At 42.2% G+C, this 144179-nt stretch overlaps 1 protein-coding gene and 1 pseudogene across 3 annotated transcripts; one reads left to right on the top strand and one right to left on the bottom strand.

Annotated features, from left to right (window-relative positions):
* Positions 1-394: 394 nt before the first annotated feature.
* Positions 395-1351, top strand: LOC122903935 (annotated as a pseudogene).
* A 46204-nt stretch (positions 1352-47555) lies between these two features.
* Positions 47556-130581, bottom strand: JPH1 (junctophilin 1). Of its 3 annotated transcripts, none has more exons than XM_044245438.1 (6): positions 130140-130581; positions 123885-124644; positions 72715-72833; positions 56775-57424; positions 50045-50140; positions 47556-49871 (listed from the first exon to the last, which is right to left on the bottom strand). In XM_044245438.1, the coding sequence occupies exons 1-5, from the start codon at positions 130516-130518 to the stop codon at positions 50060-50062; spliced, it is 1989 nt and encodes a 662-aa protein (XP_044101373.1). In that variant the 5' UTR covers positions 130519-130581; the 3' UTR covers positions 47556-49871; positions 50045-50059. The 3 variants fall into 3 exon arrangements, with proteins under 3 accessions (XP_044101373.1, XP_044101375.1, XP_044101374.1); XM_044245440.1 differs by having other exon boundaries at positions 47556-49586; XM_044245439.1 differs by having other exon boundaries at positions 47556-48233.
* Between the last annotated feature and the right edge of the window lie 13598 nt (positions 130582-144179).

Raw genomic sequence — 144179 nt, 5'->3', positions numbered from 1 at the left:
GAGCATCTACTCCATGTTTTCCTCACCTTGGTCCTTTCTGTTCCTTGCTGGTAGATTTCATCTCTGCATGAGGAACAGTTCATGGCCCTCCTCTGCTCAGAAACCTAGAGTGGTTTATTCTACCCAAACTCTTTGATCAAGAATGTAAGTTTCTAGGGTGCCTAAGTGGAAGTGTCTGCCTTGGGTTCAGGTCATGATCTAGGGGTCCTGGCATTGAGCCCTGTGTTGGGCTCCCTGCTCTGCTGGGAGCCTGCTTCTCCCTTTCCTGCTCTCCCTGCTTGTGTGCTCTTCTCTCTCTCTCTCCCTCTCTCTGTGTCAAATAAATAAATACAATCTCAAAAAAAAAAAAAAGTTTAAATTTCCCCCTTTTCACACTACACAGGAAGAGGTCCATAGGGTGATGTTTTGTATTCCTGTCATAACTTTAAAAAAATTTTCATAATGTCCAGAGCCTTTGGTGTCCTGCAAATGAAGGGGGAGGATGTCCTCAAATTCCTTGCAGCAGGGGCTCACTTAGGTGGCACCAACCTTGACTTTGAAACAGAACAATGCATCTACAAAAGGAAATGTGATAGCATCAATATCATAAACCTAAAGAGAACCTGGGAGAAGCTTCTGCTGGCAGGTTGTGCCACCGCTGCTGTTGAAAACCTGGCTCCTGTCAGTGTCATATCATCCAGCGATACTGGCCAGTGAGCTGAGCTGAAGTACGCTGCTGCTTCTAGAGCCACTGCTATTGCTGGCCACTTTGTTCCTGTAGACGCCACTACCCAAGTCCAGGCAGCCTCTGGGAGCTGAGAATTCTAGTGGTTACTGATCCCAAGGCTGCCCACCAGCCTCTCAAAAAGGCATTTTACGTTAACCTGCCTACTGCCGCTCTGTGTAAAGCAGACTCTGCACTGTGTGGACATGGCCGTCCCTTGCAACAACAAAGGGGCTCACTCAGCCTGATGTGGGAGATGCTGGTCCAAGAAATTCTGCACATGCATGGCACCATCTCCCATGAACACCCATGGGATGTCATGCCTGATCTCTACTTCTACAGAGATTCTGAAGAAACTGAAAGAAAAAGAACAGGCTGCTGCTAAAAAACTGTAACCAAGGAGGAATTTCAGGGTGAATGGACTGCTTCGGCTCCTGAGTTCACCATCACTCAACCTGAAGTAGCTGACTGGTCTAAAGGCATGCAGATGCCCTTGGTGCCAATTTAGCAGTTCCCTACTGAAGACTGAAACACCCTGCCAGCCACTGAAGACTGGTCTGCAGCTCCCAGAGCTCAGGCCACTGAATGGGTAGAAACAACCACTGAGTGGTCTTAAGCTGCTCTTTTGCGAAGGCAAACACAATGGGAATGATGTTGATAAAAAGTAAGCAGTTTCTAAAAGTTAAAAAAAAAAAAAAAGTGAGGTCCTTTATAGCTCCTTTAAGAATTTAAAGGCCCATAAGATTCCTTTTCAGCCTCATATCCTACTGTATCCGACTGTCTTTCTTCATACAGGTTTAGCTCTGGCCCAAACCCACCCATTTCCATGATATGGTCGCTTGAAAGTTTCTCTGATTGTCACCAGTTAGAACAAAATTCTACTTCTTAATTCTCACAGAACTTTCTTCATGCCCCTCTTCTGTGGGCTTAGCCACATTTTATGTTGTCTTATAACTACACACAAGGAGTGTGTTTGATCTCCACTGGACAACACCTGAATGTATCTATATACCTGTGTCTGTTATCTTTGTATCCAGTTCATTCATGTTTTGGACAGGGAGGTTCTTGAACAAATGTTTTAGATCAATTAATTCTGCTGGGTACAGCTGGGAATATGAGACCAAAACTAAGTTCACGGGTCTAACTCTGTGATTGAATTAAATCTTGGGCTAGGTTTTGTTTTGTTTTTAAGATTTTATTTATTTATTTGACAGAGAGAAAGATAGGGAGCAGAAGCAGGAGGAGTGGGAGAGGGAGAAGCAGGTTTCCTGTGGAGCAGGGAGCCCAGCATGGGGCTCAATCCCAGGACTCTGGGAGCATGACCCGAGCTGAAGGTAGACACTTAATGACTGACCCAGGTGCCCCAAATCTTGGGCTAGTTTTGAACCTAATTTCTTGTTCAGATCTTTTATAATCAGGCTGAGTATGGGATAGAACATCAATGTCTTGACTGTCTTGACCACACTAAAGCTGAGACCTGATCAGTCTGGGCTTTAGTGTGGGTGACCCTTTGGGTTCCACATGCCCTTTCTGAAAGTAATGCCTACTGCATATGTGATGACAATGTTTGTATACTTCCTTTTCGTTACTGTGCAACTCTGTTGGCCCAGGAATGGAAGTGAAGAGGCAGGAGGAAGGGATGGGTAGGACACTATCACAGTGTGCGACCAAGTCTCTCAAATGAAATCAGAAGGGATGGGTCCTTCCTTGGTGTGACTGATGATTTGTAGCCAGTATGCTGGCAGCTTCCGAGTGCTAGGCTCATGGCTCTGGTCATCTCTCTCTTTACTTGTTCACCTCCACGTTTCCAGTTTCTGTTGGTTTAGTTAGTGATCATAGCACCTAGTTGATGCAAGGTACTAGAGCAGATACCGTAGAGCAATAAAGAGAAGTTTGTTATGGGCTCTGCCCTTTAGAAGTCTGTAATGTAACTGGGAAAGGAGGCATGTTCCAGATTGAAATAGGCATGAGGAAAGTCAATAATATAAAATGACACTGAACATATGACATAATCATAAGGGGAATCCAGCTACAAAATATTGGTGGTTCTGAGGAATAAATTGGCACACACAAAGAAATGCTATAAACATTGATTTAAACTCTTCTTTAAGACATGACCCAGTTCTCAGAAGTTCTTAAGCTTCTGTGAAGAACGCAATAAATTGCAAACCTTTGATTATAATTCAAACTCTGGTTATCTCTAGCCATCCAGCTTTAGGGCCTCTTTTCTAGGACTCAGTAAAATTGTTTATAAGGCATCCTGAAGGATAAGAAATAGTAGATCACTGAAGATATTAAAAATTGTCTTATTTGGGTAAAAGTCTCAAATTTTCAAAATACTAAAAATATTTTAGGGTCCAAATGAACAGGTACCCATTCTTGCATATTGCAAATTAAATTAAACCTGGAACATTTACTTGTTTCTGGCCAGAAAAAGATCCATGCATGTCTATTAATAGATGTAACCGTCTGGCATGAAGGCCATCCACCAAGAGGTACTAATTCTCCAGCAAGAATGTCCAAAGTGTTCAGTTGACTACCGAAATTAGAAAGGATTTTTTGAATTTAAAATGACTGGTACTTATGAAGGAGTCATAAAATCTATAAAAAGCTATCATTCATGCATCTTAATCAACAAACCAGGAAGCAGCAGCCGCAGCCTGAGTTCTAAACTTGGAAGCCCTAAGGGTTTGTGGTATGACGCTGGCTAGGATGGCTTCTCAGTATCCCAAATCACTCTCTCTGAAATAATGCTACTAATATTACCTATCTCAGGAACATGGAGAACTGAGGAGAGTTGAGACAAAGGGAGTGTTGTGTAATTATTAGCCTAATTTTGACGTATTTAAAAGGAACCACAGATGTGTAACTGTTTGAAGGGAATATGCAGACATCTGTCCTTTGGAAGTTAGGCATCCCAGTTTTGGATTGTCTAGCCCTACAGTTTCACCATGCTGAGCATTTTTTTGTCTGTTTCCCTTAGTGCAATTTAGAACATGGCCTTCAGCTGAGTACACACTTCTTTCTCCTGGAGATGTCTATCCTGACATCTGTCTCTCCAGTTTGCCTCCAAATATCATTCCCCCTGCTACTGATTTCACTTTTTTTTTTGCTTCCCTCCCTGGCTCTTCTTCCTCCTCCCACACCCGGGTGAGTGATCCCAAGGGAAAAAGAATTCTCTAGTTTCTTGTTTTGGGCTTCTCCATCAAGTCTCATTGACCTCTTGGTCATCTTAGCTCTGCTGGTTCTCCATGGGACAACTCAGCTTTGTCTTTTCTCTCCTGATAGTTATACTAGCTGAGACCCTTTTCCTGTATTCGAGAATATTCAATAATTCAGAGGGAACTTTTATTTAAAAAATAAAAAGAGGATAAGATTTTTTAAAAAAGATAATTTATAGAATCTTTAGACTCTTTATTTGAAAGAGAGAGAGAGCAAGAGAGAGTACATGTGAGTGGGGGAAGGTGTATAAATGGAGGAGAGAATCTCCAGCAGATTCCACACAGTATAGAGACGAACATAGAGCTCAGTCTCACCACCCTGATATCATGACCTGAGTCAAAATCAAGATTCAGATGCTTAACTGATTGAGCCATGCAGGCATCCCTGAATTTATAGATTCTACGATTCAATCCTAAGTTAACCACAGATTTGCTTAGTTGCTACAATTTCTGTATTTTCTTCCTGGATCCTTTTCCTGTGTGCAGGCCAGCGCGGGGTGGATGCTAGTCTTAATCTGCCTGACTTTTTTGGTCTCTTATGGATTCTGGTGACCCTGTTGCTGAGTCCAGGAAGATTGAACTATCCTTGATCTTTTCTTTGTAAGGTCCCTCAGCTTTATTCTTTGATTTGTGGTTCTTGAGAGCTCAAGAAGTTCTCTTATTTTAAACAAAATAAACAAAACAGCAATAACAACCCAACACTTTTCTTGATTACTTACTTTAATCCAGGGCTGTGGTACCTGGTTTGAGGCATAAAAAGAAAAGCAAGGCAATTGCTGAAGTAGCTCACAGTTTAGTGAGAAAGAGGGGTCGTACCCATAGATTTACAGTAGGATTGGGCAAAAACTTTGGCTGATAATTTTTTTTTGATTACTCAACACCTGGACCTCCTTCTGTTCTTGAGGATCTGTAATAGATAGCATCTTCATGCCAGTCAAGGCCTTCCTCAGCCTCTAGAGAAACTGTAGAAATTCTTTCATTTCATCCACTTCTAGAAACTGTAGAAATTCTTTCATGTCCCCAGCAGGACAGATGCTCAGGCAATCTTAATCTCCTGCTTAGGATTTTGAATAGTGGAAAGAGATAAAGATACAGGAACTAGGGAGAAATGTTTTTTAAGGTGGTAGCCTCAGAGTGGGCATTTGGTTCTAGCCTATTGATTAGCGTCTCTGGACTTCTGGGTGTTGACACAAAATGAAAAAACCTTTTAGAATCTCTAAAAGTTGGAGAGTTTTATTTGAGCCCAAGTTGGGACAGTTGCCCGGAAAAAAGTGCTCTGGAGAATGAAGTTTTTAAATGGTTATATACTCTTTTACGTCTTGTAAAAGCTCAAAAGATAATAAATTAGCTTATAGGCAGGAATCATAAATTTTAACATCAAAGAATACAGGAAGTAAGAGCATTGATCAGTATCTTAAGGACAAGATGGTTTTCCTTTAGGCTACTCATGTATAAAGCAGGTGCATAATGTATGTTTGGTGGGCCATAAATCAGGCTTGTTGTTTAAACAAAGTTTATGGGCAGTCATGCTGACTTAGAAAGGAATCTAGGACGCCTGGGTGGCTCAGTGGGTTAAGCCGCTACCTTCGGCTCAGGTCATGATCTCAGGGTCCTGGGATTGAGTCCTGCATCAGGCTCTCTGCTCAGCGGGGAGCCTGCTTCCCTCTCTCTCTCTCTGCCCGCCTCTCCATCTACTTGTGATTTCTCTCTGTCAAATAAATAAATAAAATCTTAAAAAAAAAAAAAAAAAGAAAGGAATCTAAATTGCTTCTCCTGTATCTCAGGCCTTAAAAGAGTTGTTTTTGTTTTGTTTTGTTTTGTTTTTGTTTTTGCTTGTCTCATGATAGGTCCTCAATATCTTCTAATGTATGTTTATTTTTGCCTTAAGTTATTCAGACTTTTTTTAATGTTTAAAATAGCTTTGATACAGACGTTAATAATGATGCAGACAACAGATCCTCGGAAAGAGAGAGAAGAAAAATTAAAATTGGGAGGAGGACAGTAAAAACTCCACTAGTATTAGGTTAATCATGGGATTCTGGCAACTCTTAATATGATAGAGGTCTGAAGGCAGATGGCCCCCAAATGGACCACTTTAGCATGCTGGGCTGAAAACAACCAAAGCCCAAAAGGAGCAGTAAGGAATTTAACCTCTCCCCACCCCAACTACCTGAAAGAATTTAGAAGAGGATCTGTCTGCTCCAGGAGGAGAGCTGTCACCACAGATAACTACATTATGATATGAACTCGGTATGGGAGACAGGGAGGGACCCAGTAAGACCTGTTTGATTAAAGTTGTCTTTATATCCCATTGTTTCTGAATGGTCGAGCAAACATTTGTTTACCAAAATTGCATTCCTTCCCTTTGAAGTTCCAGGCCCCTATCCCTTTGGCCCAGAGCATTACCCCATCCTTAGTTCAGGATGACATATACCTCATTTTGTCTGTCTTTAGAATTTTGTGTCTGTATGGATTCCCTATATGTTTGAAGTTAAATTTTTCTCCTGTTAACCTGTCTCATATCAATTTAATTCTTAGTCTAGCTAGAAGAATCTTAAAAGAGGAAATTTTTTTCTCCCCAACAATATGAAGTGGCAAATACGAATTAAATTATTGTCCATCATTATCTGTAATGAAGCATTCATTGAAGGCAAGATTTGGGGGACCACATTACTGTGGACATAGAATATGAAGGTATGAGGACCCAAGTGTAGTGGGTGGAATGGGTTCTTCTAGAAAACCCAAAGAAGGAGAATGATAAGCACAAATATTTATAAATCCTCAGCTGAAGGCAGAGACTGCACTCCTTGACTTTTTATGACCCCACGTAAAAAAACAAAAAACAAAAAACTCTTACCACCTAAAGCTGCATGGTTGATATAGCCGAAAACCAAATTCAAAGTTTATGTAAGTTGCTGAATTACATTAGTCAGAGCTACACATTTGTCAACCTTTGACCAAAAAAACACAAGTAGCTTTAAATGTTCTTGACCACAGCCCTTGTAAGACATTTATCTTACATCATGACCCAGCCTGCTTGCACACACACGCTGCTTGATACAACTGAAACAAAGTTGTCATGAAATAATATTTACCTTTATTATAAGCAAAGTGTTCTTCTACTTTTATGCTATTTTAAAAATTCTGCTTATAACCAACTAAATTGAAAACATTGTGTTATAGGGAGAATTAGAATGAAGAAGTATGGGTGAAAAGTGAAGGACTCAGAGAGGTAGCTGGACCCCCAGACTCCAGTGAGCCTTATCAGTCAAAGCAGCCCAGTTTCCCATGTTGTGGGGCAGGGTACATACCCTCACCTGAAGACTGCAACTCCCTCCCAGTGTGAAACCAGTTCTTCTCAGAACTTACCCACTCACCTCCATCTACTGGAAGGAGGTCTAGGTGCTGGGTAATAAAAAAAAAAAAAAAAAAGATTGTCAGCCAAAAGCTTTTGCCCCATCCTACTATATATTTCTAAACCCGTAACTGGTATCGGACCTCAGCTTGTCCCAGGAGCCTGATGAAATGGTGAAGTTGGGAAGGGGAGGTCTCCCTAACGAAGAAGAATAGGACTATTAATTTCTGTCACCAGAATACTAGAGAATGTATGTGGAAATAAATTCTGATGGGATGCTTCCCAACCAAGGAAGAAGAAATCTAATTTTAAATCAGACTGAGTTTACTGATAAGGCTGGACTTACCAGAGATTCTGGGATCAGTTTAGTAGCTGAAAATCATTCCAATATTTAGCTTGATTAGTTGACCAAAAAAAAAAAAAAAAGTGGCCTCAGTTGGCAGCTCCCATCAAATGAAACTGATGTGTATAAGCAGGGGGAGGAAGGAATTCAAAGAGCTAGGAGTCCTGGAGTGATGTTGTCACGTGCAGTCTTCCAACCATCAGCTAGTTATACGCCCTCAGGAAGACACAGAGGACGCTCCCTTTGCAGTTCCTTGAGAAATACATTGATGAGGGGACTCCTGGATCTATGAAAAGTTCACAGTTACTGTTACCTGAAGGCCAGAATTGCTTGAAGAAATGTTGTCACTGAAATGTGACCTATGATTTCATCAGCAAGATGAGGAAGCTGAAGAGGCCCCATCCAAGTGCAAACAGCAGAGTTTACCATGGTAAACAGCAGATGGAGCATGGCAGTATATTCTTTCAAAATTAAAAGACAAATTGCTGGGGCACCTGGGTGGCTCAATGGGTTAAAGCCTCTTCCTTTGGCTTGGGTCATGATCCCAGGGTTCTGGGATTGAGCCCCGCATCTGGCTCTCTGCTCAGCGGGGAGCCTGCTTCCCTTCCTCTCTCTGCCTGCCTCTCTGCCTACTTGTGATCTCTTTCTGTCTAATAAATAAATAAATTCTTTAAAAAAAAAGACAAATTTCTGCCTATTGCACCTCTACTATTAAGAAAAAGAGACAACAACTGGTATTTATTGAGTATTTACACAATATGTCAACCACTGAACCCTCATAACACCATGAGGTAGGTACTCCTATGATCTCCATTTTACAGGTGAGCAAAGCAAATCACAGAGGTTAAAAACCTTGCCCGACATCTTGTGGCCACTAAATTGCGGAGCTAGGATTCTATTCCTGGACTTCTTATTATATTCTATCCATATTACAGTCTATCCAATGTTTGATTTTAAAGGCAACCTATGCCCAAAGATGGATTTGCCATGAAGCTATTCAGACTTAAGTCTCTGGGATGCTATTCTGCACGGGCTTCTTTCTTTCACTTTGACTCCTTGATCTCACTTTCCCTTATGTCAGGTGGTTTTGGAAGCCCTGTTAGCAATTTTAGGACCTGGCTAAGGGGAAACTGGGGATTCATTTTGTTTAGTGGTGTGTATTTCTGTGGTTTATAGCCACTCTGTTGGATCCTGCCGAGGGCACCACAATACATTTAGTTGTCATGTCTTTTAGGCTTCTTCTGGCTGTAGTAATTTCTTAGACTTTTCTTGTTTTTGATGAACTGATAGTTTTGAGAAGTGTTGGTCAGGTATTTTGTAGAATGCCTCTCTGTTGGAATTTTCTTTTCTTTCTCTCTCTCTATATAAAAATTTATATATATACAAATCTATATATTTATATTATATGCTTATATATAAATAAATATTTATTTTATTTATTATAATTATATAATATATATTTATATTATATATAAATATATATTTGTGTATATAAATTTATCTATAATATTTATATTATATATTATATATTTATATATTATTATATATTTATATATTCTTTTTATTTATTTAAGAGACAGAGACAGACAGAGATAGTGAGAAGGAGCATGAGTGGGGAGGAGAGGGTGAAGCAGGCTTCCTGCTGAGCAAGGAGCCTGATGTGGGGCTTAATCCCAGGACGCTAGGCTCATGACCTGGGCTGAAGGCGAATGCTTAACTGGCTGAGGCACCACTCTTCTGTTGGACTTCTCTTATGGTTAGATGGTTTTATGTATTTTTGGGAGAAAGACTGCAGAGGTAAGATGCCATTGTCATTATATCAACATACTATCAACATGATTTATCACTGTTGATGTTGACCTTGATCATTTAGCTGAGGTAGTGTGTGCCATGTGTCTCCACTGTAAAGTTAGTCTTTTTTCCTTCCTTCAATATTATAGTCCTTGGGTAAAGTCACTATGCATAGCCTACACTTAAGGAGTAGAAAGTTGTGGTCCTCCTCCTTGAGGGTAGATAGTTGATAAAAATTATTTTGAATTCTTCTGCACAAGAGGCTTGTCTCTTCTCTTCCATTCATTTATTCAATTATGTATTTATATAAGTATAGACTCATATATTTATTTTACACTTGGGATTATAATCCAGAACTTTTAAATTTATTTTGTGACTCAAATTGTTCCAGCTTTGGCCATCGGGACTGTTTCAGTTGGCTCCTGTGTCCCTCTGGCATAAGTAAGCACTTCCTTACTTTTTGGCAGAACAAGATCCTCCAAGCTCATTTTCTTCCCAGTCCTAGAATCAGCCATTTCTCCAAGGAGCTGTAGTTCCTTTTACATGAGAAACCCCGATTTGGAGGTTTAGGTGCTCCTTGCTGTTGAGGGGTATTGCTTCTACGTGGCACGTTTTTTAAGGGTATGGAAGTGACTTCAAAGTATGGTCCACAGACTAGAAGCACCATTTTCACTTGAGGGCTTATTAAAAATATAGTCAGAGGTCCCAGACCCACTGAATTAATATCTGTGAGTTTATGAGATTGCAATGTGATTTGTTTGTTTTTTTTTACTTTTTTTTTCCAATTTATTTATTTTCAGAAAAACATTATTCATTATTTTTTCACCACACCCAGTGCTCCATGCAAGCCGTGCCCTCTATAATACCCACCACCTGGTACCCCAACCTCCCACCCCCCCCGCCACTTCAAACCCCTCAGACTGTTTTTCAGAGTCCATAGTCTCTCATGGTTCACCTCCCCTTCCAATTTACCCAAATTCCCTACTCCTCTCTAACGCCCCTTGTCCTCCATGCTGTTTGTTATGCTCCACAAATAAGTGAAACCATATGATAATTGACTCTCTCTGCGTGCAATGTGATTTGTACCAAACATTCAAGTTCGAGAAGCACTGGCCAGAACTCAGTCCCACTGCCCCACCTGCAATGGAAGCTGGAATTGTGTGCCCCGAAGTAGGGGGGAAAAAGTGGCAAACACATTGTGCTATCGCTACAATTACCTACTCAAATATTTGCTCGGTATCGGTGTTCTATTTAGAAAATTAATGCTTAAAACCCCCATTTTATTTTTGTACTTGCTCTTCCATTATATTAGTTCTTTTAACATAAAACATTCCTTCATGTATTCAAATACTTAGTCATCAAGTACCTGCTCTGTTTCTGGCAGTATTCTGAGTACCTGGGTTGCACAGTGAACAAAAGGATCAACATTCCTGCCTTTAAACAGCTTGCAGTTCATGTGGTAGAGGGTACAGGAAAACTGTTAATAAAGAAAAGTAAGGCAAGTCAAGAGGTAGAGAGCAGTGGAGAGAATGGGGGAAGGCTGCTGATGGAATAGAATGACCGTGTCATCTGAGCAGAGATCTGAACAAAGGGAACAAGTGGGGCCTGTGGCTCTTTGGGGACATTCCAGGTGAAAGGAGCACTAGGCGGGGTCTTCTTAAGAGCCAAAACCCATTTAGGTTAAAATTTTCCATCTCAGTTCTAAAGTCAGGTGTCAAAATACTCAGGGGTAGACAACTTTTGGATCTCGGACTGATTTTTGTTTTCTTGTTTGTTTCCATTGAGATTTTTGACACTATCTAGATCCCGCTACGTTATCATGGCCTGTTGTCATCAGTGCCTGTGATATGTTAACGCTCCTTTTACAGGCCATGAAAGACCCTACTATGGTCATTCTCAACCTTTTTCATTTTAGGACCCATTTATATTCTTGAAATATTAGTGAGGGTTCCAAAGAGGGTTTTTTTTTTTTTTTAAGATTTTTATTTATTTATCTGACAGAGAAAGAGAGAGAGAGAGAGCAGGAGTGGGGAGGAGGGGCAGAGGGAGAGGGATAAGCATGTCCCTGACATGACACAGGACTCTCTCCCAGAAGACTGAGATCGTGACCTGAGCCAAAGGCAGAATGAGCCACCCAGGCGCCCTGAGCATCCTAAAGAGTTTTTGCTTATATGGGTTTCCTGTGTAGATATTTGTTACATTAAGAATTAAATCTAAGAACTATTTATTAAATCATTTAAAAATAAGAACCCATTATATAGTAACATAAATGTATTTTTTATGAAAATGTTTTTCAAAACAAAAACAAAATTGAGTGCCTTTTTGCAAAATGCGTTGCATTTTTGCTTATCTCTTGGATGCCAGCTGAATTCCTCTGTCTGCCTCTTCTGCTTCTGAAGTGTTACAGTGTCATAAGTCATGTAACATCTGGAAAACCTCAGTTTATATCTGTGATAGAATATGAGTAAAAGGCAAATAACAGGTTAGCATTATTACAAAACAGTTTTGACGTCAAGGATACCCCCCAAGGACCCCCATAAGAGTCTTAGGTCCCCAAGGGTTCCTAAAGAGAGTTTGACAACCTTTTCCTTAACCTATTCCAGCTTCATTATTCTACCTTGGGTGAATCATTGAACTTTTCTGTGCCTGAATTCCCTCATTTTGAAAATGCTTACCTTGATCGCTTCTTGACCTTTTGGCTAAGATAAAGTGTAAAATGCTTGCCTTGAGGAGTTGATGTGATACACTTAAAACCATGTACTCCAAAGTCATCAGCATTATTTTAAAATTAGGACTATTTTTTATCTGTGATGCTGCTTACATACAGGATTTATTTTTGTGCCACTTCCTGGTCAGAAATTCACCCCCTCCTTAAAATCTTGTTATGGAAAAATTAGTCCTGGGGCAAAAAGTATTAAAAACTCACACATTGTTCTTTTCCTTTTTTGAACAACATTTTTTTTTTCCTTTCACTATATTTAAACCTCCATTGAGATTTTTTTCATATTGATAATCTCCTTGTGATCAGGGCTGGGAAAAACATGTCCTTCCTCTCCCCAAGAGAAACATGTCTGTACGTGACAATTCTCCAAACATAGATCTCATTTGCTATTTTTTCTCGCTAGTGATCTGAATTCCTGAGAAGTCCAGGAACAAAACTGCCTTCAGCCACTGTAATAATTCCTTAGGGATCATGGACTTTCAGCATTTCTTTCTTGTATAACCATTTTGCATATTCGATATAATTGTCATGAAAGCATTGTGAATGACAAGTGTCAATCAAGAGCACTAAATAGAATGTTGACCCCCCCACCCCCCCACATGCTGATTGGAATGATTTCTCTCCTAATTCAGGCCGTTTGGCATTTGCATTCCGTTGTTTGATTTCACCATGTGGGTTAAAATGAAAACGCTTCACGTCACTTAAGCAACAGATGTTCCACGCATGCAAAGTTTTGCAGTCTTGTAATAACCATCTTAAATGTAAAAGAACTTCAAACAGTAATAATACTAGGATAATCCAAGAAGCATTAGCAGTCTTCTCTTCACCCACCCTGAAAAGGGGAAGCATTTATGTAAGTAATTAGTTTACCATAGTAAATAATCCACTGACATTTATAAGAAGCATTCCTATTGGAGCTTGGAGTAAAATATTATGTTACATGTTAAACTATAAATAGGATGAATCCGGGTGCCAGGCCCAGTTTTAAAACACTACGGAAAATAAGTGCGCTCCATCTGGGGAAAATGGGTGTTACACGTCCCCTGTACACAAGTGTCCGATTGCTCAGCTCAGGTTCCCTATAGCTGCTGTGGAAACCTGACAATGCATCTCACTTTGCAGCACAGCTCTACAAGGTAGCTAGAAAAGGGAGTGAGCGTTTCTCTTGGGGGGGGGGCGAAATGTGCAAGATGAAAGTAAACAAAATTTGTAACCAATTTTTAAAGAAGGAGATTCTGTCGACATTTAAGTGAATAAAGAAAACAGCATTTCCTACATAAGGGAATTTTTAGTTTCTACTTGCAGCTTCGATGATTTGAAATGTTTATACAAGGAAATCATATGATGCTCTAGATCATTTTATTGGAGTTTATGTTAGTCTCAGAAATCAGTGCATTTAGTGATTTTCTTCCAAACTGCACAAGTGTAGCAGGATTAAAGTCCAGACTAGAAAAGTGAATGATGGAACAGAATCTCTATGTAGAGAGAGCTTCTCAAGGCCATGGCTTTGGGTGAAGCCTAAACGAGGTGCTCATTTGAAGACCTAATTAAGAGGGAGTGAGGAGAGGAATAGAAACGAGAACCAGTATTTTTAGGGCTCATCCAGGGATTGCCAAGGAAGCAGCTGCCTTTCCAGGATATAAGAAGGGACCAGAGATTCTCCCTTGCCCCATTCCTGAAATTCCTACCAGGAGAGCCACACATTCAAATTAAATTTTCCTTTGTTGAATGATCCCATTCCTGTGTGTGAAAACATATCGATTCATTCAACTCATTGATTCAACATTTCCTGTGACTCATGAGTTATTCTGGAAATGTAAAGATGTCAGAAAAAGAAAAAGTTGTTTCCTATCTTAAGAAGTTCCTAGTCTAGTGAAGTAGAGAAAGATAAGAAAACAAATGATGCCTGTCTTAGTCAGTTTGGGCTGCCATATTGAAATACCACAGACTGGGTGGCTTAAACAACAGACTTTTATTTCTCACAGCCCTGGAGCTAGATCAAGGTGCTGGCAGATTCTGGTCCTGGTGAGACCTGTCTTCCTGGCTGAGTCTTCGTGCGGCAGAAAAAGAGAGGGCGAGAAGGGAAGAGAGAGAAAGTGACCTCTTACGGTGTCTCTGCCTCTTCCTATAAGGACACTGATCCCATCCCGAGGGTCACCCTCATGACCTCATCTGAACCTAATCACTCCCAAAGGCCCCACCTCCAGGTACCATCGCACTGGGAGTTAGAGCTTAAGCATATGAATTTTGGGAGGCACAAACATTCAGTTCATAACTCTGCATTTTAGTGTGACAAGTAGGGGTAAGTACAAGGAATGGGAAACTAACCCAGGGAGCAGTGTGGTTGCAGTAGATCTGGATAATCTTTCTTGGGGGTGTGGAGTAGGGAAGGGAGGGGCAGGTAGAGGTGCGAAGAGAAGAATAAGGTCCCGGGTGTGGCCCCGAGGCTTCTCACAAACAGGGTTAGAGGGGGTAATCATGCCAGTCCTCTAAATCCGTGAAAGGCAGACCTTACCCATCATTTCCACTGCTGAGTCTACCCAGGACAGAGTGTGGGATATTGTTGGTGTTCATCGTGGGTGTTACTCACATAACAATTATCCACAGGTCACCTGTGTGCCAGGTGCAGCTCTTGGAGCTCGAGATTCAGCAAGGAACAAGACGTGTAAAGATTCCTGCCCTCATGGAGCTCTTGTTTAGTGAATGGATGGAAATGGACATAAAAGAATGAGTTTCATTTTTTTTTAAAGTTCTTTTACTAAAGCCTCCTATCAAATATGAATTGGACATACCTAAAAGAAAACCATGGTTACTACTGGAAACCTCGAGTCTTGTATTTTAATTATGTTCCTGTATTTTAATTCTGCACACATGTGCTACCTTTGTAATTAGACAAAGATACACAAAGAAAAAAGTGAGTGTGTGTGTTTGCATGGTAAATGACTCTACAGTGATTTCTACAAAGATAGGATAAGGAATATTGTTTATGTCCCCTGCAAAAGTATTTATCTGTTCCCTGACTGTTCCGATGTTTGGATCAGAATCCATTCCCCCATGCTTTAGGTCCAAGAGTGTTATAGGATATTTTTGTTCCTTTTTACTTTGTTCCTGGAATGAATGGTAGACAACTGTTTTTGAAATATCTGCATTGTCTTTTAAAATTTCCCCCACCAAACACAGGACTTTTCTAGGTCCTAAGAGGATGAGGAAAACCACGTTTGCTAATATTTTGTCGTCTTCAATGTGAAGTGTCCATCTGTCCCTTCGTCCAGACATTCATCATCCACAAAGCACTTGTACACTAAAATGCATAGTTACGAGCTGAATGTTTGTGTCTCCCAAAATTCATATACTTAAGCTTTAACTCCCCGTGTGATGGTATCTGGAGATGGGGACTTGGAGAATGATTAGGTCCAGATGAGGTCACGAGGGTGAGATCCTCATGATGGGATTAGTGTCCTTATAGAAAGAGGAAGAGATACTAAAGCTCACTCTCTCCCTTTTCCAGCCCTCTCCCTCTTTCCCTTTCTCTGCCACAGAAGACGCAGCCAGGAAGAGTGCCTCCTCAGGAGCGGAATCTGCCAGCACCTTGATCTGGCTCCAGAGCTGTGAGAAATAAAAGTCTGTTGTTTAAGCCACCCAGTCTGTGGTATTTCAATATGGCAGCCCAAAGTGACTAAGACAGACATCATTTTCTTATCTTTTTCCCTACTTTATTAGACTACGAACTTCCTTAAAACAAGAAACATGCTTTACTATGTCTGAACAGATTAATAAGAGATACAAGTAAGCAGGCCAGTGTAATGTAGTAAGTGCTGTGTTAGAGGAATATATCATGTTATGAGAACATAGCACAAAAGCCATTTGGCCAAGATGGAATTAAATCAAACTGAGGAGAATGAAGAAAATGGAGTCTTAAGATATTTTAACATACAACTGTTATATTTTTAAATTTCTACTTTTGACTAAAATCATTTGAATATTTTTTCTTGACAGGAAAAAGGAATTAGCTGATTACCTAAATTATTAAATAAGTGTACTACAGGTAATCTCCACCTATGTGGTCCTGTGGTTTGGAGACATTATACAGAATTGCACACTAGAGAAGGTGAAAGCGTAGCCAAGGCGCAGAAGATTGAGTAGAGAAAAAATGTCTCTAAAATAGTTCCCTCTGATCTTGGTGAAGCCCTTGGATTTGGGTGGAAAAGGAAACCCATTCAGATGTTCAACTGAAGACATAATTAAGAAGGGAGAGTTACATGTCAATGTATGCCAGTACCTGGGGTACTGTGGTCTGAATGTGTCCCCTCCAAGTTCACGTGTGGATATCCAAATTCCTAAAGATAATGGTATTAGGAGGTGGGGCCTTTGGAAAGTTTTAGGTCATGAAGGTCAAACCTTCATGAGTGGAGTTCATGCCCTTATTAAAGATCCCTTGCCCCGGGGCGCCTGGGTGGCTCAGTGGGTTGGGCCGCTGCCTTCGGCTCAGGTCATGATCTCAGGGTCCTGGGATCGAGTCCTGCATCGGGCTCTCTGCTCAGCAGGGAGCCTGCTTCCCTTCCTCTCTCTCTCTCTGCCTGCCTCTCCGTCTACTTGTGATTTCTCTCTGTCAAATAAATAAATAAAATCTTTAAAAAAAAAAAAAAGATCCCTTGCCCCTTCCCATGTGAGGAAACAGCCTAGGAAGTCACTGGCTATGAACAGGGAAGAAAATTCTCGCCAGAAGTAACCATACTGGCACTTTGATCTCAGACTTCCCAGCCTCCAGAATTATGAGAAATTTCTGTGTCTAAACGCTACCCAGGGTGGCATTTTGTCATTGCAGCCAAGACAGCCTAGGACAGAGGGTCACACCACTTTTCAGGACCCTTACTGCCCCTCGTGTGTGGTGGCTCTTCAGTGTGTGGCAAAGCCCTATGAGCTGGTCCACCCGAATCCCCCAGAGTGAGAGACCTCCTTTGCAATCTGGCCTCTGTTCCTCCTAAAGACATGGAAGGGAGGCTACACATGATATGATTGACCTCAGCTGATGTTTCCTGCAACCAATAGGCTTAGAAGAAAGAACTCAAAGGGTGCCAATAAAGTCACAGAAAATGGTCAGCTGCTGGAAGACTAGCTCCACAACTCTTCTCTAGAGCTGATGTGCCCCTGGGCCAAGGCTGCCCCAAGCTGATGGCTTCCCTCACCTGAAATCTTACTGAGATGTGAAGAAGGCTGAGTGAGGACAGCCCAGGGCCTGCTGCAGGATGCCCGTGGTGAGCCCTGTGTTGGGATGTGTGTGCTTTCTGCGCGGCTGTTAACTCCCTGCATTGAGTGCGGCAGGGCCGGGAAGAGCTGGTACTCACACGCCGAGGGAACCTTGGTGTCTAATGAGGGGATGGATCAGCTTTTAGTTCTCTGAAGCCACACTGGGCCATAGCGTCTCTCTCAGGTTGTTCTGGGTGCTAGCTATTGAAGAATTTCATTCCTGTTTTGGTTCCTTTTGTCTAGTATGTCTATTTGGGGAGCGGCTTCTAGGTGGCAGAGGTGGGCTGAGATGCAGACTTCCAGTAGAAATACTCAGGATGCCAAGGGTTGCTCTACACGTGGCAGCTTTGATGAAGGCCCTACCTACTAGGTGCCTTGATGACTGAAGCAGTGGCTAGGGAGGGGACTTAGGGTCCTGCTCTGGGCTTGCCCCTATTCTACCAGCTTTCCTGCTCATTAGTGCTATGATACCACTCCAGGCCCCCTCTAGGCTCCTTCAGCCAGAAAGGAGGTGAGGACAGGAGCACCATTTTCCAGGGAAGCCTTGTCCAATAACCTCTGCCTTGAGAGGGATGATGATTGACAGCACCTCTGGCCTCCAGAGGCTTCTCATTTCACTCTAAAACCCCGATTTCTTGCCAGGGCTTCCCAGGCCTTGGGCGCTTTGGTCCCTGCAGATCTCCTTTTGCCACTGCCTTCATTAAGGAATTCATGTCAGCTTTGCTGGCTTCTTTGCTGATCCTGGAAAGGGATTGGAGCAGTCCTGTCTCTGAGCATTTGTGCTTGCTGTTCCTTCTGCTTGGGTTTTTTTTTTTTTTTTTGCAAACCTCTCTCTTTCATGTGCTTCATTCAAGTGGCTGTTCCAATGTCTCCTCAGAGACCACCCTACCTTAAATACTACCATTCCTTCTCTCCCCATCACCTCACACTCTTTACCTGCATTTACCTTCTTTCCTCGCGCTTCCTCGCATCTGACATGCGCCGTGTTTGATATAACATGGCAATAGCCTCCCTCTCCTCACCAAAGTACAAGCTTCTCAAGAGCAACTACTTGGTATCGCTAGGGCCTAGAACGGTGTGTGGTGCATAATAGGAACAGTCAAAAAAAATATATATATATTTTTAAAGATTTTATTTATTTATTTGACAGAGAGAGAGCACAAGCAGGCAGAGAGGCAGGCAGAGAGAGAGAGAAGGAAGCAGGCTCCCTGCTGAGCAGAGAGCCCGATGTGGGACTCGGTCCCAGGACCCTGCGATCATGACCTGAGCCCTAGCTCAACCCACTGAGCCACCCAGGCGCCCCACAGTCAAAAATATTTTGTAATACTTGTTGAATGGGTAAGGGTGGTTTTCTAAAAAAAAAAAAAAAAACTAACGGATAACGGTACCTTCAGTCTCCCTGTGCTCACCTCTGTTCACTCTCCAGCCCACAGCAGTGAAGCTTCCTCCTTGCTTGAACAATGACTTCTTACATTCACCCAGCGATTTCCAGCCTTATTTGACTTGACCTTTCTGAAGCAATTTATGCTATGAAAAGAGTATTACGAACTTTGGAGCCAGATAGGTTTGGCTTTAATCCCATTTCCCCGCTGGTAGCTATGTAATCCTGGGCAAGTTTTTTTCTCCTCTCTGGGATACAATTTCCATTTTAGTTAAATTGGGAAACTAATACTCACTCATGGGATTTTTCCAGGCACATTAAGTGAGAGAACATATGTAAAACTCCTGGTACAGGGTTTGGGTACAGAATCGGAGCTCAAGCAAGGTTCACTCCATTGCCTTCTTCCCTTTTACGTTTCTGTGCTCTTCTCTCTCCCTTCTTAGCACCAGTTACATCTGCTTCCTTTGCACTTTTCTTTGTTTCTCCAATCCCAGGAACTATTGTTCCCCAAAGCTGTGCTTAGCCTTGTTCTCCTTATCTGCTGTGGTGTGTTCCCTAGGTCGTCTCATTCACACCTGTGACCCCAGCTACTATCTGTGTATCAATGATTCCATAATCCATAAGCCCCTTCCCATTCTCTTTCCCCGGGCCCCAAACTCCTATCTCTCACCTCCTAGGACCTTTCCAACAGGTATCCCACTGGCGTCTCCAACTCAACACATTGTATCCCGTCTCATTCATTCCCTTCCTCCCCCAGCCTCTGCTCCTCCGTTGTAGAGAAAGGCACCTTCTTCCAAGTTGCCCATTGGAAGTTTCTGTCCATTTTTACTTTCCCTGGATCGTTAAATCCAATAATTTCTAGTTTCTAAATATCCTTCAAGGATTTTCACCCTCCTGGGTGAAAGGCTTCTCTCTGAATTCCAGCTCTAACCATTTCTCACCTACTTGGCTGTCATTGTTTTTAACCAGGCTTCCCATGCAGTGTCCCCTCTTTCCTAAACAATCCTCCCTGTAAACTTTCTAAAACGGAAGCTAGATACATCACTTCCATTGAAAAACAACGTCACTGAATATTACATATCACTTCAAGACCAAGTACAAACTCTTTAGCAGGACAGATGACTTGCCATGAATCGACCCCACCTCAGACATGTTGCCCCGACATGTGGTGCCATCACAGGCTCCCCCCTGCCTCTGCCTGTAGCTGCTCCCTTTGCCTGGAGCACACTCCTCTTCCCCTCATCCAGTTGGCAAATTCTGCTCCGCCTCACAGTGCTCACTTTGAATATCACCTTCTCTTTGAAGCTTTGTGGACCTGGCCAGGCTGGGTGGACCTGCCTGTGGAGTCCCTCCCCTCCTGCATACTCGTACTGTGAGACTCACCACGCGGCACGGTAACCGCGTTACAGTGATTCCCCTGTTCCTCCTGGGGTCCTGCGGGCTGGAATGCTGCTGAGGCATTTACCTCCACTCCCCCACAGGGAGTCCAGTGCCAGGCTCTGAGTTAGGAATGGCCGCTGAATGAATGGTGGGGTTAGTGCTTATTTTAGCAGAGCAGACTGGCAGTGGTCTAGCTCATCCTTTAAAACATGGAAGCTGTTGGTAAATTCAGCTTTGCCCTACCCTCAGCCATGGTTTCCCAGTCACCTATAGCATGTGTCCTGGTTTTGGACTTGCTTTATGCTTCAGCTTTTTTGTTTTTTAGAATTAGCTCAGGTTTTCTCTGGAATCAAATTGGAAGGAGTATGTTGGGCTAGTTCAACTGCAAATTCCTCTCAAACTCTGATCTGTCACAATTACTTTTAGTGGGAATAGAAACTAGGAGGCCCAAAGTCACGTTCCACATCATCTGCCACTACGTGGGTTGCCCAAGCCTCCGTGAGCATTACTTCTCTCCTCCGTAAAGTGGATGGCTATTCTAAACATTTGTGAGAATTAACTTAAAGTACATGAAAGCACCGAATGCAAGGCAATATCATCAGGGTGGTATGCCACATATTTCTACATCTTATGCCCTCTTGAAATAAAGAGGGACACATGCCACATGGCTGTCTGGTATAGCTATTTTGAATGAGGAGACACTGTATCAAAAATCACGGGTGAAGTCGTGAAGAAATAATGCAGTCCTTAAATAACCCAGAGCATTCAGAACATACCAGAAGACTCTCAGAGAAGTGGTCTAAGAATCTCTTTTTTTGAAACCTGGACAAGCTGAAATGGAATTTCCTGGGGTGGAGCTGTGAAGACTGGGATGTGTCTGTCTCGCTGGGCCTCTCTGAGCTCTGTGCTAGGCGAGTTCAGGGCGTGTCCCGGTACATTCTGTCGATGCCCTCTTCTGAAACCATTGGCAATCACCGATGAAGATGTTACTGTTGCAATTTAGAAATCCAGGAAGCCCCAGAGAATGTTCCCAACATAAACCCCTGGCTTAACGGTGACAGAAATGAACCGGGAGGCAGGAGGCCAGAGCAGGAATGGAGCCATCTATGGACAGACTAGTCAGTTTGAAGAGACTTACCAAGTAACTAGCACGTGTCAGGCCCACTGTCAAGCTCTGGAAATACAAAGATGAATCAGAAATTGCTTGTGCTTACAGTGGAAGAGGTTGGAGAAGGAGCTTGGCCATCACTAGGGTCTATAGGAAAGAACATCCACAAGGAGGTGTCGCACTTCCCTCAGTGGCTGAACACCATTAAGCACTGCGGAAAGGGAACGAGGCCGCTCCGGGGTATGTCTGAGGGTTTCTGGCTTGGGACTCTCTCTCTGCAGCCCCTTCCCAGTCACGGTGTGAGTGACAGGATACCTGTTCTTCCATCTCTATACCATGGTGGCCTGCCTGCCTCCCAGACGTTCTCCCAGCGGCAGAACTACCAGTAGGGTCGGAGCTTTGCGTGCCCTGAGAGGATTCTTCTTCACATCTATGGTTCTATTTGGTAGGCACCAAAGCCCCTCCCATTTAGAAGAGAGATTTGTACCATCTGAACTTCTACTATTACAAATTCATTCCTTCAGATTCTCAATGAGCAATCATTTGGAATATGAATAGTTCTGCAAATAATAGCTGACACCTACTGACATTTCCTCCATGAAACTCTGGTGTAAAGGTTTTATGAGTATTAACTCATTTAATTCTCATAGCAACCTAATGAGGTCAGTATTTTTTATTATCCCCATTTTCCACATGAGGAAATAGAAGCACAGAGCAATTAAGCAACTTGTCCAAAGCAGGTCACACAACTCGAAAGTGGTGGAGGCAAGATTCGAGTCCAGGCAGACTGGCTCCAAATTCATACTATTAATCACTATTCTATTCCAGAAATAGCAGCATCAGGCTTTATTAATTAGTTCCTTAATGTAAATTCTAGTAGTCAATCTTCTTTTTTTTTTAATAAAGATTTTATTTATTTATTTGACAGACAGAGATCACAAGTAGGCAAAGAGGCAGGCAGAGAGAGAGAGGCAAGCAGGCTCCCCACTGAGCAGAGAGCCTGATGCGAGGCTTGATCCCAGGACCCTGAGATCATGACCTGAGCTGAAGGCAGAGGCTTAACCCACTAAGCCACCCAGGAACCCCTAGTAGTCAATCTTTAATGAATATTTGTAGTGTTCATGCACCACACTAAGTGATTTTTGTTTATTATTCCATTTTTTTGTGAATAAAACCCAATAGGGCAGATATCATTAGCATTAGTATTTTACAGATGAAGAAAATAAAGATAAACTAAGGTCACATTAGCAGAAAATATAGAGACAGGACTTGAAATCAGGCAGTTTAATTTCCAAATCCATGTGTCCAGCAATACATTGGACTGTGGTGTATAATTGGGTGAGAACAGACACCTATGAACTGGAATGCCTTGTGGGAAAGTTTCTCAAGGAGAGAGCGGTTCCTGTGGGGAAGGCCAGTTCAAGAGCCTTGTGGCACTTTTGGGGATAAGGGGGTAAAAAACCTCTTTTACCCCTCAGTTGCACTTGGGGCTAACTCTGCTCTATGTACAACTCAGAATTGGGGGGAATACCTTTATTTGCTGAAGCCTTACTTAATAGGCCAAGCATTCTATCACTGAACTTTAAGATTTTGTTTATTTGACAGAGATCACAAGTAGGCAGAGAGTCAGGTAGAGAGAGAGGGGGAAGCAGGCTGTCTGCTGAGCAGTCTAACATGGGGCTCGATCCCAGGACCCTGAGACCATGACCTGAGCCAAAGGCAGTGGCTTAACCCACTGAGCCACCCCGGTGCCCCATCACTGAACTTTAAAATCGGAAATGTTAAGGATCTTCTCTTCAACATCCCATCCGAGGCCATATGAGTCCCCTGATAGGTACCAGCTATCTCTCTGCTTGTACATTCTCATTCACAGGAACTCACGGCTTCTCAAGACAACCATTGCTTTGTGAGAGCTCTCTGTCACTGCCAAATCATTAAGCTGAAATCTGCCTCCCCGTAACTCCCCACTTGGAACTAGACAAACTAGGCCCTCCTGTTTTGCATCTATCACTTTGTCTCATCTCACACCAGGCTCCCCCACTCTGAGGCTCCCAGTAGGAAATCAAAAAAGCTTTGCTTTCTGCTGCCACAGGACTTTTGCTCATGCTTTTCCTCTGCCTCTCTCTTCTGTCTTCCAATCAACTTTATGGATTTTGACTTTTTCTTTCACTTCAACTCAGTCATTTCCTGGGGATAGCTTTCCCTGTCCCCCTCTGACTTGATGAAATCTCCCAGTTATATACTTTTAGAATATCCTCGCTTAGATTAGGTTCTCTAAAAGCAGAGCCTGAGGTGGGAATGTGTGTGCTTTTAATTTATTGAGGGAGTGTCCTTAGGAAAACTCAAAGGTAGAGAAGGAAGCAAGATAGGGAAGGATGCTGCACAAGAATGTGATTTTGGGCAAAATCTTGATTCAGCCCAATCTGGAAAGGAGATCTGTAGGGTGCACTGAACTGTATAGTCTGTCCTGCTTTGAGGCAAACATGGAGGCATCTGTACTCACACTAAGTCAGTGATTTGCCATGAGCTCCTGGGGTGGGTTATCAGCTTTTGGACACTTTCATTTCCCTTCTACAGAACTTTTCTATTCTGACTTTCTTGAATTATATTCTCCATCCTGTCCAAGAATCCTGCAACTTGGTTGTTAATAAGCCACATGTACAGAGACATTCCTCAGGTGCCTGTTCTCAAGAATGGGGTCAACCTTCCTTATAACAATTTGTTATTGCCAAGAGCCTCAAGGAAAGAGAAAAACAGCAGATAAAATTTAGATCAAGGTTCCCATATATTCCCTCAATGTTTCTTTCTGGGTATCTAGGGAAACAGGAGTGAATCACAACTTTTTTGTTCTCTAGGAAAGTCCCATGGTAACTTCTCATTGATCTTTTGTTATATCTTGCTACCCTGCCTTCTATTATTTAGAATTTCTGAGGATTTTTATTAATTCCTGCCAATCTGTCCATTGGTTAATTTAATTAATCAAATCCCAACAATTGCCATATAGGTTTTTTGTGGGTCAGAGCCCAAAGGCAATGGAATGAGAAAAAGCTAATTTTTGATGGTAGAGAAGCTGTTTAGAGCCTAAAATTCTTTAGGGAGTTGAAGGTACTGGACACTGAGCAGAAGAAGTGCTAGGTAATGATAGAAGGTTCCGAGGCTCAACTCATCTGGCTTAAATTCTAGGACTGACTCTGTCTACAGACTAGGCACTAGAGCTCCCATGAATGCTCTGCCTTGCAGAAGTGTGTGTGCAGGTGTGTCAGTCAGCCAGCCAAAAATATTGCCTGGGATCTACTCTTTGCCAGGCTGTATTCTAGGCACTGAAGGTGTAGCAGTCCATGAGACACAAAGTCCCTGGCTCAAGGAAAGTTCTTAGTGTGTGTGTGCATGTATGTGTGCACATGTGTGTGCACGTGTGCCTGCGTGCATGCTTCCAGCTCTAAGATTTGCAACTCTCTAAATCTCCTCTTGAAGGATGCATACTCATCGACTTTTCCACAATTCTCCTAGTACAAGTCAGAGCAGCACGGTATAAGGCACAGAGCCCTTGGCCAGGAGTGAAAAGAGCTGGTATCCATTCTTAGCTCTGTACTGTCCGGCTGGGTCACCTTGGGAACGCCACTTCACCTTTCTGACCCTCAGCTTCTTCATTTATGAAACAGAAGTGTTGGAGCAAATGGTCTCCAGTGGTAGAGTTCTCTTTACTGGGGGTCTACTATGTGCTGGTCACCTTTGTGATAGCTCATTCAGTTTCCCTTTTTCACTTAATTCTTTGTGGACTGCTGTTATCCTTAGATTTATAGATGAAGAAACTGACCAGAGCCATTGGAGTTACTTGCCCAAGGCTGCTTAGCAGCTAGCATCAGAGGAGGGTCCGACCTATTAGACCTGAGTCAAGTCCGGTGCATTTGCAGTCACCACAGCCCCCCAGGCCATTCTTCAGTCTTTGTCCCATCATTACATCTCCTTCTGTCCTCACTCTCGTGCTTGCCATCAGCAGAAGGTGTGGCTTTGGTGGGCAGCCAGGAGATAGAAATGGGTGTAAAATACCATGTGGTTTGCTACTGCCATCCCGTTGAAAAGTCTCTGACACTACACCTTATTCCATGCTGGTATCTGTGGGTCAGCAGTATCAAGGAGAAAAGGACAACCCTTGATAGAAACACTGAGCATGCAGGAACACAATTTAGTGATGTCAGCAAATCTGACATACACCTAGTAACAAGCACCATAGTTATTATATTCTGTAGTATTGAAGAATAAGTAGTAAATAGTTCCGTAAGTATGATCAGTGTTAGATTTTAGAAGTTAGGCTAAACACTGATAGTTTCAGAAGGAAAGAAGACTTGGCCAATGTAGAAAAATCTTGACATTCAATATTCCCCTCAATCTATTTGAGCCCCAGCCCTGTCTTTCCTGATTGTGTATTGGGCAGTGTTTCACTTGTCTCCCTGACCTGCAGTTTCACTATCTATGAAATGGGTACAATAAGGGTAACTATTTGCTTTTGTTTTGGTAAATTTTGATAAAGACTTGCAAACAGCAAATTGCCAAGCAAATGTTAGTTGTTTTCAGTTATTTTCTGGTAGGCCCTATACTATCCTGGTTGCTGGGAATGTGAAAATGAAGAAGGCACTGGCCTTAAGTCCTGGACTTAAGAACGCTCCTTTCTAGAAGCCCTTGTGGCCAGGCTACACTTGAGTTGAATGTTTAAGTTGCTGCAGGCCACATAGTTTCCTATTTCCTTCACCTTCCACAGTTAATGTTATGTATAGAGTAGATTGAGTTGATTTAAGGGACTATCTCCTTTCCTCCCTTGCAAACCTTCAGTCTCCTAGTATAGATTTTCCTAACAGCAGCATTTTTTTGTCCATGGCTGATGGCACAGTACAGAAGCACAGTGCAGAGTGGATTGCTGGCATGAATTACTGGTGGGACAGAGAATCTCCCCAGAGAGGCCTGACCCAGCAGAAGGTCCTTGACTTTGTCCAGATAGAAGGGGTGAATGGACCAAGACTGTGCATTGTCTATTCATAACGACCTCCCTTCTTCTGTTAGCCGTAGAGTCCCATTATGACGCTAAGCTCCATTATAACTAGGTGTGCCTACACAACTGAGTTCTATAATGGGCGCAGAAATGATGTGTACAACTTCTGAGTAGTGGACATAAAGGAATGAAGTCTTGACTCGGTCTTCTCACCTTTCTGTAGGCTAGAATGTTAACATGATGGCTGGATCCATGGCAGCCATCATAGACTACACGATGGGAGCTGTATATTAAGAATGGCAGAATCAGGGAAATACAAATCAAAACCACAATGAGATATCACCTCACACCAGTCAGAATGACTAAAATTAACAAGTGAGGAAATGACCGATGCTGGTGAGGATGTGGAGAAAGGGGAACCCTCCTACACTGTTGGTGGGAATGCAAGCTGGTGCAACCACTCTGGAAAACAGCTTGGAGGTTCCTCAAAATGTTGAAAATAGAGCTACCCTACGACCCAGCAATAGCACTACTGGGTATTTACCCTAAAGATAAAAACATAGTGATCTGAAGGGGCACGTGCACCCGAATGTTTATAGCAGCAATGTCTACAATAGCCAAACTATGGAAAGAACCTAGATGTCCATCAACAGATGAATGGATAAAGAAGATGTGGTATATATACACAATGGAATACTATGCAGCCATCAAAAGAAATGAAATCTTGCCATTTGCGACGACGTGGATGGAAGTAGAGGGTATCATGCTTAGTGAAATAAGTCAATCGGAGAAAGACAACTATCATGTGATCTCCCTGATATGAGGAAGTGGAGATGTAACATGGAGGGGGATTAAGGGGGTAGGAGAAGAATAAATGAAACAAGATGGGATTGGGAGGGAGATAAACCATAAGTGATTCTTAATCTCACAAAACAAACTGAGGGCTGCTGGGGGGAGGGGGTTTGGGAGAGGGGGGTGAGGTTATGGACTTTGAGGAGGGTATGTGCTCTGGTGAGTGCTGTGAAGTGTGTAAACCTGGCGATTCACAGACCTGTACCCTTGGGGATAAAAAATACATTATATATTTATAAAAAATAAAAAAATAATAAAATAAAAAGAATGACAGAATAAGATCAAAAGTGCCCGTGTTCCCCACACCACAGAGTTATCATCATCATCATTATTACTTTAAAGATTTTATTTATTTATTTGTCAGAGAGTGAGAGCACAAGCAAGGAGAGCCACAGACAGGGAGAGAAGCAGGCTCCCTGCTGAGTAGAGAGCCTGATGTGGGACTCGATCCCAGGACCCCAGGGTCATGACCTGAGCTGAAGGCAAATGCTTAACCGACTGGGCCACTCACGCATCCCTGTTGTTATTCCTTTAAAATATTTTATTTTAAAGTAATCCCCAAGGGATGTCATTATTAGTAATGGACTGGTTCCACATTACCTGCTACATAAGGGAGAAATATATCCTTTTTTTGATTGGGTCTCAGTTGTTTTGACATTTGTTTATTCTAACTACTCGAGTCCGAAGGGTATTTTTGTGTCCTGGTAGTTGCTGACGCCGCCATACACTATGATAAGGTAGTTGTAATTTTGTGAAATAAGCTTGGACATTGATAATTGCTAGGCTATATTAGCACTGCCACATGTTCATAACTGTTGGGCAAGTTATTAACCTCTATGTCTCAGTTTCCTCATCTGTAAATAATAATAATAATAACAGACCTAACAGTATCAACTTCCAATATTTTTTTGAGCACCTAGGTTGGTTCAGGTGCCATGTAGTTTGGGTTAAACGAAATAAGAGATTAAATAAACATAGTATTAATTATTTTAAACTTTATTATACATATAGAAGTGTTATTTTTTCCCCCATGCTCATTTCTTGTTAATGCAACTGCTTCTGGACATTGGCCAATTATGAGGCTTGGCATCCCCCAGAAGACCTAGTTCAAAATTGAGTATGTAATAGCTACTTAACGAATGTGTGTTAAAGGCATAGATTATTTTTAATACTTCCATTTACAGAATGACATTTTTATCTTGATTTTTAAAAATTTAATTGTGTTATTCTGTAGCAGAAAACTGACCATTTTAACCAGTGTTAGTGTACAGTTCGGTGGCATTCCGTCCATTCATTCATCCCATCCATTCGCCTTGTTGTGTGGCCGTCACCATCATCTATTTCCAGAAGGTTTTCATCATCCCAAACAGAAACCCCAACCCGTAAAACAATAACTCCCCATCTCCCACCTCCTTCTAGCCCTTGGTGAACTCTGTTCTGCTTTCCGTCTCGATGAATTTGTCTCTTCTGGGTACATATAAGTGGAATTATATAGCGTTTGTCCTTCTGTGTCTGGTTTGTTTCATATGGCATATGGTTTCCAAGGTTCGTCCATGTTGTAGCACATGTCAGAATTTCCTTCCTTTTTAAAGCTGACTAATATTCTGCTCTATGTATAGAGTACATTTTGTTTATCCATTCATACGTTGACAGATGCCTGGGTTTCTCCTACCTTGTGACTGTTGTGAGCAAAGCTGCGGTCATCATGGGTAGACAAGTTCATGGTTTGTTCTTCAGGTAGCAGTTTTGACTTCTCCTCTGGAGGGGAAGACTCAGTCCTGGGACCTGCCTGCAGTGTTTCTGCTGGAGACGTGCTTGGAATATCGAAAATGCCTTTTTGGTGCCTAGACACAACAACTGGCCCCTGGCAGAGCCCTGAGAACACTTGCACTATGTTGCCAGCTCCTCACTTGGCACGGAGGGACTCTAAGGGACAGAGAGAACACAGGAAGGGTGATATTGGTATGTGTGGGCACAACATATAATTGTGCAAATGAATTTCTGTCTGTTCCTGGATTGTGATACATCCAACCGATACGGCCAACTGCACAGAGGAGCACCTCAATTTGCTGAAGGGAGGTGGAGGCTGGCGTCTTGGAGCCAGAGGTCAGGCTTCCATACCCTGGTACTGTAAGTGCTGTATGTGTCCGGCTGATAATCCTGTGGTCTCAGTGCTGGCTCCCTGTTGTAGAAACCGAAGCTCATGACTTTGAAGCTGTGTTACAGAAGAAGAATGCGGGAGGAATGTGGCCATTCCTCCAAGTTCTGAGAAACGCAATCATAAGGATTCTCACTTAGGTCATCTAGCTCCAAAGACATGGCACTTAGCAACCGGCTGCCAGTGAGTGTTGGAGTCCCTGTCAACATAGAAGCCACTGCAGGGCCCAGGAGTCCGTCACGTTGATCCTGCAGTCTGTGAGATCAGATTCCAGGATAATGGGATTTTGACGGTCTCTAAGTTTCAGACGAAGTCAGACGAGGACAGACAGCACTGGCAGGTGTTCTCATATGTCCTTGGTTTTGGGATCTGTCCCTTTGGGTTTCAATCATTCAGTAAAAATTCAGATCCTTTTATGTACTGTGGTTTTAAACGTTCTGTTTTTACTATTTGCCAGACTGTGTCAAAGGCCTAATAAGATGCACTAAGAAAAATAAGGAGATTGGGTTGTGTTGGGGGGGGGGAAGGCCTTACATTTAATTTTTTGGTTTAATGGCTGCAGTAAAAGAGTTTATGGAATAGAATAGCTCCAGATCCACTGGCCGGGGTCCAGTGCCCTCATTTGTTTTGCTTGCTGGGTTTCTAAAAAATGAGCTAGTTCTCTCTCTCTCTCTTTTTAATTGAAAAAGAAATATATGCATATTGCCTTAGCCTAGGAAACAGAGCTTGAAGAAATGCTTAAGGGCTATTGGTTAGTTGGGAGACACAATGACACGGTGCCCGGAGTGAGGAAAGAGGTTGGAGGTGGGGAAAAGCACACAGAAGGTGCTGTGTTACTTCACGTACACCCAGGCGGTGGCTGCTGCTTCACAAATGAGTGGAGACAACTTCTCAGTCTCATGCTGGGTGGGGGGTGGGGGTGGGCAATGGGACGAGATGCGAAGAAGCACCATACCCCGGAGCAGTCCGGCAGGGGAAGAAAGAGGAAGAAATTTATTTGCTGGCTCTCTTCTACCTCCTGTCCTTCCATAAGTTGAAGTTCACCCCAGGGATGTGATGGCCCCTCCCCTCTCCGTGGTTGCCTCACCTGATCCCTCAGCTTGGCAGAGGTCAGACCCTACCGTGCGGTGTTTCCTCTGAAGTGGTGGGAGGAGCCAGAGACACTGGCCACTTGGCCTGGGTGGCAGAACCAGTGTGTCACAGTGACAGCAGGCGAGCAGAGTAAGCAGCCGGTCTAGGAGAGAGCGGAAGCTACAGAATCAGGGAGTCCCCTAAGAAATGTCGATACAAACATAGGAGACATTCAAGCAGTACAAGAGTATCCAATAAATACATTTCGCTTCTACCACAGACCCTCAAGTCACTGTCTATAGTTTGTCACAACATCCCACATATACCAAATATTCATCTATGTTGGTAAGATCGTGTTGTGATAAGATTTTGCTGCTTGTAGTAGAAACCTCACATACGTGGCTTCGAAAAGACAGAGATGTATTATTCTCCATCATTAAGAGTCAGAGGAAGGCAGGAGGAAGGCAGACAAATGGTAGCTTCCTGATTGTCATTCTGCTCTGTCAGCCTAGTACAGCTTTTTCCTTAAAGTTGCTTTTTGTTCTAGAATAGTTACCAGAGTTCTAGCCATCACATCCATGGACCAGGCCAAAATTATAAAGAAAGAGGAAAAGGGTGTGCTCTCCTGGCTGAGTCAGCTTCATTTAAGCGGTTTTGTCAGTGGCCTTCCCCAACAGTTTCCACTTACGGCTCATGACCATCTTCAGAAGCAAGGGAGGCTGGGAAATAAGGGTATTTGTCAGGTGCTTTGCAGCCCAGAATACAGTCAGGGTTCATTTGGTAAGAATTAAGGAAAGCATGAATACTGGGTAGACAACAAGCAGTTTCATTTTATACAAATTCAATACCTTGCTTTTTAAAATTTAATGTGTATTGTGATGTATATAGACTTCAACAATTTGAATGCCTGCCTTGCATTCCAGTGTGTGGAAATATCAAAATCTCCTTAACATGTCCTTTGTGGTAGATATTTAAATCGTTTCCAATATCTTGGCTGTTATACACAGCATGGCAGTTAACATCCTTGTACGTATGTACTTACCCATTATTCAAATATATATCTCCAGATAAATTTACAAATGAGGAATGGTTGGGTCAAAAGGATAACTGTATTTTACCTTTTACCAAATATGGTCAAATGGCTTTCCAAAGTGTCGACATTAATTGACATTACTCGACAGTATATAAGAGTGCTTATCGTCTTCTAGTAAGCGCTGTGACGAGAACACAGATAGCACTGTGTATCATTAAACCTTGTGACTTCCTTCAACGTGGTAGGTAAAAATGGTGTCCTGTCAGTTGAATTTCATTAACTGCCTCATGAACTCTTTAAGTGATCATAGAAAGCCATCAATTCTATTTGTTTCCTGGCCCTACACAAGTTTAGATCAATAGATCAATAAGTATTTATAATACGCTCCAAGATTCAGAAAGAAAGATTTAAATTCTCAAATTGCAATCCCTTCTAGTAGATTAAGAATTGAAAAGTGGGACGCCTGGGTGGCTCAGTTGGTTGGGAAGCTGCCTTCGGCTCAGGTCATGATCCCAGCGTCCTGGGATAGAGTCCCACATCGGGCTCCTTGCTCGGCGGGGAGCCTGCTTCTCCCTCTGCCTCTGCCTGCCTCTCTGTCTGCCTGTGCTCGCTCTCTCCCCCCATCTTTCTCTGATAAATAAATAAAAATAAATAAAATCTTTAAAAAAAAAAGAATTGAAAAGTTTTTTTTTTAAAATAACAGTTTTATTGATATCTGAGTCATGAACCATAAAAATCCTCCTTTTAAAGTGTTCAGTTCAGTGGTTTTTAGTCTATTCAGTGTTGTGCAACCATCACTACTCTCTAATTTTAGAACATTTTCTTCAGCCTCCAAAGAAACCCTGTTAGCCATTAACAGCACTTTTTGTTCCCTCCCTTCCCACAGTCCTTGGCAATCACCTAGTCTACTTTCTGTTTCTGTGGATTTGCCCATTTGTCTATTTTGGACGTTTCATATAAATGGAATCATCCAATATGTGGCCTTTTGTGACTGGCTTCTTTCACTTGACACAATGTTTTCGAAGTTCATCCATGATGCAGTAGGTATCAGTACTTTGTTCTTCATTTTATTTTTAGTAAGGTAGACACAGCATGATATTTATCATTTTAATAATTTGTGAGCATACAATTCAGTAGCATTAAATATATTCATAGTGTTGTCTACCCATCTCCACTCTCTATATCCAAAACTTTTTCATCCTCCCCAATGCAGATTCTATGCCTGTTAAACAGTAGCTCTCCCTCCTACCTCCCCTAGCCCCTGGACACCTCTATTCTACTTTCTTACTGCCTATTCTAGGCACCCCATATAAATGGAATCATACAAAATTTGCTCTCTTGTGTCTAGCCGATTTAGCAAAGCATAATAGTTTTATTTTGTAGCCTATATGAAAATTTCTTTTCTATGGCTGCATAGTATTCCATTGCACATATAGGTCACATGTTGAATCAATTTCGTCTATGTGAGGTGGAGGTGAAACCTCTTTAAAACTGTTTTTATAAAACAAGAAGGTTTTCATTATATTCAAGCCTCATACATCTTCTTGAAGTTTTAGCTCATTTTCCTTCAGGAGAGATTTGCTTATTCGTTCACTCATTCAGGTGGTATTTATCGAGTGACTTCCTTGTGCCCAACTCAAGTGTAGAATGCAGAAGGGGATGAGGATAAGGAATAGTCTCTATTTCCAGTGAGCCAACAGTGGAAAAAGAGAAAAGGCAAAGCAACTAACAATGACTGGTGGCTACGGCAATTGGAAGGGTACTTCATTTTGAGGAGGTTAGGGGAGTGTTTCTCTGGAGAGATAACGATTGACTGGAGCATTGGACAAGTGTGGTGGGAGGGAGATAACATTCCAGGAGGGGTGAAAGCACAGGTGAAGAGAGTCAAATATATTCATAGTGAGGACGCACGGTGCCTTTACACTTGTGCCTTGAGGTTGTTATCATGTGAAGTATCATTTTGGGGATCTGTAGAGTTCTGGTAGCAAAAAAGAGAGGGGAGCCCACCCTGTCCCTGGAGGCCTTTGCTATAATATGGATGAGAAGTTTTGAGGGGCTCAACCAACACAGAGACAGTAGAAATGAAGTGGGAGGTAGATTGAAAGACTATTCAGTGACATGGAATAGACGTGAGTTGGTGATAAATTGGCCAGTTGAAAGGAGGAAGTACCTAGGATTATAGCTCGGGAACCTGGGGTGGGGGGCAGTATAGGAGTTCAGTCTGTAAACACCTATCACATCTTAAGTAAACTTGGGCCAGGTCCAGAGCTTTCAAAAGGCTCCAGGGAAGGTAGTTTAAGTGTTCTATTTTCCCTTCAAAGTTCAAATCGGTTTTTCCATTGGGCATCTTAAATATGGACTTCCTTGTGCTGCTCCTGACACATCCCTCTATCGGGCTCATATTCCTCTTCCCTTCCTTATCTTTCTCCTTGCTCCCTCCTCTCTCATTTCTTATTTGCCTCCAATATATATATATATATGTTTTTTAAGATATATTTTTGTTGAACCAGCCTATTGCAGGCCAGGACAAGAAAGAACCCAGGACTTCCTATCCAGCACTGCTTTTACCCCACTGCCTCCCCAGGCTGTGGTTCCTCTCTGTGTTGGAAAACTCACCAGAACCCAGTGGATACAAAGGAATTCACTTCCTGGCGGTTCCCTTGGTGAGAGCGCTGCATGGAACTAGCAGATGCCTCACGAGGAGGGAAGGCTGTTGTTAGGCTAGGAAATGTGGATAATTGGCATGCTCTCTTTCGTCTGCCAACGCTGCTCTGAAAACAAGCTACCATAGACAGCAGCTTTTCCTCAGTGCAGCTGTGGTTCCCAGCACACAGGATCTGTTCTTTAGGAATTAGAAACACATTGATCTGAGCTGTAAAGGCTGGTGGCTGAAGACCGTCCAGTTGCATATGTCATCGGAGAAGCTCTAACTAATGTATTGTTTGTTCGGTCAGCGGGGCTCTCTGGGTGGTGACTCAGCCAGCGCTTGGCTGCTGCTTTTCCTTTGCTGTGACCCAGCATCTCAGCAGCACAGTGCTGGGCCTGTGTACCTCATTTTCAGGCCCAGGAAACTCGGGGGAGTCCAAGAGTCAATGCGCTCCTTTGCTAGAATGCAGGCTTTTTGAGGACAGAGGATGGAATTTACTTCTGTGTTTCCCAAAGCAGCCTGATCTTTTTCCAGAAAAAAAGGTAGCTCAAGTTGACTTACCTAAAGTGGCCTTGTTCTGGGAAGACAGCAGCTTGGCTGCATCATTGCCTCTCCCTTTTCCCGCCCATCCTCAGGTGAGCTGATGGGGCTTGGAGCAGGTGTTCAGGCTGCCACTTTCCCAGGATCTCTCTTAAGAGAGCACACATAGGATTCCTTCTCTCTGGTGTCTGGAGATGGCTGAGAGCCCAGCTCAAGAGGAGAGAGTTTCCCTCCCCGTGGGGACAGTGCAATATTGGTTGCAGGAGTAGAATTCAGGGACTCATCACTTCCATACCACACCCAGTGCACACATGGACATTTCATGGCTGCCCATGAGGCTGAAGGTGGAGAACATGACTTTTACTTAAGGACCCTGATGACATTCTCCTTGATGCCTGGTGGGATAGGCAGAGAGAGCATGTGGCGGTGGGGTGGGTGGGGGCAGTGGGTGGCAGCAGGGGTCAGGAGCAGGGAGCAGTTTGAGTGGAGGTACTCATTTTCCAAATGCCTCTGCCAATACTCTGTGGGATGCGGAGAGGTACAGAACATGGGAAAGGAAAAGTGGAGGACCTGGCTGGGAATGGGGGAGCACATGGAGCCGGAAGGAGAATCAGGTTCCAGGAAGGGCACTTTAACGGCCTCAGTCTTTTGAGATCCTTTCATACTGAAAAGGATTGCTGATGTGCAGAATGGAGAATCCAACATCTGTAAACCTCTACAGGGAGAGTTCCACGGGATGTACTTTCTATAGTTAAGGTGATGAAAGAAGCAAGTTATTCTTTATTCCAGTTTATGCATATAAAATTGTAATTTTAAAAAACAGACGTGCTCTCCTTCTCCCCTCCCCCCACCACTGGCAGCGCTGTCTTAGTATTAAGCACAGCAGCCTGAAGCTGTGTCAGGGTGAACCTGGACAATCTGGCTGGCTAGGGATGCAGGGTCCCTTTAACTGCTGAGCAGCTCCTGGAACTCAGGGACCCCAGGAACCGTTCCTTGCACCTCAGTGACAGGAGGGTGCACACCTGGCTGGCCTGTGGTTGTATAAACTTAACACTCAAATTTCCAGTGAGTTTTCTGTGTGGCTCTCTGCCCCTCGGCTGGCTAAGTTCTCTGGCCAAGTGCTGGCCAGTTGGAAAGTCAAGACTTGGCTTGGATCTCACTAGGGGAGAGCCTCTGGCCATCCTTCAGACATGAGGGCTTTGTACTGGAAAGGGTCTGGCGTGGTCCTGTGACTGCCGGGGGAGGGGGCGGGCATTCCCCTCTTTCTTCTCTTTTTTAGGGCAGTGAAGAAGTGTGTGTATATTCTATAATAAGGAGGTCATGGGTTTGGAGCTATGTTCTAGAAATATTTGGCTTTGTCTCTCTGGCAAGTCCTAGCAGGAGCAATAGCAAGAGCAGACTGGGGGCAGGGAGACCGGTTTGGAGGTCTGTGATGCCCTGCCTGGTAGTTACCAGGAGCCCAATCAGAATGGTGGTGAGGGGACTGGAAAGGAGGGGATCATTTAAGAGACACTGGAGGCAGGATGTGTGGGAGGTAACAATGGCTTCCACAACGAGAAGTCAGCTCCGATGGAACAGTGGCAGATAATGCCATTATAACAAACTGGGAAGTGAGTTCTCACAAACCCTATGAGACAGACTTCAAAAATAGACTTGGTTTCAAATTCTAGCTCTGTTACTACTAGCTGTGAGAGTGCCATTGGATACGTATTACCTCATGGAGCCCGATTTGTTGTTTTTCACTTGTAAATCTGGGATCACGATGACTGCTTCCTACAGTTATTTATTATAAAGAATGAATTTAATGAGAAAATGTCATGATGCATTTGCAACAGGCCAGTACACCATCAGCACTCAAATGGCAGCGACTGGGTAGAGACTGATTAGTGCAATTTATGAGCTTGGGGGTGGGGGTGGGCCGGATGGACCTGCAGAGGAGAGCAAACCATTCTGGTTGAGTTGTCAGGGAAGCCCCACGAAGGAGTCAAGGGTTGGTGCTGATGTCTCTTCAGGTCTTCAATGTTTGATTGATTGATTGTTAGTGAACATACAGTGCAATATTGGTTGCAGGAGTAGAATTCAGGGACTGATCACTTCCATACCACACCCAGTGCTCATCACCACAGGTGCCCTCCTTATTGCCCATCACCCATCCGGTCCCTCCCCTGCCTCCTCCCTCTATCAACTCTCAGTTTATTCTCTGTCGTGAAGAGTCACTTGTGGCTGCCCGCCCTCACTTTTTTTCTTCTCCCCCTTCTCATATGGTTGTCTGTATTGTTTCTTAAATTCCACATATGAGTGAGATCATATGGTTTTTGTCTTTCTCTGACTGACTTATTTCACTTGGCGTAATATACTCTCTAGCTCCATCCATGTTGTTGCAAATGGCAAGATTTCATTCTTTTGATGGCTGAGTAATATTCCATTATATACATATATATATAATATAGGTATTATGTATTGCATATAATATATAATGTTATGTGTGTGTATATATATATATAAAACATATAATATTATACATACACATTTGTATGTATATATAAATATATATACCACATCCATTCATCAGTTGATGGACATTTGGGCCCTCTCCATAGTTTGGCTATTGTTGATAAAGCTGCTATTAACATCGGGGTGCATGTACTCATTGGAATCTGTACTTTTGTGTCCTTTGGGTAAATACCTAGTAGTGGAATTGCTGGATTGAAGGGTAGTTCTATTTTTAACTTTTTGAGGGATAGGTCTTGTGTGGTTTAGAAGTCCAATTCTCTCAAGCACAGAAATAAATTGATTTATAAAACTGTCTCTTCTTTTTAGGGGAGATGCGAACAATAAGCATAAATACTGTTGATAATCTCTTTTATATTCATACAATGTTGGAATCATTTCCCTCCTTTTATTACTTTTTTAGCAGCAGCTGAGAATATTTTTTAAAGGGGGATTAAACCATAATGACATTTCTAATTTAACAAGAAAATTTCAAGAATGTTATTAAGGAACCACTTTTTCTAGCTTTGTGCTTCCACATTCTTGCTAGGTTTTCGTTCTTATGCTTGTTACCTCATGGTTTCAAGATAGTTGCCATAGCAGAAGACATCACACCTACATTCAAATCAGAAAAAAGAGAGGAAGGTGGGGCAGCACTGAGTTCTCTGCTACCTTATCCCTTTTATCAGGAAAGTAAAAACCTTTCTGGAAGATTCAGCAAAGTTTCATTGGCTACAATTAGGTCACATGGTCACCACGAAGGATTAAAAGAGTCCGAGAAGGCAAAAATCTGGCAGAGGAATGGGATTGCCTGATAACGATTCCCTGACCTAGAGGTAGATTTTTAGGTAGCTGAGATCTCAGCATAAGATTTGGCAAACTTAAGAGTTCTGGTTTATCTAGTGACTTATCTTTTAACTTTATCAGTGCACATTTTCATGGATGAGTAGGTAATCTCTCTGTAGAAGAACTGAAAGACCATTTTAGTAGAAGAGATTTATTTGCCTTTTTGGTTCCCAAAAACTACTGAAGCTTTAATTCTCTTTTTTAAAAAACTTCTTCTCCACCCCCATTTTTATTTCAGCAAACAAATAGTGGATCTTTCCATCCAGATAATAACTAAAAAATACTGGTGACGTTCAAGATCAAACTTTGTTGTTTATTCTTAAATTTATCTGTGAGTTCAGTGGTAGGCTCAGGGGCACAGGAAACTGAAACAACAGGAAGGAGGACAAAGAAGCCAGTCCCACATGGTGCAGGAAGGGGCTTGTGCAGTAGTGATTAGCAGCTGCCCTCTTCTGCCCTCCGGCCTGATGGCCAGGCCCAGGCTCCTCTTCCTCCCCCTCACGAAGGAAAACTTTCTTGACCCTTCATGATTCATCTAAAGATTGGTTAAGTATTCACAGATAGACACAGTAGCTTAACTGTCAAATTTTTGTTAAACAATGAGTTAGAAAAATTGTACATTTGATGTGATACTCAGGGACCTCCAACTCAGGCATAAAAGAAGTTATTAGAACAACTTCAAATACCTCTCCACTAATTAAGCCTGAATTAGTGAAATTAATGACAGAATAGTTACTTCTGTAAAGGGAGGCAATTAAAAAGTATCAACTACAAGAATCTTGTCGTCTTGTGGGGAGACCTGCTCTGAAGAATGGATAGAAAATTTGTAGAGTAAAACAAATCCTTGCCGGGTGTTTTTCCTTCACTATGTTCCTGTACACCACCTGATCCCAGAGTTCTCTGGGACTTTGGGCCCAGATACCCAATGGCATGCTCTCCTCCGATCCCATCTCACAAACTCCCCAGGTCCGCTGTGTCTCAAACTTGAGTTTTCAGTTTTCTGTGGCTTTGGGCCCCTGTGCACACCTCCTCCCATCTCCCCTGTTAGGGACTCTAACAAGCTCTCAGTGGCTCAAGCCTGAACTTGACATCATTCTGGAATCTGACTTTCCCCTTATTCTCCATACTAAATCACCACTTTGGGTTAATTCTCTCTCCTCAGTGTTGCTCTAATCTGCCCATTTTCCTTCTCCTCCATAGTTGCCACTCGGAGGCAAATAAAGAATCAGGAACTCTCAACTCTGAATGAGCTCCTGGCATCTGTTCACCATCCATGTAATCCTAAATGCCTGAAAACATGTCAAGGTGTTAAGAAGTAATTTAAATTTTTATTGTGGTAAGAACACAACATGAGATTTACCCTCCTAAAAGATTTTTTTTTTTTAAGATTTTATTCATTTATTTGACAGAGATCACAAGTAGGCAGAGAGGCAGGCAGAGAGAGAGGGGGAAGCAGGCTCCCCGCCGAGCAGAGAGCTCGATGCGGGGTTCGCTCTCAGGACTCTGACATCATGACCCGAGCCGAAGGCAGAGGCTTAACCCACTGAGCCACCCAGGCGCCCCTAAAAGATGTTTTAAAAACATTTATTTATTTGAGAGAACAAGAGCCGGTGAGTGGGGGGAGGGGCAGAGGAAGAGTCTTCAAGCCGACTTCCTGCTGAGCCTGGAGGTGGATGTGGGACTTGATCTCAGACCTTAATGGAGCGATCCACCCAGGACCCCCTCCTGGAAGATTTTTAAGAGTACAATACAGTACTGTTATCTACAGGCACGATGTCGTACAGCAGACCTGTAGAACTTACTCATCTTGCTTAACTGAAACTTTTCTTATTAGTAATCATCTTCGTAATAAGAAAGATGATCTGTTGGCCTCTTTGGATATATTATCAAATTGCTTAGCAAACTACTTTTACAAAGGCTCTCAGTCATAATTTTTGCCAAATAGAAATGAGTGACACCTGAACAGGATTTCTACATATGCTTAAAACTTCTTACTCTTCCATAAATATTCACCCCACCCCCACATTTTGCATAGTAATATTAATATTACTATGACAATAGATGTAAGAATTGGGGGTCATGTCCTCAGAGCATGTTGCAAAAGATGGCTTTCTTTCAATAGTGAGTGAGCTGCTCTAAGTGGGTAAGGTTATTTCATTTTTTTAAAAAGATTTTATTTATTTATTTGTGAGAGAGCATATGAGCAGGATGAGAGGCAGAGGAAGAAGCAGACTCTCCGCTGAGCAGGGAACCCCACAGGAGACTCGATCCTGGGACTCCAGGATCATGACCTGAGTCAAAGGCAGATGCTCAACTGACTGAGCCACCCAGGCATCCCAAGATTATTTTGGTTTTATGAATTCACTCATCAGTCTTACTGGGCATATGCATGTGCCAGGCACTGTTGGGTAGAGACCAGGGACAAAATCCCCACCTCTGAAGAGAGCATAGCCTATTCGTAGAGATAGATTTGAAAAAACAAATGGTTCATGCAGTAAAATGCTAAAAATCAAATTAGGTGGTTTGTAGTAACTGAGGAGGGACATTCCTTGGAGCCTGGGAACATTTCCCAGGATGAGAAAGTAGATGCTATGGAGTCGAGATCTAGTGCTGATTCCAAATCAAGCTCTTCTTCCATCTCAGCTAAGAATGTGGTTAATGTGGAAAGCACTGAATTTTGAAAATCTAATTATTTTAATCTGCATTTCCCTGCCTAGCAGTCAGACTGAGCGTCTTTTCACGTTTATCGACCCTTGTGTATTTGTCTTCTGTGTCTTGTCTTTTCTTGCCATTTGTGGAAAATCTCAGTGTTGAACATAGACTCTCTGAAGCAGATAGGGAACTTGTCTGATGTTCTTTGACAGATTAATTTCCTCAATTCCACACTTGTCTCTTGACAAAAATAAGGACCAGGATGTTTTCCTAAAAGCCCCCTTGCTTCCTGGCAATCTCTGCCTTCTCTCTTCTTTGATAATCAGGCTTCCTCTTGGAGATGGGTGATTGCTGAGGAAGGTCCGCTGGACGTGATAGAATCTGTACGTGCAGATACTGTTGTCATCTTTAATGATACAGGTTTTTTTTTTTTTTCCTGTCAAAACTAGAGGAGAAAGTCTACACAGATGGAAGAGTTATGTGTAGGCTTGCAAACATGAACATGCCTGATAAAATAGAAGTATTTGAGTGTGCGAATCATAAAAGAATGAGGTCCAGTGTCCTATGTGGTTTGAGAGAAATGGCTACAGAGAAACCATTGCGTGGATTTGAGAATGAGTTTCCTTCAAGCGATGGGCAATGCACTACCTTCAATCTTAGACATCAGTGTTTTGTTCCAGTGAACCTAAGGACTCAGCCTTCATGCTTTGCCTGACAGTGGTCAGAACAACTTGGTCATGGTCTATGTTCTAACCTTTTGGTGGCCAGAGGACAGATGCTGAGCTGTTGAGACAAAGGAGAAAGACCTAGGACTTGCAGCCAGACACCTGGGTAGGAGTCTTGGTTCTGTTAATCAGCTGTGTTTTGTTAAACAGTTCTCTTCACCCCTCTCAGTCTTAGGTTTCTCCTGGCAAAATAGGAAAGTTACCTAAATTCTAAGTTCAAAAGTTATCTAAGTCCTCGATCTGTTAAAAGGATCAAATAATGTTGTGATAACAGATGCTAGTCAGTTGTGTACGCACTCTTTTCTACTCCGCTCTTTGGTCGGGGAGCCAGCAGCATCAACATCACTGAGGAGCACGTTAGAGATGCAAATTCCCAGACCGATTAAATCAGAAACTGACAGGGTGAGGCTCAGCAACATTTTTACGTTCAGGTGATTCTAATGCTCATTGAAGTTTGAAAACCACTGAAATCTTCTCCTTCCTGTTGTGGTTGATACAGAATGAGATTTGGTGAGGGGGCAGGGGTGGGAAAGTGTGTGTTTTAATGACATAAAAGCTATTTAAAGTCCCAGGAGGTGACTTTCTTCTAAAGTCAGGTTTTCCTTAAAATAGTCAATGAAATATGTTTCAAGCAGGAGAATTGTTTCCTGTTTCCTATTGAAGAAAAGCACTCAAGTTTAGCTTAATGCAGGATTTGAGATAAGCTGTCAGGATGTCTACGTTGAATGGAGCAGATAACTTCTTAGCCTCTTTTCTGTTCTTTATAAATATTAATGATGAATTTATAAACTAATGGATGTTACACTAACTACTCAGCTCTGGAAGCTCTGACATATTTTTGCCATGCTATCATTTCTGATTAGATGTATTTTAATTTTCTTTGAAGCCAGACCATTTGCCTATGTTCATAACCATAGTGATTAAATATAAGAGCTGGGAAATTAACACATTTCTGCGTATCAGTGAACATCCTCCTGCGTCCTACCTCAGGAAGTTTGTTCCTATAACTAAGAGTCTAATCATTATGGCAAGTCTTTGTCGGGCTTGTTTCTCCTGCACCTTAATTGTATCTTTTGATCATGCAGTTTTTGTTGAGTAATAGACATTAATGAATAGTTGTGCTAGTATGAGTGTTCTGTATTAAGTATTCCTAAGCTTCTAATGAGAAATGCATCCATGCCCACTAGTGTATCTTCCAGATGGTCAGTAAGAGCTTTGATTTTTATTGTCTTTCCTTCGGGTTTGAGAAGGAACTCATTTAACAATTCAAAGTACAGCTGGCAAAAGGCATCTCTTAGTTCAGGAGGACCTGCTGCTTCATGACTGAAGAATTTCATTTCAGTGAATTTAAAGAAAAACCAATTAAGTACTATTAAAAATAGTCAAGAAAACAATTATAAATGAACTACTTGACAATTCATCAAGTGAACAGTCTCCTTTTGGAGACCTGCAAAATGGGGTAGAAGGCAGGAAAAGAATAAAGATAAAAGGATAAAGAAAAAAATAGAAATATTTGATTGGTTGGGGCCACACCTGTTTGGGGCAAGCGACCCAGAGTTGGCTTGGGGTGTGGGGATTGACTGATGGAATGTATTGTGTTTCTGGTCAAGTGGAGCATCTACAGGGACCCAAAAGTTATCTAAGTCCTAGTTTGCTGTTGAGGCACGCCAGGAGAGGGCTACTCTGTCTTGGGCCGAGAAAGTTATTTCAATGGTACCTAACAAATATTTGAGGAGAGAATAAGTAAAGTTGAGACAATTAAGTGTAATAGTACCTACTATATGTTGAGAGTCTACCACATGTTGGGGAGCTGATTGAAGTTCTCTCTTTGATTCTTATAAAAACGCTATGGGGGCGCCTGGGTAGCTCAGTTGGTTAAGCATCTGATTCTTGGTTTTGGCTCAGGTCATGATCTCAGGGTTGTGAGACTGAGCCTTGAGTCGGGCTCTGCACTGGGCACGGAGCCTGCTTGAGCTCCTCTCTCTACCTCTGCCCCTCCCCCCACCGTGTGCAGACATGCTCTCATGCTCTCAAAATAAATCTTAAAAAAAAACCCAGACACTATAAGGCAGGTACTATTGTTCCCATTTTATAGACCCCAAAACAGTACTTAGAGTGTACCAAAATGGACTTATAATGTCCATTTGACATTGAACCTGCTCATGAACAGGAGGATAATTCCAAAGGGAAGTGTGTGGCTGGTTCTAGAAACTCATGCCTGAGGAAGTGGCATGCCTGCATTGAAGCCTTTTTATGCTTCTCTGTTTGCATTCATATTCTCAAGGAAGCTGACATGTAGGTCAAACTGCACTGGGAAATTGTTGGTCTCGAAGCATGCTGCTGCTGTGGGGACTGACAGGGAGCCATGGTTCTGCACAATGGAGAGCTCAGGTTTTGCAGAGCCCCAAGGCATCAGGCAGGGTACTAAACACACAGGCCACATTAAAATTCCCAAAAGTTCACCTTTAAAAAACAAGAGGGGAGTGGGAGGCAGTGCCTGGCTGGTTCAGTAGGCAGAGTGTATGACTCTTGGTCTTGGGGTTGTAAGTTGGAACCCCACATTAGGTGTAGAAATTACTTAAAAAAAATAAAATCTTGAAAAAAATTAAATAATCACCCCCTCTCTTTCCCTGAGAGCTCAGAACAGAGTCACAGATAGGTTTGCAGTCCTTCCTTTATAATTAAATCAAATAGTCTTTAGAATGTCAACACAAACTCAGGTAAATTATTGATCGTTGGAGTGAGCCAAGAGAAACCCCAGGATACAGTCCAGGGTCTTTGAGATTAGTAATACTCTTTTGTGAAGGAAAGAGTGGAAAAAATAGAAATTCCTTTGCACAAAAATCCTAATAGAAGAAATCTAAATTGTAAAGTATGTACATATTGGGAAATAAAGTGGACATTGAGAAGTGAAAAATCATGCTGATCCTCCACATTACATGCATGTATCATGCCAAACAAATGAGACGTAGATAGCATCAAACTTTATTTTGGGCACAGATGTAATGCATTCTTCGGCACTTGCTTTCTTGTGTTGCAATTACAACCCAAATTCTTGCTTGGTTTCTGTGGGATCATGAGTAACCACAGATTGAAATGATAGCTGTCTATCCTTTTAAATATTATGTGGATCTGGATGTGTCCAACCTCTGCTTTGAGTTGGCCCAATTATCTGATGTAAAATTGCTTTTAAAACGCAAGATCTGTGGGGCACCTGGGTGGCTCAGTGAGTTAAAGCCTCTGCCTTTGGCTCAGGTCATGATCCCAGGGTCCGGGGATCGAGCCCCACATCGGGCTCTCTGCTCTGCGGAGAGCCTGCTTCCTCCTCTCTCTGCCTGCCTCCCTGCCTGCTTGTGATCGCTCTCTCTCTCTCTGTCAAATAAATAAATAAAATCTTAAAAAAAAAATAAAATACAATGCAAGATCTAGTCCTTAATGGATTCCACCCCATTAGCTTTGCAACAAGGCTACGTCTGAGCATCCTCTTGGCCTCTATCAGAAGCAGCTATCGGACTCTAGGCATCTGCTTTGGTGGTCGGAAGCTGTTGTTAGAACATGGCCAGAACATGAGAAGATTACGGGACTTTTGGCTTTGTCACACCTTTGCTTCTGCTTTTATTGCATGGGGGACATGATATTCATCAGATTCTTTTCTTGCAAGTATGTGCCATAATGTGTGGCAGGAATGTGACCTGTGACATACATTCCTAAAACCAAAGACCTCCGTTGCTTTCCCTGAAGCAAGTATTACCATAATTCCATTGGACCCTTGATGTTCTTGATATTTCATGAATGAGCTTGTGTGGGGCAAGGATGGGAAGGAAAGATTGTCCAGGATTACCGTAATCTTCCGCTGAGTTTGTCTCTCCCTCCAAATCATCTCGCCAGAATTCTCTTCAAAGATTGCTATATTCTTTATGTTGGTATGTGAGCCGCTTTCCTAATCACCAGCCAAACAGACCTTAGGGCTTTGCTTTAGGGTTAATTCTAATAGTTTACCTAAATCAGATTTGGGATTCAAGAGCATATCAAGTACACTGTATGGAACATGGATGATGTCACAAAAGAACGTCCTGCTATTTGTCTAGATCTTCTAGGTCTTCTGGTTGCAATGGGCAATTTCTAGGTTAATCCTTGAAATCAAGTTCAAACACACACAGAGTTCACGTATAACATGCTTCTCACTCTAAAACATCATTTGGATGCTAAGCCTTTGTTAATATTTAGTATTTTATAAGGTTCAAAATTATCATAAATACTTTACTAGAAGTCATTAAACAGGACTATAAATATATTATTCTGAACTTTTAAAAAAAACTCTACTGTAGTTATTATATTAACCAAGTGACATCAAGGGACTTACAGAAATGGGTTCATTCAACCCGTACCATTACCTGCATTTTATCATGTTTTCCAGCCTTTTATGGTTGGTAAGTATGACAGTGTGGAGGAATATTAACTAAGAATATGAAATGAATAAGCACATTTAGAATCTGATCTGGGACTTGGATACAAATTTTTATGACTTTTTGGCTACACAGCCCTGGGCAAGTCATTTAACTGCAGGAATTCTTCCCAAGGGATCTTGTAGGAATCTAATGAGTCACTGATGTGAACATTCCTTGTAAAACAAACGTCTCACACCACACTATACAGAAAATTGCATTTTAGCATAGAGAAGGCACTCTGTGGTGAAGTGTGGCCTTTGATTTTTATGATCCTCACTACTGAAGAAAGAACACAATATGACCTGTGGCATAATTAACTTTTAAAAACAGGCTTTTATAGTGGAATCCCACTCTATTTGTTACTGTGTTTGAGACAGTTACAGAAATTAAACATTTTTTTCTTCATTCCTCCAACTGGCAAAGCCTAACACAACAGTCACTAAGCCCTTAACTTAAATGAGCTCATTTCACCTTCACAACCATGCTGTGAAGGTCTGGGCTCTAGTTACACCCATTTTATAGATGAGGAAACCAGGGCACAGACTAGAGAAAAATCCATAATCAGCCATGACCGTAGCCGAGAATTTTATCCATATTCACTGCCTTCAAGACTGTTCATTTTATTCTATGTATTTTGTTATTTCCCCTCCTATTCCCATACATGAGACTCCTATAGGGGCTAGTAGAGAACACGGAAGTCCTTGTCAGTACCTTCGGGGTAAGAAGTAAATGGTGGATGTAGACAGTTTACAAACCCAGGCTAATCAAACTCAGCCCGACAAGCCGCTGGTTATGCTGTGCTGATCGTGAACAGGCCACGTGGGCAGCCACATACTGAGTGGTTAAGACGAGGCTGCTCAAGTTTCCAGAGTGTGGGAGGAGGGCTGTGAGCTCCCTCGAGCGTATGCCCGGGGAGCCGGCTTCCCATTGTTCCTGAAATAGTTACTGCATTCAAAGGGCATGGAGAATATTTTCCAGATTTCCCAACCACAAAGTCTTCACCCCAGCTTTGGCTTCCACCATCAAAACGTGTGGTTTGGACCTGAACCGGGAATCGATAATCTTTCTAGCACCCTGTGCTTTTCCTGCCTGCTCCAGACAAGTCTGTGTTCCATTCTTTCAGGATTTACTGGGAGATGAATCACTTAAGTTGTTCAGTCTTTGACTACTTAGAGGTGGTAACTTTATGCATTCTTTATACAGGGGTCTGCAAGACCTTAGCCTTCAAGAGGAGTGGGCTCATTTGGGAAGGTGAAAACACCATCGCGGCTCCCTGGGAAGCTGTTTTGGAGGTGGGCCTTTCACTGTCTTTCATAGGGAGCTTGCTAGGGGTCGGGGTGCCCTGGGCCGGTACCCGAGGGCTTCAGAGGAAGCCCAGTGGCTGGAAACTCTAGTGGCGGCAAGTTTATTATGCACAGTGTGCCCAAACTTCCTGAAGTGTGTCTCAACAGGGACCATAGCAACATATTAACTTACTTGGGGCACAATGACCCCAAAACTTTAATTACTTGAAAAGTACCCTTGCAGGAGGTGGATTTACTCCAACTTTGAGTTTTCCTTAAAAACAGGAGCAGGCTTAAAGCCCTGGCTAAGGAACTAATCCCATTAATGAAGGCACGAAACAGAAAAAGGAATCTTACTTTACCAAATCAGTGGAAAAGCCCAGGATGAAAGCAATGTAGAAAGAAATAATGGTACAACTACCTCCTCCCATGTGGCTGCTTTGAGCATTTTGTACCCCATTTCTGCTGTCAGTTTCTCAGCAGATCTTTCTTTTAATACAACCCACCAACACCCAAATTCCATACAATCAAGACAGTAATTTACTCACAAAGGAAATACACCTGCAACTTTATTAATAACCAACTTTTTTTTTTATTAGAGCGGATACAGTTGTGAAAACTGTACATTAGACATTTTGGTTTCGAGGATTATAAATAAAGGAACTCACACGTAGGGAGTTCTTTTTCACAGCAAGGAACTTTAAATAAACAAGGTCATGTTTTATTAAGTACATTGGCAGACTTCATGTGCTGTCCAAAATGTAGAGCACAGTATAACAACCCGTTAGAAAGAGCCTTTCATGTAAAATACAGCTGTGCACATTTTAGAAAAATACCAACAATTTGAGCTTTGTTTTTAAAAAAGCTTATAAATCATACATATATTTATAAATGGAACCAACATGCTTACTTTATAAACATATCCTTTAATTATCTGTTACCCATTATTTCCAAAGCATTACACATTTTAAATAAACACTTAAGAAGATTAAATATTTTATTTTATTTTTTTAAAAAAATCCATTTTCCCAGCATCAAGAGCTACGGGGTTAGGAAGGCGCAGTGAGAGTACGGAGACTGACACAGGAGCTTAAACGTTTCTTGGCTAAAAACGTACTTCCTAAATTTAAAAGTCAAAGCAAAATGTAAAAAATAAATAAATATACAAGTTGTAATTTTCATTTGCTCTCTTTCTGCTTTCTTCTTTATTCCATATTGGTCACACCCAGGATTCTCAACATATTGCACTTCTGCAAAAAACATCACTGGGTTACTACCCTGCAGGTGACAAAGCATTCAGTCCACACCTGTGCTAACACGTGAGTGGTCTCTTCTGCATTGAAAAGGTAGCAAATAAAGTAAAAAGAATCCAATTAAACCATGCAGATTGTGAAAATATTTAGGAATAGCTAGCTCCTTCTCCACAATGTAATGTCTTAGAGAGATTTAAGGTACCTTTCCTCCCCTGATTTCTTTTTAAATAATTATAAAGACCACATAGTGTCTCCAAGTAATAAGCATGCTTCTGAGTAATAAAGGATGAATTATAAAACAGCAAAAAAAATCAGATTATGTCAGAATAACAAAGGACCGACTGCAAAAGACAAGTATTTAAATAAAAATGTCTAAGCCTTTAAAATGTGAAATAAAATTACGAAAGGACTTTGAAAAACACGAAAGGCATAAAATCGAGAAGCAGAGGTTTAACAAAGCTTTATGCTCTACCTGAATGTATTCAACAAAAATTTAAGTTGGAGGAAAAAAAAAAAAAAGATCAGAGCAGTTATTAATAGCATCTTGCTTAACTTTCATGGGAATTAACATAGTCACTGACAAGATTTTATTTGGTTGTAAAGTACGTCAGCAATGAAACTGAATCCTTCAGACGTTGATTACTGCAATCCATGCAACATTTTGACTACACTTCTCAGAATTCTGTTGTCTTTCAGCTTTTAAAATTTAGCACCTCCTAAGTGCATAAAAGATTCATCTCAGTAATGTTTAAAAATATTTAAAATTATTTCTTAGGAAGGTATAATGCCTTCAACACTGCTAAATTTTAAACAGCCTATTACAGGTTTAGGACGACTAAAGGGCATGAAAAAAAAAAATGTACTGCTATTGCAACAAACACGTCTTCTCTAGAATTAATTGTTGTTTCCTTGAGATGCAACAAGTGTGTTTCCTCTGGCCAGGACCACACGCTGTAGAGGACTATACATCCTACTTCAATGAACGGCAAAAATGAACACAGTCGTGCACAAGCCAACGAAACGTTCTCTCCCAGAACATTCCAGGAGATGTTAAAGCAGCAGGTCGTGCCATAAGACTGGTGAGTGATGCTGCTACCTATTTCTTCGAATGAGAGAGGAGTGAATGTTGGAACCATGGCCACAGCAACACAATCCTCCGACCGCATTCCTCAGGCAGTCGTTTGTTTCCCCAGCTCCCTACTAAAAACGTCAGATGGTAAAATAGTAAGGCAGCTGTTGACTTCCATCAGAAAAAAAAAAAAAAAAAATGCAGCTCCATACATTTCCAGTTTAGTCACACTCCGCTAGGACAGATGGAGTAGCCAATGCCAAGAACTTCGCCGGCTGGGGCTGGTTCAGCAGATTTTAAAAAAGAATGATTATTAAGTTTTGCTCTCCGACATGGCTGCTTGCTTCAGCTCCCAGAGGACCCCCAAAGCCACAAGCATTCCCAGGGGGACCGAAGAGGTCCTCTGGTTGAATTTTCCAAGTTTCATCTCTTTCGCGATCCCATCCTAATTCCAAGCCTCCTTCCCTGAGTCTGAGTCTGACTGGGGTGTGCCATTTAAAGGGCTGACGATGCCACGGCAGAGAACAGAGAACTGCGGGCTAACACCGCTAGTTGTCATGACTTCACTGAAGGGTCAAAACAGTTATATCATTAAGTAACTATGTTGAATCACATTCAGGCACAGCCAAAATTAAAGTGAAGGACAACATGCAGTTGTTAAAAAAAAAAATGTAAATTCAAATATGGGAAAAGAATATTATATACAGTGATTTTATATAGAAATTAAGGCTATTCTTACCTTTCCTAATTCCAATCAAGTCAGAAAGTGAACAAAGAGAATGGCCAACCCGATATTCAACAGCATGACAAGGACAATCATGACTGAATTAGGGCCCTGGAAATGAAACAGAACAAACCAAGCATAATGTTTCCATGTTAATATCCACATATAAGCTAGATCATAAAATCAATTACCAAAAAAATAACTCCGTTGGAGTAAATAAAGTGGGAGCGAATGACAGCAGCTTCAAAAGGTATAAACTAAAAATAGCAAAGCCGCATTTAGATGGAGCCGTCTCCTCACTTTCACTATGAAATGAATCCAGTCTTGATTATATCTAAAAAAATGACTGTCAAATAATCTAGTTCATTTACCTCAGGACATCTGACAATAGTCTGGGTGAGAGTTTGCTGTAATGGGGTGAGGAAGTAATGGAAAGTGGATATGCACTTTTTGTTAGGGTATAATTTAGACGAGGAAGAATTATTTCCTCAGGAAGGCAGTTAGAAAGACTAAAATCTTTATAGGGTACCGAGGCCTCTCAGGAAAAAATTTAGGACTCTTGCTTTTCCTGGTCAGAATTTTGGACACCAACCCACTCAGGAAGTAAAAATTATAAGCAGGAAGTCGAACACTTGCAGAAATGATCTTACAGGTCTAATTCTTCACGTCTTTGCTCACAGCCATCACGTTCCAGACATCAAGTTCTATTTAACAAACTGCAGAATCCTCTTTTTGATAAATATGGCTATAATAAATACCAGCTAGCCAAGGTACCCAAACTTTGTTTACTTGTTCAAACAAAACCCAACCTTATTGACCCAGCGTTTCAGAGCTGCTCATGCTTGACCACCCTTCTTCCAGAGACCTGATCTTGATATTTACTATTCAAATAGTGTCTAATTCTTATGTAGCATTAACTGTGTTCTAAACTGGCCTTACAAGGTGGGTGGGGTGGGTATTTCAATGGTAATTTTACAGGTGAGGCAACGGTTGTACTAGATTTGAATATGTATCGAGACTACAATGCAACAGGGTAACAGAGTCCTCAGATGCAGTACTGGTGTGATTCTGGGGTGGAGGGAAGGAAGACTGAAGTTTCAATTGGTCCAGTGCTCGTGATGTAAGGTATGGAGCTTGGATCTCATCCTGATAGAAGGTCTCCTCCCCAGATGGGCCACAACCTCCCTGGTAGGGGCCAGAATGCCCTGGTCTTCATCTAGCCTAACACTTGGCACGTTGTCACTTCCTGTTAATCTCCATCTTTGCGCTAGACTGAGTTCCACGGCGGCAGGAGCCGTGCTCCGCTCACCGCCGTGCACCCGCACACATGGGCTGCCCTGTTCATCCAGGTTTTTTTTATGAACACCTGTTATCATCTGGTACTTTTCCAGGTGTTGTGGACATGGTTGTTGACTTCATTAATTCACTGCCTTAAATGAAGAACAAAGTGATTAGTGAAATCAGAGCTGGGGGAGAAAAGTAAAAATGTGTATCCTTGAGATGGGGACGGTTAGGAAGAAGAAAAACCGTAGCTTCCAAATCCCAAATAAAGGGGAGGAAAAAGCACATGTATTTCCAGTCTTTATATGCCAGGCAGTGGGCCAATAATGAGCATTTGGGGGTACATGGTTTCTTCTTCACAGGGGATTATGAGTTACAGAGCTCTGAGAGGGTAAGTGTCCTGTCCAAGGTTACTCATCCTGTTTAAACGAATTATAGAACTAAAATTAAACTCTGTCTACTTCAGAGCTGCTAGGTTTTTTTTCCTACATCCCTGTAACAGCCACAAGCCTTAGTTTAAAAAAATACTAATTTCTAATCATGTTCCTGAAAATGGCATTTTCAACTCTATGCTCTGATTTCGTGGTAGCGGAAAACATTAAACCTTGATATGATCAGCTGTTTTTAGAATAGTTTTCTAAGTTACTAACCTATATAACTCTTCAATCATGAGCAACTTAAAATGTCTACTGTAGGAAATACTTATATCTCAGAAAAAAATTGAAATAATCTTTCAATATCATAACACAGCACAGAAATTAAGGAAATGCTATCACAAACTTTGATTAGATTTTGCCCATGAATATGTTAAGTTTGGATTCATATTACTGTTCTGGGTCATTGGATTTAATTCATAATTCCCGAAGACAGTGATATGAAAGATGAGGAGGAGTATATGGGGTCAGAACAACACTATGTAGAGTTCAGTGTCCTATAGTGGACCAAGGAAAAGTAGAAAAACAGAGAAAGTGCCTTCAGTGACTCTAAGTTCAAAAAGTCTAAGATGTGTCTGGACCTTTAACTCCCATGTCATGAATCCTTATAAGGTTCCACGAATTTATCTAACTTTTTGAATTCATTAGCATTTTTGGATGGAGATATATAGATATATGTCCATTTTATATATAAATATGTATATTTATATATTTATCTCCATCCAAAAATATATATAGATATATTTCCATTTATATATATTTATCTCCATCCAAAAAATATGTCCATTTTATATATATATTTAGATATATTTAGATATTATATTTATATATAAATATGTAACATATATCTATATATTTATATATTTATCCAACTAGTACAATTCCATTTATGAAGCTCTTTTTTAAGATGACTCAGTGAAGATGAAGGTAAGGCCAGCAATAAAAAGTTCAAACAGCCACCAGGTGGATAATACGTTCTGGGATGCTGTGTTTAACAGGCAGATATCAAGATGTGCCTCAGTGTTCTTCAGATACCTAGGCTGGGCACAGGGTGGGAAGCTTTAAGGTGAAGTCTTATAACCATGACCGTGGTAGCCAGTTATAGCTTAAAATAGCAAAATGGAAAAAAAAAAAAAGATCAGTCTTGCTTTTCAAGACTGACTGAGACAGGTGTAATGGAAGAAGCTGTAGCAGGACAAAGTGCAAGTCTGGACTGGGAGAACTTTCAGGCTGTTAGAAAATAAAGAAGTTCTACCTCAAGAAATGTTATGTTTTTTTTCTTCCAAAGACTACTACTCATTTAAAACTGAGGAATCTTCTGAGAAGTTACTGCAGTCTATGTTAAATGTAAAACTACTCTAAAAACATGAAAAAAAAAAGCAATATAAATAGCCAAGTTTACATGTATTTACTGTTTGTAGGGTTTCAATGTGTGTGTGTGTGTGTGTGTGTACGTGGTTCAAAACTGACACGATACGGATGCCTTAAGTTTTACTACAATTCAAAAGAAAGTTTAGGGGGCACCTGGGTGGCTCACTGGGTTAATCCTTGCCTTTGGCTCAGGTCATGATCTTAGGGTCCTGGGATCAAGCCCCGCATTGGGCTCTCTGCTCAGCAGGGAGTCTGCTTCCCCCCCACCGCCTGTCTCTCTGACTACTTGTGATCTCTCTGTCAAATTAAAAAAAAAGAAATCTTAAAAAAAAAGTAAGTTTAGGTAAATTTCAAAATAGACTTGGAAGAGAGCAATGGCTAAGAAAAAGGGCAGGCAGTTCTCAGGAGTCAGTATTGCTAGTCAGAAGTCCCTTTGCTGGTCTGATTGATGATAAGGGGGCAATGATGTCTGTACTGGCTCCTACCCAAGTTGCTACGTTGCAAAATCCTACAAAAATGTGGGTTCCAGGGCACCTGGGTGGCTCAGAGGGTTAAGCCTCTGCCTTCGCCTCAGGTCATGATCTCAGGGTCCTGGGATCGAGTCCCACATCAGGCTCTCTGCTCAGCAGGGAGCCTGCTTCCTCCTCTCTCTCTCTGCCTGCCTCTCTACCTGCTTGTGATCTCTGTCTGTCAAATAAATAAATAAAATCTTTAAAAAAAAAAAGTGGGTTCCACATAGAATATGTTTCCATGGCACATCAGTCTGTGTGTAACCACGGCCCATAGAAGTCACACGTTTTTTGAGAAGGGTCATAGAATAATAGGGGCATACTCCCTCGTCTCTTACCACTCATATCAAGCACTTAAATTGCTAAGTGTTAGCCTGTGTCTCAGAAGATTTTCTGTATTTCTAGGAGATGGATATCCAGGGTGATCTTGAGGAGGGGTCAAAACCTATTGGAATATTTATGAACCATTCTGTGCTTTAATTATTACTGCCTTGGAACAATAACGGCCTTTGCTTTTTGAGCACTTACTATGTGCTATGTACTGTGCTAAGAGCTATGTAAGTACTACTCATTTAATCTTCAAAACAACCCTATGCTATAGGTAGAGATGAGGAAAACAACTCACAGAGCAGTTAGGAAACTTGCCCAAGGTCACACGACTGAGAAGCAACACAGCTGGGATTTGAACCTAGGAAGTCTGGCACCAGAGTCCACACCCTTAGCCACCAGCGTATCCTGTGTCAGTCAATAAGCTGGTGACTAAAATTCCAGATCCCAGTGTATTCAACCACCCTAAAAAGGACGATTCTGACTCCTACTAGATCTCTCGGTTGCCCACAACGAACACTGCTTCAGTCTGGTCCTTCCTCCAGTGTGTGCTTCATTGTGAATATTCCTACGAATTTTCAAGGTAGTTATAAACCTCTAACTTACACAGTGTCTATCTCAAAATTGAATGCGGTACTTCTTCGTTTGAAAGATGGTTCATTAACTACCTTCATGATGATTTTATCACTTCTAAACTGTCCAGAAAACAGTCATCAGGAGAGTGAAAGGCAGCTTTGTGTTATCATCAGGAAGAGAAGGTTAACTGTTAGAATCTTCACAGGAAGGTGCCAAGGCGATCTTGACTTCTGGTTCCTGTAATGACAGAGCCTGTAGAGTGCTAGGCCTCCTTTCTCATGGGACATGGAAGGGAGCCCTAGAGACCAACTTACAGGTTATCTCTAAGAACCAGATGGTTCTGCGTATAAGTAAAAAAGGTACTTTTTCTAAATAAGGAAGCTGTGAATTTATCAAACAGTAGTAACATTTCACAGAAAGACAGTGTGTTGGACACTGGGTCATTCACTTCCTCTTACGGAGTTCCAGAAGTCAACTGAACCCTACTACTGGGACCTCAAGGTAGAAACTACATGGCCTTCCATCATTTGAATTTCACTCGTGTAAATCAGGCAAACTAATACTAATCAACTTTGTCTGTCTTAAAAACCATTTATCTCCACAGAGGATGACTCTCAGGAAGTCAATGTAGTTAATATGATCAATTTATATTTAGATGACAAAAAAGATGAGAACCAGTGTTTGTTAGCAAAATATATCTAAGAAATGTCAAATATAAGTTAACAAAAAAAGATGAATTTCAACTGTTTAACACTGTTACTGTTTACCTGTAAACAGGTTCACCCTGCTGAACAGACGAAAGAAAAAAACTTAAATATAATACAACTGTATTAATCCACACCTTTATGCAAATGTCTTAGAAGTTACTAGTAAATACTGGGTCAGCTGTGGCTTTTTTCTTAAGCTACAATTAACGTGCAACACCCTCTGATCCAAAAACATGTGACCAGGTCAACAGATCAGTTGGTCGATTTCTTATTAATAATTACTTAGTTTTAAGAATTTTCAATTCTATAGAATTTGATAAAGTATGAATTCCATATATCATTTAACAAATCTCTACATGCTCATCAAGTAACACTTACCAGTAACATATAGCTTTCTGGTTGAATAATTAAAAACCTTAAATGCTCAAGGCTAATTGATAATAAAACTAGCATTTACCAGAAAACTAAAATTTTAGAAGCCGTTATACTTGGGAAGTTAGAAGACCAAAGTAATTTTAAACAATGGAGAAGAAATAAAATGTTCTAGGGGCAAAGCTTAAATTCAAACAAATTCAAACAAAACTGAGTAAAATTCAAACAAAATATTCAGGAGACTAACTCACAATAGCTAGAAAAGATGCTGACTGGAGTATCTTTTCCTTCACTTTTAGCTTATCTCTTTAGGTCTGAAGTGAGTCTTATCAGGCATACAGATGTAGACAGGTCTTGTTTTCCATCCATTCCTTTACAGTGTCTTTTGTGAGGCTCAAAAGCAGGGCCAAGAACCTAGCAAATGGTGATGATCCTCCTCCCAGCTAGAGCTCTGTCAGGGTCCATGATTCCCTTCTAGCCAGAGAGTTAGCTACCATAGATGACGTGTTCCTCCCAAAATCATATGTTGAAAACCTAATCTCCAGTGTGATGGTATCTGGAGGGGGCTGTTTGGGAGGTGAGCCCTGGGTCATGAAGGGGGAGCTCTCCTGATGGGATTCATGCCCTTACAGGAGACAGGAGAGAACTTGCTGTTTCTCTCAGCCACTTGAGGCTACAGCAAGAAGGTCTCTGAACCAGGAACCAAGTTCTCATCAGACATCACCAGACAAGACTTGATGTCTGGTGAGAACCCAGTTCCTGGCACCTTGATCTTGGGATTCGCAGCCAAAATTATAAGAAATAAGGTTTTTTGCTTAAGCCACCCAGTTGACAGCACTGTTGTCATAGCAGCTCAAACTAAGCTACTCCAAAACTTACCAGAAGTGTGGGGAAAGTCTTGCTAACGTGTGATGCAGGAACAGGCCGGCTACCTGAATGATGTCTGAGGTGGGTGGCGGAGCAAACAGGGACTTGTTTCTGCCCGGAGAGCTCTTTGCTGTCTCAGGGTACAAATGTGCTAAGCTCTATCTTATGTAGCCTATGTATCTTCCGTGGCTGATGCTCGTCAAGACTTTTGCTAGACAAGCTGTCATCAAGATGCAAGTCACCCTTACACTGCTACCGGAAGGAACCAAAAGGAAGCAAAATCACATCATGCACAACTTACTGAATTGGCTTCTTTTTCCAAAGAAGGGCATGAATCGTTGTCTGTTGGATTCTTTGGTATAACAAGTTCAGACTTCTTAGCTTTTGGCTCAGCTTTGCTTTCTTTGGCAACTGGTTTTGTCACAGATTTAGGGGGACTCCATTTGTTGGGTGATGGCTTGTGCACCAGCGCTGAGGAAGACAGGCTTGATCCTTCCTCTTCCTCCATGTCTTCTGGGGGGTGCTGGGGAGCGTTCAGTTTCACGTAGTAGCCGTGGTACTGAGAATGCAGTTCCCCGTTACTGGGGTTGGGGGTGTGGTGGCGGCCAGAGTACTTGGACGTGGGCACCATGACTCCTACCTCCTTCGTGGGAGCCTTTGACATCAAAGGCTTATTGATGACGGCTGTCACATGCTCATCAGCCACACTCCGTTTGTCTTGGTTGAGTCTTGCCCCTGAGCTAGGGTTCTGCTTCTTCGTGGGTTTTGGGGAGGAGGGCTGGGGTGAGTGGCTTTGCTTGGGACTTGCTTCAGGAGACCTGGGGGGTGTCGTGCCTTTGCGATAAAAATGTGGAGACTCCTTTGGTGTAGGTGGCTTTTCTGGTACTTTTTCTTCTGGATTCTCTTTAGCATCTACACCTTCCTGAAATCTCTGTTTGATATAATCTGGGCCTGGGGAAAAATTGACAACAGAAGGTGATAAAATTAAGATAAGGCATAAAGGCTCCTTTGTTCTGGCTATTTATATGTGTTTTTGCTACATCAGATGAGCCATTCCTCTTTTTTCTTTTCTTTTAAAAATATTGCCAAGGCTTGGATTGAGCATAAGCATACTTCATTTCAGAGAGGAAAAGATTATCTGTTGCAGAAAAAATTAATATTTACCATTATTTATACTATTTTGCTAGCCATAAAGGTTAAACAGTTCTGATTCACTAATAATTGCAACATTCCTGCCTGCTTGCAGAACACAGGTAAAATTCATATTGATGGAGCACTAGTGATAACACCATAATTAACCTGCCTATTCAAATTTTGTAGCATAACCAAAACACAAAGTGCCCATTCAAATAACTGACTCATGTATGTTCAGTATATTAAAATATTTAAAGTATTTAATAAATTAACATTTAACAGAGCATCTACTCTGTAAGTAGGAATAGAACCTGCAGATGACATTTGTAATGCTACTTCACCCAGGGATGCTTAACCGACTGAGCCACCCAGGGCCCCATCAAAGGATCACTTAAACTTCCTGGAGTTCTTCAAGGGCTTCTGCAAGCATCAAAGTCATGACAAGGAGCATTTAGACCATTTACATCTAAACTAATTATTGACAGATACAAACTTATAAAAAGCTGGGGTAGCAATACTTATATCAGACAAAATAGACTTTAAGACAAAGATTGTAACAAGACACAAAGAAGGGCATTATATAAAGATCAAGGGATCATCAATCCAACAGGAGGATCTAAAGATCTAACTGTAAAGATCCATGCATCCAATACTGGAATATCTAAATACATAAAGCAAGTATTAACAGATATTTATTTTCTGCCTGGATGACCTATCCATTGATGTAAGTGGGTGTTAATGTCTCTTATTATATTATTGTCATTTTTTCCCTTTAAAAGGGAGAAGTGTCTTTGAATGCTACATTAGACCAGATGGACTTAACAGATTATATACATAACATCCCATCCAAAACCAGAATGTACATTCAAGTGTGCATTGTACATTCTCTAGGCTAGATTACATGTTAGGCCACAAAACGAGTCTCGATAAATTTAAGAAGACTGAAATCCTATCATGCGTCATATCTGACCACAACCATGTGAAACTAGATATCAATTACAAGAAAGAAAACTGGAAAAAAACACAAACATGTGGAGACTGAACACCATGCTACTCAACAACCAAAAATCAGAGAGGAAATAAAGACACAGTGATCCAAATCTTTTGGATGCCCCAAGGGACATCTAAAAGGGAAATTTATAGCAATACAGGTGTACCTAAAGGAACTAGAGAAAAAGGAAAAAAGCTCAAATTTGGTAGAAGGAAGGAAATAATAAAGATTAGAATGAAAACAAAGGAAATACAGAATAAAAACACAATAGAAAAATTGAACAAAACTGACATTTAGCCAGACTCATTAAGAAAAATGAGGACAAAATAAAATTAGAAATAAAGGAAAACAGCCAACACCACAGAAATACAAAAGAGACTACTACAAAAATTATATGCCAACAAACTGGATAATCTAGAAGAAATGGATAAACTCCTAAAAACATAGTCTTTCAAAACTGAATCAGGAAGAAATAGAAATCTGAACATATCAATTACTAGTAATGAAACTAAATTGGTAATCAAAAACTCCCAACAATAAAAGTCCAGGACCAGATGGATTCACAGGTGAATTCTATTAAACATTTAAAGAAGAGTTAATACCTAGTCTCCTCAAATTATTCCAAAAAATAGAAAAGGAAGTAAAGCTTACCAGATACATTACAAAAAAACTATAGGCCAATAGCTCTGATGCACACAGATGCAAATATCCAACAAAATATCAGCAAACCTCGTTAAATAATACATGAAACGAATCATTTACCATGATCAACTGGGATTTTTCTGGGGATGCAAAGGATGGTTCAATGTTGGCAAAACAATCCATGTAATACACCACATTAACAAAATGAAGGGTAAAAAATCATATGATCATTTCAAGAGATACATAAAAAGCATTAAAATTCATCATTTAATCATAATAAAAATTCTCAACAAAGTGAGTTTAGAGGGAACATACCTCAACATAATAAAGACCACATATGACAAGCCCAGAGCTAACATCATATTTGGTGGTGAAAAAACTAAGAGCTTTTCCCCTAACATAAGAAATAAGATAAGAGGGGCGCCTGGGTGGCTCAGTGGGTTAAGCCACTGCCTTCGGCTCGCGTCATGATCTCAGGGTCCTGGGATTGAGCCCCGCGTTGGGCTTTCTGCTCAGCGGGTAGCCTGCTTCTTTCTCTCTCTTTCTGCCTGCCTCTCTGCCTGCTTGTGATCTCTCTCTGTCAAATAAGTAAAATCTTAAAAAAAAAAAAAGGAAATAAGATAAGAATGTCCATTCTTGCCACTTCTATTTAACATGGTTCTGGAAGTTCTAGCTGCAGCAATCAGACAAGAAAAAGAATTAAAGGCATAAATACTGGTAAGGAGCAAGTAAACTTAATAAATATAGAAAACCCTAGGGGAACCTGGGCGGCTCAGTTGGTTAAGCGTCTGGCTCTTGGTTTTTGGCTCAGGTCATGATCTCATGGGTCATGAGATCAAGCCCTGCAGTGGGCTCTGCACTCAGCAGGGAGTCTGCCTGAGGATTCTCTCCCTCTGCTTCTCCCCCTGCCCATGAGCTTTCTAAAATAAATAAAATCTTTTTTAAAAAAGGAAAACCCTAAACACTCCACCAAAAAACTATTAGGATAAATGAATTTGGAAGTTGCAGTTTACAAAATTAATACACAGAAAGCTGTACACTATACACTAATAACAAAGTGGCAGAAAGAAATTAAGAAAATAATCCCATTTACAATTGCACCAAAAACACGGATGAAAGAAATTGAAGATGACACAAATGGAATGACATTCCACACTCATGGATTAGAAGAATTAATGTTGTTAAAATATTAAAATGCCCATTCTATCCAAGGCAATCTACAGATTCAGTGCAATCCCTATCAAAATACCAATAGCATTTTTCAAAGAACTAGAACAAAAATAATCCTAAAATTTGTATGGAACCACAAAGACCCTAAATAGCCAAAGCAGCCTTGAGAAAGAAAAACAAAGCTGGAAGTGTCACAATCCTGGATTTCAAGATATACTATAAAGCTATAGCCATCAATATAGTATTGTACCGGCACAAAAATAGATCAATGGGACAGAATAGAGAGCCCAGGAATATATCCATGCTTATATGGTCAATTACTCTGTGACAAAGGAGGCAAGAATATACAATAAGGAAAAGACAGTCCCTTCAATAAATGGTTGTTGGGAAAACTGGACACCTAAATGCAAAAGAATGAAAGTAGACCATTTTCTTACACTATACACAAAAATAAAAATGGATTAAAGAACTAAATGTAAGACCTAAAACCATAAAGTTCCTAGAAGAAAACATGGGCAATAATCTGTTTGACATCAGCCCCAGCCAACATTTTTCTAGATATGTCTCCTCAGGCAAGGGAAACAAAAGCAAAAATAAGCTACTGAGACTACACTAAAGAGCTTTTGCCAAGAAGAAACCAACAAAAACAACCTTTTTGCCAAAAAGGTAACCTACTAAATGGGAGAAGATATTTGCAAATGATATATCCAATAAGGGTTTAATGTCTAAAACATTATGCCAGAACTAACGCAACTCAACACCAATAAAACCCACAATCTGACTGAAAAATGGACAGAGAGCCTGAACAGACATTTTCCCAAAGAAGGCATAAAGATGGTTCACAGACACATGAAAAAATGCTAAGCATCACTAATCATCAGGGAAATGCAAATCAAATCCATAATGAGATATCACTTTACACCTGTCAGAATGGCTGGTATTAGAAAGATAAGAAATAAGTATTGGCAAGGATGTGGAGATAAAGGAACTTTCATGCACTGTTGGTAGAAATGTAAATTGGTGCAGCCACAATGGAAAACAGCATGGAGGTTCCTCAAAAATTTAACAATAGAATAATAGCATATTATCTAGTATTCCACTATTGGGTATTCACCCAAAGAAAATGGCAACACTAATCTGAACAGATCTATGCACCTCTATGTTTATTGCAGCATTACTTACAATAATCAAATTATGGAAAACAACCCAAGTGCCCCTTGATAGACGAATGAACAAAAAAGATGTATATTCAAACAATGGAGTGTGACTCAGCAATGAAAAAGATTTTTGCCATTTGTGACAACATGGATGGAACTAGAGGGTATTATCCAAATGAAATAAGTCAGAGAAAGACAAATACCACGTAATTTCATTTATATGTAGGATTTAAAAAGCAAACAAATAAACAAAAAGCAGAAACAGATTCTTAAATACAGAGAATTGATGGTTGCCAGAGGGGAGGAAGGTGGAGGGATGGGCAAAATGGGTGAAGGCGAGTGGAAAGCACAAGCTTCCAGTTAGGGAATGAATAAGTCATGGGAAGGAAAGGTACAGCACAGGAGATACAGTCAATGGGACTGTAGCAGCGCTGTAGGGTGACCGATGGTCACTACACTGTGGTGAGTAGAGCATGACTGGATAACCTTGTGCAATCACTAAGCTGTATACCTGAAACTAAAGCAACATCTGGTGGGGCATCTGGGTGGCTCAGGCAGCTAAGAGTCCAGCTCTTGGTTTTGGCTCAGGTCATGATCTCAGGGTCTTGAGATCAAGCCCCGCATTGGGACCCATGCTCGGCAAGGAGTCTGCTTAGGATTCTCCCTCCCTGGGGCCCTCCCACCCCTACTCCCACTCCCATTTATTTTTTCTCTAAAAAAAATAAATTAGCTTAATAAAGTAACATTTGGTGTGTCAACTATGCTTCAGTTTAAAAAAAAAAATGGTACACTGTAGTGTAATGTGGGAATTTTTGAAGGAGCGAAGAGGAATGACCCAGACCACGCAGCACAGGATGGTCGTGGCCTTGAGTTTATGAATGTCAGTGGCCCAGGCAGTGGGAAACCCTGGGGCTGTCCAAGACAGCACTCCAAGGCACTGCCCTCCCTCTAGGCACTTCACCTCTCAGTTTCTTCCCTAAAAGCAGATCACCTATATCCTCTGGCCACCATTCTATCTATCAGTCACTTTCATCCCATGAGGTCAAGTCGAGGTCACAACGCAGGTGGCCCTATTCTCTGTAAATGGGCAGGCGCTAACAACATCATCTCTTGATTATACAGGGAGAAATCACCCCACCAATTTGTTTACAGGAACTGGCATCTGTTCACTTTCCTTCCTGTCCCCTACTTCCACCCCTCACCCCAGACTTAGAAGATTTACAGAGGAGCTGAAGGACAGTTATCCTCAATAATTAAAATACATACTGCCTACTTATATTTTTAATTGCTCTTCTTCTGGTGGTCTGAATAGTAAGTTATTGTTCTGAGATTGCTGTTTATACAAGGTATTTCCCAAAATTTAAAGCTTCACCAAAATCTTAGGAAGCAGGCATTATTATCCTACTTTACTGACCCAAAAATAGCTGTAGTAGCTGAAAACCAAAATCACACAGCTTCTGTGCATCCTTAAAATAAAATACAAAAATATATATGTAATATTTTAAGCCAAAAAATGAGAATTCCCAAAGACCCGCAATTAGAGTTCATATTCAGGGCCCAAAACATAACAAACAATATTATCCCACTTTCCAACCAAACAGGATAAGATCATATGGCAATAATTACTGAACTTGAAGGCTCCCCCAAATGCTACCACCACCCCTTTGAAATTTGGCGATTTTCTCTGAAAGTATGAATTCTTGGCCCAAAGAAAGGTATCTCTGTGCCCTAAAGGAAAAGGGTCATCTGCAAATCATTCAAAAGGTAACGAGCTTCCTGTTTTTGACTTCTCTTTTGGTGCTGAGACTGGCATATACCAGCAAGAGAAATAGCAGCAGCACCAGAAAGTCCTATTCTTTCATCAAAAGACTTACCCCTACTTAAGAAACCCATTAAGGTCATCTACGCTGGTTTTCCACGGAGAACCACCTCAGGATTCTATGGCACAAAAAGCCTTCCTCCCCTCGAGTGATAACAGATAATATCTGATACAGTTTGATGCAGTGCGTTGCTTACGTATTTTTTTCTCTTAACCCTTCTACCCCAAATTTCATCAGAGTTGGTTGATTTTATTTTATTTCATTGTGAATCAATTTTACATTATTGGAACACAGAAATGACAAAGTACTTTTAATGTTTTCAATCTAAGGGGTAGGACAAAAGTTATTTTTGCAAATCTAAAGATAAAGCCACATTAAAAGCTAATATTTAACTTAAGTGCCTACACAGAAAAGAGCAGGGGAAGGGAATGAACACTGGTGAACAGGATTAGTTATACATTCTTAAAGTTGTGAGGAAAAGAGACAGAGTCACTGAACCATGAGAAATAAAGCTGTCACAGAGCCCATGCGCTTCATTTTGAAAATGTGAGACCATAACAGTGCAGCTTACAAATTCAGGATTTATCCAAATTTGTAAGGAAAAAGTAAACTATCAGTATTTTCAGATAACATGATGCTATATAATATATACAGAAAACCCCAAGACTCCATGGAAAAACTATGAGAATGAGTAAAATGAATTCAGTAAGGTTGCAGAATAAAAAATTAATATACAGAAATCTGTTGTGTTTCTATACACTAATAGTGAAGCGGCAGAAAGAGAAATTAAGAAAACAATCCCATTTACAACGGCGTCAAAAATTATACAATTAGGAACACACCTAGGAGGTCAAAGACCTATACCCTGAAGACTATTAGACACTGATGAGGGACACTGAAGATGACACAAATGTAATGATATTCCATGCTCACGGAATGGAAGAATCAGAAGCATTAAAATGTCCATACTACCCACACGAATCTCTAGATCCCTATCAAAGCACCAACAGTATTTTTCACAGAACCCAGAACAGTCCTAAAATTTGTGTAGAATCACAAAAGACTTCAAATGGGTAAAGCAATCTTGAAAAAGAACAAAAAACCTGGAGGTATCACAATCCAGATTCAAGTTAGAGTAAGCACAACATAATGGGACTGGCACAAAAAAAGACACATAGATCAGTGGAACAGAATAGAGAGCCCAGAAATAAACTCATGCTTCTGTGGTCAGTCTATGGTGAAGGAGGCAAGAATATCCAACAGGGCAAGGACAGTCCTTTAATCAATGGCTCTGGGAAACTGGACCACTGTCTTACACTATACATGAAAGTAAACTCAAAATGGATTAAAGACTTAAAACATTATACCTGAAACCGTAAAGCTACTAAAACGGGCAATAACCTCTTGCACATTGGCCTTAGCAGAAGTTTCCTAGATGTGTCTCCTCAGGCAAGAAAGACAAAAGCAAAAATAAAATATTGGGACTACACCAAAATAAAAAGCTTTTGCACAGAGAGGAAACCACCAACAAAATGAAAAGGCAACCTACTAAATGGGAGAAGGTATTTGCCATTGATATGTCTGATAAGGGGTTAGGATCAAAATATATAAGAACTCATACAACTCAACACCAAAAAACCCAAATAATCTGATTAAAGAACTGGCAGAGGACCTGAACCTTATTCTGAAGAATATATAGAGATGGCCAACAGACACCTAAAAAGATACTCAGCATCACTAACCATCAAGGAAATACAAATTAAAATCACCATGAGATATCACCTCGCACCAGTCAAAATAGCTAGCTGGTATGAAAAAGACAAGAAATAATGAATGTTGAAGGTGTGGAGAAAAGGGAACCCTTGTGCACTATTTGCTGGAAATGTAAATTGGTTCAGTCACTGGGAGACAGTATAGAGTTTCCTCAAAAAATTAAAAATAGAACTACCAAATATTACTGCAATTCTGCTGCTGGGTATTTACTACAAAAAAACCAGAAACACTAATTCAAGAAGATTTGCACCGCCGTCTGTTTACTGCAGCATTTATAACAGCCAAGATACGGAAGCAACCCAAGTGTCCATTTATATATGAATAAAGAATTTTTGTTATTCACACGCAAGCACGCACATGCACACATACACACGGGACTATTACTCAGCCATAAAAAAGAACGAGTTCTTGCCACTTGTGACAATAATGGATAGACCTCGTATTATGCTAAGTGAAAAAAGTCAGCTTTGGAAAGACAAACAACATATGATTTCACCTCTATGTGGAACCTAAAAAGCAAATGAACCACCAAAAAACAAAAACAAAAACAAAAACAACAAAAAAACAAACCAAAACCAGAAACAGATTCATAAATACAGAGAACTGGTGGTTGCCAGAGGGAAAGTGGGTTGGCAAAACAGGTGAAGGGGTTTAAGAGGTAAAAACTTAACAAATGAAGAGGATGAAAAGTACAGTATAGGGAATATAGTCAATAATATTATAATTAATATGACTAATATAATACTAATTATATAATACACTATTATAACAATATGTATTAGCTATATAATATATAATAATATATAATATCAATAATGTTTAGTAACTTTTTATAATAACTTTGTATGGTATTGGATAGTAACTGCACTTAGGGTAAGCATTGCAGAACACTCAGAGTTGTCAGGTCACAATATTGTATACAAACATTGTGTATCAGGCATACCTCAATTTAAAAAAAAAATGGAATCTGGGGTGCCTGGGTGGCTCAGTTGGTTAAGCAACTGCCTTCAGGTCAGGTCATGATCTCGGAGTCTCAGGATCGAGTCCCGCATCCGGCTTCCTGCTCAGCGGGGAGTCTGCTTCTCCCTCTGACCCTCTCACCTCTCATGTTCTTTCTCTCTCACTCTCTACCTCTTTCAAGTAAATAAATAAACTCTTAAAAAAAAAAAAGGAATTTACTAGGACAGTGGACATATATTCCGGTACTAACTTGCATATTAAAAAAATTTCTCAGCTTTACCGTGTGTTAATAAATAGCTAGATAAGAAAATAAATGTACTCTACAGCCATGGCTCCATATTTGCTGTCAGGATACCAGGGGTACAATTCCCAGAGACTTCAAGTATGAATCTTTAGACTTTAAGCCTGAAGTCTTGATGTTTAACAAGTGCTCCAGGGGATCCTAAGGTACCCAGACACAGCCATTTAAAAGCATGCCAAAAAAACAGGGCCCTGACTCCAGCCGTCAATGGTTCCAACATGGGGTAGTCATGTAGTCATGTAGGGACTGGCCAGCTAGGGGAGAATATACAGTTTGATTTCCCAGAGAACGAATGAATGCTTTTTGAACAAGACATATAACGCAGAGGACAGAAGTTTTTCCTGGACTCTCTTTTTGGAAGGCACATGTTGTGCTTGCTACTTGTTCTGTGTAGTAATGTGTGTCAGCGGAGCCACACCAGCAACATTAAGCTCTCTAGCTGATCTCCTGCTACCTGAAGTAGTCTCAGCCTGCTACGTCTCCACCATCTTGTCTCCCCCCACCTACCAGCAACATTAAACACATGAGACGTAGCAGTTCATTACCAAAGACTAGTCAGCCTACTGCCAGCGAGCAAAATTACCATGTATGATGATAGTTGTTGTAGGAAGTATTTTCATTGATCTTTACAGACCGTCTCTGTGAATCCTAAGGGACTGGGGAGTTCCTATTAGGAAGAAGTCAGATCCAAGTCCCCTGCTCACTGGCACGCCACACAACACGCAACAACGTTCAGCACATGCCATCCACCAACACTGAAATGTTCCTTACTAAGGTTGGCAGGAAGGCTCTGCACGGATACAGCAGATGGTGACAGCAGGGCAGGCAACTAGTTCCTCCTAGGTGAGCCTTGGTGGGCTGGCTATGGGCAGAAGGAGCACCATGAAGATTCCCCACAACAAATCTCTACGAGGGCAGGGCTGACGGCAGGGGCTTTGTAGTAACATCGGAAGTCATTAAACAGAAACTAGGTATCTTCTTTGGAGACTGCCAGTCAGTAGAAGAGGATCAAACTGAAAGATTCTAAAAAGGCGATACAACCCGTAGCACAATTTACTTTTATATTCTACGTGGAAAGAATGCCCCTTTCCTATAGGACTTTAGAGTCCCATCTATAAAAATACTTTCACTTCTATGAACACAGCCACAGGGCTCTTGCCTGCAAGCTGGGGGCCCTCCCTTCTGGTGCCCTCACAGGGCTGGCACTCAACACCCATCTGTGGAACTGAATATACTGAAGTAAGTGGTAGGAATAGCCAGCAAACTCATGAATTATTAATTTCATGTCAACCAGTGGACTATTCCATTTCCCCTTTTCCACACACACACAAAAAAATTATCCTGAATTTTGGGTTTTGGGAAGTGAGTTTAGAAGTCCTCTGTTCCAGGATACTTCCCTGAACCAAAAATACTACATATTAATGATACGCAGAGACCATTATATAATGAAAATATACTTTGATTTCTGAAGATTTCTAATTCATACCAGGAATGTGAGCTTCATTAACACTGGCCCATAATACCCTAAATACTTCACTTTTACTTTAAATGACATACAGAGTGTTATGTGAGTACATATACATGCTATTATGGACTGAATGTTTGTCTCTCCCTCAAACTTATATGCTGAGTTTGTGATATGTGCTCATATTTAGAGTTGGGGCCTTTGGGAGGTGAGTGGGTTTTCTTTATTTATTAATAATTAATTAATTTTTAAATTCAATTAGCCAACATATAGTACATACTTTGTGTCAGATGCAGTGTTCACTCATGTATCAGGGCTCATCACATGGTAAGTCGGTTAGATTGGGTTATGAAGGTGGGTCCCCATGATAGCATTCGTGCCCTTATAGGACGAGGAAGAGATAGCAGAGTTCTTGTTCTCTATCCACACACATGCACCCAGGAAAAGCCACGTGAGGACACAGGGAGAAGAAGGCCCCCTCTAAGCCAGGAAGATGGTTCTCTACCAGAACCCAATCGTACTGGCACTCTGATCTCAGCCTTGCAGCCTCCAGAACTGTGAGAAATGAACTTCTGTTGCTTAAGCCACCCAGTCTGTAGCATTTTGCTTTGTTATAGCAGCTCAGCTAATACATATGTGCAAACACAAGAGGACAAAACTTGCTGAGGATATTGCCCACGGAAGTGAGCTGGCTATATCCTAGGACGGCTCAAAGTAAACATGTTTACCATATGCTGGGGCAGTGCTTTTCAGTCTTTTTTTTTTTGGCCCAGTCATCCCCACTCTTGATAAATATAAAAGTTTTGCAGCCTACTTAATATCACTTGAAGTTAAAAGCAAATTAAGTATCTTGAGGGTTTCTGAGGGGAGGAGGTGGGGGATGGGTGAGCCCAGTGATGGGTATCAAGGAGGACCCGGATTGCATGGAGCCCTGGGTGTTATACGCCAACAATGAATCATGGAGCACTACATCAAAAACTAATGATGTACAGTATGGTGACTAATGTAACATAAAAAAAAAATACATTAAAAAAAAGTAAGTACCTTGACGGGAAGGAAACTAAAAGTGTGGGACAAAGAACCATACCATTTCCCAATCATCCTCCCCTCTGTTTCCTCAGCGATCATCCAAAATCTCCTCTCAGCTTTCCTGGCTTAGAAACCTGATTTCATCAGCACTTTGAAGTACAGCCATCCCTTGGGGGCAGACTCACATCACCAGAGCTCACAAGACTGATGTCAAACACCAGAAGGTCAATTCATGAGTTTCCCATGAGCAATGTAAACATCACAGGCCAGGGGCTTGGCCCGGAGGGTACCGGCCCATGCTGCTCCTTTTGGGAGACCTCCGTGAGAAGCTCAACCAAAATTAGAAGGTTACAGTGAACACAGAATCAGGACAAGAAGCAAGAAATGAATCAAACATCTAAAGGCATCAGGCTCTGCTAGCCTGATGCATCCATTTCCTCAGTGGGATGGTCTTGCCAATAAAGCCATACATGGTTGTCTACGGTTCCCTGCATCCTTCCCCATAACAGAAATGTCCTTGCCAGCTCAACTGCAGTACTCCAGGGTTTGGCCATGGCGTCTCTCTCCCCTGGATGGTGTTTGGATGGACGCTGCCAATATTTGCCTCTGTGGCCTTTTTCTTTTCTATACTACTTTGTGTGACCAATTCTTTAGGTAGTTTTAATACACTTAATCGGGTTACAAGGAAATCTTACTATAAATATAGCTGTGCTATCACTTATGATCACTTTATATATCTTTGTGCAGTCCCACAGGCTCATTTGAAAATTTAACCCTGGGAGGGAAATGTCATTTCTAAGTTCTTGGTGGAGAGTGACCTGCTGTGTCACTCATACACATGACAGTGATGGTCTGTGTGTAAATGTGTAATTATCTACATATACAGTCACATCCCTCTATTTGTATGCTTTCCATTATTTGTTAGAATTTAACACCCTTTGGGTAACAAAGCCTTCCCATATGTTTATAGTTTTTTCCTTATTTTTTTTTTTTTTTAAGATTTTATTTATTTATTTGACAGAGATCACAAGTAGGCAGAGAGGCAGGCAGAGAGAGAGGGAGGAGGAAGCAGGCTCCCCGCTGAGCAGACAGCCCGACGCAGGGCTCGATCCTAGGACCCTGGGATCATGACCTGAGCCAAAGGCAGAGGCTTTAACCCACTGAGCCACCCAGGCACCCCTTTCCTTAGTTTTTAACTGAACTGTAGAATAATGCAGTTTTGAACTTAAAAGCATTAGATTTAATTAAGATGGCAACTATCTGAAAATACTGCCAGCTCTGGGAAAAGAAAAGCATTCAACACGTAAGGTACAACAGACCTCCTTTACCTCGGGGCCAACAATGTCTATGCAGGACACATGCCTTTCAAACAATGGAAATATTTATATCTAAGATATGTAAATTAAATGAGCAGCCTGACCTCAAAAAAAAAAGTACTTGAAAGCCCTTTTAGAAATGTCTATCTGATTTGATCACCCTATAAATGTGGAGTGGAAAGCTTGAGTTATGTTCCCTTGAGAAGATCAATAATACTTGGTACAGAAAAGGCTTTCTGTCCAGTTGGTGCAGGAAGAGTTGGCTATGGGTCAAAGGGGATTGCAGCCTTCCCCTTAGCCCTTGTCTTAAATAGACCCGTTGTCATCTTGTGCTACTGTGCTGTATTCATTACTGATGCACAACTTGCTTGTATGAAGCTGGTATGTTAGCTAAGAGGGTGGCATTACATTTTCCCACAATATTTTCTTCCCTCAAATGCTTTTATGCAATAAAAGGCTTTTAAAACCATCTAGTCTGGGAAACTGAGATGACCTTCAGTATAATTTACCTCTTGGTAACACCTACTAGAAATCTATAGGAATCCCATCCCCCTCTCCACCCTGCAGACTTAACAAGAGAACCTAGAAACTACCCTCTGCAGACAACAATACCAAGTTTGTTTGCGTCCAAAGCAGCCCAAGCCTAGGGCTACTTCATGGAGCAGCACTATCTCCTGACTAATGAGCCGCTTCCCCGTGCCACTGGGGAGGGAACAGGACAGTCCTGGAACTCTGTGGCTGAACTCAGTGTGCAGCTCTCATACCCAACAGGTAGTGACCAACACACTTGGGCAACAGGAAGTGGGTGTTCATTTCAAACCAGAAAATAGTCTCTTCCTAGCAGAGGTTATTGCAAAGAGTTCCACTTTCTTAATAATACATGTATATGGTAAATGATTGAGATCTCATCCAGAGGTTTAGAAAGGAGGCACATGAAAGAAAACACTCATTATCACAGTTGTCTCCCTGGAGTTGAACTATTACAGAAGTCACTCTGAAAGCTCTATCACTCAGCAACCAGACGGGGTCCCTTTCTAGTATTTCTCCTAAAAAAAAGTCTTCTTGGGGCACCTGGGTGGCTCATGGGTTAAAGCCTCTACCTTCAGCTCAGGTCATGATCCTAGGGTCCTGGGATAGAGCCCCACATCAGGCTCTCTGCTCAACGGGGAGCCTGCTTCCCCCTCTCTCTCTGCCTACTTGTGATCTCTCTCTGTCAAATAAATAAATAAAATCTTAAAAAAAAAAAGTCTTCTTAACGCCATTTTTTACTGTCTTCCTTCTTTGTAGAAAAAAAAAAATCACCATGTCCTCCTTTCCTTCTAATTCCTCCATCCTTTATTACAGCCAAGTTTCTAGCTTTTGTATATGGATCTTGCTATTCTATCCACTTTGACCTGCCTTATTCATTTGGTGGGTTCCAGGATTATTGACCTTACTGGAACCAAGCACAGCTGAGCTCACATGTTGCACAGGATGCTAGTTCTCCAGCTTGAGTTATAGAAACTAATGTGGAAAAATTCCTTGTTAAGATAAATTTTGATATTTATAGAAATTTATAGAACATGGATTTTGATCTCTTCATCTAGAAATCTGTTCATCCCTCAATCACTGGGAAGATGCTGCTTCTAAAACAATGAAGAGGGTGCCTGGCTGGCTCAGTGGGTTAAGCTCTGCCTTCAGCTCAGGTCATAATCTCAGGGTCCTGGGATGGAGCCCCTGGGATCGAGCTCAGCAGGGAGCCTGCTTCCTCCTCTCTCTCTCTGCCAGCCTCTCTCCCTACTTGTGATCTCTGTCAAATAAATAAAATCTTTAAAAAAAAAATACCCAATGAAGAAACATATATAAAAAATAGTGGCTAGACTATTATAGAAAGGGATGGAAACAATCTACTAAGAAACCATTAGGCAGTCAGATAAATATTTTAACCTATTAATATTTTATAACATTTGAGAAGTAAATGATCTGGATTGATTTTTTAAAATGAGGTGGTCATTTTAATTTATTCTACCATGACTTGGATTGTCCTGTTAATAACCACAGTCCTTTGAACTTTAGTTCTGATTGATCAAAAAAAAAATATTCGTAGTAGTTATTGGTTCATGTGTTAACTACAGCTAATGGTATGGTTACAGGTGCCTCTGAATTTGGGATGTTTGTTACACCACGTGCAACAGGCACTAACATGCTAACACCATTTCTTAGAATCAGAAACTTCTTCTGGATTCCCTTCTCCTTTACCGGTATCAGCTCAAAGTTTATTGACAAGAGTCAGGAGGCAGGAAGGGAGAGACCCTGGGGACTAAGCCAAATCTCCAGCACTTAACACTCAGCCTTCAAATACTTAGGACTTTTTGTACCTACTTGTTTTTTAGTCTTGCTGGTATCCACAAAGCACAGACCTTTAAGGAAAAAGAAAAGGGGGGAAAAAAAAAAGGACCAGAGGCAGTACCCCTGCCTCTCCCACCTCTGGACAACAGTCTCACCTGGTTGGTAGAAGTCAGGTGACAGCTCCCTGGCCACCGCTCTTGCGATGTCACACTCCTGGCGGGCGGCCTGGGCAGCCTGGTCGGCGGCGTCGGCTTTCGCTCTTGCGTGTGCAGTCCTACACGGGGCACAGAGGGCGAGTCAGCAAGGGCGGCACCTTGTTAATTACCCACCAACAAGCACGCTGTCTGCAGCCTGGGGCAGAGAAACACTACTGCACTCATGGCCCCGTGCCTCTGCCTGCAAGTTTTGGGGTCCCTGTGCCCACATGGGCGGAGGCCCACCTGTATGTTGCCTCCGTCCTTCTTTCAAGGGAAATAAAAGGCAGAGCAAGTTCTGTGCAGCTTGATGCAAAGCCTGGTTTTCAAAACTTCCTGGGTCAGATCTCCTGCTGACTTTGGTCAGCAGCCTCCCCTGCAAACCAGGGAGACTAGAGTTAACAGCTTATGAATATGGTGTTCATGAGTTTAATTTCTGTGGCAGGATCTATGTAAGAATTTGGTTAAGAAGGGTCTGCCCAGTAGCAGGCTGAATAAAGTAACTCTGGAAAAAAAAGTAGTGAAACTCTTATCTGTAGCCTTGATCTCCATGGTTAAATACTCCCTCTATGACTGATTCAAGGGACCAGCATGACATCACTGTGTGACTGGGAACAGATGCCCACAATGGGCTCTCGCCAGCCTGCAGAAGCCAAGTGCAGGGTCTGCACTTAGGAATGTGCTCAGGAGATTCTAAGGAGTCCACAGATGTCTTCCAGGCTTCCACCTGCCCCCGGCCCATGCTCACTCATGAAACTTCTCTTTCCAGACGACTAGGGTGAGGGAGGAGGCAGCTGGGTAGAGAATGGGGTTTCTTATGGCAAGACCCGAGAACTGATGTCCACCTGCCCAAGAACAGAGGATTTATAGGGTAAGACAGAGAACCCTAGGTTATTCACTTCCAAAGAAGACCTTGTCCAGTTAGTATTTAGATGATAATAATGGGTGTCTACTTCTTATGATTTTGTTAACTTTCTATGCTCTTTCGCTAGCACGAGACAGGGCTACAGATACCTAGTAGTAAAAGCTCAATGAAGGTTTGAAAGAGGTGCTTACACTTATTTCAGAAACAGCAGGAGAGGAAAAGTTGGGAAATAAGGTTGTGCCCTAGCAGTTCTTAAAGGGAGAGAAAAGGCCGGTGGCAGCTGGAGGAGGCTGGCAGACTGAATTCCCGGGACTAGCTGCTGGCAGGAAGCAGGGAAGATGGGGTCTGACCTGAGATTGGGGTCAGGGGCTAACTGCCTAACTGGCAGGAGGTCCCGTTTCCAAATTCTCCAACTACCTCCTCTCTTTCTGTGTCTTTTTAAAAATTTTTTTAAATATTTTATTTTTTTATTTGACAGACAGATCACAAGTAGGCAGAGAGGCAGGCAGAGAGAGAGAGAGAGAGAGAGAGAGGAGGAGGAGGAAATAGGCTCCCTGCTGAGCAGAGATCCCAGGACCCTGGGATCATGACCTGAGACGAAAGCAGAGGCTTTAACTCACTGAGCCAACCAGGCACCCCTCTTTCTGTGTCTTTATGGGACACCTCACTCACTCCTCCTTAGGACCTAGCCAACACTGGGGACTGGGTGCACTAGAATGTAAGCTTCAGTGGAAGGTTCAGTGGAACCTTCAGAGGAAGATTGGCCCTCTGCTATATTCCCAATGTGTAGGACACTGCCTGACTCCCGGGATTTATTGAGGGCTCATTTTATGAATAAAGGAATGAATGATGCGTCTTTAAGAACAGCTGGTTAGTTACTTAAAAATGAACAGACTGACAAAACGATAGAGCTAGTAAAAAGATCAGGGGTTGCGAAGGGTTTGGGGTCCAAGTGGAGGAAGGATGAATATAGGTGGAGCCCAGGAGAAACTCAGAACAGAGAGACTACTCTATATGACACTGTAATGGGGGCTCAATGCTATTATGTATATATCAAAACCCACTAGACAGTACCACACACAGAGTGAGTCCATTAGTCAACCACCGACTTTAGCTAATACTGATGTAGCAATACTGGCTCATCAGTTGTAACAAAAGTACCCATTAGTGCCAGATTTTCATTATAGGGGAAATGATGTGGGTGTGGGGAGAAGAGGGAATGACTCTGTACTTTCTGCTCAATTTTTCTGTAAATTTAAAACTACTCTAAGAAATGAAGTCCATTGATGAAAAATTAATGGATCAACTTTCCAATCATCAAAGTTGTTATTTCTGAATCACAGAGGATGTTTCAGATTATAAGGTATCATGAAATGGAACTAAAACCAAGAGGGTAAGACCATATTCCCGAATAAAGGGCTCCCTTGTAGGAGCCATCGCTGGTGATGGGGGACACTTCAGCCCCTGTGGTGCGCCTGAGAACCAATGGATGCCCTCTGTTACGTTCTTTCACAGTTTCTCAGAATCTCAACTCTTTTTTCCCAGAATGATCTTCCATTTTATCTGCTATTTTTAGATAGAGCCTAATTATGTCTAAGCATCATAATTAATGAAGCCAGAGAGTACAGTTATGTTGCCTTATAATAAAACCTGCTAGTCCTTCAGTGATAAATTTATAAAACCAAGTACAAACAGTTTATTCTGTTAAAATCACAACACACCACCACATCCTCAAATAAGATGCTATCATTTATCTCTACCGCTTTTTACAATAACTGGAGAATAAACAAATACAGCTTAATCTTTCTGCAAGTACATTCTGGAAGCACAGACTCCGTCAAGCCATAACCTCTGTACACTTCTACTTGCTCTTTCCTGGGAGACCCAACAGGGAGGGGGGAGACTTTCCATCTCGTGCCCCTCCCTGTGTCAATGCTCCTATGCAACTGGCAAGATGAGTCAAAACCACATTCAAACGCTAAGACAAGAGGTCTGCACGAGAGCTTCTGGTAGCCCTAGACCCAGTGACAGGAAGTAGAAGAGAACAGGAACCCATCTGAGTTGGCTGTCGCCACCAGCTCTGTGTGGCCAGGCCACTGATAGGTCTGGATTTTGCCCGGGGGGAAAATCTGGGCTTAACTCTGGCTCATATTAGTGAATTCCTGTGTTCAAATCCCTGGCTCAGCTCCAGAGCAACCCACGACCCCTTTATTCAGCCAAGTGGTAAGACATGCCTTTGTTCATGGGTTGGGGTGTGTGTGTGTGGGGGGGGGGTTCGGGCTGGTCATTCTGGGGAGGACAGCTGCAACAATGCAAGCCGGATACCCTGCTGCTGTAGTTGGTCATGTGGAAAACACACACACACACACACACACACACACACACAAGTAGGAACATGCACGCCCAAGAAGCCTCTCACATATTCAACACACTGCTGATATCCATGAGTGATCAGACCCTCACGAATCTCCAAATATCATTATCACATATACTTTCTCCCATAAAATGCAGTAAAAAGTAAGTAAACAGCAACATCAGCTGTCGACTTTCTGTTAGGGCCATATATGTATTTATATATTTATTTTCCCCCCAAATAAATCCAAGTTTTGGCTTGTAGAGAGTTACTGTGTATGGGTGAAGAGGCAGGGAGACCTGAGCAGCTGGCTAAGCTCACACAAGCAGCTGGGTGAGTCCCCCCCCGGACACAAGTCCTGCGAGGGTCACTTGCGAACAGCCAGAGCAGTAAATGTGGAATTTCTGGGTGTAAGGCATTCCCTGTACACAAGAACTTAATTTCAATCTATTTTTCCAATCCGTAATTTGATGGTGAATGCCTGAAATTATTCTTTAATAACTGAAATAGTTTTTCATGAACTCTCAAGTCATCTTACTCAGAAATAAAATAGTCTGCCTTTCCTGATTTTTCTTTTTTCCTTTAAAGATTTTATTTATTTTTTTGAAAGAGAGTGAGAGAGAGCATGAGAGGGGGGAAGGTCAGAGGGAGAAGCAGACTCTCTGCAGAGCTGGGAGCCCGATGTGGGGGGACTCGATCCCAGGATTCTGGGATCATGACCTGAGCCGAAGGCAGTTGCCCAACTGACTGAGCCACCCAGGCGCCCCTGAGTTTTCTTAAACTTCGTAATGCTTTTACAAAAACATCTATGGGCAATATATTGAATATGCCTGGCATATACTCCTGCTAAAGTAACAAGCTGGCTCTTAGCTGTCTGTTGCAACTTCCAACTTCAGTAATTTTTTTTTAAGATTTAATTGAGAGAGAGCAAGTGAGCAAGTAAGGGGGTTGGGGAGCAGAGCAGAGCGAGAGGGACAAGTAGACTTCCTGCTGAGTAAGGAGCCCCAAGCAGGGCTAAATCTCAGATCATGACCTGAGCCAAAATCAAGACTCGGACACTTAACCCACTCAGCCACCCAGGGCGCTCCCAACTTCAATCTTCTGCTCATCTGTCCACTGACGTAGCTGATGAAGATTTTAATTTAGAATGGACAATCTATCTGGTAATGGTAAAACTGTATATGATATTTACAAATTTTGCTATTTCTGCCTTTTTATATGTTTTCTTCCCAACAATTAGCTGCTTTTAAAAAAATGTGGATTTTGATGTCTTTTTAAATTTGTTATATTAAATCAAAGTCAGTTTACTGGCACAATTTAAAATCTGACAGCAGAGCTGGTGATCTATTTGGTTAGGAGGCTGTACACCTGATTTGCTTTGATGTCCAAATACTGAAAGAAGATTATTAGGAAAATTTAAAAATGACCTCAATTGTGCATAAGAATCCAAATCTCTGGTGATGGCAATGTCATTTTCCAGTTCCTCAGGCCTACACCCTTCAAGTCATCCTTGATGTCCCCCTTTCTGTCACATACCACATCCACGGTCAGCAAATCCAGTTGGCATTACCTCAAAAACCAATCCTCAGTCCAGCCAGTTCTTGTTATTGTTGCCGTGTCTGCCCTGATCACGCTGCCACAACCTCTCATCGGGTTCCTGCAAAGGCAGAACTGACCTCCCTGCTTCTAGCGTCTGTTGACCATTCTGTTTCCCTTTTGGGTCTCCTGAAAATGCCTGACAATAGCTAACATTCCTTCCTGGGTTAAGGCATTATGATAAGAAAATGCAAAAAAACCAAAAACCAACCAACCAAACAAACAGAAAAAACCCACGATCTTTTAATCTTCTGAAATAAGAAAATGCCAAAAAACAAAACCAAAAACAAAAACACAACAAAAAAACCAGTTAGCCTTCCTTTCGGACTGTGACCTTAACTCGTTTATGAGAGACCCAGATTTGTGAAAGCCAATCACCTCGAGCATACAGTTGGCCTTTTTTTTAAAAGATTTTATTTATTTATTTGACAGACAGAGATCACAAGCAGGCAGAGAGGCAGGCAGAGAGAGAGAGGAGGAAGCAGGCTCCCTGCTGAGCAGAGAGCCTGATGCAGGGCTCGATCCCAGGACCCTGGGATCATGACCTGAGCCGAAGGCAGCAGCTTAACCCACTGAGCCACCCAGGCGCCCCTACAGTTGGCCTTTTAAAGAAGAAATCAGTCTGTGAAGCAAGGAGTACTCTTGACAGGACCAAGAGAGGAGTGGCTGCACAGATCTCGGCTAAAAAACAAACATGATTTTGAGTTCCTGTACCCGGAAGAGACTGTTCTTTCTATCTTGATCTGGTTCTCTGATAAGTCCAGCCCGGCAAGGCTCAGCATGTGTTCCTCCTGCTAAAGCAAGGTACAGGCGGGCCCTCAGATGTTAGTCTCGACTTCTGAGTTCCAATCTTCATAGCTGACTGATGTAGCTGATGAAGATTTTAGTCTGGAAAATGGTTAACATGTTACAGATTCTGTTAAATCTCTATTTTCAGTAAATTTGGTTTGGGAAGACTACTTGTTTTAAGTCCAGTCCTTACCATTTTACCAGTTTTGTTTTTTTTTTTTTTTAAAAACTACTTTTTACTAGTGTTTATTTTCTCCCTCAGTTGGTTTCTTGTTTATTAAAAGATAGGACCTGGAATAGTAACTTCAGGATGGAATTCTTAGGTCCTGGTTAAAAACAAGTTACATCATTAACAAAGAGTTGTCCTTTTCACCGGGCAGGAGTTCATCTCTTCCTTTTCTGAAAGTGGTATCAAATTATTTAGATATAAAATATAAACTAAGGAGCATTATATCCCCATTGAAGTTTGGTATTTGATCTTTCAAGGGCCGAAACTTTCACAGAGGCGTGATAATATACTGGCTTTGAAAGCATTACCAGTCAGAGACGAGGCTGAGGCCGGTCTAGGCCACAGATGATTCTTGTCTATGAGATCAAAAGTCAAACCACATTACATTAGCGATCATACAAATCCCTTTGTAGAATCATATCATACCCTTGGCTTTTTATCAAAGGGAGAGAGGAAGAACCAAGATTCATATGAAGAATGTTTATGGATCTTTTGTAAAATGCCATCCCTTAGGTGTGACATTGTTATGTTTATGAAGGTCTTGGTGACACATTCCTCTTAAAGTTTAATGCCAGAAAAAAAATGGCCTCTGCTGATAAATTTGTGTGCCTCCTTGGATTATACAAGGAGACCTACATAATCTATTATTTCTCTTTTTGTTAAGGCTACTAGGAATCTTGGAATAAAATTATCCTCAATCTATGTGCACGGTTATCTTCTGTAACTACATGGCTTAAACATTCTCCAGTGTCAGGAATGCTGTTATGTGTGTGAATCATAATGCCCTGCAAATCCTTTTTGGAAACTGGCAGGATATTGAAAAAAAAAAAAAATCACCAGATCAATAAGCTTTTGTTATACTAAGTTTTCTGAAGTCTAGCCTCTTAACTGTGTGTTAAAGCTTAGGAACACAGGTCATAATTTAGGGACAGGAGATCCTATTTATTTTCAATTTCCTTCACAGGATTTTTTCTACATCCGTTTCCAAGCTTGAAACATAGGTCCTCATTCTTAGGTACTTTACAGATTTTTATTCCATAACATTTGATCAAATTTAATAAGCTTAAAAGCTATATAGTCTCTGGATAGCCAGGTCAAAAGCCCATTTGTAATCCTCAGTTGGAAGAGAGGCCAAATGACTGGCTATCTACTACTTTATCCTGAGTTCTGTACAAAAAAACATTTAAGGCATGTTCTATTCTTGAAATAATTTTTTTAAAAAGTCCTTTTTAATGAGGGTCATTCTAGGTTCAAAAACACTACCACGAAATAAGACTAAAAATTCTCATTGAAATATAATCACCTGCAACTCACTGAATGGGAGAAAATATTTGCTGATCATTTATCTAATAATGGGTCAGTATCTAGAATATGTAAGAACTTCTTCAACTCAATGACCAATAAATAAATAAATAAATAAATCCAATTAAAAATAGGGCAAGGGACTTGAATAGACATTTCTTCAAGGAAGATCTACATACAGCCAATAAGCATGTGAGAAGATGTTCAACATCACGAATCATAACAGAAATGCACATGAAAATCACAATGAGATACTACCTCACACTAAGATGGCCACCATAAAAAAAAAAAAAAAAGTAAACAACAAGTGTTGGTGAGAATGTGAAGAAATTTGAAACCTTGTACAAGGATGGACCTTGTAAGATGGCACAGCTGCTGTGGAAAACAGCATGATGGGGGTTCCTCAAAAAATTAAAAATAGAAATTTCCATATGATCCAACAATTCTACACATGGGCATATAGCCAGAAGAAACGAAAGCAGGGTCTCAAAGACATATCTGTACACCCACGTTCACAGCAGCACTATTCACAATGGCCAAATGGTAGAAACCCAAGTGCCTCTCAATGAATGAATGGATAAGCAAAAATGTGGTGTACACATAGAATATTATTCAGCCTTAAAAAAGAAGGAAATTCTGACACATGCTGTAAAACATGGATGGGCCTTGAGGGCGTTGTGCTAAATGAAGAGGGCCAGTCACAAAAGGACAAACGTCCAATGACTCCATTCATATGAGGTCTCTTGAGAAGTCAAGTTCATAGAGACAGAAAGTAGAAGGGTGGTTGCCAGGGGCTAAAGCAAGGGCAACAAGGAGTCATCATTTAACAGGTACAGGTTTGGGTTGTGCAAAATAAAAGGTTGCAGAACAAAGCAAATGTACTAAACACTACTGAATTGCACACTTAAAGATGGTTAGGATGGTAGATTTCATATTATGTATATTTTATAATTAAAAATAAAATCTAGTACATGATATCACCTGATGTACAAGTATTTATGGAGCATCCTATGTGTCAGGAGGAAGTGAGGAGAAAAGACCAAAGGTTAGATTCTCAGATGAGAAGCTGCCGCACTAGTCTATGGCAGGGCACGGTTAAGTATGTCAGAGGGCAAGAGCTGGAAGGAATGACCCACGGCGTTTTAAGGGAAGGACTATCAGGACTTTAAAACATGAGGGCAGTCTTTATGTCTGTTTTGCCAGCTCTTAACAAAAGAGTTCCTCTTGGAACAGGGATGTCTCAACAAACACTTGTAAAATGGATAAATGGCTAAGAAGGGAAACATACAAGATAACCCCAAGAACTCTAACTTGGTATCCAGATGAATGGCTTACTACAGCTAGAAGGAGTGCAGGTGGTAAGGCAAGACAGCTGGAAGGTGATGACACATTTAGTTTTAGATGAGCAGGATTTTACATGACACAAGCATTTCTAGCTAGAAATACAGGGCTGCGATGCAAAGTAAAGGTCAAGGTTACAAACAGGAAGGTGGGCGTCATGATCACAGAAGACAAGTTCATGAAAGAGGGATGAACTCATCGGGTAAGTGAGAAACAAAAAGCAAAGAACTGAGGACAGAGACAAAATTGTCCTAGGGACTTGGAGAAAGAAAGAAGTATTCCAACTTCTTGTTCTTGGGTAAATCCTGTGCTCCTCTTAGGAGTTAAGTGGGGCCAGACGGGAACGCATCTCTTCTCTGGGGCAGAGGCACTGACTAGCTCATTTACGTAGTAGTCCCTGAAATAAATGCAGTTGGAATCTGAGGAATGGATGAGTGGTCACTCCTGTCCTGTGTTGGAGAAAGGTGAGGGCAGGGGAGAGGCTGCTGAATTTGATAAGAACCTTTGAGAGGGCAGTACTAGCAAGTAGCCCACTGTAGAAACCAGACTGAGGGGGGGCTGGTGAGGAAATCGGCAGAGGAAGTAGAGGAAGCAGGTGTGGGCCACATGCTAGAGACTTTTGTCCCAGAAAGGAAGGAGGAAATGTGGACAGTAACCAGAAGGATTAACTGGGCCAAGGGAAAAGATGTTTTACTCTAATCTTAAGAAAATAAGAGGTGATCTTATTGCTAGGTGGGAAGAAAGGTGTTCACACAATTGGGGAAAATGAAGAAGCCTTGAGAAGGTGACAATTGTTAGAGACAGGTCCTAGATGAAGCAAAAGGAAGGAAACAGGACAAAACATAAGAACAGTGGTAGGCTTATCCAATATTTTAAAGTTACTTGAAAGATCCTTTGAAAGCTCGGAAGACACTGAGTGCTGTGGGCTTTGAGACCAGACATACCTGGGTTCATGTTCTAGTTTATCACATACTGACTATGTTCCTTTAGACTCCGTTCCCTTACCTATAAAATGGGGAGGACATTACCTTGTAGTGTTCTAGAACTGACAGATGTGAAGTACTTAGTACTAACTTAGAGAGGGTATATAGTCAATAAATTGTCATTATTAGTCTTGTGCTAACATTTAGGGCTGGTGGGAAGAATCTGGGGGGTAAGGATTTGGAATCAGAACCGTACAAAAGTTCTAGGGAATGGAAACAAGGAATATTGGAATTGCTGAATAGGACCAAGAGGACCTGACTTCAGGTCTCCATGATGCTACGTCTTCCTCTCCCAGGGCTCTCTCTTCTGTGAGAAGCACAAACAGAAGGTAGCCCGGATGCAGGGTAGAGACGTGAGTGAGGAAGACCAGGATGGAACCTCGGGTAGGGAGAAAAGGTACACAGTCAGTGGTGGACTTTGGGCCAAGGGTTAAGTTAGGCTCAAGTGAAAAATGTTAAGGTGATTTGATAACTGTGAAGTCCTATCAATGCAGTTTACTGTAGTTGTAGGTGCTTTTGTAACGGATTGAAATAAGGCATCTGTCTTTCCTATGACAAATTTGTAGAAACTGACTTATTCTGACTAAATCTGGCATATTACTAAAGGGTCTATCTTTAATTCAAATTTCAGCTCTTGGTTAAAAAAAAGGGGGTAGGGGGTAGGGATTTTTTTTTTTTTAAAGATTTTATTTATTTGTTTGACAGACAGAGATCACAAGTAGGCAGAGAGGCAGGCTGAGAGAGAGGGGGAAGCAGGCTCCCCGCCTGAGCAGGGAGCCCAACGTGGGGCTCGATCCCATGACCCTGGGATCATGACCTGAGCCGAAGGCAGAGGCTTAACCCACTGAGCCACCCAGGTGCACCAGGTGGGGTAACTTATTTTAAAATGGATGCATGTTCCATACAACAAAACTAGATACAATTGCAACTATATTTTCTTTTTAGCGCTGTAACAGAAACATCCGGATGTGCATGGTACGAACTTTGCAACCCTTGGAATAATGAAGACCTGGGTAATGACAAGAATTGGCATGTCAGCACTGTTTTTCTCTCTCCATCAGTGTTGTTATAGTTCTTATCCTTTACCAGGGGTCCATTAGGGGTACAAATTAAAGTATGAGTAAGAATTAGAGCAACTGAAGACGATCTAATGGTCAAAACACATGACAGAAGTCCATGGTGTCTGGCCGAGTTACTGGCTCACCGGTGGACCTAGTCTCCACTTACTGCTGTCACTGCCCATGACACATACACCCTGGTGCTCAAACTATTCCATTAGATAAAATGTGTACTTAAAAAAAAAATAAAGTGAACATCATTCACTCATAAAAATCACAAAGTCTTTAGAGTTCTTCCTTGAACTCACAGTTGAAACACATTTCCTTAGGTAATAAAATATCCGTTTTCTATTTCCTATGACCTAAAATGGTTCCCTAAATATCCCCACTCTACTGAGTTTCCATTTCACTTTGTTCTATTCAGATATGCTTAGAAAGTGAACAATAAGGGATCTATTCCTCTGTTGAACATCTGAGGCAGAACCATATGAACAAGAGCTGGCTTGGGGCTGGCCACACAAAACCGTTCTGCATCTCGAGTTCTGTCATGTTAAATGTGCATGTTTTGAAGCTGCAGTTTATGAGAGGCCTGCTTTGTGAGGAATGCTGGAATAGTAGGGATAAACAGCAGACCCTTGAACGACGCAGGGGTGAAGGGTGCCAACTCCCTGCATGGTCAAAAATCTGTGTATAATCTGACTCCCCCAAAACGTAACTACTAACTGCCCACTGTTGACCAGAAGCCTTACTGATTACATAAACGGTCAACACATTTTTAAAAAACAGTATATGTATCGTATTCCTACAATAAAGTAAGCTAGAGGAAAGAAAATGTTAATAAGAAAACCATAAAATATTTACAGTATTACACACTGCATTTGTAAAAAAACAACAACAACAACAAAAAAAACTGTGTACAAGTTCAATGGTCCGCTGTGTTGTTCAAGGGTCAACTGTAGTTGTACTGTATTGGTTTTAGTCACTTCATGTTTTCTTGTAGGATTTGTAATTCAGTTGGTCCATTTATTTCATGCCTGGTTCGTGTCAAGGAATCATTCAGTAGTTCAACTGAGAGTCCTTGACTGTTTTTACTTTAAATCTTTAGCTCTTGCTCCAACAGATACTGGGGACAATGATATAAAAAGCACAAAGGATTTGCTCTGATTTATGTTAACCTTCTGGTTTTGAGGAAGGGACTCTTGAGAGCTCTGCTTTACCAGACAGATGAAAAAACACAACTGTTCACTCGAAGGGCCTCTGAGAACTGGAAGGTACCCAGAGGGTAGTGGCCAGGCGGAACCCACTAACTCTCCTAATCCTTGGGGCAAAGTGGGTGACTATGTTGTAAAAAGGTTTCTGTATTACTACCTTTTTTATTTTGCTGTAGCAAGCATTCTGTTATTTGTTTCGTCTTCTAGTTATAAACTTTTCTTTCTGCTATTTTCATTCATATCCATCGTTTTTATATTCATGCTCTCTCTTTGAGTCTGTTGCCCTCCTTATTCCTCATTCTTTAAACTTGATAGATTTATGTCTCCCATTGGAAAAAAAATGCTAATTTTGAGCTTTCTTCTTTAAATATTTTTTTTAAAAATCAGTTTTGGCTGACTTTCAGATGAAAATAACACAGCTCAGAAAACATCTCACTACAGACTATAGGAAAGATTTGGTTTTCATCAAGGGTATTCTTTAGCAGGAACATTTTTAGGTGGTGTTAAAAATACTACAGATTCATCCAACTCATAGTTGCCTTTCCCCAAATCACGGAATTAGTAATTAACGCCTCCGACTTTAAAAGGAGATATCAGAAGATCATCCAGTTCTTCCGGAATTCTTAAAAACTTTTCTTCTTCATCCTCATGAGAATCTCAAAAAAATGTCTGTTGTAATTTTACCTGTATTCAGCATTTGCTGTGTTAAACTGAGAACAGCAATTTTCATCCCAGTATTCGATAGATAAAATAATGGCTTACCCAAGGACATAGAAAAATGGAGACAGAAACAGATATATTAAACCAGGGTAACTGGTTTTCTGTGTTGGACCTTTCAATAAAAGTAACAGTACAGTTTGGGGAGGGGGCGGAGAGAGTTTTGAAGACGAATTATGTGTATCAGAATAAAAATGCACACTTCATTAGAGTTAGTGGTAGAAACACAAGGCAGGATTCAAATAAAGGGAAAAAAATCACCTTATATTTTAGCTCAAATAATAGCAATCTTTCCTTTCTGGTCCTGATAGAGTGATCTGCTTCAACCTGACATCCCTGTGGTGCTTACAATATTTGGAATATCCTGGACCAACAGCCAGTTGTCTGCCTATGCCCACTCTAGACACATTTTGATGAACTTTTAACCTTTATTTTTCTTCTCAGAATTAATTGACTCGGGGGCCTGGGATGCCATGCCTGTCAGTAGGATGGATGGACCCCTGCTGCAGCCACCAGGGAATGCACGAGCTGCCTTCCTTCCGGAACTCCATTCCTGAGGAGACAGATGCATTAACCCAAATGGAACTACTGCTCACCAATCCAAGACTCAGATCAAGTCCAAAGAATTTCAAGAAGAATTCCAGGCATGGAAGGAATGCCACACATCCCAAGAACAGGGGAAGATTTAGGAAGTGATTTGCATGAAATGAAGGATTTCCTTTCAGGCCCCCAATCTGAAATCTACTAATTGCTATCTTACACCTGGGGGAAAGTCAGTCTGAACTCTGGAGGGACGGAGAGAGGGACCTGCCAAACTCTGCAGCCTGCTCACCCCCCCCCCCCCCCCCCCCCCGCAATCCCTCAGCAGAGATCTGTCCAGGTTTAGCACAAAGGCCCATACTTTTACCTGCTGCTTCACTACTTCCTGACAGCTGCTTCAGCGGGATGCCGGCTTCCCTCAGGGCACTGGGCTATACTTTCCAAGTGAGACTTCCTGATTGTGCTAAGGTTTAGGCACAGCAGGAGTACTGGAAATACTCCTTCCTGCCTTTTCAGTACAATCACAGGACCTACCGAAATGACAACAGAGAGGGCGAGAGTAGACGGTAGGACTGTGTTCTTGCCTGAGGGCTGCTCTGCCCTAATCTGAAGTATTGCACCTAAGGCAGAGAACCCTGTGGCCCTGAGAGGCTCTGTAGGATTCTGCGAGAAACTGGCACAACGTACTTATAATTTTGGACCCAAATAATGCCACAACAGACACAAATGAAGTATATAATACTTCACGTTCTTTGTTTTGTTCTGGACAGAAATGGGGACACAGAAAGTCCCTTGATTGCTTCGTATACAGTGGCTTTGGGTCCATCAGTTACCCTGAAAACATGAAGAACATTAGAGGAAGGAGATGCCTACGAGAGTCAATCATGATACACAAAACACGCCCAACCTCAAGAGACCTCCGTTCTCTTAGGAGTACGTGGGGACTCCACGGTCCTGTAGACAGGGCTGCTTCCAGGGGGGAACTAGAATGCCCTGGAGAATGGCATTTGTTCCACGGAGTAAGGAGAAGTGTCAGAAGCTCTTTCCATCTAAGACAAGGAGAGGGCAGCGCATGGACGTCTGAGGCTGGTGAATGGCCTGCGGCTAGAATCTAGGCCCTCAGAAGCTCTTCCCAATGTTCAGAATGTCCTGCTGTTCCTCGTCTTCCTACTGACACGTCTCCAGGCTTCAGATCGCTTTTGGATTTGGTTCCCGAAGATAATCACCCCTGGCTTGTCTCTCCTGACATCTTTCCATGGCAATCCAAATCCTCATTTCATGATCAACTCCTAATATGTTCCGACCTCAACATATTGTACAAATGTCTAGAAATGCATTTAAATTATTTGCCACTCCAGGCGCACATAGTTCTACTAAATTCTAAATATCATGCGCACTTTTCTTTCCCTACTTACTATATTTGTAGCGTATACCCCACCAGCCTGCTCTGACCCTTCTGCCATTCTGGCAATTCTGGTGGTGAAACTGAAGCTTCTTTTCCCTTAAATTTCTCTCTGGCAGATGATCACTGCTGGCAACAGTCAACTGTAAATATGAAGTTTCTCTGCAATGTTTTTCTGAGCCGTCACAGCAACGGCGGCTCAAACGAGCGGTCTTGCCTGGCACAGTGAAATAAAAAAGATTGACACTGGTCTGAGAAAGAGGTTTCTGTCATATCCTGAGCTCTGAGATGCTACATAAAAAGTTAGCCTAAGTGACATGCTTTAATACCGTAAGCAATTTCACGCAATTTACGTTAAAATAGCTTTTCCATGGTGCTGGCATAACTCCAGAAAACAGCTTATCCACCTTAGTTCTAGAAGTCTGAAATTTACTTTTGGAACCCATCTTTTTCATTTTAGACATAATGGAAAGACCTAGGATTATTATTTTTTTTAATCTGCTTTTTAATCTTAGAAGTATCTAGCAATTGTAACTATCAACTATCGATTTAAATGCTGTAATACCAGGAATCTCTTGTATCACTAAACATTTCTGAAGTAGTGGTAAAGGTTTGCTTGGTAGGTTTAACTGGATGGTGAGATTTAGGGGAAAAATATACAAATATATAATATACACACATTTTAATATGTGGATGTCATAGTTGACAGAAATGTACCTCTGTACCAACAAAAGGTGACCGTCATGAGTGAACCGCTTTTTTGTTGTTGTTGTTATTCTCACTTGGCGCAAATATCTAACTGTGCTTACTGTCCTCTAATAAAACATTTTCTGTTTTATTTGGTTTTATTGATCCCTGGGAACCTGACAGAGTTGGAATTAAGAAAAACGAAAAACAACCAAACAAAAATTTTAGGAATAAATTATTTAACCAAAACACAAGCTGAAACTCTTATACTGACTACTAACACTGCCCCCTGGCAACTAGTTAAGCCAGGGCTGCTTATATTTTTAAATTATAATCTCATTATGTCCCACACCAGGCTCCTTTGTCAAAATAAGGCTTTATTACAGGGTTATGATGTAATTCAATTCACGGTTTAAAAATGTTCCTATGTCTGGAAAACCTAATTGTAATGGTATTGTCCTTGACTCTAGAGGAGAAATCATGAAACTGGAATCCAGTAACCAGATTTTAATTTCAAGTGAAGAATACGGCACATTTTAATCAGTCAGAAGCCTTACAAGCTTCTGAGTGTTTTTACCAGTCTTCTCTTTTATGCTCTGGGAATTTACATTGACCTGAAATTTAAGTTATGAAGTAGGACCCCGGGGTGTCCTATTTGCTGTTGTTATTCAAGCCTGTAGGATCCATCTCAAAAGCCCCCCCCCCCATCCCTCAGCCATTGCTTGGCAAAGAGCCCCCTTGCCTGCCATTTGCCACTTGTTCTGGGCTATTTTAATTCTGGACAAGTTGTGGTCGTAGGCTATATTTAAGTTGGCCTGCTCTGTGAAGAAACACGGCAAATGCACGTGGCACCTTTTCCCTTTTTGACGTAATCCAATTGTGCTCTGGCTAGGAGTCAAGCTGTGTGAGACTCTGAATCATACAGGTCAGCTTGGCGCCCACTATCCACATCCCAGGTGCTTCCCACCCATGAGGTGGGGTGGGAGGGACCCATGGAGCAGCCACTGAAAACTCAAAAGCAAACTGAGAAACAGCAACGATGACGAAAGGAAAAATAAAGACACCTCCAGCTCTTGGCTGAGTGCTACTGGCATATTTGCAGAATAATTTCTCAAAGACGAACTTCCAGATATGAATTTTGTAAAATATTGTGCATCTATTGAGAGAGACTTAAGAGAAATTACATGTGCCTTCTAAAAAGACAGTTTTTTCATTTCTGAGCCTTTATAAACAGATATCCAAAGGAACACTTGGTTCTAACCTGCCTCTCCTAACGGACCCCCAGCCTCTTCCACCGTCATCAATTTGTACCCTTTCTACCTAGCACAGAGCGGGTTAAGTTTTTACTTGGAGTTATGCTGGTCCTTCAGAGAAGAAAAATAGGTAGAAAATTCACACTAATCATTAAAAATTAAATACAATGTAAGACACCTTTCTAGAGAAAGAGCCCGCTGAGGTCTTGTAAATTTTGGAAGTTCAAAGCTAGCCTAAAGGCAGCATCTGTGATGAAGAACCGGAAGACACTTAACTTTTAAGGAAATATTTTACAAGTCCAGGAACTTTCGCCACGAGCCCTTAATGTACAAATGCTCTGACATACTCGTTTTGCTGACAGTGGGATTCAAATCCAGACTGGTTATATGATCCCATCCATCCAGCCAGTCTAGGGAGCTGAAGGATAAAAACCAAATTTCTGCCTACTTACTTGAGAGGTATTTACTCTGACTGCTTGGGCTCTTAGAGATGACCAGATTACTGTCTGGCTGTCAGCTAAGACGCTACTTGTTTTTTGTTTTTGCTGAAAAAAACTTTACTATCCAAGCAGGGAGGAAATAAGACTGGGCTTTTGTTTTCTGGAATGAGCAGGAAAACCATTTCAGAAATACTATGTTAAGAAAGCATTCAGTCACACAGACTTGTCAATTAATATGAAACCACTTTTAAATGTCCCTAACAAAGGAAGGGCCATTAGTAGACTATTTGGTTACAAGTAGTTAGGGCTACCCGCTTTCAAATGCATCTACACAGTAGCAAAAACAGAGATGAAGAAAACAGATCAATACAGAGACGTCTGTTTTTACTAGAAGGCACCCAAGTGTTATTGAATATCATTATGTTCTGAATATCATGAAAACACAACCCGAAATAAATTACCCTTTAGTTCTTTAAGCTTCTTTCCCAAATGCATTGCCAGCCTCCTTGGTAGTCTTTTAGGAATGAAAATTACCTAAGGCTTTCCCAATCTATCTTTTCCTAAAATACGGTCCAAGCTCATTCTTAAAGGCAGCATGACCAAAAAATGTGAGCGTCTCTTCTGCCACAACCACATGTAACTCTTTAGGATAAATACGTATTTACAAGTCTGGATCAGGAACCTGCCATGGAAATGCTGCCAATGGGAGTATAATTGTGGCTACAGCACAACAGATAATGGAAACATAATGTCCCTAAAGGAACTTCAAATCCCTTAATGTAACTGCAGTTCCATCACCAGGATTTTCCTCCTATAACACGGATGGACAGGAAGTGGGCTCTTCTGCACTCCCTGCTCCAAGAATACAGGGACAGAAAGGCCTTTACGAGAGTCACCTTCTTAGGTCAGAATCAAGGGAGGGAAGAGACCAATTGCGGCTTAAAACAACAACAACAACAAACAGGGCATCTGGGTGGCTCAGTGGGTTAAGCCTCTGCCTTCGGCTCAGGTCATGATCTCAGGGTCCTGGGATGGAGCCCCTCATCGGCTCTCTGCTCAGTGGGGAGCCTGCTTCCTGCCCCCCTTCTCCCTCTGCCTGTCTCTCTGCCTACTTGTGATCTCTGTCAAATAAATAAATAGAATCATTAAAACACACACACACACAAAACCTCCCCCCAAAAGACCTTAAATGATTATTAGCACTTGAAAAGACATTTTTAAATAACATCTTAATTACTAGTTCAACTTTTATTATATTGTGTGCTTCTGGTATTATCAACTAAAACACACACATAACAGATCACACATGTCCCAAGATTAAAACAAACAAAGGGCTTATGTGTCATTGTTTCTAGGAAGGACGGGGTAAGGGAAAAGAGAAATTCCATCATATTTCTTGAAGAGCTTGGGAGAGAAACAGATACTAGACAGACAAACAAATCCATAAAGCTATAGGTGGTAGGAGCTGAAAACAAAGAGGCACAGGCCACACTTCTGGGTTTGGGGGACTGTACAGAGGGGTGAATGGATGGGACGGGACCAGGAAGGTTTACAGCAGCCACGGGGCCGTGCTTCACGCGACCTGAACAAGGCCACAATGAGCTATGAAGTTGTGGGCAGGGCAGTGAGCTGTCGTCTGTGGTCGCTGTGGCCTGGGGGTCAGCCCTGCCTCTGGTCATTAGGCAGCACTGACGGCGCAAGACACGAAGGACAGGGGCAGAGTCTTTCTAGTCAGCACAGTGACATATACTCTGGAGAACTAGAAACGCCTGGGATGAATTTGCTGTAGTAAGTTAATCAGGCAAGTGTTATGATGATGGAGACAATGATAATTTCCATTAGCATTTCCCAAGTGCTTTTTATATGCCAGGTTTAACTTGCATGATCTGTTCCAAGAGCTTTATCTGTCCTGGGTTATGAGCTAGGGAGTGGTGGGAACAAATCTGAACGGAAAAGAATTGTGCATGCACCCTCCGTACCCCGAAATCCTAGTCAAGCCATAGATTTTCCCCACGGTAATCTTTTTGTTCTGTGAATACTTGTTTTTCCTCATTGCCCGAATTGACTAAAAGATATTTTTTTCCAGCTATGCTCTAAATTAGCACATATGTTTCTTCTTTTCATAGGAGTTGATTCTTAAATAGAATAAACTTTTAGGGACAATTTTTAGTTTAAATAAGAGTATTTCAGTGCTATCAAGGAACAAGTGTTTATTAGCTACACCAGTTTATCAAGTGATTTTGCTCTAAGATACGTTTTTTTTTTTTTTTTTTTGAACCAGGTTGCAGGGCCTCCCTCAGACCTTTAGATGTTGAGATTACTGTCTTTCCCTGGGGTTCCAGCGGGTGACACACAGCAAACCCCCTACAGTGGTCATTTCACCCCTGTGGTAGTGGCAGCGGAAGCCTTCTGCCTGCTTGATCACCCTGAGGCCACCCTGTCATCTACCCTGCTCCCTGCTGTCTCCTGCCATCTGGAGGCTCTCACTATTCCCTCCCTACCTACTGCCCTCAGCCTGTCCTTGGGTGTTTCAGCATTTGTAATACTTGGCATTGAAAACCCGATACCTCAATCCACAGCACGCTGTTACAACCACAGCATAAATGTAATCCTTGGATTAGATTAGCATAATGGAAATTTCACGGTCTCCCTGGACTTGCTCTATAGATGTGGACACATTATTTAGGATTCACAGACTTCAAAAGTGCCAAACTAAAAATATCTCTTACCTCATATTGGAACACAGTCAAAACTGAGTTTCTTGCTGTCTGTCTAATCCCTGCCTATAATGGTTATGAACATGAGTTCTCGAGTCAGGCTGCCTGGATGCAAATTAGCTCTCACCTTCACTAGCCTGTAACCCAGAGCAAGTTACCCACTCTTGATAGGTAACTGAATAGTGGTAGGCCCTACTTTGCAGAGTTAGACCCTAAGAACAGAAACTACAGATAAAGCTGGGCATAGAACACTCAACATCATTATAGATAATATTTATCCACTTAATTAATTGAATAACTTAAAAATATATTAAGTTGCTAAGTAAGTAATAGATTCAAAAATAGTTCAATACGAAAAAATAATGGGAAAAGTCTCCCTCTTACTTGGTCCCTTATTCATATCCTGGTATTAACCCAGCCACAGCTAAACCAGTATTGCTGTTTTTAAAGCACTCTTCCAGAGTTTCTTTGAGTGTATAACAAGACTGGAATGTGAGTTCCTATTTCCTCCTTTTCTACACAAAGGGAAGCCATCTATATGCGATTTCTGTACCTTTGTGACATGCAACCAGAAAATAGTGATCAGACAGCATCAGGCATCAGACTGTGCCAAACTCACGTAATCCTTAACCTTCACGAGAAGGACAGCAAGTGTGACTACCCAAGTGAAGCGGGGACAGCAGAGAGCTGATGAGGGCTCTACTCAGAGGAACTGCATGTGCGTCCTGGTCCCACCATGTCCAAGCTATGCAACCATGGGCAGATTACTTAGAAGTCTTGGGGGGCACAAACTGGTTGTCCGTGTGTTTGTTGTGGGGATATCATGAGATCTGCAAATCTGAAGACACGACCAGACACACCCATAGAATTGCTACCACAACCCACGGGCCACTCTTTCTACTCTGGAAGCCCCGGTATGTGGATATGGAGACAGACAGTGTCTACTTGTGACTGGGTATGTGGCCAGCCTGAAGTGGTTCCTTGCCGAAGTCACAGAGGTCTAATTTTCCTTGAGCAATGAAGAGCTGGTATGGGCTATACTTTTGATTTTAGATCTACCTTGTTCAACTTCTCCAGCATGGTTCCAATTTCGTTAAGAGCTAATCTAAAATTGCATCAACAACAATTTTTACCTGACAGGAGGCTTAAGTTTTGAAAGTAAACCACAAGGTAAATTTGGAAGGCAAGTAGAAGATAATACTGAAGGCCCTAGTGGTCTTCACTTCCTCAGATACAGCTGCATGCATTCAGTCCTCTGAAGGCATGGCCGATGGGCTTCATCACTTTGTGTTCCTGATCCTGGCTGCCGCTGGGTCTGTTGCTTCTTCAGGGGTCTGAGCACTTGTAGAGGAGAAGCTTTGCATGGGGTGTAAGAGATTTGGCTTCTATTGCTGATTCCTTACTATTTATGACCAGAGGCCTCTCACCTCCCTCTGACATATTGGCGTCCTCATCTATGAAATGAAGAAGTCAGAATGAGAACAATTCTAATTCGGGTTTTTTTTTTTTTTTAAGATTTTATTTATTTGTGAGAGAGAGGGAAAAGGAGCAGGGGGTGGGAAGGGTAGAGGGAGAGGGACAAGCAGACTCCCCGCTGAGCAGGGAGCCCACCATGGGGGCTGGATCCCAGGACCTGAGGGTCATGACTTGATCGGAAGGCAGACGCCTCACTTAGTCCCTTTAATTTGCTCTTATAACCAAAGTTAACCTACTTTCCCCTACCCTATACAAAATGGAATAAAAGTGCTAATGTCACAGCTTACAGGTGCCTATCTCCACCCCTGCCTCCTGTGTAAGACCTGAGAAACTCGGAGGTACGCGACTACCCGGGAAAAAAGTAAGGCATTCTAAAAAGTAAGGCATACTCTTCAACTTGAATATTCAGAAACTGTGCAGCTACACTTATTTCTGGAAATCTGCTTATTACATACAAGTAAAAACTAGACCTCTTTTTATTTACTTTTTTTTTTTAAAGTGATAATAGTCTTCCTGCTAAATCTGAAGAATTCTTTTGCTTTGGTAAATAAAGTCAGATTCAAGTAGGAGAGGGAGCTGTACCTTCTAACTAAAACCTTCCTACAATTGGAATGATTAAGAAATAATGGCTTGTACACTGCAATCAGATCATCTGTGGAAAGTAAGAACTCACATTGTATATATTTTATAACAAACAGATCAAAAAATCTAGCAGTAGGTGTTTATACCTATGAGCAAAACCCAAGTGTCCTCAAAGATTCATGGTGGATTATTTTTACAAGTCCATCTCTAATGTTGGCCACTGTCTTTAAATATCCTGTAATCTTCTAATTAAAGCTCAAGTTATTAATCATTACATCAACATATTTTACAAAATCTGGAAATGGAGAAAGACCTCAAATCATTTTGTTCCAACTCATTTATATGTGGACCAGGAAGGTCAGGCCTAGAGGGGAAATGGTTACATAAAACGCGTGCACGCACACACACACATACGCACACGCGCATGCCCGCACACACACACTGGGGGGAGGGGTCTGTATTATGTGACCCCAGCCTCCCTAGGCCAGCACCCATGGTGATGACATGGTAGGGGGTTCTATAACAGACATACAGGATGCAAAGTAGTCATATTCCTGCCTAGCTGGGGAAAACCTATTGCTTCACCAGCCATACGGTGTGGTGAAAGTCAGGGGACCTGCCATCCTTAGGGGACAATGTGAGGATGTGCGGAGACGGCTGTTTCAAGTGTGACTGCCAAGAACTGGGCTACTTTTCAGCAGACAGATGCTTCCCACTTATTTTTTTCAATTAACTATACTACTATTGCATTCACCTTTAAAAAAAAAAACACATTTATTTATTTAAGAGAGAGAGAGAGTGTGAATGCACGAGCAGGGGAGGGGGCAGAGGGAGAGAGAGAACCCTAAGCAGACTCTCCTCCGCCCCCTGCCCCCCCTACCCTGCCCGCTGTTAAGTGCAGAACCTGACTTGGGGCTCAATCCCAGGACCCTGAGATCATGACCTGAGTCGAAACCAAGAACTGGAGGTTTAACTGACTGAACCATCCAGGCGTGCCTCACCTTTCTTTTTAGCATTGAAATGAAGGGGACAGAGGAGAGACAGGGAAGGAAGAGCCCACACAAAAGGTAGGAAGGCGGCAGGGAAAGCAAGGTGGGGAGAAAAGATGGCAATGCACTGACTACTGACTACTGTAGGTTCTACAAAGCAGAGCGTAACCATGCAATAAATAGCCTAGAACTAAGTTTGACATTGAAAAATGATCTGAAGTCCCTAGAGAAATGTAAAAATCAACATTTTCCTATTTATATAACTACTATAAAGTGTGTGTACAAACACACACACTGATAATATATATATACTCCCATGCAATTACTCGGCATATATATTCCAGGAACTTCGCTAATAAACACTTTGTGAACGAAATTATTGCACTGGACTCTTGCAGTAGTCCTTCAAGGTTATTATTCTATTATGTATAAGGAGTCAAGCTCTGATACATAGTGTTTTGCCCAAAGTACACAGCAGAATCAGGACTGAAAATAATTAAAATGTTATGGCGGGAAATCTGCCAACTTGTAATAATTGTTTGCTTATTACACTGGTTTTTGTATTTAAGTCAAATATAATCCCAATAAAATGAACGTTCACTAAGTTGATCACTCAGATAAAAGGTTCTTATCAATCCTGTGAGCTACATTTAAAACTAGTAATCAGCTGGAAATTCACTGCTAAACCCACTCAGCTTACCATTGTCCTCCCCAGATCAGAATGTTACCAGTGGTCACTTGGGCATTTAAGGCTTGCCTTAATATAGTAGGAGCAAAAACCCTACTGATCCCTCGGTGAGCCAAACTGGTTAAGAGAGCTGAAAATACTAAGTGGACAGATGTGTTTATCCAATCATCTTGGGCAAACAGACGCAGTCTTAGTATCTAACACACTGAAACAACGCCACTTTCTTTGGAAGCAAGTCTTGATGGACAGATTTCTAACTGAAGCCTGAGGAGCATACACTGTTTTCATGAGAGTTTGTAGAGGATGCTCAGTGTTCTGATCGCCAGAATCCAAGTTCCCAGCCCTGGCTCCCCAAGATGTGCCAGACCCGTTCTCATCTGTCTACTGTGCTCAGTGTGAGCCACCCAATCCTGACCTCACTCAGCCCACAATTATCTCCTCACATTCATACTTTGATGATATTAGGTCATGGGATAAATCTTAAACACAGTTGGATTTCCCCCTCCCACACCCTGTCCTTTTCTTATAACCACTGGTGCTGCCCACCGCCAGCCTCTCCCTTCCCAGGAGTGCCAACTGTCAGCCATCTTTGACATTAGAACAGATGGAAGATGGGGAGAGGCTACAGAAAAATGACAGTGCCTGCTCTTGGAAATATGTGTGAGAGGCTGTTTAATCCAATCTGAGGTGAGGAGACTTTTCTAATGTTCCACAGTTACCCCTTAGGAGAGGCTTACTATGTGTCAGGCGTCAAACAAGGTCCATTTCACCTATTAGCTTATTTAATCCTTTTGATGGTCCTATGGGGAGAGCTCAATAATCCTAATTTTATTGACGAAGAAACAAGGGCTAAGAGAGATGAAATAACTTGCTCAAAGTAGACTTAAGACATTCCTTGACTGCAAAGCCTGTGTTCTTCCCCCACTTCATGACCTTAAATTACAGAGTGTGAATAAGATCAGTCCCCCATACTAGTCTAGAATGTTCTGCCAAGCTCTGCCTATCAAAGACTCAAACTATTATTAGGGAAGATGTGTGAATATTTTAATTCTAAAACAGAGGACCCAGAGGCTATCTGTCCAACCACAGAAAGCATTCCATACTCTATCAGAAAGTTTTATTTTTTTCTGTGCCATCAGGACAGAGATGCCAAGAATACTCATTCTGTGGTGGGTACCAACATTATTCCGTACTACAGAAGAAGTTTTAAAGAACTTTAGAATGTATACATTTGCATTTAAACAGGTACTAGGTATCCCAAGATTTTCCTATAGGCACTTTAATGAACTGCATCTTGGCTTTTGAAAGAGAGTTGAACACAATGTTTATTATAGTGGTGTTTGTGACAGTGGGGTGTTCGAGGCAAACTAGGCATCCACCACTGGGGGAATGCTACATCAATTCGGACGCCTGTGTACTTTAGAATACTGTGTAGCGGTCAGAGCCAACAGCCCAGGTGTACTTATGCCTGCATGGAGGCCAGATGTACATCTTAAAATAGTCTTGAGTGGCAATAAAATAAAATAAAATAAAATAAACTTTAGCATTATATAAAAAATAAAAAAAAGTTATTAGTACGTTAAATGATTACAAATAAAAGAAAATGAGTGGTGTAGCGCAGTGCCATTCATTTAAACTAAAAATATCTAGAAACAACACTATGCTTTTCTATTTACACAGAATCAATGGCGTAAAATCCACATTTATTACTGGGTGGTTATGGAGGGGAAGGGAATGGGCCTGAGGAAACCAATAAAGGGGAAAGAGGGAAAAGGAGAGAGGACCCTTCCATTGAGGGTTGCAGACAGAAAGCCAGGACCTGAGACATGGGATTACTTTAACCTTCCAAGCTAAAGGGTTAGGAAAACAAAAGGAAGGAGGGAGGGAGAGAGGGTAGGAAGGGAGGAAGGGAGAAGGCTGGGGGAGGGAGGGAAGATGGTGAAGGGGGGCAGAAGATGGACCCCAGTGAGGAATCCAGGTCAGCGCTGTGTCCCCACATGGACTGTAATCTCTCAGCTCTGTCGTAGAGCACTACAGCACACAATCGCGTGTCCCGGGAAGCTCTTTCACACGTCCACGTGGGCACAGCCACCCCCCAGGCCCCAAGCGCTGCACAACCAAGCCTGGATCAGAAGCCCAGTTTGTAGGCTGGAATACTAATATTAACGGAAAATCTGGCATTGCTGGCATTCGAATTGTACCTTTGGATTGATTCCTACAAAAAAAAACCTGCCCCATTTTCTTTTTATAAATACACAGAATGGCAAATATAAACAATGCAGGACGGAGACCGGAGCAATGAAAAGCAAAAAGGCAAGCGGATGGACTAGATGGGATTAAAAGTTCCTTTCCTCCCTTCTTCTCCTCCACTTCCTCGCTTTCTCCTTTCCCTGCCCTGCAGCCTGCACCCAAGGAGTCCAAGGGGTGGCAGCGGCTGCGAGAGTCTCCTGCCTGGGTGGGTGGGTAGGTGGGGACCCCAGCCTGGGGAGGCGGGCTGGGGCTGCGCTGTGGCGGCTGGGGACAGAGCTGTCGGGAGCCAGGAGTGGTGAATGAACTCCTCAACAAAATCTCCCCTGACACATCACTAAAAATAAGTATGCTTACATGCATAACACATTTTTGGAACAGTAAGCTGAGCTCTCTTTCAGCCTCTAGAGAGACTTTTAAGTTTCACATTCAGCTTTATAGAAAATAAAAGGCAGGTGGCGACCACTCAGGGCTCTGCAGGTAGGAACTCCAGAGGGAGGTGATGAGCGTACCTCTGCCAGGAGGTGAAGGGACTGCCAACGGGCGGACAAGCACCGCTCAGCAGCTGCCCGTCTGTCACTGCGGTCAAGCACTGATAAGGCTCACTTGGGCATTGCCTTATTTAGTCAGACTTCACTGCCGAAACACCGGTGCACGGTGACAACAGCGCACGCTATTACCAGTCTCTCTCCTTCAGTCATTGGTGCTGATGCACCAATTAAAAAGAGTGTCTCCCTTATTGAAACAGCCCCGTGCCTTTCCTGGTAGCAAGGAGGCTACAAAGGATAATAGTAATGATGTTACAGATAAACCTGCCTATGTTTAGTTGGCAAAGAATTCTCCTAAGGAATACTGAAAACTAAATTCTAGTTCCCCAGACTTTTTTTTTTCTTAAACCCAACACCGAACAAATTATAATGTTGTATATTGTGGCTCTGTTGGTTTGGCTCAACTGTGCGTGTCTGTGTGTGAGTGTGTGTGTGTGTGTGTGTGTGTGTACTTTTTTTTTTTAAAAAGGCATTATTGTAAAAAGCCTTAGAAAAAATTGACTGAGACCTGCTTTTGCTCTAAATTGCACCAATACATATGAGTCTCATAGATCTATATACACATAAATGTATAAGTACACGAAGCACTACATATGTACTTAAGTTACTTTCTAATAGAAGTCTAGTATATGAATCAATTCTAATTGCTTATAGGATGAGGAAGCTTTTTATGTACTGATATGGAATGACTTCCCAATATACACTACTAACTAAAAAACAACAGCAGGGTATAGAACGGCCTGCATTCTAGGCTACAATCCTTTATCTGCACAATTCCAACATCCAAAAAGCTTTAAAAACCTCAAATTTCAAGTTTAATGCCCAAACCTATTTGATGGTAACACCTGAATGCAACGGACATGAAGCTATTTATGCTTCTTATTTATCCCATTTGGTTGTGACTATTCAGGCTCCCTGGTCAATTAATATGTTCGATTATGGCATGCTGTTCAGACGCCCCATAGATATTACGTAATTTATGCTATAAGTGTCATTTTGCTTTTCTGAAATCCAATAAATTCTGAATTCTAAAACATATCTGGACCCAAAACATCTTGAAAGCAATTATGGACTTGTGGTATGTAAACATTTATGTTAAAGGGGATAACATGTATATCTGTATGTATAAGTGTTAGGAAAATTTTATGAAGATACTAACAACATTGGTGGTCTTTAGGAAAAGGAACTGATTAGTTGGAGTCAGGAATGGGAGGAGGACTGATCCAGTCTTCCATTCTGTAACTTTAAAATTTTGGACGACGAACATGCATCATTTATCCAAAAAACAGAGAACATTAAAATTTAAAAAATCACCACTGGACATAAGCATAGGCCAGTAGCATGATCTGTTTAAAATGACATTCTGTTAACGAGTCTTCAGGAGGCAACGTTTACTGCCAGTGGATCCCCTTGTCTAGTCCTCTTTAGTCACTATGAACTTGGGCTGTTCTTGGCTCGCTATAGGCGTGCCCAGGTCGTTACAAGGCTGCCACCTCTGCCTTCAAAATGCCATTTACAATTCATTTCTTAAATGAGGATTTTGTCTGCCCAACCTATCTGCGGTTACTTCAGGTCTATCTGTCCCTCTATAAAACTCATGGTATTGGCTAACTACATGCTCCCGTATTTGTCCTATATTCTCTATTACACTGGAAATTCATAAAAGGGGTGATAAAATAATCTGGTTTTAAACACTTTGCTTGGCAGTTTTTCTTACATTGGTGGTTAATTATACCGTGTATTTGATCTTCCTAATGACCTTACCAGGGCCTGCCCAAATAATAAATGATAAATACTAGCTAAACTGAATTAAACTTATAAAACAAAAACCATCTCCCAGGAAGGCTTTACAATGAAAATGAAATAAAAAAAATAATCAAGGCAGACTTCTGAATACTCAAATACCACCTATAAAGACAACTTGCAGTAGAGCCTGGCCTGACAGCAAGTGATTCTGAATTTCTAAACTTCCAAGTGCTGCTATGTGCACTGATGGTGGAGAAAACTCAGTTACATTTTGGTGCTCTTGCACACATAAGAAGTGGTCTGGTAAGGCTTACCATGAATTGCCTTGTACTGTTAAAGAAGTAAGTTTTCTACTAATGGTGATGAATCCTGAGGACCCAAACTGAGACTCAACATCTTTAAAAATCATGGGCTACTGAATTTAGAAACAACCCAATCCTTATATTTCTTAGAATCTTTCGAATCACTTCAAAATGATTTTTGGAAAGTTCACTAAACTGCATTAGTATACATATTCGATTTAACAATCAGTTCAGCTTCTCTTTTTTAAAGACAGAAAGAGAGTTTTAGAGTCAAAGTCTATCCAAGGAAGTAAAATTTCCCTCTGACCATACACTTCCTTCAAGACTACTGTTTTGGCATTGGTAACAAACTTTCATATTCAGAACTATTAAAAAAAAACTACAATTTCTCTTCTCTTTATCCTTAGAAATTAATTCTACTAAAGAAATTCACTTTTATATCATGTCTGCCTCATTATAGAATAAAGGCAAAACATCTATATGGTTTTCCATATAAATATGTACTTGTTTTAGCTGATAATCATAAGGTTTTATTTATTTTATTTCAAACCAGAAAAACGATGGCAAGAATTCGAAGTCTCCATTCTCACTTCACAGATGAAAAGACCAAGCCCGGGTAAGTCACAGTTTATAGAATGTGTCCTACCTGCTATCCACGTCGAGGTGTACAATTACTCATAGGAACTGGCTGGACAGAATGAGCACAGACCTCTAGCCTAAGAAGTACCGAAACAGGGGTCTTTACGGAATGCCAAGGAGCAGACAGGAAGGTGGAGGGGGCTGGAGAAGGCAGCCCCAGGAGGGCCTGGGCTGGGGCAGGTTTCATCTTCCAATCCTCCTCGGTCCACCCATGGGTCGCTAAGCCTCCCGCTGCCCTCTGCAGCAGAATTTCAGTTGCACCAGCACTTCTGTCCCGTAATGGGCTGTTCACGTGTCCGTCTCACCTCATGACATTATGAGAACCCAAAGGGCAAGTGCTGCTTTTGAAAACCCATTTCTTGGACCGCATCATGTCAGCAGGGAGGAGGTTCTCAATTAACATCCATTAAATGAGCTGGGTCTACACATGACTTCAGGGTCAAAATGTGCCAGGCAGAGCGGGATATCCAGAAGGATGGTGGATGGTTAAGTCCAGAAGAAGTGGGACAAGTTGGCAGGGAGGAAGGCAGATGTGGGTAGAAGACAAGCATGAGTGAGAGGCAGAAGGAAAGAGAGTTACGGAGCACATGAGCATTCACGGAAATGCTTTAGGAGGCAGACGAAACAAAAAGAAAGTAGAGCCCACAGACGGCTTCTCGGAAGAGATCAATGTGGTTACCATCCTTAGTCAACACTAAATAAATAGAGACCATGAAACCGTAGTCTTACATAGTTGTAATGACAGTGTTAGGTTCTTTGAATAATCTTTTGTTCACACGTTTCTGTTAAAAGCTGGTAAATATTTTTGCTGCACAGAGCTACTTAGCCTTAAAAGTGACTTTCCAATTACGCATGTCTTTTGTCCAGGGAGGGAGGATTTTACTGGAGTCTGATGCTTGGCAAACATGGGCTTGCCCATATGTGAGGGGAGCGGCTGGACTACTGGAAAGGAGGCTGCTTTGTAAACTCTGAAAGACACCAACCAACCAGTCCCAAGGAATACACCTGCACTCAAGCCACCGGATCCACGAAGCCAAGCAACCATCAAAAAGGGGAAAATAACATTTTCTATAGAAACCTCATCTGAGAGAGTGAAGCCAGAGATCAGTTATATCTGATTTTCATTTCTTTACAGGGTTAAAAGGGAATAAATGACTACTGTGGTGAACATACCTGCCTTTATGGCAATGAGGACACCTACCACAATTACACCACCAGCTACAGCTACAACACGGCCCTCTTCAGAGAGAGACGGTAACACAGATCTGTCAGCAAGAACAAGATGGCCCAATAGAATGGTAACTAAAGCTTTGATTTTTTTTGAAATAAGGAGATAACCTCAATGGCATTTAACTGAAAAATGCAAATAATTGCAGAGCTTCGGGAGCACACCAGGAACTGGGTCCCTTGCAGGATGTTCCCTATTGTGCCTCTGTTCCCCCCACCCCTGCTTTTGTGCTCTTTCCTCATGCTCTTTGCTTAGAACATGCTCTCTCCCATCTCTATTTGCAGAAATCCTTCCCAAGGTCCAAGATCCAACTCTAGCCCCTTTCCCCTGAGGCCATTCCTGATGCTCCCACATGGAAAAAAAAAAAAAAATCCCTCGATTCTTTTGAATTTCATGCAAGACTAAAAAGATTCAGGCAACGCAACAGACTCCATCATAGCACTTGCTCATCCCCTCGCGTCACGGCGATTTGTTGCAATGCACTCTTGGAGGACACCCTGCTGGAGAGCCAGGATGAGCTCAGACTCACTTTTGAACTCCCAGCAGTGTTTATCCCTAGAAGCACCACCAAGTACTCAGTGTAGGAAAGGACGGTGGTCTGGGGCTTCCATAATCTGTCACAATGGCCTACGGCATTCGGGTCTGTAAGTACGGACTTCTGGATCCTTACTTTTTACTCTATTCTTCTGATGTCATTTTGCAGATTGCAAACCTACCCGAGTGCAAGTGGGGGTGGTGGGGGAGAAGGCTGGTTTCAGTTATTTCCCGAAAGGCTAAACAGACCCGCCTCGGAAAGGACATAATGAAGATGTTGTCATCGTCTTACAGCACTGGCATTTTGCAGTGCATCGTTTTTAATCAAACATAAACATAGCATAAAGAGGATTTTTCTATCTAATTTTTAGGTTATTTTTTCATCCTTTAAATCTGGCTATTTCTTCTGAAAAGCTGGTTGAAGCACTATGAGGTAGGGATGCAGAAATGCAGGCGTGGAGGTGGGTAACTGGGTTGAAAAGAGAAGTCCAATCAAATCCTGTTTTGCAAGGCAAGAGCCAGGACAAAGACACAGGTGTTCAGCTCAAAGCTGTTTAAATTTTCACAGCATCCAGCACACAATGGTGAATGAATCAGGCTGGCCCGAGTCTCAAAAAGGAAACCTGCATCACAAAAATCTGTCTTTATATCCATAGTTTGCACACACCCTGGAGCAGCCTACAGGCACCTCAAACAGAGGTGTGGCTCTGCATACCACAGGCTGGGATTTGTCTTCATGTTTGCATGTGATGTATTAGGAAAAAAATCATTTATGCTCTTCTAGAATTTGGAGGAAAATCTCTACAGCAATCTTTCTCAGAAGACTATGAATGCCAATGAACTTCCACTAACCCCGTAATTGAACGTGCATATTACGTGAACTTCATCGAAGCCTTGGATAGGGCCTCAAGAGACATTAGATCCTCAAATATGCCCAATGAGGCATCAGGAGAGCAAGTTTGCCCCAAATTTCTCTGTGTGCTCCATAACAAGAGTAGGAGCTCATGCCTACACAATGCTGACTGGTGTCAGGCACTGTTTCAAACACTCAAACACATACCAACTCAAGGACTCATTTTAACCCTGTGAGGAGGTACTGTGAATGATCATGCCCATTTCACAGACGATGCAGTTAAGGCTGAGAGAGGTAAAGCTGCTCACTTGAGGCCACTCAGCTAAAAATGTGACAGAGACAAGACTTGAAGTTGCTCTGGCTTGGACATCTGCACTCTTAACTATTACACCAAATTGCAGAAAGAATTCCCTAAACCACTCCGGGCAAAAATCAGGCTGTCAGTTAAACATTTATTGGAATCCTGTCCCTCTTTTGTCCTTTCCACAACTCTGAGATATAGTCCGCATTCACCTTTTCCTTGATTTTCAAAGGCAGAGATGACCGAGTTAGCATTGACTTACAAGCCTCTCTTCCCAGGATCAGAATGACTAAAAAGGCGGGTTGGCATGTTATCAGAGCTCAAACCATGGGGCAGAGTCAGGCACAAACCAGCTTCCATGAGATAGTCCTGGCAGAAACAGGGTAGCTTGGACCCAACTGCTAAAAGACACTGGGGGTCGATAGACACCCAGCTCCTTCCTGAGAGCTGGTAGCCCCTGGAAGACATGGGGACCCTGTAGAGTCTGGCAGGTGCAGGGGAGGGTGCTGCTCTCACTTCTCCAATTTCTCAGATCCGGCTTCCCAGGCACAGTGCAGGCCTCCCAATGCCCTGGGGGAACAAAGGAGGTGGCATTCTGCAAGTCAGAGGGAACTCCTTTGAATGCAGGCAGTCGGTGGAACCCTGGGAATCAACAGCAACAGAACAGGAGCAGCGCAGGGGCTGGAAGGGGAATTCTGGGACAGGGCTCCAAAGCCTAGGGCCTGGGGACTTCTCTGTAACCTGCCTTCTTCCCACTAAAGAAAAAGTCCCCAGTTCCTGCCTGCTTTCAGCTCCTGCTCTTCCCGCATCTCCTTCAGGCCCATGGTAGAAACCTACCATATTTACCTTCCTGCGTCAGTTCGAAGGGAAGCGTCTGAATGCCCCCCAGATAAATAAATGGGAGAGGAGCCGAGACAAATTCAGCCACAGGGAAGAAATTAGGCTGAACAGTGCTCCTGGAAGGACCCGCCCGGAGTCACACACCGCGGAGCCAAAGCAAGCCAAAATGAGCGCTGGGCGAAAATTCTACACCAACCTCACTTCTCCCAAGAATTCCTCCTCTTCCTTGGAACAGATTTCTTTCCTAGTGATGCTCCCACACGTTGCTTCAACCTCCACGTAGCTCTACTTTAATTTCCAGAAGCTGCGCTGCAAATTGTTTACCTATCCATCTCTGCCACTAGGTTACAAATTTCCTGGAGCATAGGGATCTATCTCATTTTGGTTTCTCCCCCAAACACTGACTGTTTCTGCTCTACACAGAGCAGGTATTCGGGAATCGCTGGTTGAAATAATTACAACATTTACTCTAACATGAAACATGTAGCATCCCCTTTCCGCCTCAAATCTATTACCTCATTTAACCCTCAGGATAATCCTGCAAATAGCTCTTACTGTTCTTTTCCCACTGTGCCGATGAAGGCACAGGAGTCCCGAGTCCCAGCGCTGATGGCGCCAGGATTGGAACCCAGACTGCAGCCACGGTACGTGTGTTCTTGGCCACAAACTGCACACACTGCCTCTTCATGCCCTGGAACTCAGGGAGGAGAAGTAACCATAGCATCGTAGCAGGCAAGGGACAAAGAAGAGCTGTTAACCCTCCATGCTTTTGCCCTTTTCCTTGTTCTGTTCCTGGAAATGCCTACTTGTCTCCCCACGAATGCTCAAGAGATTCCCCCTTGAAGTCTCTCTCAGTCCCTCCAGGTGCTTAGGGATCCTCTGCTGGCTTCTTATATATCCTGTTCTTTTCTGTGTCACCTCATTTAATACCTGCTGCTTTTCTTCTCAATCTCCTGCCCTGGAAATAGGAGCTCTCAGAGGGCAAGGGCTGCCTTTAGACAGTACTCAGTAGGGAAGTATTCGACAACTGCTGGCTGTTATTGGTTTATTTAGTACCTATTAAACGCTACTTACTGCGTAAGGGGCATGCAGAACTAATCAAATTTAATTCTTTCAACCCCTGTGAGCTGGGCGCCAAACCACCCCTTTTTTTGGACAAGTAATCTAAGGTAAGTAAAAGGTCACATGGACACTATTTGAGTAAAATCTCCCCCCTCAGCCTAGTCTGGCAAGCTGCGGGAGTCTTTCTGGCATCCTGGCCCCCAAATGTAAGGCAGGGCCAGTACTATGGGAAAGAGCGGCCTGTTCTTCGGGTCCCCTATGAATAGGTCTCTCGGGGTCTCGCTCCTGGGCGCTGATCTGAGCCTGTCTGGGAAAGAGGTACTGTCTCCAGGTAATGAGTGAATTGGACTTCTCAAACTTCAACACATTCACCTGACTGTCTCCTATCACTTGGGTTTTGTGAGTATTATAACTGAGCCCCAGGAAATCAGCGTCACTAACTACAAAGGACTTTCAGTAATGAATGATCATTTTCGCTAAACTTCAAAACTTTTATGCAATGACCTCAGCATATATTAATGTCATATTGAGCTGATAAATGAACTGTCAGAAGCCCGATGAGATCTTCGTTTTGTAATGGATTCTAAGTCCCCAAGGAAGATTGCGAACTCAAAAATGATAAATGAATCAAAATCAAGTATTAGAGTGCCTATTAGGTCTTGATAGCTGTGCTGGGTCCCATGTGATGTATAAGACAATTATTTTTATTAGTTATATGGTATACATAAATATAAAGCAGGCCACTGAAGTTTAAAAATGACCTCTTATTCATGATTACCATTTTCTTTCTGGTTATAAGAAACATTTTATTCTGGGTTTTACTCCTGTGGTTCTTACTAAAAGTGATTCCAGCTAGCTTTAGATTTGTGCCCAATTATTAGGAAAAGCTTGTAGTAACTCTGGGTGGCTTTATAGCTTGTTAGTTCAATTAATTCAGATTTTTAAAAATTATTTAGAATTTAGGTGAGCAGAATTTCATACTAATTCTAGAGCTGCAGTGGATGGGGAAAAGGACGAACAGAAAAGTTAAGGGAAAAAAAGTCTTGAAAATGTCATGAGAGGGGTGCCTGGCTGGCTCAGTGGGTTAAAGCCTCTTCCTTCTGATCAGGTCGTGATCCCAGGGTCCTGGGATCGAGCCCCGCATCGGGCTCTCTGATCAGCAGGGAGCCTGCTTCCCTTCCCCTTTCTCTGCCTGCCTCTCTGCCTGCTTGTGATCTCTGTCAAATAAATAAATAAAAATCTTAAAAAAAAAAAAAAAGAAAATGTCATGAGAAAAACCAGTTATGTACAGCCTATTTTAAGCTCCTAAAAGTCACTACACTTGCTTGGTACAGGGACTGTAAATATACTTATTTGCCCACAAGTTTTACCTTTTTTTCCTACAAAGAAATCCCTTCTTAAAATCCATGACTTGAACACTTCAACTTTTACGTACCTGGCTAATTCAGAGTCCTTTTCTAAACAAAAATTGTAAGGCATGACTCAATGTAATCCATGCTTTGGAAAGAGCTACAAATTTTGTATTTTGACTTATTTAGTGAGTGTTCATTGTTTAGTAAAAACATTTTTTCTTTTCATATTTTCTTATTTCATGAGAATAAGGAAAACTGGCGACAGACTAGACCAGAATACACATGTAACCAGTTTCTTCTTAATGGAAAAATCAGACTGCTCAACAGAGACCCCTGTATCTTATCAAGTATTCCTGCACCTGTCTGATTTCCAGCAGGAGGGAGGATTTCTCAGGGGGCTGGTCAGAGGGGGCTTGAGCCGGGGGTGGGGGGGCTGCTTTTCAAGCTGGGACTTGCCACTGCCAGAGTCTGCCAGTTCTGGGAGGCTAGGCAGACTATGACAAACCAGAAAGGGGTCAAACAAAATAAACTTGCAACGAGTTAGAGCAGAGACCAGGGAGATGGCCCTGTGGAACACCATCAGCACAAAACAGAGCTCTCGTTCTCCTGTGATGCTGATCTTCGGCTGAACCCAAATGCTCTTTGCAAGACTGCTAACTTACTACTCACTGCTCTTGGTCCTACCTACTCCCTGTACGTAAAACGCCTACTAATGTCCTTTTGGGGGTAGGTCCTAGGGGATAAGGTCTGGGGCCTGAAACTAGCCTCTGCAGAGTTTTTACACTTTGTTTTAGTAAGTCAGGCATCTTAATACAAGCCATGTGCTTAGCTTATTCTCTTAATCCATTTTGTATATATACTAACTAAGCAAAAATGAAAGATGCCTTTTCCAAGGCAAAGAAAATCACAGATGTCAATTTCACTCTTTTATGTGGACTTTAGCCAAAGACAACAGGCAGCTAAAGAGTTAATGAAAGCTCTGATTACTATATGGCTGACGATCTAGATACAGTGATGGCTACTCTATTAATAAAGTAAATAAGAAATAAAAAGGATTTGCTAATTTGACTTGATTCCAGACAATGGAATTATGCAAACAGAGATGTTAGTTATAACCACAATCGAACCTTGGCCAGTAACTTGCCTAAGCTTAGCTTATCTTAGTATAAAATAATTCCCTTGTTTCTGCACATGGTTTACGATTCTCTGATGACTCCTTATGAATTTCTCAACCGCAGCCTTCTCTTATTTTCCTAACAACTCTATTAAAAGCGACTATATAAATCTTTGATTTTGATGTTTTCAGTTCCTTTGGAAATACTTAAATGTGTAAGGCTTTTTGGTTACCGTTCTTACAGGAATCTCTTTTTGCTCTGCTCCTCCCTGAAAATCCACGACTCAAAGATTCATTCTCCTTCTCCGCAAAGTGTCACGGCCATAATTTATGGTCCCTGTGTGCTCTTAGCGGACTATGCTCAGATCCTTAGGGTTTTAACGCTCTTTCTACACAAGCAGTGGTAGACAAGATGAGTTCTCCTTTGCCGCTCTCAAGAATCCAGTTCTTTATGTGTGGACTGATATGTTCATGTCCTTGATGGTCCTGTCCCAACTTTTGCTGTGTCCAATCCACTGTGTGCATGACAGCTAAAACCATTCTCCTCAGATGTTGTTTTGCTCATGTTACCAACTTCCTCAGGACTCTGAAACGGTTTCCACTTGTGTATTGCATAACGCCTGATTAGTGCTTTTAAGATCCTTCAATAGTCAGCACCCTTATCTAATTGTCCTCTTCTCTGACCGTGACTCAGCTGTACTCTACACCACCTGCCGCAAAGCAAAACACCGTGCGTCTTACATTATCCACACCAGTAGGGGGGCGCACAGTCCAGACGGGTTTTGAGTACGTTTCTGTACGCACACTGTGAGACCTCTCAAAAGAGGATAAAGCTCCGGGGTGAAAATCTAACAGAAATGTCAGATCCGGTGTCTTACTTTTACTCTTTTCTACAAACCAATAGCATTAGTCTCCAGGAATTTCAGACCAGCCCCACTACTGCTATCCCCCAATTTACTAGCTTTCCGGATTGTTTTTTTCTGAGTGATAGGATGAGGGTGAGGGAAGTGTCTGCCTATCAAAGACCCTTGTTTTCAGGTTCTGTTGGCCACGGGAGTCAGCAGGGAATACCAACACGGAACATCAGAAGATTAATAAGGCTTTGAGCCCAGAAGTAATAGCTACTCCGACGAACCACAAGGACAGTATCGCCCATAGATAATGAACACTGGTGATCTTTACTGCCTTGAAGCATTTTTCATTCTCTTCAGGCTGTGAGTCATCAGACACGCTATGCTTCCCCCACCTGGCAAAATTTCTGTTGCCTCTGACAAACCATGCCTTAGCTTCCCTTCAAAATATTGCTCAAGGCTCAAATTCCTTATGAAATCATTCTAGACCAAGTCCACCCGGCACCAGACACGCCAATTATCCCAGGAACCCCTTTATTCATGCTGCCCCTCTCGTTTCTCTCCCCTTTCTCATTACTAGGCATTCCCTTAGAACCAGCATCTTATACGGACGAATTTACGTAGATTCATATGCATACGTGTTTACACAGACACTGTTTACGGAGGGGAGATGCTGGAGACTTTTTAAAAAAATGTTCTTCCCTTTGTTGGCTTACGCCTTCCATTTCCTTTGAAATTTCCCTTATTGTCGGGCACTAAATAGAGTAGAGGCTCTGTTAACTGTTACAAATTTAGCAGCTGTAATTTAAAGAAAACTTTTCAAGAGTAAAGTTTAGTAACTGAACTTTAGCACCACAAAATTAACCCAGTACTGAAAATTCCAAAGGAAGAAAAAACACGAAGACTTACATATGCTCTTCTTTCCCTTGTTTTCATTTATAGATTTAAACATTAGGGATTGTCTGCTCGCTCTAAAATTAGGCTTTAATCATTCCAATAATGGGTTGAAAGTTATTCTGACTTAGCAAGGAGTAAGAAGAATAACAATTTTGAAAAATGCTTTTACTGTGAAGTTTGTATGGTAACACACACACACACACACACACACAAAAGACCTCAAAGCAGTAGTAGTGGCCAAGAAAACGGTCTTTGGAGGTGCTTTATGGACAAGTCTTTTAATTCCCGTAAGACGGACCATTTAGACATTTACATAAACTACTTCAAAATCTGTATGGAATGCGATGGGCACTTAGAAACAGTTGACTGAATGAATCGCTTTGTGTTATTATTTAACTACTCCTTGTGGGGGTCAATTCTCTCCAAGCAACCCGAAGCTCGTGGATGGGTCAGGCACATCTACCTTTCTCCCACTTCAGGTTTCCTGTGGTACTAAGTGTGTCAACATTTAACAATACCCCTGAGATGATTTAAAAAAAATAAAAATTGTATGTGAGCTGAGCTCCTGGAATGCTTACGGGTACTTCGAAAATTGGCTTTAATTTTGGTTATATGTCCTTAACTGTAAGCTTGTTCTTAACAGTTGACACTGTTTACACGGTTAAGTGTCCTGTTAAAGGGACATTTTCCCTTTCAGTCCACCACCATCTGATAGATGATGAATCTGGAGATGGGCAAGTAAAACATTAGTGATGTTTCACTGTGTTTACGAGTTAAATAATTTCTGTAAGAAATATTGTTGGTATGGCTAGGTGAAGTCAAGTTCAAAATAGCAGCGGAGGCCCAGACCTGGGCTCTCTGTGACACTGACCACTCTCTGGTCCACTGACTCCCACTTCCTCATCCGCACTGATGAATTTCTCCCTCATCCCATCTATTGATGAGAGATCCAGAAAGATGGCTTTGCTTAGTATGTCTGAAATAAATGACCCACATTCCAGGAATGATGAACCTTTTCACTAATCTTACTTAGGGGCATTAGAATATCACACAAACATCTTAGATTTGCCTCTGTTCCTCTCACCCAACACTTCGATCCATCAATTCCTGCAAATTCCGTCTCCTGCTTCTCTGCTATCCATGCCCTTGACTGGGTCTTTACCGTCTTGCTACAGACCAGGCCTCCAATCCTAACCCCACTTAAATCTGTCTCAGAGGCAGATGGTTGGTTCTGGGCTCCACTTCCTTCAAAGACTTCCCAAGGCCAACAGGAACCGACGATCCAGCTCCCAAACCTTCATGACATCATTTCCTAACCTACCTTAACCTACACGTATCGATCTTTAGTGTGCCTCAGAATAACCGGGGAAGCTTGTCAAATGCAGACTTCTGAGCCTCACCCCAAAACACGAGAACTCAGCACGGGGTGGGGGCCAGAAATTTCAAGTGCCCCTTGTGATCTGCTGCAGGGGGTATGGATGGGGAAGCCCCTCTAGCCAACGGCTGCCAGGAACTCAGCCTATGCACTTTCATCCCACTCTGCCTTCCTCAGGATAGTCCTTCTGTCTGGACCACCCTGGCCACCATTTGCTTTCCACTAAATCTCGATTCACTCTCCAGAGGACAGGCTCAGCCCTTCAGCCCCACGTGTGTTTAGTGTTCTTCCTTCCTTTGCATTTTCAGTTTTTCTTAACATTCACTGTGCTAAACTGATATTATCTGTTCATGTTTGTGTCAGCCACAAGATTTGTGGCTATTGAATGAATAACACTGGTTAAATGAAATGGCAAAATGAAACATATGACGAAATAATACCGCTCCCAGATAGAGCTTCCTTTATGAGCCTAAGGCAAGTGCCTAGGTAAAAGGAAAAAAAATCCTACCCCAATTCTCAAAACCTAGTGGACATTAAAGGTTTGGGCTCTGATGCTATGCTGCCTGGAGTCTGCCCTACATAGGTCATCTGCTTGTTTTCTGACCTTTCCATGTCTCGGTTTCTACTAATGGGGTGGCTATGGGGATTAGATGAGGTGACAGTTGCCAAGTTCATGGCATGGGTTCAGGCACCAGGTAACCACTGAACCATGTCAGCTCTGTTTGTACATGGTCCAAAGGCATCACCCGAATTGCTATCCTCAGACCCAAACGGGAAGGGAGGTTGCACTGGTGTGTCACATACATGGCGGAAATGTGCAGCACTGTCTACGCTGCTTCCCTATTTGGAAACGTGGCCAAAAAATCAACTTACAGCAGGATAGCTAACTTTGATGTTTCTGTAACCAAATGATGCTGAGATGTGCTACCGTCAAAAATCAGATCACACAGACTCTAAGCAGAGATGGTTTTAAGTTAAAATGTGATTTAAATTAAAATTATTTAGCTGTTGAAAAAAATTGACTGGTTTTTTTTTTTTAAAGAAAGCACCAGTCACCTTCTCCTTAGCACTATAAAATTCTTATCTATGTATATTCTGCTGATAGCATTGTTACTGTCAGTGACAAAAGTCCATATATGAAGAGACATTCTGTTAGGTTTTCCTAACTCAGTGCCATACAGACCTTGTGCATGATCACAAAAGACTAACAGAGGTTAGGCAAAGGAAAGGGGCCTGTGTGTGAGGGTGGTCTGGGCAGACAGGGCTTGCTTGTGCAAGAGAACAGGCAAATGACAAGCTCACCCAGGTGGCTTAGGTGCTTCCCAGTGGGTCTCTCCACCTCCCAGCCCCACCTGGCTCACAGCACCGGCCCCAGCACAGGCTATTTGCCCTCCATGACAAGTTCTGTTTCTTATTCATCTCTGTATTCCTAGGGCCTAGTGCCATGTCTGGACAGAGCTGGCACTAAATAAATGTTTGCCAAAATGAGGTTTCTTTAGCACAATAATTTGGGAGAGTGATATTTTGTTCCCGTACATTGCCAAGAAAGAAACAGGCCAACAGATCTTGCTCACTGGGTAGGTCCTTTGAGCATAAATCTTAGAAAGCATAATTTCACAAATTCAGGAACAGACTTTCTGATACCTACACAATTGCTTTGTCCTAAAGCAATGGGTTCCTCTTACTGAATGTGAGAATTGCTTTATTTGTACTTCTTAAAAAGAGCTGCATCTAGCATCACGTACGTAGAAGGCCTCTTCTGCCATGTGCCTCATTGATGTCTTTGTTCCTCAGGGTTTGGGTATGAGTTCTATGTGTGGTACAAGTCTGAATTCCAGACCCACGTTCCCTTTTGTCTTTGGGGCCAGCATCTCAAAATTCAAGAAGTCAAAATCGAAACATCTTCCTCTCTAAACCAGTACTTTCTTCTCTGGTCCCTTTCTGAATAAATAAAACCAGCATCCCTCTAGTTGCCTGAGTCTGAAATGTGGGGGTCTCTCTCACTCTTGTCTCTTCTAGGTTTGCCACATTTATTCAACCAGCCATCAGGTCCTACTGAGTCTGCTTGGGAGGCTGTCACCCATACGTGGGCTTCTTTCCATCCCCATGGTCACTGCTTAGCTCAGCCCATAGGTTCTCACCCAGATTACTAGTTAGCAGAGTACTGCTTAATCAGTCTCCAATTTTACTGCTCCTTGCTCTTCCCAGTCCCTATACCACCTGCACCCAGAGTGATCTTTCTACATTTGATCATGTACTTCTTCTGCCTAAACCTACCAGTAGCTCTCGCCGATCTTTGTGATAATGTCCAAACTCCCCCTTACAGGTCAGCGAGTCCTTACTTCTCCACCTCATCTCTCAACACCCCCCCCCCAATTTAGTAGTCCTTTCTAGCCATGTTCTCCAGCCATACCAAACATTTTATAGTACCCCAAATATAAGTAGACCATTATCCTTTGAACCCTTCTCTTTTTCTGGAAAACACCTACATATCCTTTAGTTCTGAAGCTAGATACCACCTGTACAATCATGCCTCCAGCCCGAGGCTGTGATAAAGCTTCTCCTATGTGCTACCTACACTCAGACCAAGGGGCCAATCGTTGGGAGTGGTAACTGCATTCTTCTCTCTCCTAACATGTGACAGAAAGGACTGGATCTTGATCATTATTTTACATTTACATAGTATGTCATCAGTTCATGGGCTTATAAATTGGGCTGGTAACCTAGCATCTTTTCTGCAAGTCCAGACCAGGGTGTTAATCAAGGTATTAATTAATGACCCTTCCACAGCATTTGCATCTTTGTAAGGTAATCTATCAGTCAAAGCTCAACCACTTGTCAAATCACTGGGATGAGCAGGAGAGGTGGGAAGGAGTAATAAGGGCTGGTGGAGGGCAGGTATGGCTCCTCCAATCCTACTCCTGAACCTGGAACTGCAGCTTCTGTGGGATTTCTCCTCAACACGTTTTGACTAGTAGGTTCCCCACATGAATATTAAACCTTTCCCCTAATGGATGGAAGTGAATGTAGGAAATCCTGAAATACTAATTCCAAAAGCTCCAACACCAATGTAAAAAATTAAACAGAGAGGGATCTCTGGACTAAGCCAGTTGAGATCAAAGCTTAATGGACCCGAGACAGCAAAACTCAGCAAAATTTTAACCTTATTCAGAATTTTTTAAAAAACTAACAAAAATATAAAGAAGTTATCTGTTAATCTCTGGCACAATCAACTATTTTAAAAATGCTAGAAAGTGAATTAATGTATTTTACTTGGCTTGAATAAGTTTCTTTTGGCACACAGGGAAATCCTAAGAAGATTTGACTTCAAAGAGTTTCACTCTTTTGGAGGTGATCTTGATTCCTTACATATTAATTAAATTCCTGATAAAGAAGCTTATTTTGAATTGAGCATATTATACAAATAAATGTGAAACACCACCTGAAATGGAAGGGGCAAAATTATTAAAAGCTTATTTGGTTTTATTCTCAAGAGGCTGTTGTACTAAAGCTGAATGACTTACATAAATACCTTTGGCATTTGTTGGATCCTGTTCCCAAACACAATGTTCATATTTCATCTATAATAAGAAAAGCATCTCAGAGATTTGCAAGGCACTAGTCTTGCAAGCATCCAGTTTGGTGTCTTGAGTAAAGTGAGATTGGCAGAGTCAGCTTAATCCATAATGGAAAGTTGTGAGCGGGGTGCTTTGGCTGCCTGGCAGCTGTGGCTCGGAGAAGTCCCCCAGCTATGTTAGCAGGCCACAGAACTCTGCCACTTGCCCGAAAACAGAGTATCTCCAGGTCAAGGCTAGAAGTTGTATGGGGTACACGGGATGGAACATGAACGCTATCTCACACCTTTAGCTTTCAGGGCGACACAGTAGGGGGGCTTTCATTACCAAGGAAGCTATACTGGAAAGTAACTGCTGCTTTAATTCTTCAGATTTACAGAATCTGGAAACATGTCATGCTTCAGAGATAAATGAGATCGAACCTGCTGCAGTTTGTACAGCCTAAGCAAACTCAGATTTCTATAGTTAAAACAAGGCCAACATGTGTCCCAAAAACCTAGCTTATTATCTCCCTGGAACATTGCTTTTTCCCTCCAGTCTTTGCAGCCAGTATTCGACAAGTAGCTTTCTACAGAATTCAACATTACCTCATATCCCATTCACACCATATACAGACGGCATCTTCTCCTTATGCTCTCCGCTTAATCAAAGTGGAGAGACATGCCTACATGAACGAGGGCTTAAAAAAGTATGTTTTTAATGGCCCAGAAATCTGGATAACTGTGACTCTCCCACTATTATGGCATAAGACCCATTTTCATTGAATTTGTACTGCTTGAACCTACTTGTTCATCATTAAAACACAACCCCCCCGCCCCGGCCCAAAAGGCCTCAGTTTCTGAATGGGTCTGGACTTGGGAGGGTTGGATGAAGGGTTTTTAAAAAAGGTCTTCAGAAACAAGATACCCTAAAAAGGTTTTACAAGGCTTCCATAACACAGTATGTTCCCATGTTATGTGTAATGACCTGCTAAGCATGAGGTGCCGTGATATCAGAGCTGAAGGACAGAAGCAGGTCATGTTCCCGTCGTGCCTCTGGAGTACCATCCCATCCAAGCTTTACCCCTTCTTTGGGGGCAGGACAGAGCAGATGCCTCAGTATCTTTCTGGTTTCAGCTGCTCCCTCTGCACACCCACACAGAAAAGCCTCAGTGACTGCTTGGCCCACAAAATCCTGGGCCCTTAATACAGAGAAGTACAGCTCTTCTTAAACTGCTGGACAAGAATGCAAGGAAATTAGAGCAGACGCTTCACTCTCGCCTGTGGGAAATGGGCCTTCTTTGGTAAAAAGGAGAAACACGTGTTCAAAATTTTTATGTGCAATACAAAAACTGTAATATAAAACAGACAACAGTGACCAATGTTAGTGTACCTACACCATAGGAAGATAAGAATCTTTATTATCCTACATTGTCTTCAGAACATTACCCCAGCATAGCTTGATACAAACACATATGCCATTTCTTTGCTCAGTTCCTTTTCAGCCTTAAAAAATATAATTGCCCGTTGATAGCCTATCGACTTCACACAGATCTGAAGTTGGAAATGGGATGAATCTTGATATACATTCACATCTAAACACAGGTGGTCACACGTGATGGATTTAATTCCCTTCCTTTTGCTTATCCTTATTTCTGCTTCCCACGCCTCCTTCCTTTTCTTTTTCCTTCCTCCCTCCATCTTTACCACTATCACAGTCTGGCTTCTTGGTCATCTATCAACTGTCAGTCTTGGGAATGATACTTATATGAAGGACACATTTTCCAAAATATGAACTAGATATGGTGATTCACAGTTTACACACAAAACCCTGGGATATCCACTTTTTCATTCAACCCTTAGGATAACCCTCCTGTGAGGAAAGGGACAACTATCAATCCCCATTCACAGTAACTTCTCTGCACCTCAGCCTGAGCTTTATTAACCGAAAACCTGAAAGCCTTTCACAGAAGGGCTGGTGACAGCAGGTGGGAGAGTGTGACAGGCAGCAAAGGCCCATATTGGAAGAGCACAGGAGGCATAACTAAAGAAAATCGTTAATGCTCTCCTCAACACTGAATTCCCACATTTTAGGTGATTTTCCTCCAGATTTCTTTACCTATTTAACAGCTTCTTCATTAAAATGGCTTAAAAGATATTACATAAAAATTCAACTTCCCTGCAAAAATCACTTATGCTAAAAACTGAACATTCACCAGAGCCCCAGGAAAAGAAATAAAGAATGAATGGAAAAGATAATCTACAATTGTTTTTAAAGATAGGATAGGACACTAACATTAAAGAAACAGGATAAACAAGAATTTTGATTTGCAAAAGAGAACTAGAACCCATTTGTCCAAATGAATTTAAGAATTTCAAATTTCTGGCCCTTCACAATAACTTGGCAGAGACTGAGATTTTTCCCTAAAATTGGTAGAAGTTTAATTTGGATCTGTAATGTGCACTGACTCATGGTTGACTCTGGGTTTTAATTACTAATAAGTGAAGTGTGAATCAAGTCAAGTAATCTTGTAAGGAACCGTTTTATTGAACACTGTTATTTGAGCTCAAGAAAAATGACCAAAAAAGGGGGGGGGTAAGGCAAGAAAAACCTTCAAAAGGGAATAAAGATAGCTAAACACTTAGAAAACAGATTCTTAAAAAAACAGCAAGCTCTTAGGTTCTGACTGATCACATATTTTGGTGATGTCAAAAAGGTAGGATGAGCTACTATTTTTTTTAAAGATTTTATTTATTTATTTGAGAGAGATCACAAGTAGGCAGAGAGGCAGGCAGAGAGAGAGAGAAGGGGAAGCAGACTCCCCTCCGAGCAGAGAGCCCGATGTGGGGCTCGATCCCAGGACCCTGAGATCATGACCTGAGCTGAAGGCAGAGGCTTTAACCCACTGAGTCACTCAGGCGCCCCGAGCTAATATTTTTATAGTGAGTATAAGTTGGCTTCCTGGAGTTTCTGTATCTGTTTAAGGGAAGCATTCACAGGTGTCATTGGACCAGCTCATCCCTAGGAAGAATGGAGATAAGGTTCAGCTTAACCTCAAGTTCTTATTCCCCAGCCATGCCTTGGTAATGACTCTTCACTGATGTTGATGTAGCTAAGGAAAAGCATACCTGTAACACATACTTCTGCATTTTCTCTACTTCCTTGATTATTACCAGATTATAGCATGATGATTTACAAGAGCTGTTTCCTTCCTTTAAAGCTGGGTTTATAAATGTCCAAGAAAACAGAATTAGAAGCCCTGGGAATGTTTACAGCCTAAGTAGTAAGAATTTAATTCACTCATTCATCAAATATTTACTAGAGCCCTTACGAAAGCGCCCTGATCTAAACTAGCTGCTGGGTGCAGAAAAGCGAGCAAAGCTGCCTTCAGGGTCTAGCTTTCTGATCTACTTGGAGAAAGAGATACCAAAAAAATATACTGAAATACAATGACAACTTAGACAAATGGGCACTTAGGTGGAAGGCGGTGGCAGGGTGTGGGCTTAGGGAAACCTTCCTTGAAGAGACTTGATGCCTAAACCTTAAGATGGAGCTAGCCGGAGGGGCTAGCTGGGGCAAGGGCGCCAGGCAGAGGGAAGGGACAAGCAAAGACTTCCCTTAGAACTGAAGGAAAGCCATTGTGGCTGAATCATTCAGGAGGAAAGAGGTTGAGTGGTAAGGAATTCTATCTTTTTTTTTTTTTTTTAAAGATTTTTTATTTTTTATTTTTTTTATTTATTCATTTGGCGGGCAGAGATCACAAGTAGGCAGAGAGGCAGGCAGAGAGAGAGGAGGAAGCAGGCTCTGGGCTAAGCAGAGAGTCCGATACGGCGCTGGATCCCAGGACCCTGGGATCATGACCTGAGCTGAAGGCAGAGGCCTTAACCCACTGAGCCACCCAGGTGCTCCAGGAATTCTATCTTTTTATAAGAAAACTATGGTACATATGTAGGGTTTTTGGAAAAAAGTGTCTTTTTTTTTTTTTTTTTAAATATTAAACTCCAAAATTGGCAACATGGAATTCAATCTCTAGTTCTGAAAATAGGTGCAGCAAGCTCACCTGTGCCCCAGATCCCTTGAGCTTCAGGCCTCCATATTCGATCTGGTGCTTCCATCCCCCTGTACAACTATATCTGTGCTGGGCCCAATGGGGTGGGGGCTGGGCCGGATACACTACGGGGCTCCCTCTCAACATTACCTGTCTCAGTGCTGCTGTCAGAGCCTGAAGTCTGGGGGAGACTGGCAGAGTCACTGACGCATCACAGTAGTCTTGAAGCCAGCCCAGCCACACACCCTCCCAGCTTCAGTGAGGCCTCCACAAAGCCAGAACGGTGGTGGTGGTCCACTCTACCCTCTCAGTTTCTTTTCTTCCTTCTCATCTATGCGATACAATGAAGCCGGCCTGTGGTTCTCAACTGCTTGAGGCCAGCTCTCTCCTATCCCTGTCACAAGCCTTCTTCCATCCTTTAGCACGATAATCATGTCCTCTGGGGCTCAGAGTCTACAAAGCTCTTCTTTTGTCTACATCCTTTTCTAAATTATCTATTCTTTTCCACCGAAGTATGCTTCTCTAAGGGCAACTTACTGGCTACCTCAACCAGATGCCTCACCTTAAAATTCTTCCTTAAAATATGTTTCTCAAGGACCAGTATTTTGAACATCTCTTAGGCGATGACTGGAGACGAGTTCATGGAGTAAGAATGACCAAACGAGAAATGTACTTGATACAGGCAAAGTAGAGTCATCTTGGGCAGAGCTGTGGTCTTTGCCTCTGAACAGGAGGGGCCTGAAATAGAGTTGCTCCCTTACCTCTTGAACATTTCTTTTAAAAACAAGATTGATACATTTTCGCAATTCCAGGGGATGATTTTTACCCACAGGCCCAAGACAAGAAGGGAAGAAAACATTTTGTTACATCTAATAGACATAATACTTGATTAGAACAGAAACCTGAAGAAAACTTACAAAAGTCAGCAAATTATTAGTCTCCCTTAGAGTTTTCACTCTTTAAGTGCTAACCTAGTAAATGATCTGTATCTACTAATTCTCTATCTGCTGCATTATTTCTATTATCTACTAACTGTTATGCGATCCTCATATTCCCTTATTGGTAAGAATTAAACAGGGGCCCATAATACACCTTCTGAAATAAGCCTCCTGTGTGTTTCCTGCTGAGATACAGCACTTTCTCTTCAAAGAAGCAAAGGAAAGGTCCACAGACCTTCTTGAATCTCTGGGCCAAAGGCGGTTGTTTCCATGTCTCTTGATTTCCCTGAGGAGGATACCATTGTTTTCTCTCAGGGCTAACTTGAAGCTTGGCTTCAAGATAACCAGGGTTATGGCACAAAAATGGATCCATCTTCCTGAGACTTAAGCAACAAAAACTCTCCACAGACTAAGAAAAAACAACAACAGAATAATAATTAGCACTATCTGGGTGGCAAACTGAGCTGGTCAGTGACTATTACCATCTCCCTCTGTTGCTAGTGGCGAATGCGTGATTTTGAGAGCTGCAGCTGCCAGGAGCCTGACTTGATAGTTGTTATTCTGCCATTACTGGGGCAGGACCAAGAGGAGCGTGTCACCTACATTCTTAAACTTTTGCTATTTTTTAGAAACAAAACATTAATGGTAACTACTGGAGGGTCCAGGAAGGACTAAGCAGATCCTCAGGTATTATCAAGAGTCACGGTTTATGACAATATAGCAAGAAGTCCATTCCCCAGCCAGCAATCTCCAAAACCTTAATGGAAGATTTTCTCTCTTTTAAAAAAAAAAAAAAAAAAAGTTTTAATAATTTATTACTTTTTTAAAGATTTACTTATGAGAGCAGGGTTGGGGGAAGGGAGAGTGGGGGAGAGAAAATCTCAAGCCGACTCCCTGCTGAGGGCAGAACCCCCGGGGTGGGGTGGGGGAGACTTAATCTCACCATCCCAAGATCATGACCTGAGCCAAAATCGAGAGTCACCAACTGAGCCACCCAGGTGACCCAAAAAAGCTTTTAAGAGATTGTAGAACTTTAAGCTCAGAGCTACCAAAGGGGATGGTCGGTCCTTCAGTTACTTTCTACAAAAAGAAGTAGCAAAACTCTGTATCTGAAGTATTTATTAAAGCAAAGAATCTGGAAAGAGGAGCAATAGAGTGAAAGACAGACATAAAAGTCTATTGAGTACTTTGTCTATTGCATCATCCAAATAGTAGAAATTTTTTACTGTGGTTAAAACACTTCACATGAGATCTACCCTCTTAACGAATTTTTATGTACACGGTACAGTATTGTTAGCTACAGGCACAATCACCTTGCTTAACTGAAACTTTAGAGCTATTGAACAGCAGCCCCACATTTCCCCCTCCCTCCAGCCTCTGGCAACCACCACTTTACTCTGTTTCTAGGAGTCTGACCATTTTAGAGACCTCATTTAAGTGGAATCATGCAATATCTGTCCTGTGACTGGTTTATTTCACTTAGTATAAGGTATTGAGCGTTTGCAAAATAGCGAAGTGAAATATTAATGAGACAGTTAACTGGCTAAAAGTGCATTTGTTGATTATCAACCATGCAATACAGTACTCTCAAACTACATTACTATCCCCGAAAGACTTTCAACAGAGGGGATGTGGCTAGGACTTGGGTTAAGAGTTTTATGATACTAGTATAATCACAGATCCTTGCATTACAAGCATTTCACTTTCATTATTTAGATTCTTCCAATTTAAACCATAAAAGTCAATAATTAAAGCAAGCCTAAGAAAGTCATTTGCTAGTGTTCTGTGCAGGTGCACTTTCCATCTGCCAAGATCGAACTGCCTCTACTAGATCACCAGGCTCTAAGAGGAAAACAAATGGAAGAATCCAGAAGTACATTTGAAATGAGAGGTCAGGACATAACCAAAGGTATATCACTAGCTCTAAAACTTAGCTGAGAGCCAGAGAGGCCAGTAAGATTAGATGTGCCAAGAATCCCATCTACAAGCAAACTGAAAAGCAAGTAATACAATGCTTGGTGATCTGGAAAAACTGTGATCTAAAATAAAGGATGCCCCGCAGAGAAGAGAGGTGAGACCCTTCCTGAAAGTCTGTGCTGATCAGCAAACAATATTAACTTTAAAGCAAGATGAGTTTGGGATAAAGATGGAAATCCTGAAGACTTTTAATACATACCTCAAAAAAAAAAAAAAAAAAGACCAAGTGGTGCTTCAGATACTAAGAAGTAAACAGCAGCCATAAAAGTTTTTTTTTTTAACAGACACTTCTGAAGTCTGAAAGTATTCAGCTGAACCACATGAAATTGCCATTTTTTAAAAATCAAAACGTCCAATTATCAATAATTTCATATGGTTCAGCCAAAGCAAAGGAGAGTCCATTTATTCAACCCTAAGAATAAAAACGGAAGACATGCTAATATATTGTGGCTTTGAAAGAAGGCTTACTTCTACGAGAAAATACTACTGAAGCAGGAAAAGACATATGCCTCAAGTCACACAAAACTGTGGCCAGTCGGTGGCCAGTAAATAAGCTCCAAAATAATATTTCCCATTTCTAACCATCTCTTTTGTCTACAATAAGACAATTCTATTCCCAGTAGATTTCTCCAACCCTCTTGCTGGATCCTTGAACCCAGCTATTAATGGTAAAACTTCAGACACATAGTCCTTCTGTGCCCACATACACCCCACTTCTCAATCTATAATTCACCGCTTTCTCCTACTCACTCCATCCCTTCTCTACTGCTCTACTTTCTTCCAACTTTGGCACACTGACAGTCCCATCTGTCCATGTCGGGTTCCTCCCCACCCCTTTCCTTTTAATACGCCACTGATCTAATCATTCCTGCATAGAACGCAGTGCTTTGTATAAGCCTTAATCCCTCTGCCACTCCCACAGAGATGAGGTTTTTTGTTTTTTCATTTTTTTTGCAGTGGTATTTTACTTATTATTACTTTTAAAATTTTAGGCAGTTAACATACAGTGCAATATTGGTTCCTGGAGTAGAATTCAGTGATTCAACAATAACATACAACACCCAGGACTCACCACAAGTGCCCTCCTCAACTTGGACAGGAGCTTTGTCTTAAAGAACCATGCAAGATGTGGTCTTGTAATTTTCCATTTCTGCTGTATTTAGATTTTGAGGCCTTTTCAATAAAACAAAACAAACAAAAAACCACCCCTGGAAGTAACTTTCTGAATTCCTGAAAATGGGCATAGGGTCTGAGCGACCAGCCATTAAGTATTAGGGAAGTAATCTGCGTCAAGAAGGGGATCTCAATGTGCCTTCAACATTTTGTGATGATGACGTTTCAGAACGGTGCAGGTACCTTTCTGACCCACTCCCCTGCACTTCCATCATTCTCTAACTTTGGTTCTGGCAGCTCTTTGGTGACGTTACCAGCAGAATGACAAACATAATATTTGATATCCCACTGTTTTGAACGACCAGGCACAACCACCCACCCTGCATTTACATACCTTGAATTTGCTATTTCCACCTTGGTTCTCGCCATGGCCGCTGCCCTTTGTGCGCCTTCAATGGCTCTGTCCACCTTCTCTCTAGTTTTTGTATTTCTTATTGGTATAAGCTGCTTCCTTATTCCACGGACCAGAATATTATTTTTGTATTTTCCCTCTTCTTTGGAGCCGTCAGGAAACACGGTGCAGCCATACCCGTGCCTCTTGTTATTTGCCCACTCGCCTTCATACTTCATGCCGTTGGAGCGCTCGCTGATGCCGAAACCATTGCGCTTGTCGTTCTTCCACTCGCCCATGTAGGTTTCCGTGGTGGTGGCGTCGACGTGGTCTTCCACGGGGCAAAAATCACAATCTACGTCGCCGAAGCTGATCGTGGAGTTGGCATCGCTGGAACTGATGCGGCTCATGGCCGCGTCGCTGCGGACCGAGCTGCGCTTACTGGAGATGGAAGACTTGGATTCGGACTTGCGAAGTTTCATGCTTCCGAGAAGGGAGCCCCTTCGGAAGAGGCCGCCCTTCTTCTTGCCCGCCAGCTCCGCGTCGGCATGGAAGTTGAGCACGAAGCCGCCGCGGGTGCCAGCGGGGCTGTCGGCAGCGGCCGCGGCGTCGTGGAGCACGCTGCCATTGCTCTGCTCGCTGCGCAGCGAGGCCATGGAGGTGCGCAGCGGCGAGCGGATCACGGTGGCCATGCCGTAGGGCACGCTCTGGCGCACGCCGTAGCCATGCCGCATGCCGCCGGCCCACTGGCCCTGGTAGGTACCTTCGAGAGACCGTGAGAAAGCACAGCGTGAGTCGGGGGGACAGGGGGGTGACGTCTGGGCTGCAAGCGCCCGGAGCGCCTGGGTGCACTCCGGGAGAGCCTGGCGCATAGAGCAGGCAGGCCCTCGGTCAAATCCCACACGTTTCCAAGTCAACTCTAAGCGCTACTTTTCATCCACTTGCGAATTCCTGCCCTGTAATTTTGTGTCTATGGTTTTAATGTAATTGCATAGCATTTTCCAATAGTCTGGTAACTTTGCTTTTCATTAAAAAATTTATCCGAGTGTTTCACATGAAACCACTACTTTCTAATACAAAAAGAGTGATCATTAGAAAACAACTTTTCTCCCCTGAAATTAACACATCAAAATCCCCCAGAGGAAGGCAGTGTCACAGAAGATGAAATGAGTTCTATTTGTGAATTTTATTCTAATTTTACTCATTTAGCTGAAAACCTTTAAAAACTCTAGGTCTGTCACTATAACATTCCAACAGGCTCAAAGACTTAAAATTATTAGTGATCTGAGTACTCAGGACATGGGCCATCAAATTATTTTACATTTTTTTCTTTCATGTTAATTTTTTTAAGGTAGGGTGAAGTGTGTAATATTTAGGCTTATTATTTAGATTTGGAAGAAATTTTTGGTGCTAAGGTTGATTTGACAAATACTATATGTATTCTGAACATAGCGAACCATTACTAAAAAATGGGCAATTTATTACAAGATTTTGTACTTCCAGGTGAACCGGTCAAGATTTGTCCTGTACTACTTGCCAAAGTTCTGCTTTCTCCTTGCCATTCTCTTCATTGATTTCCCTAGTCTCTGACACAGCAGAATGAAACATGTGGACTAGAAGCACTCTGAGGGCAGGAATTACCTCCAAAGCAAACACAAAATTTCCAGTCTTATTACTTATGTGCCCTGTGATCTGTAGGTGTTTGATGACTTTAGAGTAAATAGCTATGGTGGCTCAAAAGAATATACTACTTTTTAAATAACATGAAACACTGAATATTAAAATTAGGGAACTTAGACTTTTCTTTTCAAAATCAGGGAGATTTCCTTTAATTAAAGGTACATTTTAAATTATAGTATCCCCCCCAAAAGGAGCTATGTGGAAATTTTAAGATGTAATTACTTTTGTATTATCATAGTAACTCACAATATAATAGAAAATAAATCATGATTAGTCTTTTTTGACCTCTTTCGGTTTCTGATTATATAGATCTAACTTGCAGTCACTTTTCATTTTAGATTTCCATTTACTTTTTTTTAAGTATTTTTAAAGACTTTATTTATTTGACAGAGAGAAATCAGAAGTAGGCAGAGAGGCAGGCAGAGAGAAAGGGGGAAGCAGGCTTCCATTGAGCGGAGAGCCCAATGTGGGGCTTGATCCCAAGACCCTGAGATCATGACAGAGCTGAAGACAGAGGCTTAAACCACAGAGCCACCCAGGCGCCCCTCCATTTACCTTTTAAATACTTGAGCTATATATGCTAGTGGTTTTATATCATTGTATTAATATGGGCTGATTATTTCAATACATTTAAAACTGTAATGGCTCCAAAGTCAAAAGTTTTGACAAATTTCATGACTACCTTCTCTTTCTGTTTAGTTTGATATACTTAAGTCGTATAAATGGACAACAGTGGGACAACAATGAAATTCTAAGTAGGTCTGGTACTATGAATGTTCTATTTTGGGTAAATATGAATCCTAACCTGACATTTATGAACTTCTGAGGAGGTAGGTGGGCCATAGTTTTCTCAAAAGGATTAAACCCCAAAGGATAAGATAGTCACATAGAACATTCCAGGTTAAAAAGGTTCCTACTGAATATTAGCCATTTCCAAATACCACCGCCTTAACAGGGAAGGGAATGAAATTAGGAGATTTCAACTTTGACTTTCCCTCTGCCTATATGGGTAAAATACAAGTTCTAGGATAAAAGTTCTACAAACTGACATACATACCAAAACAACCTTGTTTTTAAAATATTTTGTATAAATAAACAAGTAATGCTATAATCATCTCTACCTTTCTACACAATGACAAGTTAATTTTGCAAGAACAGTTTCCAAAGGTGCTATTTGATATGTTTTATATTTTGAAAATACAACCATACCATCTTAGCAAATGTTTAACACTGAGAGAAAATTAATAAGTAGTTTCTGAAACTGGGATCTCCAAAAGTAAGAGGAGTATTTAGAATTTCCAAATAAGTATTGCTTGAAAATCCAAGCAGTTTAAGGCAACAGCAGTAATTAGAAAGTTGAGGTCTCTGCTTAACTGTCAAACAGGGAGGGGAGCGGGGTGGGGGGCAACTGCATTGGAAATGTTCCTATCTTATTTTGTTAAATCACAGTATATGGAAGACTTCTTCCATGGAATTGCTAAACACCAATTTATAGTCAAACTGTTAGTAGTTCATCTGAAATTTAAAATGGGTTTAGTCAATGAACTTTGGGGGAAAAAAGGGCTTCTATTTTTTTTTTTTTTAATGAAGCAGGTGGGTTCCAACTTTTCCCTGCTGTCCAAATAAAGTTCTAATTAGGTCGTCTCCATCCCTCAAATAAAGATGCATATTTCACAAGTGTAAACATTATTTTTACAGGTTTTAAATTATGTTCTATGACTTTTTCATCTGGACATTGGTTTTCTAGATATAGCCATTTTAACTACATAATCTTAGAGCATAAGTCACTCGGCTCAGAAGGAGTCCCAGTCAAATGTAGATTGTACTATGCCAAATTTATATTCATGTGTTATGAATGGGTATATGTGACTATGCACATAATTAATAAAGCAATGTGCCTTCCTAGATATTTTCAATAGTTTATAACTGGTGAAAAAAATGAGGTGCAGCAGATCAGAATTTATGCAAAAAATTCTGGGCACCTAGATTTTGGATTTCATTAGTACCGTACTATTTTATTCTTAATTAATATTCAGGCAGTTTTGGCAACACTTTACACACAAATCACTAATAAAATAATCAGGTGATACATTCCTTATGGAATTAATACTCCATCTTCTCGTTAAATGTCACAAAATACATGGAATCAGATTTTCCCTAAGTTTGACAAAGGGTGCACCGGGATGGACAGGCAGTAGTGCAGAGACAAAAACTCATTCTTAAAAATAAGGAAGGTGGTATTTCCTATTTTGACCAAAACTTTTGCATAAAATAAGTTATGGCAATACACTTCTACTTAGACCCCCACTTTATGATTAGGGACTTTCTAAAGAAGTGACATATGAAAGAAAGCAGGAAAATCAACTAGCATAGAGCAGACATTCAAAGAGATTTTTAGGGTTTTTTTTTTTTTTTCTTCTCCTAACTGGGAGCATATTTGAATTTTTTTTTCTTTTCATAGAAGAGGAAAACCACATGATGCCAAATTTTACGGGTTTAAAAATTGTTTTTGTTAGTTTTAAATCAGGGGCGCCTGGGTGGCTCAGTGGGTTAAGCCTCTGCCTTTAGCTCAGGTCATGATCCCGGGGTCCTGTGATGGAGCCCCACTTCCGGTTCTCTGCTCTGCAGGGAGCCTGCTACCCCACCCCCCCATCCCGCCCCGGCCTGCCTCTCTGCCTACTTATGATCTCAGTGTGTCAAATAAATAAAATAGTTTTAAATCAGAAGGCAGATTATCCATAATGTCATCATGGTCACTTATTTGACATAGAGGACCTTCACTGATAAGATATATCTATATTTATGTATTTGCTAAGTGTAATGAATCCTCTAAACCAAGAGATTTTGTTTAATGAGTAGTAACTTTAAAAGAAGATTTATTTTTTTTTATTTAAGACTAATTTATTTTTAACCTTCCCAAACTGAAGAGAACTATCCTCAGCCTTCTTAAGAGGTTATAAAATAACATGCAAATTTAAGAAATAAATTTTGCATTCTACTTTTGGGCATGGAATTTAGTTATATTACAGACCTAGAGTCTCCAATAAAATCCAATCACAAGCTAACATGTTTATAGGGCTGGCAACCAAGGCACTATATGCCCATTCAGAATATTTAAGGACCCTAATTAACTACTGTGAAACTCAAGACTGGAGCCCATATAAAAGTATTAGAGAAAGCTCCCCCCCTCCTTTTAATCCATGAGAACCATATCCTTTATTTATACTGTAGGTCCAAGAGAGGTCTTTTTATCAAATTCTACCATTGAATCCTACTATTTTGCATTTGAAATACAGCCCTAGTGTGCTGAGTAAGTGAAGTGTACAAATTGTATAAGCTTTTATGCAGTGGGCTGGAGAAACTTTTAATTGGATCCTTTTAATTCCCTTCAACTCTGAGCTGTGTGACGACAAAAGTTGACATTGCCTCCCCTAACCTTTTTCAATTAACTATGATTATGTTTATCATCAGAAAATGTATTTTGCCAAAGCATAAGCTATTCATCCTTCTCAGCTTATTACACAAGAAAATTCATCAGGTTTTGACACCTGTTTCAGTAATGGATACTTTTCCTAATTTAAAAAAAAAAAGGAACTCTGCCCTACTATATACACAATTTATTTCACAAAGTTGTTAAATAGTAAAATCAGGTGAATTTTGTTCATATTTGTTCATATAACAGTTTTGTTCATTGCGTGCTAAGGTCATACAACCTCAGTGCAACTTGGTGGTTCCATACTGCCATTCCCTGGAGTAAAGTGGCTGCTAACTTAGCAACTGTAGGAATGTATCTTTTGAATACATTTCTTAAGACGTGGCCTTCATTGTTCATTTCTAAGACATTTTCCTAGTAACTTGCCCAAAGATCTCCAGGTCAGCAATGACGACCATTCTTCTGATGGAAAACTACTACTTTTGGGAACCGAATGAAAACCGGGAAGGGAAACTGACACCCTCTGAGGCCGCACCTGCATCAGGTGGCCTCTCCACCTCCATAGCTAGGATGTTTCCAAATGCACTCCAAGTAAGGTACAATTCCCCTACATCCCAGTTATGGGGTTCTGGCTTCTATCTTTAGGCTACTAGAGGACCAGAAGCGAAATACGACTCCACGTGAAACCAATCCGGGGAGCGGTCAGCACCGACCGCCAGCCTCACAAGCCCAGGGCGTTCGCTCTAACTCCACCGGAGTGGCGTTTTCAAACCCGGCCGGGAGAGGGAGGGATCAGGAACGTAGTGTGACGGGCTCAAGTGACAGCGTCCTCTCCCCTGCCCAACCCACCCGGGCGGCGCTCCCTCCTGGTGGCAGTGCAGTCCTGGCGCCGGCCAGGTATATTCACGCCTTGCTCCCCCGGGTGTGGACACACTGCCCGTTCCAGGAACCGGGTCAGAACCGGTTCCCCCCCGCGCACCAGTCGCGTCTCCACGCTGGTGCGGGAGATGGGTGGGAGGCTTCCCCAGGTGTTTTGGCGGGTTTCCGGACACGTGCGCCTCTCGTCCTCCCCGCTTCCCCGCAGCCTGGGCAAAGCCCACCGCACCAGCTCACGGAGCAGCCGAGCCGCCTGCGACGCTGCTCACCTCCGTCCCCGTAGGTCTCCACGCCGTACCCGTCCTGCAGCCCGTTACTCCAGGTACCCTCGTAGCGAGCGGGGGTGCACAGGCTCTGCCGGACCCCGTAGCGCCCCTTGAAACCATGTGACCACTCCCCCCGGTACATCCACTTGCCCTTCGTCTCCACCCCCAGCCCGTGCCGCTTGCCCTGCGCCCAGTAGCCCTGGTAGGTGTTGCCGCTGGGCCAGGTGTAGCCTCCAGCCACCTCGAAGCCGTGCGACCAGGAGCCCGAGTACTCGCCCTGGCCCTTGGGCCCCGTGCAGATGCCATGCCCGTGCGCCTTGCCCTCCTCCCAGCCGCCGCAGTAGGTGCCGCCATCGTCGAAGTCGAACCTTCCGCCCGTCATTCGGGGGGCAGCCCCGGCGCGCTCCCCGCGGGGGCACGGACGCGGGCAGAGCTGGGCACGGCAGGGTGTAGCTCGGGGATGGGGGCCCGGCGGGCGAGCTCACGACAGCGCCCCGGGCAGCTCGCGCCGCCGCTCGGCTCCAGTCCGACGCCGCCCCCGTCCTCCCCTCTTCTTTCGCCGCCGCCACCGCCGCCTTCCTCCTCCTCCTCCTCCTCCGCCTCCTTCCCCGCCGCCGCCCGGGCCAGCGCCGCGCGCGAGAGGACAGCCCAGGCTCCGGAACAGACCTTCAGCTGCTCCCGCCCGCCCACGTGAGCCGGGCGCCACCCCGCGCCCGCCCCTCGTCCCCTCCCCGGGCGCCGAGGCCCGGCCCCGCGGCGCTCCGGCCCCACCCGGCCCTGCCCCCAGCCCCGGGAGCCAACGCTTCCCCGGCGGGCGGGCGGGCGCGGGGAGCGGTTGGCGCGCGTGTGTTCGCGCAGTGGGATGCCGGTGGGAGGGCGAGTGTACCCAGGGACGCGCGCGAATCCCTGCCGGTAGACGAAGGCGCGGCTGCATGTGTGGGGGCAGCTCGCGGGCTGCGGAGCCTCCTGTGTTTGTGTTTGGGGTTTATCAAAGTGGTTAAGCTCCTGTAAGTGCGACCACGTGTGTGTTGAGGGAAAACTCCTGTATGCGTGTTTGTCTGCATGGGGTTTGTAGTTGCATTTTTTTCCGGCATTCCAACTTGTGTACTCTTGCATTTGTCATGCTCAGCTGTCATCATGAATTAACATCTCCTAGATATATGTGTGCGTGTGATATAAATCTCTGGCAGCCTAGGTAGAATTGTGCAGAATGTTCTTTTACACCTACCCATTTCTAAGCACATGTGTTTGCATTTATTTAATGAAGATACAGGGGGAGAGCAATGTAATTTGAAAAAGCACAGATTAAATCGGTCAGCTTTTCATTTGTAATAAGGAACAGGATGGTTTTAATCTATCTTGCAGGGGTATGTGCAATTTCCTTTCATATCAGAGCCCCTAATGCCTCATTTGTTCTTCTGACAACTTAGAAATTCTTCAGCCAGGAGCTATGTACCCAACAGGCAGACTGCTCAGTCCGTGGATATTGTGTAAATGTCTGGAATGTACACCTGGTATCCTCTCCCGGGGTATCCACAGTTTAACAAAGTAAATAGAAGATCTCAAGGAGGAATATGGTAAGTAAAACACTGCTCTAAACTTACAAAAAGCCAGTGACCTAAAAACTGGGGACAGGTGTCAGCTGATCTACTTTCCAGCTACAACACTGTTTTGTTGAATTCACTTTAGGCAACTCTTTTAAATTTGAAAACCTCTATTTCACCATCCGCCAAATGGGAACGACAGGATTTGTTTTTCTCTTCCTATGTGAGTTATTAATTGAGTATGTCGTGGTACTGTTCAAAGCCAAGAATTAGAGATTTGGTAATAGGCAAGTTGAATCAGTATAGACTTCGCATTGGTCTCAACCACCAAAATACGGGGGACACCTTTCTGTGGTTCATAGTCCCGGGGTCTGAGGTTGCCTTTGGAGGACACTGTTTTGTGGGTTATTCATGACATTTCTTAGGCTGAGAGGCTTTTGGATATTGGGGGAGCACCGGAGGCTGCCAAATTTCTCTCAGTAGGTATTTGATAATCAGAAAAAAAAATGATCTGATGTCAGGAGAGGGAGCAGGGAAAGAATAAATTCAACTATGCAGAAAAAGGAACAGAAGTTGACCTTGATTGGCTCTATCTCAGGACTGGAGCTGGCCCTTCCTGCTTCTCTGGCTGAAATACTGAAAGAAAAATCTCCGTTTACACAGAACCAAATCACCAAAGAGAATTAGAAACCCTCACCCATGGCACTGCCTGCAGAGTTGCCAGGAATAGTGCTTACCCTAGTGGCCTGAAATAATTACGCATCTTGCTCAGCATCTTGTCCTGGACTAGGGATTGATTTAGGCCACTGGGAAGACGAGGGCCCAGGTCTTTGCTGCTGAACCACAATTCCATTTCTCTACTATGGGATACGCCAGGATCAGGAGCTAGTGTAGATGGACACATTGCCATCAATTTTTGGGGTTCTATTTGGTATGAAAAACAGTGTGGTTGCTCAAATCCAACATGTTTTTCCTCTTTCTAAGCTGGCTTTTTTCATGAAGTAACCTTTGTCCTTTCCATTTTTCTTTTTTTCTTTCTTTTTTTAAATCTACACCTGTATGTGTTACGATCCATATATGAATATTTCAGGACTAGGTTTTTGTTTGCAAGCACAGTGGAAACTTTTTTTTTTTTTCTTTTGTTAATGAGCTCTCACTGCAAATGATAGATTTTCTGAAACAAACTAGCGCCGAGAAAGTGTCTGGCTTCTGTGATGGATGTCTAGTCCATCTGTGGTGGGTGGACAAAGGGCGAGGATACACATAACATTTGGATAGAATGTAGAGGTTTGGGGAACCCGAAAGATAGGGCCATTTATCTCTTAATCTATCCCTTGCTATCCATAGTAGATATCCTCCTTGGAAGGCACCTTCATTAAAAGAAGAAGATATTAGATACACCAAACATCTAATACAAAATTTCAGCTAATCGTAAGCCTAACCTGAGTCTGCCATTGGCTTTCTTCATGGAAGAAAATTAGTATTCAGTTTTGGTAGCTTCTAGAACTTTTGGCAAAGCAGCCACGCAAGCCATGCTTCCATTTATCTGCTGCCACCACAGTGGAATGTTTCCCCAATCACACTGATCTGTTCATTCATGTAAGTGTTCAGGTTCAATAGCAATGGTGGGAGAAGACTGAGAAAGAGAATGAGGAGGAGGAAGAGGTGCTGAAGAAGATGGCAGAGCAGGAATAATGTTGCAATTCACCAGTCAGAGTTAGTCATGTCCTTATTTTCCCTCTCACTCTGAACCTTTGCCCTGGATAAGGGGGAGTTGAATTTAGCTTTAAGGAGGGATTAGTAAGAAGAGAATGTGAATGTTGGTTTGACAGGTGGGGTGGGGGAGGCCACTGGAGCCCAGGGGCTGACAACCACTGGAGCAGTTTCTTTTTTCCCGTGCTCAAAACTCAGCTAGTCTAGGCTTCCAGTCGCCCCAATTTTGTAACCAAATGTAAGCGTTTGAGTGTGAACGTCTAGTAGCAACCTTTGGTGAGGATGTTTTGTTTAGAATTTAGTATTTTCTAATGAAGGTGTGTTTAAAAATGTATCAGTGACTTCATTTTATTTACATATTAGAATTAATTATTGAAATACTTGATTAAAATTTACAAATGACGGAAGCTAATCTGTAGGTGTTTATTGTCTAAAGTGTGTTTGTTGCTTCAAGGTGTGTTTATAAAAGCATATACAATTTAAATTACGGGATTAAGTAAATTGAAATGATTATTATTAGCATATTTGTAATAAAGCATTCGTAATGATTTAAAAAGTTCATCCACAATAAATAAAGAAGAAATATGGTCTTAGCTTTGCGGATTACTTGATTTCAAAAGAAGAAGAAAATCCCCAAATTAATGGTCTTCACAATTTAGAAGGCAGATTAGATGCCAGATTCAGTGCTCAGTTCTTTAAATGCGTTAATTCATTTAAATCTCATAATAATGGGATTAACACTAGTATTATAACCCTTTTACAAAGAAGAAAATTAGGTTTAATACATTTATGTGCCCAAGATCATTCCAGGTAGAAATGGTCCATCTGGGATTCGAACCAGGTCTGTCTGACTCTGGACTCTGTGTTTCTCTTATTTATTACTGTCCTTTTTTGGAACAAGGATGAGAGCTTTCAGATGGAAGAAGAAAGCAGTCTTGGTGGAGAGCAGGCAGGGCTGGTGAAGGTGAATTTCATTTCTTACTTTTTAGAGTCGCTGGCCACATGAATGGTGATGTTACTGTCTAGAATTAAAGAAATGGAGAAAGAAGAGTAAATTAGAGAGGTGGGAAGATAGGTTCACTCAGGAGAAGAAAATCCAGTAATATATCCCAGAGGAGATGCCCAGAAGGCAGTTGGGTAATGCAGGTTGAAAACTAGAAATAAATTATTCAATAAGTAAATAATCCTTGATTTTCTCCTCTCTCTGGCAGCTGCTCAGTACCACTTCCTTTAGAGACTTGCATGGTGAACTCACTCCCCCCGTGGTCCACTCTCCTCTCCTACTCTGTAAGCCCCTCCCCCATAAACATCCAGGACTGGTGGCTCATGCTCTCTTTGCCCCATGCGCTATCCCCTGTCATTGTCCTGAGCAGGTCCATCCTGCTTCACAAGCCGTTGTCTTTCCCAGTGCCATGACCTTTATCTTAAACTCCTCAGAGGCAACCTGGACCTTACTTGGACCAAGACGTAAGCCAACTCTGAAAACTGGAAATTTACAATCCTACTCTTTGGCAACACTCTCTGGTGTTTCCCATTCAGGAACAAACTGTCGACTTGCCAAAGTCTCTACTCCTTCAATATGTTCCGCGTCTTCTTAGCCCTTCCCTGCCTGAAGGCCCTATCATACTGTGCTTTCCATAGTGACTTCCTGGTGCTCACCCCATCTCCAATCTCATTCCCTGCTCCTAGGAAGCCCCTTCTGGAGGCAATCACATCATGTACCAGTTGCCATTGCGAGCCCTGGGGACAAGACTCAGGTCAGTCCCTCCACATGCACACAGCAGATCTCTTCCCACGAAACTTCCAGATGCCTGTCACCTGAGCCCTGCTCAGCCCCAGCTCTTTCCTATTGAGCAGAGGCCTTGTCTTCTCCCTCAAGAGGAGGAGAGCTAACTCAGGAACATCCTCCCTCTTTCTTCCTCTCTCCAAAGCTTATCACTGGTTCTCATTTTCTTCCTTTCCCCACCCACTCCATCCCCGAGGAAAATATATTCTTTGTCCTCTCCTTGTTCTGGGTAATTCCTTCTCTCATTTGAATTTGTTGTAATTTCTCTTCTTCCATCCAACGACCATTGCTCATGTGTCCTCCACATAAAAACGGTCCTACTTTCTTGGTCCTGTTTTCACCTCAAGTCCTCCATTTGTTCTTCTCAAAACTGCTGACCTCCTTGAAAGTGTACTATATTCATATTACATATATATTAATGTATCATGTATATATATCATATACATTTACATATCCCCCCTCTCATTCTCATGCCGCTTCATTTGAGTTCTATCCTCACTAGTCTGGTGAAGCTTATCTAGCCAGGAGGGACCTTCTAGATGACAGATATAATGGCATCTCTTCAGGTTTTTTTTTTTTTTTTTTTAAAGATAACATTTTAAAGACTTTATTTATTTGTCAGAGAGAGAGAGAGCACGCGCATATAAGCAGAAGGACCAGCAGGCAGAGCAAGAAGCAGGCTCCCCCCCAAGCAGGGAGCCTGATGCAGGACTTGATCTCAGAACCCTGAGATCATGACCTGAACTGAAGGCAGATACTTAACCGACCGAGCCACCCAAGCGCCCTGTCTCTTCAGTGTCTGTCCTGCTAGTGGCGGCTGTGAATTCGAAACTTGGGAGCAGTTCTCTCCCTCAGCCTCTGAAAAACCCGTGCCATTCGCCTCTGCTCACCCTCCCGTCACTTCAGCCATCTCATTCCCTGTGTGTTCTTCTTATCCCTTTCTAGTCTCCTTGATTTTAGGCTGGCTTTTGTGTTCTAAGCATCAGCTTCTTGATACCAGGATTTGGTATAATTGCTGGATACTTGTTGGCTTACCTTTCACAACTAGGCAATCCTGCCCTAGAGGCTAAGACTCTAATTTAGAAATAGTCTAATTCAGATATAAAAACACCAGCTGAGCCTTTTTTAAGTCTCAAGGGCAGTGCTTTGGTTTCTTCCCATGACTTGTCCCTTGTGGCTCTTTGCCTGCTCTTCCTAATGGGCAGAGATCCACGTGGGCTTAGCGTACGTGTCCAAGGACGAGGCTCACAGAGGGTTTCAGGAAAGTTCTCACAATGACAAAGATAAAAACAGATTAAAGGGAGACTTAGAAGAGGCAGTAAGCTTGAAGACACAGGGTGGATGGCAGGTCTGTCCCGAGGCCCCAGGACCCGAAGCAAAACATGAAGTGTATGTGTACTTGTCTGTGTGCGTGTGTGTGTGTGTCTCTCCGCATGTATCCATGATTCCTGGGTTAGGTTTGGAGACGTAGAGAAGTATAAGGCCCAGACCTTGCTCCTAAGGGTATAAAGTATCTCTAAAGAGGCAGGAGATGAAAAAAGAAAAATAATAAAGGGACAAGGGAGGCAGCTACAAGCAGCGAATAAGTGCCAAGTGTCCTAAGAGCTCAGAGGACAGAGGGATTTTGCGGGCTATGCTAGCCTGTAGGAGTCCCGTGGGTAGAAGGGCTGTCCTTCCAGACGTCGACGCAGGAGGACATTTTTGCATGAAGAGACACCCTATAGAGGGAGGAAATGAAGGGAACGGGTGTTTGTGATTGGGAGACAGAGGAGACCTCCTGTGCCCACTCAGGACGACGGGTGAAGCTCTCTCGTGTGACATCGGAGGTCAGAGCACTTTATTCTGAACATGGGAAGTCACGGACGCAACTCAGCACTGGAAATAGCACAGTTGGGGGTGGCAAAGGACTATAAAAGCATATTCGAAAGGGTTGGTATTTTGGTAAAGTTTTTACTTAAATTCCTATGAGTTAACATGCAGTATAATATTGGTTTCAGGGGTACAATATCGTGACTCCACACTTCCACACGTCACCTGGTACTCCTGGGACTGTTGGTATGAAGATGTTAAAAGTTGTGTGAATTGATGAGCTAAGTTTTCTGTAACAAGTTGAATAAAGAAGGGAGGCACACAATTTGCTGAAAGCACAATTAAGGGGTAAGAAGCAGCTAAGTGCATGATAGCTGAAGGAGAGGGGGGAAAATCAATGATAAGGCAGTGAAAGAAAAGTTAGGGGAATGAATCGTTCCAAGAGCTCTGGGATGGGATTTGAAACAATAGTCAGTAATAGGAAAGGCTGTCCTCTGACTGACTGACACGGGGAGATGGGTTCTCTTTGCCACGTGTTGTTACTCCAATCTACAGCCTACCTCAATGGGCACAACTTGAAGCCTCGTTGGAGTCTTCAGATGCTGACTGCATTCCAGATAAAGCTTCAGTTTCTTGTCCTTTCCTTAAACATACTCTAGCATTTTTTTTTAAAGATTTTATTTATTTATTTGACAGACAGAGATCACAAGTAGGCAGAGAGGCAGGCAGAGGGGGGGAAGCAGGCTCCCTGCTGAGCAGAGAGCCCGATGCTGGGCTTCATCCCAGGACCCCGAGACCATGACCTGAGCTGAAGGCAGAGGCTTTAACCCACTGAGCCACCCAGGTGTCCCCATGCTCTAGCATTTTTATCACCTGTTGCATTTCACTCATTACTTTCACATGGCAAGCACTTCGTAAAGCTTATGGAGAAGTAGGAACACCTCGTGGGGTGGCCATGCAGGACACCACTCTCATCCCCCTTAAAGAGACCCTGCAGCGAGAAGGGTACCTGGCGGCCAGTCTCCGGCTCCTGCAACCTCGAATCTGCTGCCGTATTCACAAGGAGCCCTCATTCTGCTTGGGACACCCCCTCCAAAGTAAAAGACAAACTGCTGTATCTTATGGCTTCTAATACAAAAAACCACAGCCCTCTTGGGTCCCAGAAGCAACAGAGATCACACTTAGAAACTGCTGCAGGCTATATGATGAGTGCCATTAAGCTACTAGCTTTGAAAGGCTCAGAGCAGGAGACAGTTTTGTAGGAGTTGTGCTGCAAACAGCCCCGCCTCTTTGGCCAGATGATGAGACAGATCCTTTTGTGTGGGTGTTTAGTGTCAGTGGTGAGAAAAGATACATTAGGGAGATTATGGCAAGCCCTGGTGGAAGAATCACAATGCAGGCCTATGGGGGGCTCTGAAGCAAGGCTATTATCATCTGCAAAAGAGAACTGTCTCTCTTTTGAGAAACAGTTCCTTGGTAGAAAAGGAATGTTTGACCATAGGACACCAAGAGGCCAGTCATCTAGAATTTCCCATTTTAAGCTGGGTCTTGTTGAACCTACCAAGGCAAATTCAGAAGGACCCAAATCAGTGTACTGTAGGTTGGACATGGTGTATCTGGAATTAAGCTGAGTGGGAGCAGAGGGCATGATAAACTATCAGAACAGGTTGCCCAGACCTCCCATGTCTCCTAGTGTTGCACTAAGCGCTCTTACCTGTGGGGAGATCAAAGTTCTGTACAACCAGCTGAAAAAGGAAGAGAAGCCTACACTTAGTTTATAGATAGACAGGCACAGTATGTGGCAGAAACTGAGAAGGAATGGAGGCTGCACTTGGGAGTGATCTTGAAAGCCTCTAGAGAGGGAAAATCTTCCTAAGGGACAGGCTGTGAGTGGTAAACCTGGTCATCTGCTTTGTATGGAAGAAAAAGTGGCATGAGGTAGAAATGTATGTAGATTTGTGGGTAATGGCCAACAACCTGACCATCTAGTCAGAGGCCTGGAATGAAAAGGACTGGAAGATCGGAGACATGGAGCTCTAGGATGGAGACATGGGCATGGGAGTGGCCTGTGAAGAGTTTTGTGCTGCGTGTCACTAACTTCCATGGGGAGGCACTGAAAACACAAGCAGACAAAAGAACTCAGCCAGTTGATGTCACCCTTCTTTCCTTGTCAACCATCCTAGATCTGGAACAAGAGGCATGTGAATTTAGTGGCCTCAACAGCAGAGATGGAGGTTATCCATGGACTCACACTTATCAAGGTCAGTTTAGCAACTGCTGCCTCTGAATGTCCAGCCTGCCTGCAACTGACATTAGTCCTTGAGACTATCTTGGTGATTATATATTGGGCCCCTTCTAGCCTGGAAAAGCCAATGCTTTATCTTGTCTTGGGATAGACACCTATTCTGTGTATCTCATAGAACCTCAGCCAGTATCACCATTATCCAAGAGTTTACAGGATACCTGATGCACAGGCATGGAATTTCACATAACATCACGAATGACCAGGGAACTTACTTCAGAATGAATGAGGTCCTAAAGTAAGCCTTGACCATGGGATCCATTGATTAGTCTTATTACATGCTGCATTGCATATTACATACAGCATGCCTCTAGCCCTTAGCTGTGAGGAGCCAGCCTCACAGAATGATGGAATGGTCTCCTAGAGGCACAGCTGAATTTCAGTTTGCTGGTAATAATCTGCAAAGATGGAGTCCTGTCCTTCAGGACGAAGTATATTCACTAAATCAGTGTCTGCGTAGCACTGTATGCTCAGTAGGTTGAAAGCATAGGTTTGGGAACTAAGAGGTAGAAGAAAGAATACCTCACTCAACATCATATCCAATGACCCATTCAAGGTCTTTGTTTTTCCTACCATGCAATTCTAGCCTCTGCGGGGTCTCCAGTGCGGAAGTACTTTTGTAAAAGGACAAAATGAGAGTCCTGTTGAACTGCGAATTCTGAGCAGGAGGAGACTTTTCTACAATGGAGACAGAAGGGAATATGTGTTGGAACACAAGTGATCCATTGGGCACTTCCCGGTACTCTGCTGATCCCTTGTAACTGTGGATGCATGCATATGGCTTAGCAAGGTTTGGACCCTCCAGAAATGAAGGTTTGGGTCCCACCACAAGGTAAACCACCAAAACCTGCTGCTATGGTAGGTAGCTCAGGGTGAGGAGGATTTAGAACAGTGAGAGGAACAGGGAGAGATAATCATTCACAGCCCCAAGTGACTACTATAGTAGCCCCAAATGACTACTATAGTCATTTGCCCCATTGACTTCCTTTTCCTAAGCTTTCCCTTAAGAAGAGAGCTCCCCAAATGTGCGTGGAGATGATGACTGTTGTGATGCAAGGAGAGGGGGTAGTGGCCATGGCTGTGTACTGCTCAGATCTTCCTTCAAGAGAACTTGGTGCGAGGAGGGAGATTGGTCAGCAGCCTCGAGCTGCTGAAAATTTGGATCACGGTGTTATCCACACTGTGGCCATGCTCCACCTAGACCGTTGCTAGCCGATAACCGAGAACAGTGGGATGGCTATAGAGCTGGACATTCCTTCTCAACACAGCCTCTGCCAGGCTGACATTTCCTGCGTTCCCTATTGATGGCTGAAACTTTTCAGGGCTACACTGCAATCTGAGACTCCTCTACCAAAGCCTGCTTCATTCCCTCTTTCCTTTCATGGGTTTTGGAGCTACATGGTGACCTATAAGCTTTCCCTACCTATTCCTGCTTCTTCTGGCCTCTAACCTTCAGGTATGTTCCCCCAGTAATTGTCTTGTGTGTCTAATTCTGTCCCAGCATCTGCTTCCTAGAGGCCCTGAACTGACAGGTGAACTGATCACCCCGGTGATCTTTTAAAAATAAACACACAAACATACACATGCACGCACACATACACTTATTACAGGTGGGCCTTGGTCAAAGGAAAAGGAAGGTCTGACTCCAAGCTTAATAAAACTGAACTGAAACTCAGGTTTCATGGTCTTTAAAAAAGAATGAGGATGTTCTCTATGAACTGATATGGAAAAATCTCCAAGACGTTTTAGCTGGATAAAAGCAAAGTACAGAATAGTGTATGTAACATGCTGTATTTTTCTTTGTATGAGTGTAAAAACATATACAGATACAGAGAAAAATAAAGGGAGGGGCTGGCCGTCCTCCCTGAAGAGGATTTTGATTTGCTTTTATTTTGAAACTTGAGATTGTACTACCTATTGATAATCAAATTGCAATCAATCTTCGCATCTTAGCACGTCACCTGAAAAATCAATACTTCATATGTAGATTTACTAGAATCCTGTACTCTAGCTGGCACACAATGCAGTAACGTGTATGGCTCTGATTGGACCTAATGAATTTTATGATCCTTAAAAACAGTGTCCCAAATGGAAAAAGACGGTCTGGGTAATCCAGATGGCATGAGTGATTTCTGACTCACCAACCAACTGAATAATTCACAGACGGTCTGCCGTACTGGGGCAGAGTGGACGTTTAGAAACCTCCAGCTGTATACTGGTGCGTCAGTCGGGCTGTGTTTGCGGCTCTGAGCAGTTTGCCCCTTCTAGAAGGAAGTGTGCCCTGCCATTTTCTTCTTCAGTGTTACAGCTTAGGCTAAGTTATGCCTTATTTCTACACCTCAGATCCATATTAAATATTCCTTTAGGGCTGATACTTCATCAAAGTGCGGGTAAGAATCCCTTGGTGAACATTTTCAAAAGATTCTTGTTTAGGTTCCGCCCTCCCCTAGCAAAATCTCTGAGGGAGGCCCCATCGCATCCATTCTGAGAGCTTTTCCATTACCCTAATGTATTTCTCTGATGAAGAAGAATTTTTGTAGGGCAATTTTCAAAACTCCCCTCATGGCAATTACCAGGAGATACTTGTGAAATATTCACACGTCCAGGTCACTCCCTTGGTGAAGTCTGACTTAGTGGGTTTGAGTTGAGGCTCAGGAATCTGTATTTTTTTTTTTTTAAGATTTTATTTATTTATTTAAGAGAGAGAGTGCAGGAGCAAGAGCGAGACAGAGAGAAAGCGCACAAGCAGGGGGAGCCAGAGGGGCGGGGAGAAGCAGGTTCTCCACTGAGCAGGGAGCCTGACATGGAACTGGATCCCAGAACCCTGGGATCACGACCTGAGCCAAAGGCAGATGCTCACCTGACTGAGCCACCCAGGCCTCCCAGGAATCTGTATTTTTAATAAATACCGGAGTGTTATTCAGGAAAACATTATTGTAGGGTAATCCCTTCCTGTGGGCTGCCTTACAGCACATCCATTGATAAAAACAAATTCAGGGTTGCCTGACACTAGAGATCCCAATATTAGTTCATCTGTCTTGCACGAATTCTCTTTCAGAATGCTTTGAAAATTAAAAATAATATTCTCCTCCCCATTGTAAAAGCCAAATTCAAAAGCGCTGTGTAAGAACATGTCTCCGGAGAAGTGTACAACAGATAGTGAGTAATTCTAAAATAAAGCAAGCTGTTAATGGGGTGGCCTTGAAATCTAGACCATAACAAAAATCTGATAACTCTAGACCAGATCAGCTGATGGACTTGTGAGGATTTTATTCCCTCCCCAGCATCTCTGGAGCATTGACTCAGGGAGTTATGCTGTCTTTAGGGATCAGCCTGGCTCCTTCATCCATCTCAGAGAAGCAGCAGGACACAGGGTCTGGGCTAAGCTGGGAAGGCCTGATGGTTACCACATAGCAAAGTGTCCCCAGCCCCAGCTCCTGAGGGTTCCAGACAGTTTAGAACTATAGCCTTAATCCTGCTGGCAAGTTTCATGTGGCCCTGGACTAGCTGGGCACTGCGGTGGTGGGACACACTGGCCTGCCCCCTCCTCACTCCTGATGATTGGCACCTGGGTTAGCTGGTTTTTCTGTCTGTCACTCCTGGGGGTTTAGAGTAGTGTTGAGACGGGAGGGGCTTCGGGTTAAACACACAGGAAGAAAATGTGTTGAGATGATCCTGGGACCATCTTTTTAATTTTTAAAAAAATCATTATGTTGGTTAAATGAGGAAAAAAAAAAAGAATCTACTTTATGAGAATATGGTTTGGCAACTACTGAATCATACATATCTTAAGAGCCATCGTGTCCAAGCGATAACTGAATTTTACTAAAAAATCTGTAGCCTTTATAGTGACTTTCATACTGATTATAGTATATATTTTGTCTTTGATTAGAGTTTCAGGAGGCTGGCTGCGTGCAAAGGCTGTTTCGGCTTGAGATTCTTTTTCCTTTCAAAGGCCAAAATGTATCATTGTCTTAAAAATTTAATCATTCTTTGGATTGTCCCATGTTAACATAATCCATTAATTAAAAGACTTTAAAATGTTTACAGTTGCTTAGTGATGCGAACGTAATCTTCAGTTGTTCCTTTTGCTCATTTACTCGGTACACACACACACACACACAGTGAGCGCCTTCTGAATGGAATGTCCTCTAATGGGTATGAAGTCATTAGTGACCTGCCCTCATGGAATGTACAGTCCACTGAGGTGCAGTGGGTAGATACTAAGTCAATCTATCATTGAAAATTGCTGATTTATAGAAGAAAAAGTAGTATTGTAGAAAGGAATATCAAGTGATACTTTTATTTAGCTTGCAAGATCAGGAAAGTCCTCCCCATCCATCCATCCATCCATCCATCCGTCCATCCATCCATCACTCCAACAGATACTGCTCAGGCATCTCTCTAACAAAGTGGCATTTGAGCTAAGCTCGGAAGGATGAGTAAGATATAGCCTGGAAAATACACAGGAGGTCAGCTGGAGAAGAGGAAACAAGTGTGAGGTAGAAAAGACCTTTCCACATAGAAGGAACTGAAATGCGACAATGTGCTGAGGCTCACTGAGCAAGGGAGAAGATGTTGGTGAGAGATGGCGGTGGGGAAGGAGGCAGGGATGAGGGCCTATCTGTGATCTTATTCTAAGAGGTCAGTAAGAAATGGTGACTGTTTTAGAACTTACCTCATAGCTGGGGGTAGGGCAGAGAAAAAAAAGAGAGGAAGAAGGGTAGTGTTGGAAAGAAAATATGAAATCGGTCAAGCACCAGCCTCTCCTTGTTGATTGTGATACACACCCTGAAGCAAGATGTGACCCCCTCTTACTCCAGACCAGTGTTTTTCAATCTTGAGAAATGTGCAAATAGCTTTAGAAGGAAAACAGAAATTTAAATAGA

The sequence above is a fragment of the Neovison vison genome, chromosome 4 (assembly GCF_020171115.1).
Source record: "Neovison vison isolate M4711 chromosome 4, ASM_NN_V1, whole genome shotgun sequence".
Taxonomy (NCBI): Eukaryota; Metazoa; Chordata; class Mammalia; order Carnivora; family Mustelidae; genus Neogale; species Neogale vison.
Note: the sequence above shows the minus strand (reverse complement) of the source record. Positions and strands in the feature narration are given on the sequence as shown.

Bases quoted from the DNA above. Each gene is read 5' to 3' on its own strand.
- JPH1 (XM_044245438.1), bottom strand. From the start codon at position 130,518: ATGACGGGCGGAAGGTTCGACTTCGACGATGGCGGCACCTACTGCGGC. The intron at 124,645-130,139 runs GTGAGCAGCGTC...GGTCTCTCGAAG, and splicing joins GGAGACCTACGGGGACGGAG to GTACCTACCAGGGCCAGTGG. The intron at 72,834-123,884 runs GTATGTAAATGC...TGCCCCGTGTAG, and splicing joins GTGGAAATAGCAAATTCAAG to GACTGCACACGCAAGAGCGA.